Consider the following 144,179-nt stretch of genomic DNA (forward strand, 5'->3'; position numbering starts at 1 on the left):
GTTTTTTGTTTTTAAGTTGAGCCCTTGATTCCTGCTCCGGGCAGGAGTAAAATTTGACAGATTAAAAAGTGTGCCTTGGGCGCACGGGGATTCTTGGCATTGTGGGGTAATAGCTAATAGTCTCATCTACATGGAATTTATATGTGAAGAGCACTGTTAGCTACGTGTGTTTTGGGCACACTGATCCCCTTATTGCATTGGGGGTTATAGATGCGCGTCCAAAATGCATGTCCAAGCACTCATTAACCTGTGCACTAGGCTCAGTGCACGATATCGCATCAGCCCGTTTGTGCTGGGTTTTTTTTTTTTTTTTTATCAGTGCCCTGGGACCTTTCCAACCTCCTTTTCTGCTTCCCCCCTCCCCCCTTCAAGTTGCCTTAGGATGTTGATGCCACTCGTTGCCACTTTGCCTTTTGTACTGCCTTTCAGGGTTCATGCCACTGTTGTTGGTGCCCTCTTTTGAAGCCTTGGGGTGTTCTTCCACCCCTTTTGCTGCTTCTTTGCTCCTCTCAAGATGCCTGGGAGAACTGCTACTGCTGGTATCCCTTTGCCCCTTTGTGTTGCCTTAGGTTATTCATGCAGCTTTTGGTGCCAGTTTGCCACAGTCTAGATGCCTTGTAGTTCTTTCCTCCTTATGGCAATGTCTTTCCACGTGTTGAATTAGAATTAATGAGAAAACCCTAGTTTTGGAGCCAAAAAGGCTGCAGTGCTTCCCTCATTGACGTTAATGGTAAACAAATAGATAAAACAAATATATTTTTTTCATTTGAAATGAGCCAAAGAAATGGAGGGGACCTACGAAATGAATTAACAAACTGAAATGAAAATTTTGCCTCTTCATATGCCTGGCAGTATTGTAATGTTGTATTTATGAAATGCTGATCAACAAAGAAAACATTAGTAAAATCTCACATTTATGAGCAATGAAGAATGGGAAAACAGTTCATATGAATGACCATCATGGTTTTCTCCTATCTTGTATTGATCCAACAAAGAAGGCATTTTCTTTTTAGTTAATGCCCTGAAGGATTAGTCTAGGGCTCATGGTGAAGTCAAGACTCCTTAACCTATTAGGGTTGTAACAGGCAAGAAATGCTTGGCCCTGCAGGCCATTTTTCTGTAATAATAAACCACCTAACTTAAAACAAAAGAAATATTTCTTAAGTGTTTTGGCAGCTTAAAAAGCTATAATGTCAGCTCATCCTCAGTTTGTTTCCACTAGCAGGCATTTCTGAGTGATTAGTCACCACTTATGAAAATGGTATATTCCTCTCTTAGCCCCCCCAGGGTTACAACAGAAAAGATCAGCATATTAATAATTAATTCATATATTATAGCATTTCAACGTGTGCAGATACACAGCACAAGGTTTGTCCTTGATACTGTCACAATACACTTTTTCCCAAAAATGTTTGACTTTCCCAGTAGAATACTAAAAATAAAATGTGCACTATTTCAAATGGTTCACATTAATGTTAAGATTATAAACTAAATCAAAGGATGTTAAAGCTGGATTGATTGAGGCATGAGTTTTGTCATGGCTGAGCTGGTCGTTACCTGGCTGACATCTCAAGGTTCAAGATGCACCCGGTGTGTAAATGCAGCCAGTATTATTTTTATGCCTTTGTTGGTCATGCTGCTCTTCCCATTAAGAAGTAACTACTACTCAAGAGGGACTGAACGTGCTGAAGAGGTGCTGAAGCGATGCAGAGGTTAAGCAGATACTGGCCTTAGTAAGAGTAAAAGCGTGCCTGCATTTTGGCTGGATGAAGAGTTAGAACCATGATAATTAGCAGTGTGAGTATATATATATATATTTATTTATTTTTTTGCATTGATCCATTGGCAGTCATGGGAAACATTTTTCTGTCCAACACATCATCCACAAGAGATGGGATCGAAGGAAATAACAAGACTCAGAGCTACCTTGGACTGCTGAAAGCCGAGCCTACATGAGTTGCTGGATCAATGGCCTGGCCAGCAACAGAAGGGCTTTGCCTGCAGTTGCTAAAGGTAAGAGCAGCAGCATTGCATTTTTGTGCTTCTCTGATGCTGTCTGCTTTTACTGAGGGCCAGAGATTCGAGGGGAATCTGGCAAAAATCACACTGCTTCAAACAAATTGGTTTTCTAGTATGCTTCAGAAAAATGGAAAATAGAACTAGGGGCCTATGCAATCAAACCTTTGTTGAAAAGGTTTTACCATGTGCCATGGTAAAATTAGTTGCATGTTAAAATGAGCCTTAACATGTGCAAAAAATTTTACCATGGGCATTGTAAAACTTGTCCTTGATACTGTGACCATGGTACAAACATGGATATTAACATCAGAAAGTTTAATGTCTATATTAGCTGAAGCTTGAAATCACCTGTGCTAACTGGATCTTTCACTCTGGGCTTATTAACACACAGGATTTCCTATCACACATCCTGTCCAAAGAGGTATCTCTCCTGCTAGGCATCTACCCTTCACCTCCCCCCAGCCAATAAATATCACTCACTTTCCAATGGCCAAAGGATCCCCCCCCCCTCACCCTTCCCTGATCCTCTATCCATCCACCCACCCCTCCGGAAATATATTTTACCAATCCAAAGAGGCAGGGTTTTCATGGGCAGGAAGGATATCAGACTGCTGCTGCCAGTGAATTATACCACTATCACAAGGTTTTGTAATAACCTGTTTCGCTGCCATTGACATAAGATTTATCAGAGAAGTATACCCTCCTTGGATCTAAAAAAGTACTCTTCCTTCAACTGACCCCAATAAAATTGGCTCTAGGTCCGCTGAAATTAAGAAGCCCATCATTTCATAGATCCATGACAAGACTTCTGACCAGAAAGTTTCAGTTGCCACCACATATGGGGGAAAGTACGATTTTTCTTGACTCTTCCTTCAGCAGAACTGCTGTTAACTTATTATTCTTCATGTGTGCACAAAACCCAAAGACTTATAGGAAGAAAACTGCAGCTGGATTTCCATTTGCTAAGAATGATATTGGATAAAAACAAAATGCTTTTTCCTTGGGCATTTGGCAGCCTCACTCAACCTGTCAGTGAGATAGTTATGTCTGTTTCCCAGTCCTCATACAATGGTGCTGAAATCTTACAGCCTCTCTGGGAATTTCACTTGCTTTTCATGAAATGATGAAGGTAAAAATAACATTTTATGTTTGCTTAATTGCTTGAATTTTAGGGTGTGAGGGCCCCTTTCAAAGCAAGTGAGATACAAAAGAAGTAAAACCATCTGTGCTTCCCAATGCTAACATGGCCTCCATCACAAATATTACAACTTGAATAACCTAAGAAGGTTTGTGCAGTCATTAAATGTCCTTTGTTATCACAGCATACAATCTTCAGTTGCCTTCTTAGGACAATGAATAAATGATATGTGGTTTTATGGTTTTTAGAAATCTTTACTGAAAAGCTATTTTTTTCCAGTGCTAAACCTATCAAAAGTTTAAATTGCACAGTACTACCTGGGCTATTTACAGTAGGAGTGTGCATCTTGTTAATCCCGAGCTTTCAGCACATCAAGAAATACATAAGGAAGGTAATTTTCAAAGGGAGTTCTGCATTTAAAGGAGTTTTATGCACATAAGTCACCTTTTACAAAAATGCCCACCTGATATTCAGGTAAACTTATGTATGTATATCATGTTCACTCATAAGTTTACCCAGACTGATTGGAGGCATTCCCAGGAGCAGAATAAAGAAGGACTTTGGACTTTTATGGATACGCTTGGATTTTAAGAAGTAATCATGCAAATTTTCCTGAAAAAAATGTTGTGCACGTTTTAGCAGATGTAAGTGCGTACGGGTAGATCTATTAGGATAATTTTCAAAGTGGACTTGTGTTCATGTCTGCTTGGAAGTTGTTTTGATGTATGCATGTATTTGCTGGCTAACTTATGTGCGATGTTATAAAATTGCATTCTTATGGGGGCAACTGTCAAAAATACCCACATTATTGTAAAGTCCCCAGGTACTTTTTCTCATTGACTTTGCTTGAAGTCTCAAAGGGAAAGTATATGGGTGTATTGTTCTTCTGAATATTTCCAAGGGAAAAAGTACTCGACAGAGATGTGCACCTGCTTTTTCTGTAGATACTACTCCTTTCAGAACAATGCATGTGATTTTGAAAATGCAAAACTGCGTGTGCTGTTGCCTACCCCGAACTAACCCTGCCTATGAGCCCACCATCTTTACTAATTGGAAAGAGTGTTCACGTTGTTGATTCCCATGGTTACTTTTACCCGGGGAAAGGGTGAGCAATTTTCAGCTAGCCATTTACAAGGGTAAATCAGTTTTCAAAATTGCCCAGCCCCTATCTGTTGCGGCCTCGGGTCGGCTCCGGCCGTGCCGCCTACCTTCGCGGTCCTGCGGGCCTTCCCTGTCCCCCTCCGGCCTCCGGGGACCCTTGCCGCGCCTCCCCCGACGCTCTGCCGCTGCGGCTGGGCCTGCCCCTGCTTCTACCGCCGCGCCTCCACTCCGACGGAGCAGCCGGCGTCTGGCCACGGCTGACTCCGCCCCCTAGGCGCGCGCGCGCGCGGCTGGGGCTCTCATTTAAAGGGGCAGCGCAGGAGACCGGCAGGCCAGCCTTGGATGACGTCAGACGCCCTCAGGGTATTTATACCCTGCATCCGGACTCCCTCAGGGCCTTGCAACGAGGTTCCCAGGTGCTTCCTGCTCCCAGTTGCTACGTTCCTGCTCGTCTCCTGATTCTCTGGCTCTGACTCGGATTGGCTTCGGTGATTCTCTGGCTCTGACTCGGATTGGCTGACGGTTATTCTCTGACTTCTGACCCGGACTGGCTGACGGCATCCCTCTGGTATTCGACCCTGGCCTGGTGAGCGACGACCCCTTCTCCGAGGATCCTCCTAAGTCCCAGCGGCCGGGTCCCTACGGGCTCCTCCTGGGGGGACGCCGGCTTCCAGGGTGAATCGCCTAAGTCCCAGCGGCCGGACTCTTACAAGCTCCTCTCGGGGGAGTACCGGCTTCCAGGGTGAAGATCTCCTTCCACCAGGTCAGTCTTCTCTTCTCTTCTCTTCATTTCTCTCTCGAGCCCTTGGTCGCATAGGGCCCTCCGTGCCTTCTTCTCCAAGTCATCCACGAGTCAGCTTCTGCCGCCTCCCGGTCGGGCCGCTGCTGCGAATTCTCACAGCGCTCCACTCTCCGGTTCCGATCGGCCCAAGGGTCCACGAAGCTAACAGATTGCAAGGCCATGGACCCGGCGGACCTCGCCGGCCTGAAGGCTATTCCGGGCATTGCCCAAAAACTACAGCAGCAACAGTTGTGCCTTGACACCCTGATGTCCACAGTCCAACGCCTAGCGGACCGCGTGGAGGGGCCCTCGGCAGCCAGGACTGGGGCATCCTCTTCCCAGCCTAGTGCCGGTCCCTCCGCCCCAGTACAGATGCCGGCTCCCTCCAGGTATTCCGGGGATCCGAAAGCGTGCCGTGGTTTCCTCAACCAGTGTTACATTCGCTTCGATCTCCTGCCGGCACAGTTCCCGTCCGATCGAGTCAAGACGACATACATAATCTCTCTCCTGGATGGGAGACCGTTGTCGTGGGCGTCGGCTCTCTGGGAACGCCAGGATTCCCGGCTCAACAACTTGGTGCAGTTCGTCCAGGCCTTTCGCCGAGTCTTTGATGAACCCTCCCGGTCCGCTACCGCCGCTTCGGAACTACTCCAGCTGAGGCAAGGGAGCCGGCCACTTGAAGAGTTCGCCATGGAATTCCAGACTCTGGCCACGGAACTGGCGTGGGGGGCGGACAGCCTGCAAGGCATTTTCCTGGAGGGGCTCTCCCCACGTCTCCAGGACGAGCTCGCAGGTCGTAACTTGCCCGATGACCTACAAGAGCTCATTGAACTAGCCGGACGAGTAGACCGCCGAATTCAACGCAGATTCCGAGAGCGACGGCCTACTCAGGGACAAACTATCTGCAGGATTACTCCGCCTCGAGTTCGATCTTCACCGCCTACAGCCTCAGCCTCTCCTACAGAGGAGCCCATGCAGTTGGGTCGGGGTCCTCTGTCTTCCGAGGAACGGAGGCGCCGTCGTGCACAAGGACTCTGTCTTTACTGCGGGGGCAAGGGCCACTTCCTGGCTCGCTGTACCGAGCGTTCGGGAAACGCCCGAACCTAGAGCTCAGCGGGGAGTTGACTCTAGGCAACATTTCGCCCAGCTCCCCATGTACCGTCCCGGTACGACTCTGACTTCCAGGGGGAGACTTTGATACACTTGCCCTACTCGACTCGGGGTCCGGGGGGAATTTCGTCTTCAAGGAATTGGTACAACAGCTTCTGCTCGATGTTCGTCCTCAAGAACCGCCTGTGCGGGTTTCCTCCATTCAAGGGAACCCACTTCCTGGTGTAATATCCACTCGCACCAGTCCCCTGAAGCTCCAGGTTGGGGCCCTCCACCAGGAGGAAATCTCGTTTCTTATTCTTGAAAAATCTATCCACCCAGTCATCCTGGGCCTACCCTGGCTTCGAGAACATTCTCCGGTGATCGATTGGAGGACCCTTCAGATTACCTCCTGGAGCTCTGCGTGCCACCGTCATTGCCTTCCCGCACGCCCGCTGCAAACCATCTCGCTCCTCACCACCCCGTTAACGGTACCACCACAGTACCATGCTTTTCAGGATGTCTTCTCCAAGGAAAAGGCGGAACTGCTTCCTGAGTACCGACCCTTTGATTGCGCGATCAACTTGCTGCCAGGATCCACGCCGCCCCGTGGGAGAGTCTACCCCCTGTCTTTACCCGAAACCCAGGCTATGTCAGCGTATATCAAGGAGAACCTGGATCGGGGTTTCATTAGACCCTCCAAATCTCCGGCCGGGGCCGGGTTTTTTTTCGTGGGGAAGAAAGACGGATCGCTTCGTCCCTGTATTGATTATCGGGGTTTGAATCAGATCACCCGCCGGGACCGTTACCCGTTGCCCCTGATTCCCGAACTTCTGGACCGCCTCCAAGGGGCCCGTGTGTTCACCAAATTGGACCTCCGGGGGGCTTACAATCTCGTTCGCATACGCCCAGGGGATGAGTGGAAGACCGCGTTTAACACCAGGGACGGCCATTACGAGTACCTGGTCATGCCGTTTGGTCTCTGTAACGCCCCAGCCGTGTTCCAGAATTTGATGAACGAGGTTCTCCGCGACTTCCTATACACTTTCGTCATCGTATACCTAGACGACGTATTGATATATTCCCAGGATCTCGAGACACATCGGCAACACGTGCGGCAGGTTCTACGGAAACTCAGGGAGAACCGTCTGTACGCTAAACTAGAGAAGTGCCAGTTCGAGCAAGAATCACTGCCCTTCCTCGGATATATTGTCTCCTCTACAGGCTTCCGCATGGATCCGGACAAGGTGAGCGCCATCAAGGGCTGGCCGCAACCATCGGGGGTGAAAGCGATTCAGCGGTTCTTAGGATTTGCGAATTTCTACCGCCAGTTTATCCCACATTACTCCAGCTTGGTAGCCCCCCTGACGGCCCTCACAAGGAAGGGCGCGGATGCACGAAACTGGTCTCCCGCTGCCACTCAGGCCTTCAGGGATCTCAAAGAGGCTTTCCTACAGGACACCTGTCTCCGGCACCCTGATCCTCAACGCCAATTTATAGTAGAGGTGGATGCTTCTGATGTCGCGGTAGGGGCGGTGTTGCTCCAAACCTCCCCAACCGGCAAGACCTGGCCCTGCTCATACTTCTCCCGCAAGTTTTCGCCCACCGAGAAGAATTACGGGATTGGCGACAAGGAGCTGCTGGCCATAAAACTAGCTTTCGAGGAGTGGCGTCAGTGGTTGGAGGGAGCCCAACATCCCATCATCGTATATACCGACCACAAGAATCTGCAGTATTTGTCTCACGCCCAGAGGCTCAACCCCCGACAGGCCCGCTGGTCCCTCTTTTTTAGTCGGTTCGACTTCTCGCTTCACTACCGACCCGCAGCCAAGAATGTTCGGGCGGATGCCCTCTCCCGCACCACTGAGGTTGACGATGCAAAGGAGGTGCCCCAGTACATTTTGGATCCAGCTAAAGTGCTACTGGCAGCCACAGACGTAAGACCCGAGGGGAGGACGGTGGTTCCAGTTCGTTCACGGAAGAAGGTGCTGGCCTGGGCTTACGACTCCCTGACGGCTGGCCATCCTGGGATTTCTCGAACCCTTGAGTTACTCACAGAGTACTATTGGTGGCCCCGAGTGAAGGAGGATGTCCGGCATTACGTTCAGTCCTGCCCCACGTGTGCGCAGCAAAAACCGCCACCAGGCCGCCCCTGGGGGCTGCTCCAGCCGCTTCCTATTCCCACGGAGCCATGGTCCCACCTTTCCACAGACTTTGTAGTAGAGTTGCCCCCCTCTGAGGGGAAAACCGTAATTTGGGTCACCGTTGACCGGTTTTCTAAGATGGCTCATTTCGTTCCTCTCCCCAAGCTACCCACGGCCCCTGAGCTGGCTGATTTATTTGTCCAACATATCTTCCGATTACACGGGCTGCCCTCGCATATCACTTCCGACCGAGGCCCTCAATTCACGGCCAAGTACTGGAGGGCATTATGCAAAAAATTTGGGATACAATTGGACTTTACCACGGCCTTCCACCCCCAGGGTAACGGACAGGTGGAGCGGACCAACCGCTCTCTGAAAACCTTTCTTCGGGCCTTTGTAGGCGAACGCCAAGACAACTGGGTCTCTCTCATTCCCTGGGCGGAGTTTTCTTATAATCGCCACAAGCACTCCGCCACGCTACAGTCTCCCTTTCAGCTAGTTTATGGGAGGGTCCCTAGACCTCCGCTGCCATTACCTGTGCCGGTCACCTCACCGGCGGCGCAACTAACGGCCAGCCAACTCCATTGCCTTTGGCTCACCACTCAAGAGAAACTTCACAAAACCGCAGCCCGTTTCAAGGCATATGCAGATCGGTCCCGACGGCCTGCCCCGGTCCTCTTACCCGGGACGAGAGTATGGTTAAGTACTAAGCACATTCAACTACGGACGCCGTCCATGCGGTTGGCACCTCGTTACATTGGACCCTTTCCGGTGGCCGAACGCATAGGGGCTGTATCCTATAGACTCCGTCTGCCCTCTACTCTCAAGATCCATGATGTCTTCCACGTGTCCCTCCTCAAGCCGCTGGTACTCTCTCGATTCCGGACGTCCCCGCCGGAGCCCTCTGATGTTTCCTTGGAGCCCGAGGGTACCTACACGGTAAAAGACGTATTGGATGTCCGGTGCCGGCACCACCGCTGGGAGTACCTACTCTCCTGGGAGGGATATGGGCCGGAGGAGAATTCTTGGGAGCCTTCGTCCCACATCCTTGATAAGGACCTCCTTAGGCAGTTTCATCTCCAGCACCCGGACCGACCACGGCCCCCCGGGAGGGGGCGTAGGAGGGGGGGTACTGTTGCGGCCTCGGGTCGGCTCCGGCCGTGCCGCCTACCTTCGCGGTCCTGCGGGCCTTCCCTGTCCCCCTCCGGCCTCCGGGGACCCTTGCCGCGCCTCCCCCGACGCTCTGCCGCTGCGGCTGGGCCTGCCCCTGCTTCTACCGCCGCGCCTCCACTCCGACGGAGCAGCCGGCGTCTGGCCACGGCTGACTCCGCCCCCTAGGTGCGCGCGCGCGGCTGGGGCTCTCATTTAAAGGGGCAGTGCAGGAGACCGGCAGGCCAGCCTTGGATGACGTCAGACGCCCTCAGGGTATTTATACCCTGCATCCGGACTCCCTCAGGGCCTTGCAACGAGGTTCTCAGGTGCTTCCTGCTCCCAGTTGCTACGTTCCTGCTCGTCTCCTGATTCTCTGGCTCTGACTCGGATTGGCTTCAGTGATTCTCTGGCTCTGACTCGGATTGGCTGACAGTTATTCTCTGACTTCTGACCCGGACTGGCTGACGGCATACCTCTGGTATTCGACCCTGGCCTGGTGAGCGACGACCCCTTCTCCGAGGATCCTCCTAAGTCCCAGCGGCCGGGTCCCTACGGGCTCCTCCTGGGGGGACGCTGGCTTCCAGGGTGAATCGCCTAAGTCCCAGCGGCCGGACTCTTACGAGCTCCTCTCGGGGGAGTACCGGCTTCCAGGGTGAAGATCTCCTTCCACCAGGTCAGTCTTCTCTTCTCTTCTCTTCATTTCTCTCTCGAGCCCTTGGTCGCATAGGGCCCTCCGTGCCTTCTTCTCCAAGTCATCCATGAGTCAGCTTCTGCCGCCTCCCGGTCGGGCCGCTGCTGCGAATCCTCACAGCGCTCCACTCTCCGGTTCCGATCGGCCGAAGGGTCCAGAAGCTAACACTATCTGGCCAAAAGTAAGCATGGATATTATCAAAGAACCTACTATTAGATAGGTACAAAGTAAGTGTCCCCAGGGTGTGTTTGGTTCGGTGGAGAGAAATAATGTGTTGTTTAGATTACTTTTCCAAATCTGCATGCATTATTTTGAAGGGCAAAAGTACCTCCAGAAAAAGCAGGTGCAAATCTCTGTGAGTACTTTAGCCTTGGGCAATTTTCAATGGGAAAGCATTCTCATACATTCTCTTTGAGATTCAGTACAAACCCAAGGGCAAAAGCACCTGCAGATTTGCATTTTTGTGGGTACTTTTTAAAATTGTCACCCGAAGGAGAGAACTTTCATCGGTGTGCCTAACTAGTATATACACGGGTGAGTGGGAACACGGAAATTTAAACCCATATTTCATAACAGATGTTGCAGCAGGCACACAGTTTATAAAATATCTTCCCCCCCCCCCCCAATGTCATGCGCATATCTTCTTTGACACACACAAAAAGTATGCATGTAATATTTGTGTGTGTCAGTTCTGCATATAAGTGACCACCATCCAAGTATTCTTGGAGTCATCAGAAAAAAATGGCTCCATGTGGGCAGCAAGCACATTTTGCCAGTGGGGATATCTGGCAGCTAGTCCACCGTATTATGGCCAACAAAGTCTGCCTCTTCCCTATGTAGGATGTGCAGAGGGACCAGGAATGTACACATGTCCCACACCTGGCTGGCCTTTTGCTGCCAATTTAATCAGCATGCCTCCTACCCCCAAGAGGTTAAAGCCTTGAAGAAGGAAGACCCGGGAGCAACATCAGGAAATATATGTAAGAGATAGGATGAGTGGAATATGGAATGGACACCCACGGGTCTTGACATGTGCTAGAGACAGATATGGGAACTTCAAGAAAGCATAGCTGAATCCTAGAGGAATCATACATGCAAAGATGCTATTGCTTTGGTGTCAAATATTATTGAAAATGTAGGCACTATGTAAACTATTGCTTACTATAACTGTGTTCTTGAACTCGCAACTGTGTAGGCTTCCTAATTTATTTTTGCCATTCCTAAAGATAGATTATTGTGAGCAAGCTTTTAGTTAAAATACTTTACCTGCTATAGATTTTCATGTTTGGTTAATGGTTGACTAGACTGAGAGGTGGATCTTAATCCATAGATGTAATGAGTCTTATGTTAGATTTATATATTTATGATTGTAATTTATTGACTATATAGTTGAAATTATTGTTGGTTTTAAGATGTTTTATTTGTATTGATAATTGCATGTATTTTTTGTTAATAATATTGAGATCTGATGAAATGTGATAAATAAATTTAATAATAATTTAAATAAATGGTTTGTCAAGCCAAATTTGGGACTTAGAAAATTGGGAACTTTGAATTTCCTGCTGTGACAACCAGTGCAAATTTATCCAAATAAGTTCTACCCAGATAAAACTTTCCTAGATAAATTGAAGGCATTCCAGGTCAGGGCTAATCTACCCAGATAATTTAACCAGATAATGCCAATATTCTATGCTATCGGGTAAATTTGGTTGTGCCAGATAGCAGTCCAAATGATATCTGAATAATTTTATCCAAATATCTTGGACTTTGGTTAGATTCAGCAGACTTTCAAGTGGACCTCCACTAGTTAGAGCAGCAGGCTGTAAACCAGGATGTTCAGGCTGTTGTGTGTGCCAGCCATGGCAGCCCCCTCACTTCTCTCTGGTGAATCCAGGGCCTAGTTCCTCATCTTTGGCAGTGGTAAGTCGCTGGCTCCGTCCTCAGGCCACCCCAGGTGCCTCAGCTTCAGCTACAGACCTCCGTGCTTCGCTTCGGGCCTCCCTGCGTGGCCCGCAGAGAGACATGCTGTTCAGCGCCGCGACCCTCCCTAGGCGCACGCACATCAGTGTCATGTATGAAGGTCCTGCGGCGGGAACTTGGTCACGGCCCCAGATGATGTCATCACCAAAGCTCTGCTATTTAAGGCCGGGCTCGGCTTCCAGTGATCGCCTTTGCAACAGGTCTCCATGCTGGTCGTGTACTTGTTGCCTCCTAGTGATTCTCTGCACTCCTGGTTCCTATTCCCTGTTAGTTCCAGTTCCTTTTCTCCTTCATTCCTGCATTCCTGATCCCCAGCCTTTCATCGGATTGCCTTCTTGGACACGACCTCTGCTTTGCCTGACTAAGCCATTGACTCTCTCCAAGCCTGGACCTCTGCTTTGCCTGACTACGCCATTGACTCTCTCCAAGCCCGGGCCTCTGCTTTGCCTGAGTACACCTTTGACTCTCTCCAAGCCTGGACCTCTGCTTTGCCTGACTATGCCATTGACTCTCTCCAAGCCTGGACCTCTGATTTGCCTGACTATGCCATTGACTCTCTCCAATCCCGGATCTCTGAATTGCCTGACTACGGCATTGACTCTCTCCAAGCTCGGACCTCTGCATTGCCTGACTACGCCATTGACTCTCTCCAAGCTCGGACCTCTGCATTTTCTGACTACGCTATTGATTCTCTCCAAGCCCGGACCTCTGCATTGTCTGACTACGCTATTGATTCTCTCCAAGCTCGGACCTCTGCATTGCCTGACCACGCTATTGATCTTCTCCTCGCCCAGACCTCAGCCTTGTCTTGCCATGGTTCTTTCATTGCCGCCGGCCCTGACTCCAGCTTGCTCTATGCCGCCTCTTTAGTCTACATCCTGGACTTGGCCTATTCAGGCTTCAGCCTGTACTTGTTCGGGCGCCCCCTGTCTGATTTTGGTTCTATTGGTGTCCAGATCTCCAGGACTCCGCCTCATCCAGTACAGACTTCTCCATTTTCCTGTTGCTGCCTCTGGGCTGACCTCTCTACCTTTCTACCAGTGACAACATACGGAGGCCCACCTAAGCCCAGCCCACTCAAAGGCTCAACCCGTGGGGAATGAGGGCTGGTATTGGTGAAGCACCAGCCAACCTCTGTGCTTCAGCCCACTCCGCCTGCCGACGGTGAGGACCTGTAGGATCCCTCCTACGGGTAGCGTCAACCCCACCTTGGCCCAAGGGTCCATCTCCGGCACAACAGGTTGCAAAGGCCATGGATTTGGCAGAGCCGTGTGCCCTCCAGGCCATTCCTGGCCTGGCTTGAAAGATACAAGAACAGCATCAATTTCTTGAGACATTAGCCTCCTCCCTTGAGCGTCTACACACCCGGCTTGATGCTCTGTCCGGTAATTCAGTTCCAGTACTGGCTTCCTCTCACCAACAGACATCTCCCTCCACCCCTAGAGCCTTGTTGGCTATGCAAGCTCTGCCTTGCTTCAACAGTGACTCCAAGCTCTGCAGAGGGTTAATCAACCAATGTTATATGCAGTTTGCTCTGCAGCCTTCTATCTTTCAAGATGAACTCACGAAAGTTACCTTTATTTTGACTCGTCTGGAGAGGAGGGCGTTGGCTTGGGCTTTGCCCTTATGGGAACGATCGGATTTGCTCCTGCAAGAGCTATATTGGTTTGTGGCCATGTTTCGGCGGACCTTTAATGATTCTGGGTGGCATGCTGTGGCAAGCACTAATCTGCTACACCTTTGACAAAGCCAATGGAGCCTATTTGATTATACAATTGAATTTCGGACCTTAGCCACAGAACTCTCCTGGCAGGAAGACTGCCTGCACGCTATGTACCTGGATGGACTATCCCCACAGCTGAAGGATGAATTGGCAGCTTGGGAACTCCCTCCCTCACGTGGGGATCTCATCGATCTAACTTGCCAAATTGATCATCGTCTCCAAGAACACCACCAGGAGAATCGGATCCCCAGAAGGCCCTCTCGGGTTCGCTCCTGCTCACCACCAGCCACTGGCCCTGCCTCCGGTAGGGCTCCCCTCATGGCCAAGATGGAAGAACCCATGCAGTTGGGTCATGGGCAGCTGTCCCCGGAAGAGCGCCTCCAGCGGAGACAATCAGGCCTGTGTCTATATTGTGGCGCACCAGGTCATCACCTACAGGCCTACCCAGTCTGTCCGGGAAACTAACCGGCCTAAATTCAGTTGGGGTCCTGAACATGGATGCAACGTCACCGGTCCCTCAACTATCCTTACCAGTTACTCTGATTTGGGACTCCCAGTCCTTTCTAGTCCTTGCTCTGGTGCATTCCAGAGCAGGAGGAAATTTTATCCTCAAAGATCTAGTTCAACTTTTGGGTATAAAAACCCGTCCTTTGGAGACCTCCTTATGCATTGCTTTGATTGACAGTGAGCCATTACCTGGTCGAATCTCCTTGACCCACTGAGCCAGTTCAACTCTTCACTGGCACTATCCATGTTGAAGAAAGCAAACTACTGGTCTTAGAAAAATCCATTCACCCGGTAGTCCCAGTAGACCTTGGCTCCGTCATTCCCCCCAATTTGCTTGGGGGTCACTTCAGCTGGTGGAATGGGGTTCCACCTGTCATCAGACTTGTTTACAAAAGGTGGTTCCATCCCCTGAAATTCCTTTGGTGACCACTTCCTCAGGCATACCAGCTCCTTATGCAGACTTTGAAGATGTCTTTTCAAAGCAGAAGGTGGACCTTCTACCACCTCTTCGGAGGTTCGACTGCCCTATCGAATTTCTGCCTGGGACTATGCCTCCCCAAGGGCATACTTACCCTCTGTCACTTCCTGAGACCAAAGCTATGACAGATTATATCCAAGAGAACCTTCCTAAAGGGTTTATTCGTCTTTTAACATCTCCTGCCGAAGCAGGATTTTTCTTTGTTATGAAGAAAAACGGATCCGTAAGGCCATGTATCGATTACAGCAGCTTAAATACCATCACACGCAAAGACAAATATCCGTTGCCCTTGATCTCTGAGTTATTTGATCGATTACATGGAGCCTCCATTTTCATTAAATTGGATCTACGCGGAGCTTACAATTTGGTGCGTATCCGCCCCGAAGATATCTGGAAAACAGTTTTCAACATCAGAGATGGGCCTTGTGAATATCTGGTGATGCACTTTGGCCTCTGTAATGCTCTTGCAGTGTTTCAACGGATGACTAATGAAATCTTCAGAGATCTACTGTACGTTAAGGTCATGGCATACCTTGATGACATCCTTGTCTTCTCTAAGGATCTGGCTACACACCGCACCAATATTCGCACGGTCCTTCAACGTCTCCGTGAAAATCATCTTTTTGCAAAGTTGGATAAATGTCTGTTTGAAAACTCCAGTTTGCTCTTTCTAGGGTATATAATCTCACAATGAAGATTCTCCATGGATCCTGAAAAGCTCAAAGGAATCCAAGATTGGCCTCAGCCCATGGGTCTTAAAGCACTACGACGATTCCTTGGATTCACTAATTATTACCGTCATTTCATTCCTCACTATTCAACACTGGTGGCTCCCCTAACTGCGTTGACCTGTAAGGGCCAAGATACCTGGAACTGGACCCCGGAAGCCATTACAGCCTTTCAACGCCTCAAAGAGGCCTTACTTGCTGGACCCTGTCTTCACCATCCAGACCCAAACCGCCCCTTCCAGGTCGAATTAGATGCCTCTGCTATTGGGGCTGGGGCGGTCTTTAGCCAACATTCAACATCTGGATCTCTAGTTCCGTGCTCATTTTACTCATACAAATTCTCTTCTGCGGAACAAAACTATAGCATTGGAGATTGTGAATTGATTGCTATTAAATTAGCCCTAGAAGAATGGTGCCCATGGCTAGAGGGCACTCAGCATAAATTCACCATATTTATAGATCACAAGAATCTGGAACACTTGAATCGTGCCCAGCGTCTCAACGCCCGTCAAGCTCAATGGGCCCTGTTTTTTTCTAGGTTCAACTTTGAACTTCGTTATCGCCCAGCTGGGAAAAATCTTCGGGCAGATGACTTGTCACGTTCCTTCGAACCAGAAGATACTCCTGAAGAAACCGGTCACATCATTGACCCAGCCTGTATTTGTTTGTCTGCAACTCACCCAGTCCCAACTGGGAAGACTGTTGTGCCCGGTGGGAACATGATTCTAAGTTTTCCGGTCACCCTGGGTGAGTGCTAACCCTAGCCTTGCTCCATTGGTTCTTCTGGTGTCCCACTATATTTTCTGATGCTAAAGTGTGTACTTTGATTTCTGCAATACTTGCGCTCAACAGAAACCCCCCAGTCAGTCAACCATGGGGTTTGCTCCAGCCACTTCCAGCTTCCGAAGAACCATGGACACATCTTTCCATGGATTTCTTTGTGGACTTGCTGCCATCCAAGGGTCACACGGTTATATGGGTTACTATAGATAGATTTTCTAAAATGGCCCATTTTGTTCTACTACTGGGCCTACCATCTGCTCCCAAATTGGCATGCCTGTTCTTTCTCCATATATTTCGGCTACACAGCTTACCCAAGGACATTGTCTTTGACAGGGGTCCACAATTTGTCAGCATCAACATCAGTTTAACCACAGCATACCATCTCCAAGCCAACGGACAAGCTGAGCGAATGAATCGCTCCTTAAAAATCCTTCCTTCGTGCCTACATAAATGACCGTCGACAACTGACCTGAATTCCTTCCTTGGGCGGAGTTCTTCCACAACTCCAATATTGCCACTGCCACAGGTACTTCGCCCTTCTCTATTGTTTATGGGAAGCAACCGTGACCATCATTACCCATACCATTAACTGTACCCTCAGATAACGGTACTGCTGATGACCGGAAGGCACTCTGGAATCAGACGAACCTTCGCTTACGCATCCCGGGCCAAAACGTCTGCGGACATCCTTCATCGCTCTGCTCCTGAGTTTCTTCCTGGCCAGAAAGTCTGGTTAAGCACCCGGTATATTCGGCTTAAATACCTTCCCAAACGTTTGCACCAAGGTACATTGGACCTTTTCCAATCATTCATCGTGTTGGACCAGTTACATACCAGCTTCGGCTGCCACCAATGTTAGGTATCCATAATACGTTCCACGTATCACTTCTGAAGCCAGTGGTCCTATCTTGGCCTTCAAGAAATGTTCCCGAACCATCTCCGCTGGTTGCAGAATCCGACACTATCTATAAGGTCCATGAGGTCCTCGATGTTCGCCGTAGGGACCGCCGGTGACAATACCTCCTTTCCAGAAGAAAATTTGTGGGAACCAGCTCGTAACATCCTGGATAAAAACCTCCTCCTTCAATTTCATCATGTCCATCCGGCAAACTCAGACCTCCAAGGGGGGGGGGGCCTAAGGGGGGGTACTGTTGTGTGTGCCAGCTGCGGCAGCCCCACGGCTCGGCCCCCTTACCTCTTTCTGGCGAATCCAGGGCCTAGTTCCTCATCTCTGGCATCGGTAGGCCACCAGCTCCATCCTCAGGCCACCCCTGGTGCCTCAGCTTCAGCTACACACCTCCGTGCTCCACGTCACACCTCCCCGTGTGACCCGCAAAGAGATTCCGCAGTTCAGCGCTGCGCCCCTCCCTAGGCATGCATGCACGCATTAGTGTCACTTATGAAGGGCCCATGGCGGGAACTTGGCTGCGGTCCTGGATGATGACATCGCCGAAGCTCCGGTACTTAAGGCTGGGCTCAGCTTCCAGTGATCGCCTTTGCATCAGGTCTCCACGCTGGTCGTGTACTCGTAGCCTCCTGGTGATTCTCCTGCGTTCCTGTTCCTGTTCCCTGTTAGTTTGTTGTGTCCGTCACTATCCGACGTCTCTGCTCCGTCCACCTTACCTCATTGGCGACTCCCTCCGGGGGTTGATGGAAGGCTAGCTGCTGCGGCGTCTCCAGGCCATCCTCCGGCATTCCCGGACCGGCTTGACGCTGCAAGCCGCCATGCTGACCAGATGCCTAAGGGCGCGCGTGCGGGCCGACTGATGTACCGGCGTTGGCGCGAACCTCAGGGGCGTCCCCCTGAGATGACGTCATCAGCTCCAGATATTTAAGGTCTCAGTTTTCGCTAACAAGACGAGTTAGCAAGGGCATTCGCTACCTCCGGGTATCGCTGTGGATGGGATTCGCTCTCCGCAAACCTAGCTACTCTGCCTGCTCGGACTTCATTAGAGGTACCCGCTCCTCGGGGGCCTCGCTCTCTCTTTTTATTTTCAGGTCGCAGTCCGGAACCGGTACTCACTCCTCGAGGGCCCACGTCCCGGACCAGCTTCTGAATACCACTTTTGCTAAGAAGTCATCGCTGCTTACAACATTAGTGAGTTTTCATCTATCTCTCAGAGCTTTCCCTGGGACCAGGTACTCGCTCCTCGAGGGCCTACTGCATTCCAACTCCTGGGCTGCCTTAAGAGACTATGGTGTGAGTGTTAGGGATGTGAATCGTTTTCCATATCGTCTTAACGATAGAAATCGTGTGGCAGGGCAAGAAAATCGTGTTAGGCACGATTTTTTAGTTAAAAAATCGTTAAAAATCGTTTTTTCCGATTAGTGCGCACTAACTGGGAGTTAGTGCGCACTAACTGAAAATGATACAATTTGACACTTTTCAGGTCAGTTAAGGTCAGTTTAGGAATGAATATGTATTCCTATTGGCTGCCCTCTTATTTATTCATGTTACCAAGGTTCCCACTGACAGTATATGGGGGATGGGAAATGGAAACAGTTGGTAGCTTGACAAAACAAGTAATAATGTGATCAGTCAATGTGACTAGAACTTGTGCCCTAACCCTGATACCAGGGGTATTGTGATCTTCATGCACACAGTGCCCTATCCCTATTAATACCAGGAGTGTTGTGATCTTCCTGCACACAGTGCCCTATCCCTATTAATACCAGGAGTGTTGTGATCTTCCTGCACACAGTGCCCTATCCCTATTAATACCAGGAGTGTTGTGATCTTCCTGCACACAGTGCCCTAACCCTGGCACCAGGGGTGTTGTGATCTTCATGCACACAGTGCCCTATCCCTATTAATACCAGGAGTGTTTTGATCTTCCTGCACACAGTGCCCTAACCCTGACACCAGGGGTGTTGTGATCTTCCTGCACACAGTGCCCTATCCCTATTAATACCAGGAGTGTTGTGATCTTCCTGCACACAGTGCCCTAACCCTGGCACCAGGGGTGTTGTGAACTTCATGCACACAGTGCCCTATCCCTATTAATACCAGGAGTGTTGTGATCTTCCTGCACACAGTGCCCTAACCCTGGCACCAGGGGTGTTGTGATCTTCCTGCACACAGTGCCCTATCCCTGATACCAGGAGTGTTGTGATCTTCCTGCACACAGTGCCCTATCCCTATTAATACCAGGAGTGTTGTGATCTTTCTGCACACAGTGCCCTATCCCTATTAATACCAGGAGTGTTGTGATCTTCCTGCACACAGTGCCCTAACCCTGGCACCAGGGGTGTTGTGATCTTCCTGCACACAGTGCCCTATCCCTATTAATACCAGGAGTGTTGTGATCTTCCTGCACACAGTGCCCTAACCCTGACACCAGGGGTGTTGTGATCTTCCTGCACATAGTGCCCTATCCTTATTAATACCACGAGTGTTGTGATCTTCCTGCACACAGTGCCCTAACCCTGGCACCAGGGGCATTGTGATCTTCATGCACACAGTGCCCTATCCCTATTAATACCAGGAGTGTTGTGATCTTTCTGCACACAGTGCCCTATCCCTATTAATACCAGGAGTGTTGTGATCTTCCTGCACACAGTGCCCTAACCCTGGCACCAGGGGTGTTGTGATCTTCCTGCACATAGTGCCCTATCCTTATTAATACCAGGAGTGTTGTGATCTTCCTGCACACAGTGCCCTAACCCTGGCACCAGGGGTGTTGTGATCTTCCTGCACACAGTGCCCTATCCCGCCTGCATTACTAGTGAGAGGCTGGCTTCACAGACAGGAGGGAGCTGCCTGACCCTCACTCCTCCCCTCCCCATGTCCCAGCCAGTGAATGGTGTGTGGGTGAGGGGGGGGGAGGATGGTGAAGGGTGAGACAGCTCCTTCCCTGCATTACTAGTGAGAGGCTGGCTTCACAGACAGGAGGGAGCTGCCTGACCCTCACTCCTCCCCTCCCCATGTCCCAGCCAGTGAATGGTGTGTGGGTGAGGGGGGGGGGGGGAGGATGGTGAAGGGTGAGACAGCTCCTTCCCTGCATTACTAGTGAGAGGCTGGCTTCACAGACAGGGGGGAGCTGCCTGACCCTCACTCCTCCCCTCCCCATGTCCCAGCCAGTGAATGGTGTGTGGGTGAGGTGGGGGGAGGATGGTGAAGGGTGAGACAGCTCCTTCCCTGCATTACTAGTGAGAGGCTGGCTTCACAGACAGGGGGGAGCTTCCTGACCCTCACTCCTCCCCTCCCCATGTCCCAGCCAGTGAATGGTGTGTGGGTGAGGGGGGGGGGAGGATGGTGAAGGGTGAGACAGCTCCTTCTCTGCATTACTAGTGAGAGGCTGGCTTCACAGACAGGGGGGAGCTTCCTGACAAAAATAACAAAAATAATAAACAAGTTCTAGTCACATGAGTGATGATCATCACGTTACTTTTTTTGTCAAGCTTCCAACTGTTTCCATTTCACATCCCCCCAACCATTACCTCAGTGGGAACCTTGGTAACATCAATAGATAAGAGCACAGCCAGCCAATAGGAATACATATTCATTCCTAAGTGACCTTTACTGACCTGGGAAGTGTCAACACTTTGTTTCATTTTCTGTTGGTGTTCGTTAGTTTCCAGTTCCATTTCCCATCCCCCCAACCATCACCTCAGTGGGAACCTTGGTAACATCAATAGATAAGAGGGCAGCCAGCCAATAGGAACACATATTCATTCCTAACTGACCTTTACTGACCTGGAAAGTGTCAATTTGTATCATTTTCTGTTAGTGCGCACTAACGGAAGTTAGTGCGCACTAACTCCCGTTAGTGCGCACTAACACGATTTAACGATTTTTAACGATAAATCGTTAGAATTTCTATTGTATTGTGTTCTATAACGATTTAAGACGATATTAACATTATCGGACGATAATTTTAATCGTTGAAAAACGATTCACATCCCTAGTGAGTGTTATCATCAAGGACTTGTTCCAGAACTCTGCATATACTATCTACTCACTTTCTTAGTTTCTCTACAGCTCGGTTACCTTGGGATCGCTGTTCCAATACCTGAAGGACTGCAGCCCAGCCGGGCGCTTCCATCTCACTACTGCCACCTTTGATGGTTTAATATACTGCTTACTAAGAATTCTTTGTTGCTTATAACATCAGTGAGTTCCTATCTATCTCTCAGAGCTTTCCCTGGAACCAGGTACTCGCTCCTCGAGGGCCTAATGCATACCAACTCCTGGGCTGCCTCAAGAGACTATTGTGTGAGTGTTACCATCAAGGACTTGTTCCTGAACTCTGCATGTCTTGCCTACTCACTTTCCTAGTTTTTCTACAGCTCAGCCACCTTTGGATCGCTGTTCCAATACCTGAGGGACTACAGCCCAGCCGGGCGCTTCCAGCTCACTACTGTCACCTCTGGGGGTTGATTATATTGTCTAATAAAAGAACTAATGTGTGTCTGTCTCCTACACTAAGCCTGACCAGAGGTTCCTCTCGGGAGCTCCCCCGAGGGCGTGGTCACCGGCCACTGGTCCAAGGATCCACCCACGACTATTCTAAATAATAACAGATTGCTATCTCTCAGCTTTAACAACAGAGCTCTAATAACAGATTGCTAATTTCCAGCTTTAACAACAGAGCTTTAACAACATAGTTCCAGTTCCTGTTCTCCTTCATTCCTGTGTTCCTGATTCCCAGCCTTTCATCAGATTGCCTTCTCGGACATGAACTCTACTTTGCCTGACTACGCCATTGATTCTCTCAAAGCCCGGACCTCTGCATTGCCTGACCACACTATTGATCTTCTCCTTGCCCATACCTCAGCCTTGCCTTGCCACCGCTCCTTGATTGCTGCTGGCCCTGACTCCAGCTTGCTCTATGATGCGTCTTCAGTCTATGTTCTGGACTTGGCTTATTCAGGCTTTGGCCTGTTCTTGCTCGGGCGCCCCCTGTCTGATTTTGGTTCTTTTGACGCCTGGGTCTCCGGGACTCCGCCTCGTCCAGTACAGATTTCTCAGTTTTCCTGTTGCTGCCTCTGGTCTGACCTCTCTACCTGTCCACCGATGATGACATACGAAGGCCCACCTAAGCCCAGCTGGCCCCGATTCCCAAAGGCTCAACCCGCGGGGAATGAGGGCTGGTATTGGTGAAACGCCAGCCGGCCTCCATCCTTCAGCCCATTCTGCCTGCCAACGGTAGGGACCCATAGGATCCCTCCTACGGGTAGCATCAACCCCACTTTGGCCCAAGGGTCCCCTCTGGCGCCACACAGGTTTCTTATCCTGATGCTGCTTCTTATGACCTTGGGCATTGGATAAGTAATTTCTAGGGGTGTGCATTCGTTTTGAACTTATAGGTAAAACACAACTTATATTTGTTTTTTAACTTAAAAAAGTGATGAGGCGAAAACGATCGGATTTCCAACTTATTCAACATAGCTATGTTGAATACGTTGGAAATCGCGATTGTTGATCCTAAATAAAAATTTAAACCCCTCACCCTCCTTAATCCCCCCCCAAGACTTACCAAAACTCCCTGGTGGTTGAGCGGGGAGTCAGGACACCATTTCTGAACTCCTTTGCGAGGAGCACGTGATGCCGACGTCACGTGCTCCTCGCAAAGGAGTTCAGAAATGGCGTCCTGACTTCCCGCTCGACCACCAGGGAGTTTTGGTAAGTCTTGGGGGGGGGGGGATTAAGGAGGGTGAGGGGTTTAAATTTTTATTTAGGGAATTGGTGCACGTATGGACATAGACTCAACTTATGGAATTCTCCATATGTCCATATTGACCGAAAGTGACCCCCCCCTTTCCACTTATGGACTTATGAACATAAACTTTTGGTCTGCACATCCCTAGTAATTTCATCCTCCATTGACTCTGGTGCAAACATATGGCCTGATTTACTAAGACTTTCCTCTCATTCTATGTCTATGGGAAAAACACTTATTAAATCAGCCCCTTAGATTTTGAAAGTTCTCGGGACAGAGACATACCTGCAATACCTGAATGTAATCTGCTTTGAGGTGCCTGAAAGGCAGAATATAAATACAATAAACAAATACAGCCACTAAGGATTTGGAAACAACTTCCGTAAGTGTCCCTCCAGATAGCCATTCAACTTTGGTTACTCACCATGCTCCTTCCATGCTGCTCAGCCCAGCATTATAGAAGCCTCCTGTTCTGCTACCACTTATGTAAAAAGTTGGAACCACACTTAGGGGAAAGATGTCATGGAATCCCCCTAACTATTGCACACAGCAGCTTGCAGGCTACTGGCTTAATTAATCCCTACATCTTTCTCTTTTCACAGATACCAGCAGCTCTGCTTTCTCTTCTTCTGAGGATTATGCCCCTCTAGCACCTCCAATTAGACCACCTTCACCACCAGGAAGCTGCAACAGGACAGCCACTGCCACCATCTCTACTATAAGAGGCTGTAGCCAGGCAGTCACCACTCCTGGCCCAGAATTAAGAGGGATGAGAGCTGGCTTGGCATGGGTGGCCATTTGGCCAATGGCCAAGAGCTGATCATTGATATTCCGCAAATGATGTCAGTCACTCTCTGCACTCTTGCCCAATTGCAGCCATCTCAGTCCATTCCCCACTATTTTCTAGGGCCTCTTCAATTCAGCTTCCTGATGTTCTTTTTGTTTCACCCTTTTTAATTTGCTAGATCTTCCTGCCTCACCCTTTATTTAATAAACATATTTCTATTTTATTTAGATATGGTGTAATGGGTGTGTCTTATTATAGATGAAGGGGACCATTTAATTCCTCAACCAACCATGGAATATGGTCATTTTGGGTATTTTAAACTTGTGAAATGAGGTTCACGGGGCAAAGGTGGGGGGAGTGGCTACATCAGCAGGTGTAACTAAAGGTCAGGGTTTGAAAGGAAGGGGGTCTCCAAAGGGGTCTCAAAAGCTAGGCATGTCAGAAATCCCAGAAAGACATTCTGAGCTTAGCACGTGTCTACAGGCTGCTAGATTAATGACCTCCCAACTCATGCCCATTACCCTTCAAAGCTTAACACATGAGCAGCACTATTACCTAACCAAAGAGCTTTAACTGTCTCCTTTGAGAAGTTTGGAGCTTCCTTGCTACTGCTGCAGAAAGCACCATGCTCTCTATCTCTGACAGTTGTGGCTCCAGGTCATCATGGTAGCAGTTTGAGGGAGGAGGTGCCAGCATTCCTATGATAGCAAAGGAATACAGCAGCACAGAATTCCAGAATACACTCCCAGGAAGGACAAAACTGATTATTTACTTGCTCTTAACATTCCTCCAGATCAGTGTTGCATGGCACCATAGGGCTATTGCCTAAGCAATTATTGTAGGGATGTGCATTCAGATGATCTAAATACAAAATTTTATTTAAATGATTTGTTTTTTGATTTAGTTTGGATCATCTGAACCAAATGGAAACAAGTGCCCCAAAAATTCGGAATCCCTTATGGCTCATTTGGTTTGGTTCCAGTAAAATCTACGAGGGAGGCAAAAACCAACAGAGTGGAGCTGGTTGGGGATGAAATAAGGAAAGTGAAGGAACAATCATGTTTCAGCATGTTTTCAACTAGTCTATCCCAGCTGGCAGCTGCATGAATTCTTTAAGAACGTAAGAACATAAGATATGCCATACTGGGTCAGACCAAGGGTCCATCAAGCCCAGGATCCTGTTTCCAACAGTGACCAATCCAAGTCACAAGTACCTGGCAAGTACCCAAACGTTAGATAAAACACAAGCTACTATTGCTTATTAATTACCGTAATAGCAGTTTATGGATTTTTCCTCTAGGAACTTATCCAAACCTTTTTTAAACCCAGTTACACTAAGGGCCGGATTTATATGCCCTGCACGCGTAAATCCGGCCAGATTTACCCGCGCAGGGCCCTCGCGCGCCGGCGCGCCTATTTTGCATAGGACCCCGGCGCGCGCACAGCCCCGGGACGCGTATAGGTCCCGGGGCTTCATAAAAGTGGCGGGGAGGGGGCGTGTCTGGGAGGCCGGACCGGGGTCAGGGGGCGGTTTGGGGCGGGACCGGGGGCGTTGTGCAAGCCCGAGGGCATGGTCGAGGCCTCCGGACCAGCCCCCGGGTCGGGTGATGGCGCGCCAGCAGCCCGCTGGTGCGCGCAGATTTACGCCTGCTTTCAACAGGCGTAAATCTGGCAACAAAGGTAGGGGGGAGGTTTAGATAGGGCCGGGGGGGTGGGTTAGGTAGGGGAAGGGAGGGGAAGGTGGGGGGAGGGCGAAGGAAAGTTCCCTCCGAGGCCGCTCCGATTTCGGAGGGGCCTCGGAGGGAACAGGCAACGCGTGCCGGGCTAGGCGCACGCAGGTTGCACAAATGTGCACCCCCTTGCGCGCGCCAACCCTGGATTTTATAAGATACACGTGGCTGCGCGCGTATCTTATAAAATCCAGCGTACTTTTGTTCGCGCCTAGTGCGCGAATAAAAGTACACCCTTGCGCAAATTTATAAAATCTACCCCTAAGTGCTGTAACCATATCCTCTGGAAATGAATACCAGAATTTAACTATGCGCTGAGTGAAAGAGAATTTTCTTTGATTTGTTTTAACTGAGCTACTTGTTAACTTCATGGAGTACCCCCTGGTCCTTCTATTATTGGAGAGAGTAAATAACCAATTTACATTAACTTGTTCAAGTCCTTTCATGATTTTGTGGACTTCTATCATATCCCCCTCTGTCGTCTCTTCTTCAAACTGAACAGCCCTAACTTCTTTAGCCTTTCCTCATAGGGCAGCCGTTCCATGCCCCTTATTATTTTGATTGCCATTCTCTGCACTTTCTCCAGTGCAGCTATATCCTCTTTGAGATGCAGTGAGCAGAAATGCATACATTATTCAAGGTGCTGTCTCACCATGAAGCGATACAGAGGCATTATGACATCCTCCATTTTATTTGCCATTCCCTTCCTAATAATTCCTAACATTCTGTTTGCTTTTTTGATTGCCACAGCACATTGAGCCAATGTATTAAATGTATTATCCACTATGGTGTCTAGATCTCTTTCCTGGGTGGTACTTCCTAAGATAGAAGCTCACGTTGTGTTCCCTATATCCATTAGGGATGTGAATTGTTTTTGAATGATTACAATTATCGTCAGATAATTTTAAAATCGTTCTAAATCGTTAGAGTGCACGATACAATACAAATGCCCCCGATTTATAGTCAGGGGCATTTGTATTGTATCGATAAATAGGGCATGGGAATTATTTGGGGGAGGGCGGGAAAACCGGCACACCAAAACAACCCCTAAACCCACCCCGACCCTTTAAAACAAATTCGTTACCCTCCCCCACCCTTCCGAACCCCCCCAAAATGTTAAGTTACCTGGTGGTCCAGTGTGTGTGTGTGGGGGGGGGTCCCGGCGCGATCTCCCGCTCTCGGGCCATCGGCGCCATTTTGGCTGCCACTAATTAAAATGGCGCCGATGGTCCGATAAAAAAAAAACCCACCCGACCCTTTAAATCGACCCCCCACCCTCCCGACCCTTTTTTTTAGGAAGGCCCGCGCCGCTAAAAAAAAAAAACCCACCCGACCCTTTAAATCGATCCCCCCCTCCCGACCCCCCCCAAAACCTTTTAAAATTACCTGGTGGTCCAGGGGGGCCTCGGGGGGCCTCAGGGAGAGATCCAGGGGGGCCTCGGGGAGAGATTTCCCGTTCCCAGGCATCAGCTGTTCTAAAAAAAAATGGCACTGATGCCCCTTTGCCCTTACCATGTGACAGAGTATCCGTGCCATTGGCCGGCCCCTGTCACATGGTAGGAGCACTGGATGGCCGGCACCATCTTTAAAGATGGCGCCGGCCATCTTTACTCATCAGCCCCTATTATACCATACTCTATAATACCTTTGCCCTTACCATGTGACAGGGCAAAGGTAGCGCCGGCACCATTATGAATATTGGCAATACGGCCCGAGAGCAGGAGGTCGCTCCCGGACCCCCGCTGGAATTTTGGCAAGTCTTGTGGGGGTCAGGAGGCCCCCCCAAGCTGGCCAAAAGTCCCTGGGGGTCCAGCGGGGGTCCGGGAGTGATCTCCTGCACTCTGGCCATATTGCCAGTATTCAAAATGGCGCTGGCGCTACCTTTGCCCTGTCACATGGTAAGGGCAAAGGGCCATTGGCGCCATTTTTATTAATGCAGCCGATGGCCTGAGAGCGGGAGATCGCTCCCCGCGCTCCCGCTGGACCACCAGGTAATTTTAAAAGGTTTTGGGGGGGGGGGGGAGGAGGAGGCTAAGGGGGTCATTTTAAAGGGTCAGGTGGTTTTTTTTATCGGGCCATCGGCGCCATTTATATTAGTGGCAGCAAAAATGGCGCTGATGGCCCGAGAGCGGGAGATCGCGCCAGGACACCCCCCCCCCCCCCACCCCACTGGACCACCAGGTAATTTAAAACATTTTGAGGGTTTTTTTTTTTAAAGAGTCGGGGTGGGTTTAGGGGTTGTTTTGGTGTGCCAGTTTTCCCGCCCTCCACCCTCCCTCCTCCCCCTCCCCCGATTTACGATTTTTCATGATAAATCGGGGGAATTTCTATTGTATCGCGACTCTAACGATTTTTGACGATTTAAAAAATATCTGATGATTTTTTTAAATCGTCAAAAAACGATTCACATCCCTAGTAACTACAGCAAGGGTTATTTTTCCTTATATGCAACACCTTGCACTTGTCCACATTAAATTTCATCTGCCATTTGAATGCCCAATCTTCCAGTTTTGCAAGGTCCTCCTGTAATGTATCACAATCCGCTTGTGATTTAACTACTCTGAATAATTTTGTATCATCTGTAAATTTGATAACTCACTCATCGTATTCCTTTCCAGATCATTTATATATATATTGAAAAGCACCGGTCCAAGTACAATTCCCTGAGGCACTCCACTGTTTACCCTTTTCCACTGAGAAAATTGACCATTTAATCCTACTCTCTGTTTCCTGTCTTTTAACCAGTTTGTAATCCACGAAAGGACATGTAAAAATGTGTGATTGTCCCGTCCTATGAAACGTAACTAGTTTTTTTTTTTGTTTTTTGATAGTCTATGATTTTGTATTCATTATAACCCAAAGACAATGTCACACTTCAGATTTACACTGTGAGAAACACTTCTGTGATGCCAGCTAATTTTTGCAAGTTCCCTAGCAGCTTAGTACATGAGCCTCAAGAACTAAAAGGACATAATTTAAAAAAGCATTTTGTTCCTTTCCTTATCTATGTGGAAAAAAAGCTTAATAAATTATTCCCTATGACTTAATATAAAGAACATTACAAAAGGAACCTATATGTATAACACTTATAAGGCATCAATCATATTATAGATTCAAAATGGATTATTACCATGTGCAATTTGCTAGTGTTGTTTTGTAAGACTAAGTGTTTATTTTCTCAACAATATTTCATATTGACAATTTAGGTAAAGCTTTTCTTCCAAAGCCAAACATTATTGTGCCCAAACAGGATAATCAAAAACATGTACACTCTATTTTCATTTATAAGCTGCTTCAGCTTCCCAGATTGTACAAATTATTGGTCTCTGTGAGAAAACGAGACATGAATGAATGTTATTCCCCAAGGTCAGGTCATTGCTGTACCATACTCAGCTGAAAAAAGATTGTAGAAAGGAATAGAACCAGAGGTGCAGTAGTGGTGACTTGGTGAGCCACGACTTAAGAATGCTAGCATACCAATCTCAGGATCTGAAATGCTGCTTCTGCCACACGTTACTTTTCAATATTTTCAAGAAAGGCAAAGGAATCAGTCCTTAGTGTAACTGTCCAGTATGAAGCCAAGAAAAAGAATCAACACATGCAGACACAGACACACACACATACACTATCTGAATAAATACTAATGAAAAACAGCAGCAGTAAACCCCCTAAACATTAAAAACTCTCACAGACTCTAAATATTCATGTATCAAGATGTGTGGTGGGATTATAAAGAGCACTGATACAGAGCTATTTCTGTAATCACTGATGTGGCAAATAAAGAGCCAAGATTTTTTTCATATTTGAGCTTTGATTTCTTTCTGTCCCTGTGTTAAAATATTGGGTGTATGGTTACTTTGATCTTTAGAAGTCATGTTGGTGATTGCCAAGTTAGCATCATATAATGACAATTGGCAGTCTCACCAAACCTATTGGTGTGTGAGGATTCTTAATCTATGGGAAAAGGAAATTATTTTGTAATAATGTATGTTATCCAATAACACGGATATAAAGCAATCATTCAATTTTTTTTTCATATGAAATACCATTACATGAAGTGACTAGCAATTAGAGACAATGATACACAAAAAGAATTAAGTAGTGCTTTGCTGATTGTTTTGCAGTACTATGTAAAAGAGAAAAAGAGATAACAAAGGTTAGAACAGTAGCAAAAGAGATAGGCAAAAACCAAGACAGACAGAAAGTAAAAATGAGAGTGCAACTGATTTGAATAAAATCAAAGTATACTTTAGAATCAAGAATAAGCAGGTTGAAGGTAGTACGTGTTTATTTACAAATATAGAAATAAGAATTAAAATGTAAGAAAACTATTCCTAGGAATTGGAGTCTTGTACATTAATATTTTGTACACATATCTATATATCTATATCTATATCTATCTATATTGTACATTTATATATATGTACTTTATATCTATCTATCTATCTTTCTATCTATCTATCTATATGAAGTACAAAAGACCAAAGGTCCATCAAGCCCAGTATCCTTTTTCCAACAGTGGCCAGTCCAGGTCACAGTTACCTAGCAAGATCCCAAGGGGTAGAAAGAGTCCAAGATGCTTCTCCCAAGAATAAGCAGTGGATTTCTTCAACTGTACCTTCATAATGGTTAATGGACTTTTTCACCGGCCATCCAGTGCTCCTACCATGTGACAGGGGCTGGCCAATGGCACGGATACCCTGTCACATGGTAAGGGCAAAGGGGCATCGGCACCATTTTTTTTTTAGAACAGCTGATGCCTGGGAACGGGAAATCTTTCCCCGAGGCCCCCCTGGATCTCTCCTCTCCCCGAGGCCCCCTTGGATCTCTCCCCGAGGCCCCCCGAGGCCCCCTGAGGCCCCCCTGGACCACCAGGTAATTTTAAAAGGTTTTGGGGGGGTCGGGTCGATTTAAAGGGTCGGGTGGGTTGTTTTTTTTTAGCGGCGCGGGCCTCCCTAAAAAAAAAATTAGCGATGTGAATTGGAATCGGAAACGATTCCAATTCACATATCTTAACGATCAGATTCCCCCCCCCCCCCCCCCAGCCGAATCTGATCGTTAAGACAATCTGGCACACGATTCACATCTCTATCAGCAGCTCCCTGCCATGTTTGAAGGCAGTGTCCCTCCGTGCTGAGACATGGTGGCGCTTTATGCCATTGGAGGGGCTGGAGGTATAGGCGGCGGTTTGCATTATTAGCCCGCAGACTGTCGAACGTAAGAAAAACATTAAATAATTATAGAGAAAATGAGAAAAAGGTCAGCATCTGGAAAGCTATACATACTAATGCTCAAAGTATGGAAAATAAAGTCCCAAATCTAGAGGCAGTAATGAAAGACACTGACTTGGATATAGTTGCAATCACAGAGACAAGGTGCAGTGAGAACCATGATCTGGATATAGTTATACTAGATTATAATCTATTCAGGAAATACAGGGTCGAACGAAAGGGAGGAGGATTGGTGCTATGTATAAAAAATAATATTAAAACAACAGAACTGCAGGATTACAGTGTTGAAGGCAGTATGAGGTCGATTTTAAAATGAGAGTGCGTGCACTATTATATACGTGTATTGGCATGTGAGTGAGGATACGCTAGAATTTTTAATCGTGCGTGCACTTACTAGCATAGGGCCTGATTTGGAAAAGCATTTACTCGAGCTAAACTGGGTTTTACTTGAGTAAGTGGGCTTCTGAAAATTGATACAATATATGCCATTGAATAATCCATAGGATTTACTCGCATAAGTGCACTTTACTTGAGTAAATGGCTTTTGAAAATTGCTATGATAGTATATTACATTTACGCATGTAATTCCTTTGAAAATTACCTCCATATGTTTTAAAACGCAGCAACTGTGCGTAAGCATGCTCCTAATTTTAAGAGGTTACTTGAGCACAGTTGGCACGCGTGTGTCTTCATCAGGACCATGTCAACTTTTACTTGCGTAGGTCAGTGAATTTAAAACATGCTCGTGCGAGGCACATTCCCAGTTTCCCAATTAGTCCAACAGTTTGTCCAGTTAATAGTGAGGTCTTTCGGACCCATCTGGTTCTTCATCCTTGATGCTGCCCAGTTGATCCAGACACCTCACCCTTTCCAATAAGCCCTAAAACCTGAGATCTACAGACTTACTTCTCATCAGGAGCAGCAGTAAATTTAAACGGATATCTAGCATATGCGCACTACGGGTTTCGTTTTAAAAATTTGGAGTTATGCGCTTAAATCTTGGCCCTGCCCTGAAATGCCTATGCCCCACCCATTCCCTTCCTCTTTTCCACCCCCTTATCCTCATGCACGCACAGGTACATGCTCACATATTTTGCATATTTTTAAAATCTGCATTGCTCACATATGCACGTATGTGGCCATTTTTGCGCAAGCAACACTTTTAAAATTGACATGTATGGTTTTACCACAGGTAGACAAATCTAATACATTTCTTTGACTGGGTAACCAGAGAGCTAGATCAGGGAGAGTAATAGGTATAGAGTACTTGGATTTCAGTATGGCCTTTCATACAGTTCTGCTGAGGGAACATAATAACAAACTGAGGGAGTCTATTTATTAAGCTTCTATATTTTATCATGGGAGTGGCAAAATATTGCAGAGGGGGCATTCGTGTGATATTTGCCCTCCCACAAGAAAATATTGTGAGAAAAAATATTGTGAGAAATCAGTGAAAAATGTGTAATGGTGACCCCCTTCACACAGGGCCACCATCGTCTTAAAGGGCCTGCAGCAGCCCAAAATGGCACCCCTTAAAGTGACATAATCATCTATGGAAGTCTTAGAAGACTCTTGCCCACACTCACTGCCCCACTGCCTAGTGAGCTGACCCAGGCCCGGTGCAATCGGATGTGCAAACCATGCAACTGCACGGAGTGGCACACCCAGGGAGGCAGTGGGCCAGCCGGTCGGTGGGTCTGTGGCGGCAGAGGACGGAGAGAGCACCGCCACCAGAAGAGGGTCTGAGCATGCGGAGGTGCTCTCTCCTTCTTCTGACCCTGGAAGAGGATATAAGCTCATATCCTCAACAGGTGGCCAATGAAAGAGAGGGATGGGCCAGTGGCGTTATTTTTATTTGCAGAGGATTACTTATGCATTAGCTGCTTTGCATGCATTTGCAAAATGTATGCATGCAAATCACACGCAAAGCAGTTAAACGAAATAGGGGTGTGTTATGGTCCAAAATAATGCATATCATGGTGATATGGTTATATCGCATGATAAGCAGTGTTTCTCCTAGGACAAGCAGAATGGCAGTCCTCACACATGGGTGACATCATTAGATGGAACCAGGTCGGGAACTTTGATCTCAAAGATTCTAGAGCTTTCAAACATGCATTACTAAGAATCCTTAGCTGTAATTATCACCCTGTCCCCTGGGCAGAGTCCCTCAGACTCTTTTCCACTGAGATGTGTGGTCTCGGGAGTCATGTAGTTACATTGTACTCTCCTCACAGTTTTTGTTGTGATTTTTTCTGGAGCTGCATCTGTTTTCTATTTCGTTTTCATATAATATCCTTTTTCCTATTCCTTCCAACCTTTTGCCAGCTGCACGAAGGGCCTTAGTTGCTGTGCAGCCTGTCAGAGTCTATTTTTAATCCTTAATAAATAAATACTGCATTTCCAGTTTAGTTTCAGTGTCCTCTCCTTGCTCTTTCTCTTTGTGTGCCTTTTTCTGGTGCTGATAGGACTGCCATAATGCAGTCCATGGGTGATCTGTGTAGGCCATTGAGCCTGAGGACTCGCCTGAGTTCTACCCAGGCAGGAATTTCATGTCATTTCACCGATCGATCAGTGACCAGGACTGTGTGACTGCCCTCAGTGCTGTAAAGGCCATCAACTGGGGTGCCATTGAGCACTGTCCTCACTGTTGATTGCCTTGGCTGGGAGTGGGAGCCTTTCCATCCCGTAGGCTTCGGCAGGGGGTGTCATGCACCGTAGACTCCATCACCATGGGTGCTCAATGCACCAAGGGACCGGCATGAACCTAAGTGTCATCGAGTGCCATGAGCCTCAATGCAGGAGAGTAGTGGCACTGACTTGAGCATCTTGGTCTGGACCATGTTGGGGACCAGGACTGCCATCAAGTGCCATGGTCACTCTTGACACCATCGGAGCTACCCTCGATGCCATCGAGGTGTGGGGCTGCTCTTGAAGCCATTGAGCATCATGGAGGCTATTGAACGTGTTTGCCAGCAATGCCATTCCTGGCCCTTCTTGATGATGTCAAGCACCATTGCTGCCAAGGGGCACCAGGATCGCCGTTGAGCACCTGGTTGCCCTCAAGGTCATTGACAGTTAGGGCATGGGGTTCTTGAGCACCATGAAGCCCTCAGCCAAGAGAGGCTTCAGCCTGGGGCGGTAGTGGCACTATCAACTCGAAGAATCCTCAAGCATCAAGATATCCAGAGTACACCATTGTCTAGTGCCCTTGAGTCTATGAGCATTGAGGTGCCAACGAGCCCCTTTTTGGTGTACGAAAGGGTCACCGAGGGGTATTAAAGTGTTCCATTGATGGCATAAGGCTGTCAGGTGAATTGAGCCACCATACAGCACCAAAAGTGCTGGGGTTATAGGACATCACAGGTCCCATGGGGCTTTTGAGCACCATTGGGGTTGCCGAGTATTGGAATTGCTGTCAAGGCTAATGTCAACTATAGGCACTGCATGGACACTGTCAAGTCTGCAGCATTGATGCCCTCAGGCACATAGATGAGCTGAGTGGAACTGTCAAGGTAGCTGGCCATCATTGATTCCTTTGAGCAACAATGCAATGTGTTGGTGTCACAGGGCCTTCTCTTTTAGGCACCACAGGCATCACTGGCAGCACCACTTCAGGTAACGATATCCACTGGTTCCATCAACCATCAGACATTTTTGGCCTGTGGTGTTTGTGAGTCATCGATGCCTTTGGCACCTTATACACCATGGGTGCCACCTGGCTGTCAATGTCTGTAGGTGCTTGGAGTAGCACTGATGGTGCTGCATGCTGTCAAGCATGCCAGGTGTCTACGGCATGGTTAAGCACCATCAGAGCTCTGAGCATGGCATTGTTGGTGCCATAGATGTAATCTATTGCTTGTGTGCGCTAAAGGTGCTATTGGCACCTGAAGCACCATTGCCACTGTGAGCACTGGTGGAAACAGTCAGATGCTGTAGGGTACCACCGCAGAGCATCATGTGCACCATCGGTTACCATGGGCTTCCCTTCCACTGTTATGTGACAGAAAGGGTGATAAGTCATTCACGACCTCAATTCAAGGATTGCAAACAACCTCTTGGAGCATTGCCAGGTACCATGTTTACCATAGAAGCAATGTCTCCTACCACCAGGGATGGTTGTGGTCAGGACCCAGTGACACTGGGGACACTGTCATCACACTGTATATGCTGACTCCATTAGGAATTAGTGCGACAGTGGAGCGCATCATGCACAGTCGAGTACAGCGGGGGTCGTCTACTCCTCCAAATATCTCAGGCGCTGGTGGGTGGCATTCTCTCTGTCGGTGCCATGCACAGCTGCCAGAGATAGCGGGACTCTCATCTTCGCATCAAGATATCAACTTCCTCATCTATTTCTCACCTAAGAGTGCAATGGAACACTAGTGAGGAGGCACTATCACATAATCTTGGATTGCTTTTTGGCAGTGCACAGCTACTGATGCTAACAGGTGGTGCTTGGTCCTTGCATTTTTGTGGGATTCTACCCACAAGCATGGCAATGGGGTGTGTATGTGTGCCACAATCTGCAGGACAGGGTACCATTGGCAGGAGTACTGGTCACTGCACTTTTAAAAGTGGAGGGCGCTATACTTCCAGTTGCCCTCTAGTGTATGTATGTATGTATGTTTTTCCCTCTTGGCGAGCACAACAGGTTTTGCGCCACTGCTACAAGACTAAACTAAGACACTGTCAAGTCTAAGACACTGTCAAGTCTGCAGCATTGATGCCCTCAGGCACATAGATGAGCTGAGTGGAACTGTCAAGGTAGCTGGCCATCATTGATTCCTTTGAGCAACAATGCAATGTGTATGTGTGTATGTGTGCCACAATCTGCAGGACAGGGTACCATTGGAGTTGTCTCCATCCCAACTCTTAAAAATGCTCACCTCAATACAACACGCAAACGAGCCATTACAATAGCTGGCCCTACCCTCTGGAACTCCCTCCCCCCACAGCTCAGAAACGAACCCTCACCGCAAGTCTTTAAAAAACAGCTCAAAACATGGCTGTTCTTGAAAGCATTCCCTCCTGAACCCCAACATCCTATAATAAACGCTCTTGAAAGCCTTACCGCATAACTTCTACTCTGCATGAACGCATAACCCCTCCCCCCTTCTCTATCCTCCCTTTTCCCTGTCCCCCACCCTTCTCGTAACCTCCCTCTTCCCTGTCCCCCACCCTACTCATAACCAAGTCATATTGTACATATTGTATATAGGCTATTTGCCATTTCTATATACCCACTAATATTTAATTCTAATTTTATTCATATGTTACAATGTTCCTTATATTTATTGTTTAATCAACTGTTCTCTTGTTACAATGTAAAATAGGGCAGCTCCGGCTCTATTCAACCTGTTTTCTGGAAACCGATGTGATATCTCGATCGAATGTCGGTATACAAAAGAAATAAATAAATAAATAAATAAGATTACATTCCTGGTTGAACCACTAGGCATGTGGATACCAGGAGAGTAATGTTGGGATTCTTTCCTCCCACAGAAGATGGATATGTCTTTTGACCCCTCCTATGTTCTCTTATATTGAATCCCCTTAGAGGTCCTCTGTGGCTCCATCCCTTGCAGGTCTGTAAACAAACTGGAGCTTTGATTCTTTTGAATCGGTTAACTTCCACACAGGCCTGGACCTAAGGGACTGGGGATAGCAGCAGCAATCATTGGATCATTCTTGATGGTCCATGGATTACTGTGGTGGCCTACCCTGTTTGACTGGTTTGTTTATCAACTTCAGTGATCAACAACAGTAACCCACTCTCTCCTGGACAGTAGAAAGGTTTTTTGGAATCAGGAGGCCACCTTGAATGCTGGGTTGTCCACCTCTACAAGAGGTGGCCCTCATTATCCATTTCCCACAAAAGGGATTTCACTACCTTTGACTGGTGGTCACTCTCTGTTCCCTGCAGGATCCGAGATCAAGTCGGATGTTAGCGCTCTTTCCTAGGTCATTCTAAGACACAGCAGGTGTATTTTGTGAGGGTGTTATCCTGATTTGGTCTCCCCTGTCATACCCAGCAAAAATTTGGAATTTCTCCCATGTGGGAGTCACCCTTTTGATACCTGCTGAGCACAATGTATGCTTTTTGCAAATGACTGCTCTTCCAGTCATTCCCACATGCAGGACCCTACTTCAGTGATGAGGGTTCTGGTCCATTTGCATCTCAGTTGGCAGGTATGCCTTTCAATCTCTCACCATATCCATGGCTGCATGAGTTAGGGGATGAAGGACCCTGCAACAGAGATTCTACACTTGTTGAAGTGGCTTGCAAGCTATACTTCCCCCTTTTAGGGATAACTCTGCCTGCAGGTAGGGAGGTCATGGTTCATGCAACCATTGTTCCACTTACCACGTTATTCCCTGGGAGAAGTATAGGTAATCAAGCCCTTGGTTATTGATACCTAGGTCGGGTTGGTGGGCAGTCTGTTCTGAGATCAGGCTGACCCTGCCCTGGTACCCTTCAGTTTGCCAAGTTGGTAAAGAAATTCTGTTTCTACAGGGATTTGCACTTTCAGCATCCCTTCTTTCTGTCTCTTGATGGAAAGTTTCTGGATTTGTTATTTGGGAGGTTCACTCTCAGTTTCAGCTGTTCCTTTCATGCTGAGAAGCCCTTCTTGTGGGGTAACTCTCTATTGGAATCAGCAGTGAGTTGTTTGGTTGGGGGTTGATAAATACAGCCTAGCGGCTTTTTGTTATCTCTGCAGCCCCGAGGTCTGCCTCCATGTGATCTCCGCTTATTCTGACTTCCAGTTGGAGTGCTAGATGTGGTGGGGTGGGGGTAGAAAAGCTAGGGAACTTATGGTATATCTTAGCGCATACTTGTGGGGAATTTTTTCATCAAGTTCTGGCCAGTACTGCCTTTTGCTTTTCATACTTCACTGGGTTGACCAAAGTGCTTCCCTGCTCACCCGAGCTATTCTGTGGACAGGATGGATAGGCCTATCCTTGACAGGATGGAGTGTGGGTGAGCTTAAGTCCAGGCTTAACTCCCTACTTGGGGGCTTTTGGGGCTAGTGATCCCATTTCAAGGATTGTCTTTCATCCCCTAATACTCTTGACGTTTGTCCTGGGTGGTCAGATCTGACTGGTACTTTGACAGGTAAGGTCTGCCACACACTTAGCTGCTGTTGCCACTTCTTCTTACAAGTGTTCTTGGGTTTTTCTGCCCATTGTGCCTATCAACCAATCATTGGGTGCACTTAGGCAAATGCATTCTGACCTTCAGATGCTAGTGGACCTGTTCCTTTCTGGAGGGTTTTCTGGCCCCAGTCAGTTTTTCAGTTATCTTGTGACACCAAAGGAAACTGTGTGGTCTTCACCCAAGATTTCTTCTCTTAGTTGATTCTCTAGGACATTTCTTGTATCCAGGAGGATCTAGACCTACTTTCCTTATCAGAGTTCACTGATCCAAAACGCTGACTATAATCGTCCTGTGAGGCAACATTTGCTTTGCACCTGAACTTCACATCATGCCCCTGCCTCAGGCGCCTCTGTAAAACATCAGGTTATTTGTGTTTCAATCTATTCTATGGCTTTAGTTTGTAGAACCTAACTATTTTCCCACCTAGACTCATTTTTGGGTTAGCTGCTTCACAGGCAAATGGGAGAATGCTGGTGTTTTCAGCACTGAGGGGTTTCCTGATTTGTAAGTCTCTGGTGAGACTTCATTTGGAGAAGGGATATACAACTCCCATTTTTTTGTTTTGGTTCAATTTTCTTTTTTTTTTTCATTTTGTTAAATATTTTGGTTAGGTTCATTTGCCAAACTCCCCCCCAAAAAACCATTAAACAAGAAAAAAAGAAAACCAAAACCAACAAAAAAACCTGAATAAAATAAAAGGGCCTCCCTGTGCCAAAAATCTGCCCCTGGATCAGGGCTTGCCTGGCCCCAACCCAGTATTGAGGTTCACCTGGTGGTGGGGCCTGCCCAGACCCAAGCCAAGGAAGGCCCCGGTGCCAGATAAGTCTCAGTGCCAAGCTGGCTCAGGGCAGTCCCTGGTGCCGGGTCAGCTTTTTTGGCCCAGGTCTGCCCTGCCAGGGCAGCCAGAAGCCTGTTTTTTTACCTTTAAAAATGCCACAATCACAAAAATATACCAAAATTTTCAGGTATTTTATAGGAGTCTATTTTTGGTCCGTTCCATTTGGAACGGTCCAAAAATGCCTTATTCAATGAATAATATTCATTGCATTTTTGGCATTCATTCAAAACGAATGCACATCCCTACTTTGGAGTACTGTATGCTGATCTGGAGACATCACGTTCAAAAGGATTTAAACCAGATAGAGTTGGTCTAGATGGCAGCTACTAAAATGGTCCATGGACTTCATCCTAAAACATAAGGGAATGGACTTACAGATCTAAACATATATACTCTGGAAAAAAGATGGGAAAAAAATTCATTAAGGGGTAGATTTTAAAAGCCCTGCACGCGTAAGCTACCCCTAAGCTTTTTTCTTCATTTTTTATATATCTGTTGCTGCACTGGTGAACATGCAGGTCTGCATGTTGAAGGGAAACATGCTTTGCTTGGCGTGCAGTTTTGTAACATCAGGTGCATACACTAATAACTAACTGTGCACTTTGCAAAACAATAAGCCTACCAAGGGAGGAGGTAAGTGTTCACCTCAAGTCAATTGCTACACCATAATGAAAAGAGATCCCTGAATGTTCATAAGGACCCTCTTAAAATGAAACCTTGAACTGCTCACTTGGGAAAACAGAGCTCAGATTTGTTATATACAGACTCAAAAACTTTATAAAAAAAACAAAGAATAGGAACAAACACATGGCACTGAGCAAAGTGGCATCACATTAAAAATCTCTTCACGCATTATAGTTTGCATTCATGTGTGACACACTGAACTGCAAAATAATATGGTCTCAAACTTACTACTGCATTTGTGGAACCAGTGCCCTTTCCCAGTGATCCAAGTATGATATCGGCAATTGTTTGCTTGTATTATAATTTTCTTGTATTATGTAAATGGCACGTTGTGCAGCTCAAAAATAAAGATCTGTAACTTTTATGTGCAAGCTTCTGCCTTACCAGTGTCTTTAGTAATTCAATCTTTTAATAAAAGGCTACAGACAAAAATGATTAGAGATAAGCTTTTAAGATGACATTCTGTCCTGCAGGAATCCAGAACTCTGAGAGTCTTGGGGGGGGGGGGGAGGAAACCCCCCAAGAGATAGAAAGCCAACAAATGGAAAATGTTCATGCGAATGTAGAGGAAATAAACTCGTCACTGGACTTGTCAAATTTTCCAGGTTAGTTTTTCATGCTTCTCCTATGGAATATGTAAGAAACAATCTCTTTTCATTCTTCTTCTCTAACCGGCCAGACTATTTTCCATTTATATGATGGATAAGGAGAACTAAATACTTCTGGATTAGGGCCCAATTAAAGAAAAAAAAAGTCTCAAACTGTTTAGTTTGATATTTCTTCTACTTGTGCTATGTTTACATTGGATTGGTGGGAATGATGCACAGAGCAATTTTGGACATAATAGGATGATGTTTTTAGAAAACTTATATTGGATGCTGATTATAACTCGATAATGCTGCAAGGCCATCTCATCTCTATCCAGTTCATTGCTTCTGTTGGCAAAATGTAAACACAAACACTGGAAATGGGATATGCCAGGCATAAATAACATTGTCACTTATTTTCCACTTTATCAGCAGCAATGGTTTGCCAATGTTATTAATTTTATACATGCTATAGTACTTATAGTAAATGCTGCCATTTCATTGGGCACACACTTCTGAACTACAATCCATCATAAATGCTTTGAGCCTATTCTGGTTTTTAGATTTGCTGTCTAAATTTATCAATATAAAAATTCAAGCTTATGAATCTTAGAATGTATGGAGCAGAGAGTAAACTCATAGGACTGGTCCAAAAAGTCTCTTCATGACAGGAGTTAGTTGAAAATATGATTGGAACTGTCAAAAAGTAGTGGATACAGGATATAAATATACTTTAATACAGAGAAACTTTTGCATTTATTGCCATTAATTTATGATTTATTTTTAAGGACATTTTAAAACTATTTTTCCAGTGAGATACTGAGTAGAACATACCTTTTGTCTTTGATAATCTTGATCTTTCCTTCATTATTGCACCCTTGAGGATGCACAAATGCATAGACTATTTATGTATAAAACCATTCTGAATATAATAGTTTTGTGCTATCATGAAAAAAGTGCATTCTTTTTCAATTGAGTAATAGAATGATTTCAAGAAACACTTAACAATCTGCAACAAAAATATAGGTGTGGTTGTAGTTCAAGAAAGCTGACCCACAAGCCAAAACACTCACAGATTCAGAGCTAACATCCAACTCATTACTCATAATAAACACATTGAAAAATATTCCAAAGATCAGGTCAGCATGCACATTTTTTTGCTTCCCATAAATTATTTATTTATTTACTTTAAATATCTTGTATATCACATAATCTGTCAATACATTAAAATTGATTTACAGGAAATCAGTTATATAATTACATAAAAACAAAAGATATTTCAATTAAAATTAATACATAATAAAACAAATCACAAATCAAAGTAAACAAAAGATAAATCTAAAATTTAATGAAACATATTCCAATCATAAAAACAATAACAATAATTATACATTATTAATTTCTCCATATTCACCTGCAACTCCTAATCCCCATCTCCATCTCTGTTGAGCTGGAGGTGGACCCTTGGCCTGGCGCAGGATTAGTACGGACCTCTGAGGGTTCCCAGAGGGTGCCTGCTGCCAGGAGGCGGAGCACATAAGAAGATAGAGGCTAGCTGGAGCTTCACCAATAACAGTCTGGGGTTTCTGCGGGTTGAGCCCTTGGGTACCCGGACCGCCTGGGCTTAGGTGGGCCTCGGAGGATCTCCCGGAGAGGTAGCAGAGAGGTGTGCCCACCAAGAGCAAGGGTGCGCGGCTACTGGAGAACAGTTGAGCTAGACTGGAACAGAGATTACTGGAAACCACTGGAACAGAGCAGGAACTGAAGGTCCTCCGGTCAAGATAGGCAGGGCCTAGTGGTCTAGCTGGTAGAAGGCCGTGGGTGATGTCAGAGCAGGCAGGCCTGGTGGCCACAGGAGTAGCAAAGAGAGTGTCTGTGTGGAACGCAAGGGTCAAAGAAGGGTATCCATCCGAGGGTGGTCAGCCAAAGCAAAGGTCAGTCCAGGTATCAGTCCGAGCGTAGTCAGTAGCAAGCAGAGGTCAGTTCCAGGCAGCGGTCCAAATGTGGTCAGAGGCAGGCAGAGGTCAGTTCCAGGCAGTGGTTCAATCGTGATCAGAGGCAAGCAGAAGTCAATACTGTGAGTCAGTCCAAGTGTAGTTAGAGGCAAGTCGAGGTCAGTACCGAGTATCAGTCCAAAGGGTACTACCTGGGAAGTGGAACAGGAACAGGAATGGAAGCTGGAGCACAGAAGGACCACGGGAACACAGGAACGCAGGAGCACTGGAAGACACAGGAACACAGGAACAAGTACTGGAACAGGAATGCAGGAATACTGGAATAGGCAAGGAACAAGGAACGCAGGAATGCAGGAACACAGGATGGCAACTAGCTTCTCAATGATGAGACGACTCATTTGCCAAGGCAAGGAACTGGAGCCTGAGCCCTACCTTTTATACAGGGCTCAGGTGACATCATTGTTGTGCACCGTGGAGGAGCTTCCCACGCTTAGCCCTTTAAATGGCCGGGAGTTCCGCGTGCGCGCAGTTAGGGGCGAACCCGACGCCAGCAAGTACGCCGATCCCTGGCGTGAGGAGCCGTGTGAGGTCGAGGGCCTAGAAGGCCCAGGAGAAGCTGTGGGATGCTGAGGATACTGGGAAATGGTGGCGGTTGCAAGGGAGGATGGGCCAGGCCTTGCGGAAGAAAGCCTGAGGTGAGCAGGGCCGGCCGTGTCACCAGCGTGGCCGGGACGTGCAACAATCTCTCCCCCTTTACCTTAGCACTCTCAACTCAGTTCTCTATGGAAGGAAACAAATGAGTCTTTGCCATCTTTATAAATTTTAAATAATTACTCTCATTTTGAATCCTCACAGACAAACTGTTCCATATTTGTGGAGTAATAGCTGTAAATGCTCAATTAGAATGATAGCTTGATCTAAACCTAAACCCATGGGATAGTTATAATTGAGCAGTCTGAGAAGAGCGAATAGCTCATCTGGGATCATGCTATTCGAATTTAGCTGCCAAACACCATGGGCCATTCATTCATAAACACCGAAAGGTTAACATAAGTAATTTAAAAATTGACCTTTCTACCACTGGTAGCCAGTATACGGATTCTAACAGTGGTGAAACCCAATCCCTCCTTGTTTCCTCAGCCTCACCGCACTATTCTGAATTTATTGTAATTTATTTACCAAACAGACTGGCACACCAATCAGCAGCCCATTACAATAATCCAAAATCCCCAATACTAAAGGCAGCATTAATATTTTTACTGCTCCAGTATCTAAATAGGGCTTCAACTGCTAAATTCTCTTCACCTGCAAATAAGCTTCCTTAGCGTTCAGGCAGATCAATCCCAATGAGTGGGTTATGCACCTCTACCAACAGATGGAGATGGAGCAAAAGCTGAAATCATGTCCTGCCCTGACATCAGCCCACCAGTATTCTTCGTCTCCAGCAGATGGTGGACAAACATTTCCATTCGGGGGATTGCCTGTGAGTAAAAAAAAAAAAGAAAAGAAGATAGAAGTTGGAAAGGAGATAGAAGATACAAGTTGGAAAGGAGATATCAGAAAAGCTTGCCTCCTGAGGTGATACCATGCGGTCCCTCCCTCAGTAGAGTGCCTTTAGTCTGGTAGCCTTGGCTGGTGTGGACCTAAATTCGAATAACAGTTGCAGGCCAAGAGAGAGACTCATCGGTGAAGGTGTTAGTCCTCTTCACTGGCTGAGAGCAGGAACCAGTTCCTGCTCTCAGCCAGGGAGAGCTGAGCTCAGGTAAAAGTTTTTTACTTAAAAAAAAAACTACAAAAAGGAAGAAAGAAGGATAAGGGTCTGTTTCCTCAGCATCTGGCTGTCCCGCTCACATCTCTGTGGAGTTCATTGAGGTGAAGAAATAGTACAGGCATGGTGGATTGAACAGCCATTTGGCTAGGTCCCACTCCCAGGCTTCCCTCCATTTTGGCAAGTGGTAGTTTCTCATGGTTTTTACTGCAGGCCATTGGTGTGTGCGTCCGTTCTTGTCTGTCTGTCCAGTTTGGGTGTTCTTGGTTCTGGATGCACATCTTGTGCGTCTAGCTTAGGTGTCTGTACTAGGCATCTAGTTTGGGCAGCTAGTTGGATGGGCGGCCTAGGTGCATATGCTTCGATGCACATTTTTTGTCTGTCCTTTTTGGGAGTGACTTATATGCGTGGGTAATCTAGGCGCAATCCTTATTGGTTTATGCACTTATAGCATGGCGCCTGCAGTGAAGAAACCTAATTGCTTATTTATTTATTTGTGATGCATACCATATCAAGGTTATTCAGCCACAGCTTTCTTTAAACCTGTGTCAACACTGCCTGGATGCTTGGGGAGATTTACCTCCTTCTGATTTTGCCAGAGATGGTGCATCTCCTTAGTGTAAGGGGAGTGGGACCAAGGGAGATATGGCAGAGGTGTCCCCTCCCTTGTTTGATCCATGGATTGAGTCCTCAAGGGACACTGGAGCTCAGGACATCAGGTTTGGGCCTATTGGGCCTGGAAAGTGCCCATCCTCCTTTTCTTGAGCCAGACTTACGAATCAGCAGTACCTTCTGAGATAGGTCTGTGTGCTCTGAGTGCTCCTCAGTGCGGTCTGACAGAGCTCAAATGCAAGTGGATCATGATGATACCAATAATGATGGGGTGTCTCTCCTGGTGAGGAGGGGAACATTCCTCCCAGATTTAGAGCCATATAGAACTCTTCTCTGTTTCAGAGAGATGAGTTGCTGGGTTTGATCTCTCAGATCTTGAAGACCCTCGGCATGTCTGGGCCTGACTCCTTAGGGATGCAGAAAAAGGATCCTATTTTGGTCACCTTGTGCAAGGCTTCTGGCTTCTTTTTCCCCTAGGTGCAATTCAGGAGTTGATTGATTTGGAATGGAGAGTGCCAGAGGCATCTTTTAAAGGGGGATGAGTCTTGATGGGTTTATACCCCTTGGATCTGCAGGCCAGAGAGCAGTTGCGTTTCCCTAGGGTGGATGCCATAGTATGTTCTGTCACAAAATGTACCACCATCCCAGTAGAGGGAGGTGCTGCACTGAAGGATGCTCAGAATAGAAGCATTGAGGCTATCCTAAAGCATGCCTTTGAGGCAGTGACAATGTACTTGCAAATTGCTTTTTGTTGCACGTTGGTAGCTCAGGCTACCTTGCGTCTTTGTCAAGAATCTGGTGGCGTCTTTATGGCTGATTTGGGCTATGACTTGGTATGCTCAGCTGCTGGAGGAGCAGCTTCAGTTATTGTGACCAGGCTGCAGCTGTAGCTGCACAACAGGTCTGCAAATACTATTTAAAAGTTCAATCTTACAAAGGCTTGCCTTTGTTTGGCAGTGATTTGGAGAAAATGGCAAGTAAATGAGGAGAGACCCAGGTCTCTTGATTGCCGGAGGATAAGAAACCCATAGCCCAATCTTTTCGAAAGACTGGCTGCTCTCAAGACTACCGGCATTTTTGGCCTTATAGAGGAGGTTCTTCCCAGAGATCCCATCCCTTCTGCAGATCTCAGTGCTTTCACCTCCTCAGACCTTGAAAGGATGTGGGTTCCAGAATTGCAGCCCCTCAGTCTTCCTAATGAAGGTTTGCGGGCTCACCTGATAATGCAGGAGATAGGTGGTCAGCTGTCCTGGTTTTCTCACAGGTTGGTCCAGATTACTTCAGATCAATGGGTTATTGAAGTGATTCAGGATGGGTATGCTCTAGAATATCTTCGCATTCTTCCAGATGCCTTCATGGTCTCTCCATGAACTCTCAGAAGGGGGTAGTATTGTAAGTGACATTACATCAGCTGGTGGATCTGGAAACGATGATTCCTGTTCTTGAATTGCAGTGAAATATGGGCTGTTATTCCATTTATTTTGTTGTGCCTAAGAAGGAAGGGTCATTTTGGCCCTTACTGGATCTCAAGGGCATCAACTGATATCTACAAGCAGGGGATTACCTCATATCTCTGGTTCTGACGGAGGCAAATCTGCATATTTGACTGAATATCAGTGGTTCCTCTGATTTGCTCTCCCAGATCATTATTACCAGTTTCAGGCCTTTCCTTCAGACTAGCCATGGTGCCCAGGACCTTTTCCAAGGTCATGATGGTGGTACCAGCAGCCCGTTGCAAGGAGGGCATTCTAGTTCATCATTATCTGCATGATTGGTTGATTTGAGCCAGGACAGTGGAAGGGAATCTTTGTGCTTCCCATAGGGTGGTTTCCTTGCTACAGGATCTAGCTGGGTGGTGAATCTGGCTAGGAGAAATTTGCAGCTCTCAGACCCAGCAGTATCTCAGGGTTCAATTTGATACAAGGCAAGGCATAGTATTTCTGCTAGAGTCTCAGATCTTTACATTGATGCTGCAAATTTGATCTAAGTGAAACTCTATTCACCTGACTATGTGGTCTTATCTACAGGTCTTAGAGTTTATTGCTGCCACATTAGAAATGGTTCCCTGGGTGAGGGCATATATGCACCCTCTACAGCACACTTTGCTCTACTGATGGAGTCCCTAGTCATGGAATTCTGCAGTGAGGCTGCTCCTTCTGTCAGAGGGGAAATCCCATTTGGACTGATGGTTACATGCAGATCATCTCAGGAAGAGATTTTCCCTGACAAGCATAGAAACCTGTGATTATGTAGCCAATCGCACATGTAGAACCCCATTAATACAGAAGGTAATTTCTGTTTTTCTGACCAGTTCCTTAAGCACCAGACTATGATCTGAGGGTACCGCTATTTTTACAGCTATGTTCGCTTAATCCTCGTTTTGCCCTTTTGTGTTTGCACTTATGATTGACAGTGTTTTGAGACCTTTGGGTCCGTTCCTTGAATTTTCCTGTGCTGCTCCATGATGTCTCCAGAGAAGACACTTATTTTCATTATTCTTTCAACGCTTTGCTAAGTACAAGAAGGTAGTTCCTCCGAGATTCCTTTAATTTGAAGGTATTTACTTCATTGTTTGTTGAGGCTGGTTCAATAGTTCTTATGTTTTTGTTTTTATCTTTGTTACACGTGTTTTTCTGACATTTCGATTCGCTGTTTCTAGTTTTTGCTTCATTGTTGCATTACCACGGATCCACCGCGACTTGAGCTGCTGATTTCACCGTTATTAAGGTATCACATCACCCGGCTCTCCTGGGTTCTGTGTTGTTTTGCTTCGATTCTTTAGTTTGCCCCCGATTCACTTCTTATGCATTTTTTCATTTTTATGGTCCTGGTTCCAGCCGTCCCTTGCTCTAATTGTACACAATACCGCTTTGATCGTTGCTTCTCCCGTTCCCCTCTCCTTTTCTCATCTCTTCCCGCCCCTCCTTTTGTTCCCCCTTTCCCTCCCCGTTCCTTCCTCCCCTCCCTCTTTCCTCTCTTGTTCCCCCCTTTTCCTCTCCCCCTCCCCCTCTCCTCCCCGCCCCCTTTTTCCTCCCCTTCCCTTCCCTCTCCTCCCCCCTCCCCTCCCCCTTCCCTTCTTTCTTTTCTCTTCCTTTCTGGTCCCATCCTCACTCCAGGTTTCATTTGGGTTTTCAGGGGCCCCCTGGCCCCGGTCAATTATAGTCATTCATTTGGTTTATAACCTGTGGAGTCAGACTCTTCCCCCCTGATTTTGAGCTTTGTTGTCTACTTCGATTTTTACAAGTGCCTTTTTGGTATCTCTCAGCGTTTTAAGCTGTAATATATTAAATATTGAATGTGTCTGCCACACTGCACAATAACTGCATGTACTGTGTTTTGTTTTCAGAAATCTTGGAATTGGTCCCCCTGACGCAGCCTGACGCAAAACACGGCCATGTCGGGGCTCTTTTTTGATGACTCATTTTACTCTGTAGTTGACCTTTTGTGCACAACTGTTGCGTGCACATTTAGAATTAAAATTCCATTTTTTCTAAAATAGTATTGTCCAGTATAATTAATCGCCGCACATTATTTTGTTGTTGCTTATCTAAATGTGTGTGCTCTTTACTCCGCTCTCCCTGTGTGCCTGTGCCTAATAGAAAAATAAAACATAAAAAGGGGCCGGGGAGTCAGTCCCCATCAGAGAAGACAAACACCCTTCTGGATTTTCCATCTGATCCTACTCACTCCTCTGAACCCTCTTACCATATCTTTTTTTTTTTTTCCCCCACGGGGCAGGAGGTATGGTTAGAAATGGCACCAGCACACAGAGACTGGAATCATTGTTCATTTCTTCCATGCAGAATTGCCTGGGTCTGGGCCTGTTAGAGATTAACCTAAGGTGCACAACTGATGTATCATGCCTGAAATAGTATGAGCCTTTACCTGGCTTATTAGGGTTTCATTTTAGAGATGCTGCACTTGCCCACAGCGTTATAATCAAAGGAAATAAAAAGCTTAATGGACTTTCTTTAAAGCTATATCCACTATTGATAGAACAGATAGAGTTATTTATCATCTAAACACTGAAGCTCTGCTCTACATTTGTGAGCATGCAGAGTGAATGGCAGTTGAAAATGGCATTCAAACCAATCTTTAAAAGAACATGGTATACATGGAAACTATATCCTCATAGTTGTACAATTTTTCTGTAACGCAGATCATCTATTTAAGTTTTGAGCTTCCTGACTTTGCATGTTGAAATGACCATCACTAATATAAATGCCTCTCTTTCCAGTCAGTACACGAGGTTCATAAGTACTGAGTGGCTCAAGAGGGGGTTTCATCAGCCTGGTGATCTCATCACACTAATATACCATGACATAGCAAGGTTCTTGATTTTCATTAAGCAACCTAATCCTGCCAAATGAAATATAATCAGAAAATTAATCCACCTTCTACAAGTTTGTGGAAAAGAACAACCGAAGAGAGATTAACTGAAATCAGACTCTAAAAGTTGTGAAAAGTATTCAAGTAATTTCTATATGAGGCAAGAAAACAGATCAACAGAATCTTTTCCATGTGCAAATAATAGAGAATCTCCTGGTAAAGGAAAACAAAAAAAAAAAAAGATTGATGATTAGGCTAGAATAAAGTATCAGATTCCTTGCAGATCAGATTTGGTGAGTTCCCTAAACAAATGACCACTTCATACCCATGCGTTTTAGGATTGATTTTTAATGAGAAAGTGTCTCATGCCTAGCTAAAAATCAAGGGTTGAGTGCAATTTGCCGCGCTACTGCTGGTGATAATGTCCGTCACATTATCGCCGGCAGCGGTGCTGAAGCCGACTCCTCCCCCTCCCCGCTCCGACTCCTCCCCTCCAGCTTATCTGCACCCTATCGCATGCGAAAAGGCCCTTTTCTCATGCAATAGGGGTTTATCGCATGCGTTAGGACCTTATAGCATGCAATAAGGCCCTAACGCATGCAATAAACGTTTAGAAAATAACCCCCTTAGCTGGATAAGTCAGAAGTGGGCTGGATAAATTTATCCAGCTAACTTTAAGATAGCCAGGTATATTCAGCTGTACACCCAGGCTGCTAAATATCTGGTATAATTTAGCAGGTTAAGCTTATCCAGCTAACTTAGCCAGACATTCGTGGTTGAGTATGGACCTCTAGGAATTGTCCAACAACTATAAAAAATGTAAGAGTAGTGGCATTCTATCCATTCACTGTCCTCCTGGGAGCTCTCACTCTTCTTTCTCACTCTCTCTACCCTTGTTTTGCTTTTTGAACAGGCTTTAAAGCTGCCAGTCCCACTCAATAGGTAATAATTTTGCTAAAACTACTTAACAGCTGTTTTCGAGACAACCTTGTTTATCTGATGTGCCAAACATCATGGTGGAAGGTGTTCCTCTTACAATCACCAATGTCATTCAAGATCTGGGATTTTTAAGTTGGAGTCTTAAGCGCCAACTTCGAGCTGTTATAAAATATGCTTTTCTTAAACTCAGAGCCCTCTGTCCCCTAAAGTACCTTTTACCTGTCGCAGACTTTAGAACTGTGCTACTGCAATGCTCTTTATAGTGGGCTCCCAAAGTATATGTTAAGGTCCCTTCAGTTACTGCAGAATGCAGCAGCATGGCTAATTACATCATGTCCCATTAGAGGGCACATTACTCCCCTGCTTCGGCAACTTCACTGGCTTCCCATCACTTGTAAGATCCAGTTTAAACTGATGACCAGCGATGGCAACTTTTAAACTAGCACACGGGAATATATACGCACCTGCAATAAAATAGCCTAACCGCACAAACATATGTGCGCAATTTAAAGTAAATGCATGCCCATGCGTGCAAATGCTGCTTCTACTCAACAAGTGGGGGGATTTTAAGAGACACGCGCGATGACACCATTACCAGCTTTCCCAGTTCGCACCCAGTTAAGGGGCAGGAGTTCCAAACCCGACAAGTTTAATATCCTCCCTTATTCCCTGTTACACCTGACCTTTAAAACCCTGCTGATCTGCTTTGAATTATTTATTTTACAACTTACACGTCATCCATAGCAGAAGTAAAGTCACGTGGCAGGGGACCCCATCACGTGTTTGTGCGCTTAAGTATTTTCGTGCTAATTTCAAGTTAAAATCCAGGAATGCCCAGGCCCTGCCCAGACCACACCCAAGCCTCACCCCTTTTCTTGAACTTTACATTTATGCACACAGGGCCGGTGTATCCCATTAGGTGAACTAGGTAGTCGCCTAGGGTGTCAACCATTAGGGAGCGCTGAAGAGCAGCCTTGTGGGGCCATGAGCAGAGCCTGCTTCCATAAGAGAAGAGTAGAGATTCGGCAGGCCATGAACGGCGTCCATCCTACTAGCAGCCCAGAAAATCAGACACTTGGTGGGCCATGAGTGGCATCTCAGCGAATGAGGTCAGGGCTGGGGTGGGACCAAGGAGAAGAGAAAGGAGCAGGCACAAGGTAGAAAGTTCACCTAGGGCGCCTAATATCCTTGCACTGGCCCCGATGCAGTGGCAAGTACGTGCGTATCTGGGCAGCTTTTAAAATCCTCTTGGCATGCGCTGGCCCAACTTCTGTGTGTATTGCCTGGTTTTGGTGTGGGCTGGGCTTTTAAAATTCACCTATTGGTGTTTACTGTTTAAAGCTCTTCAAGCAGATGGCCCTGTTTTCTTGGACAATAAGTTGGAGTGATATGTCCCTCAGTGTGCTTTACATTCAGTGGACAATGGCATTCACTCAGTTCCTACTTTAAAATCTGTGCTGTTACAGGATTCTTGCAAGATGGAATTCTCAGTCAATGGCCCTATTTTGTGGAATTCTTTACTTGTTGAACTCAGGGAGATTAATTATTACAAATGTTTTATTAAAAGCTATAAGCACTCTACTTTAAGTGGGCATTTTTCTGATTCTGTTTTTATTGTTTTAATTTATGGCTGACTATATATGTTATTGTTACAGAGATGTTTATTTTATATGTATTGTATTTGCTATTATGTTTTATGCTTTGTTGTAAACCACCTAGCACAGACATTCTGTTATATGCGGTATATAAAAATGTTTAAATATATAAGACTGATAAAAGCAGGCCCGTGCTCAGATTGCATGGAGATAACCTACTTACGATAGCTATGACTCTTTGAAGAAAGAGGCTTTTTGCTTCAAAGCCAGCTGTTGAGGGCAGTTTATTGCAATTTGCGCTAATACCTATGCAAAGTGCTGTTACCGCAAATTGCAATAACCTTTTCACACTTTCAGAGTCATTTATCAAATAGCATTAAGGTGTTTTCACGTGCGTTAAGCACCTTTAATGCATGCGATAGCACCATAACGTATGGTGCGATGCAAATCAGAAAAAGAGGAGGAGTTAGGGGTGGGTTTGCCATTTTGAGAAGCCCTATTGCCCGGCTTTAACTACACCTTTTTCAGTAGCGTTAAGCCATGTGATAGGTTGCGATAAGGCTTTATCGCATGTTACGATGTGTTCCCAAATGCCAGTTTTAGTAGTTTTGAAGCTCCTGGAGCACCAGCCTAGCTATTCTCAGAGAAAGAGAGAGAGAGAGAGAGAGAGAGAGAGAGAAGCCTAGCCATAATGCCCCACCCTAGGTTAGGTATTTATATCTCTATGGGAGGCCCACCTAGTAACTCAAGGTGAGGTTTAGGTATTAATGTAGGGGTTAGGGGCCACTTTGACATTCAAACCCAGCCTGCCCTTAACTCCTCCTCTTTTCCTAATTTGCATCGCACCATACGTTATGTTGCTATCGCATGCATTAAAACGCCATAACGCTATTTAATAAATGACCCTGTCAGTCAAAAACAAATTCAGTAATTCTCTCTGACAATCTTGACGTGCAAAACACCTGGTTCTTCACTTTATAAAATGTTTCTTAAACTTGATTTGGAAAATCCCTTCAGTTGTGTTCTGGATCCAGTCAAATTCACACCAGGCTATGACTGGGTGGCTAGAAAAAAAAAAAAATCCAGGTGCTTTTGATGGACATTTTAAAGTTTATCCCTTGTGGTAGGCATTGTGTTTGTTAGATGACGCCAAAACATGGCCCACTTCGGGAACTGGTATAAAGATTTTTCACAGTGAAGAGAACATTTTTAACATTATGTGAAAATTTTACAACATAAAAGAAAGAAAGCAAAGGTTGTAGGCTAAAAGATGAATTTTAAAAACCAAATGTGCTCATTAATTAGGTGATGTATGATTATATCGGGCTCGCGTGCATCAAGCAGATTTTAAAAGCCACCAGGATATGTGCATAAATGCCGCTGCGCACACATTTCAGAACTTCTCAAGAAGGGGTGGGACATGGCTTGGTTTGGGCAGGGTGTCAGGACTCTAACCAGAAATTTGCACATAAATACTTAGGCGATCCAACACATGCAGAGGGCCCCTGCCATGTAAGTAAAAAAAAATAAAAAATAAATAAAGAAATATATATATATATATATATATATATGGAGCCATATTGGAGGGGTTTAAAGGGTCTGGGGAAACTGGGAGGGGGGTTAAAGGCTATAAAAGCCAGGGGGGCCTGTTAACTGGGTGAACTGGGAACTAACTAGTAAAACTGGTAAATGTGCCTGCTCGTAACCCACTTACATGCTAGAAGAGGGATTTGCACGCTCAGGTGCACGCCCACTTAAAATTCAGCGCACATGTGCATGTGGCCAGGCTATTTTATAACATGCATGCATACACATGTATGTGTTATGAAATAGCCACGTATCTGTACACAGGCCGATGAACTCGCGCACATATACGCCCACCTGTGGGTTTAAAAGTTACCGTCCCTGTATAATTTTTGTACCATTTTTGTGTCCTTGATTTGATATCTTATGCAGTTATTTTGCCAAATAAATAACTTTATTATTGGATAAGTATTTAATTGCAACAAAAAACGTTTTGAAAAATTATTTGGATAAATCTGTGGCAGCATAGGATTTCAGTAAGTGCTTGATATGGAGCAATATTTATATCTGCATTTTTTCATTTGAAAATTGTACGGTGATATACTCCCTATGTGAGTGCTCCTTTTACATTTTGAAGAATCTAGGAAGCTATTGTTTATATATTATTTTTGAGTAGCTACATGGGGCTTGCACCTTTATTACGTCCTTTTAAGTAGATGATCTTATCTTTGCTGTCAAGTATACGGACAAGTATTTTCAAAGCGGAGTATGCACAATCTTTATAATATAATGCATCCACACATAACCCAGGGTTATTAGGCATGCACTTTAATAAAATGTGTAAAGTATGCATTTTCCTGTATTACAAATCTGTGCCTGTACTGAAATATATGTATATACTTTTGGGGAAGAAATGTTGAGGATGTGGACCCTTGAGCCAGAGCGAGAGGTGATGACCACCGAAGGGCAACCCTCAATGGAACATAAGAAATTGCCATGCTGGGTCAGACCAAGGGTCCATCAAGCCCAGCATCCTGATTCCAACAGAGGCCAAACCAGGCCACAAGAACCTGGCAATTACCCAAACACTAAGAAGATCTCATGCTACTGATGCAATTAATAGCAGTGGCTATTCCTTAAGTAAACTTGATTAAAAGCCGTTAAAGGTCTTTTCATCCAAGAACCTATCCAAACTTTGTTGAACCCAGCTACACTAACCACATCCTCTGGCAACAAATTCCAGAACTTTATTGTGCGTTGATGGGTAGATTTTCAAAAAGCGCGATTTGGCGTACTTTTGTTGGCGCATCAGGCGCAAACAAAAGTACGCTGGATTTTAGTAGATATACGCGTAGCCGCGCGTATCCGCTAAAATCCTGGATCGGCGCGCGCAAGGCTACCGATTCCGTATAGCCGGCGCGCGCTGAGCCGCGCAGCCTACCTCCATTCCCTCCGAGGCCGCTCCGAAATCGGAGCGGCCTCGGAGGGAACATTCTTTTGCCCTCCCCTCACCTTCCCCTCCCTTCCCCTACCTAACCCACCCCCCCGGCCCTGCTAAACCCCCCCCTTACCTTTGTCGGGGGATTTACGCCTCCCGGAGGGAGACGTAAATCCCCGCGCGCCAGCGGGCCGTTAGCGCACCGGGACGCGACCTGGGGGCGGGTCCAGAGGGCGCGGCCACGCCCCCGGACCTCCCCGGGCTGTAACCACGCCCTCGGACCCGCCCCCGAGACGCTACATCCCGCCCCGAAAACGCCGCGCGGATCGGGCCCGCCCCCGACACGCCCCCCTCGGAAAACCCCGGGACTTACGCGAGTCCCGGGGCTCTGCGTGCGCCGGTAGGCCTATGTAAAATAGGCGCACCGGCGCGCAAAGCTCTTAAAATCCGCCCCTGAGTGAAAAAGAATTTTCTCCGATTAGTCTTAAATGTGCTACTTGCTAATTTCATGGAATGCCTCCTAGTCCTTCTATTATTCGAAAGTGTAAATAAACGATTCACATCTACTCATTCAAGACCTCTCATGATCTTAAAGACCTCTATCTTATCCCCCCTCAGCCGTCTGTTCTCCATGCTGAACAGCCCTAACCTCTTCAGCCTTTCCTCATAGGGGAGCTGTTTCATCCCATTTATCATTTTGGTTTCCCTTCTCTGTACCTTCTCCACTGCAACTATATCATTTTTGAGATGCGGCGACCAGAATTGTACACAGTATTCAAGGTGCGGTCTCACCATGGAGCGATATAGAGCCATTATGACATTTTCCGTTTTATTAACCATTCCCTTCCTAATAATTGCTAACATTCTTTTTGCCTTTTTGACTGCTGCAGCACACTGAGCCGATGATTTTAAAGTATTATCCACTATGATGCCTAGATCTTTTTCCTGGGTGGTAGCTCCTAATATGGAACCTAACATCGTGTAACTACAGCAAGGGTTATTTTTCCCTATATGCAACACCTTGCACTTGTCTGGGAGGTGGTGTAGGCAAAGAGGAGGACTCATGAGGACTGGTTCCAGGGAATCAGGCAGGACGGACCTCCGAGGAGCGGATAGCCTATGAACGCTGGAGAACCCCCGAGGAGCGGGTACTCAGAGAGTTCACCCAGCGAGTTAGGAACCGAACTTCACAAAGAGGCGGAATGGAGTCCAGGCAGAACATCCTGGGCAGGCAGCGAAGAGGTGAAATGAAGTCCAGGCAGAAGATCCGAGGCAGGCAGCAAAAATGCAGAACGAAGATACAGGCCAAAGGTCTGGACGGGCAGCAGACAAGCGGAGACGAGCAAAGGTCAGACCATGAGATCAAGCCGAGGAATGGGTCCAAGGATGAAGGCAGGAACTTTGGAGGAAAGGCAGGAACACAGAGGCAAGGAACACTGAGGCAATGGAACACTGATGCAAAGGCAAGGCAGCAGCACAGCCCGAGAGCAACAGAGGAAGTCTGTTGCGAAGGCACTGAGGGAGTGCAGCTGCGGGGTTAAATACCCCTCTGGGCCGACGTCATCTTCCGGGGCCGAGCAGTTTCTTCCTCCATGGCCCCTTTAAAAGACGGGACCTCCCACGTGCGCGTGCGTCAAGGGAGGCCCCGATACTGGCTGGGAGGACACTGCTTAGGGCACGCGGTCCGACGTTAGTGGCCTGCCGCGGAGAAAGGGCCGTTGCGCGGAAGAACCACCAGAGGTAGAGGGACTGGCCAGTCGCGGCCAGGCACCGCAACAAGAAATATGTGTCATTTTATTAACTGTGCAGCTCCCTCCACACATTTTATAAAATACTTATTTCTCATAGAGTTGGGGAGAATGAAAATTGTATTAAATCTTTTCAAAAACGAAATGCAATAGTTGTTAAAGATCAGCTTGCCTGTTCAAGGCGTCTTGAAATAATTGAAAATCGTATGAGACATCTAAGCCTTAGAATATTTAATTTTCCCAAGATGGCGGGAGAAATTTCTTTTACTTGTTTAAAGAGATTTCTTAAGGAGGTATTAATATTTTCTGATGAAGATATTCCCTCAGTAAACACATGTTTCTTTTTAGCTAAAAAGGCTTCTGCTCCACAAGTTTCAATTAACCTAACAAGATTTTTAGAAAGTTCAAGTTCAGATGTCTTAGATAGGAATACCTTGATTGTATCATTTATATCATTACAAGATAAAGATATTAATAAATTAATGTGAAGGTATTTTTTAAAATATCCAATACAATTCTATGGCCAACCAATTAAAATTTACCCAGATTTGGCCCCAGTTACCAGGACAAGAAGAAGGGAATTTTTAACCCTAAGACAAAAAAGCTATATCTTTAGGATTTTCATTCTTTTTGCGATATCCATGCCGCTGTGAAATTAAAAGAGGTGAACAAGCATATGTCTTTTTTCAAATAGAACAATTTCAACAGTTTTTGGAAGCTCAATTACCTGTTACTTCATCACCGTTGCTTCCAAATGAGTAGGCTATTAATTAAGTAATGCCAGTTGTAGCTATATTAGGGCCTCATTTTCCAATATCGCATGCGATACCAAAAAGGGGTGTACCTTATGCTAATAAGCATGTGTATTGCAAATTGTGATATCAGCTATCTTGGAGTGAGTTTCCTCACTCTGAAGGCCAGCACATCTTCACAAGAGACCACTGTTCTGTTCGTGCGTCTCATGTTGAATGTGAAAGTGGCCCCTAACCCCCTACACTAATACTTAACCCTCACCTCGAGTTACTAGCTGGGCCTCCCATAGGGATACAAATACCTGTCTAGGGAGGAGACACTATATTAAGTCTCTCTCTCTCTCTAACCTGTAACACAAATGAAAGAGATGTAGTTATTAGCCACACTAACAATACAGCTGTTTTACAACACATGATAAATCCTCCCTACTTTACATTTACTCCACCCCCTAAATTCACAAATCGCAATTTGCACACAGTAACTCCTTGGAAAACGAGGCCCTTAATGTCTAAACTTTGAAAGATTTCTTGATAAGTTTTCTCCTTATTTAATATCTTTGTCTTTAAGATTTCTATTATACAAATGTGAAATTTCTTTTTCTATTGAAAGAAAATTGTTAAGTTTATTTTCTAGTAGAGATGGAAAATTTGTAATTGAATTGAATGAATCAAATTTTATTTTGAGTTGTTATTCTTGACATTTGTAATTTAAAAAAAATACAAAATAAAAGAATTAAAAAAAAACTACTGCTGTGACATTAGACAGATTGACTTACTTCTGCATGTGCTGATTTAGGCAGACTATTGAAAATAAAAAGTGAAACAAGGTCCCTATATATAAAGCAATCATACCCATAAGAACAATCTTTTAATGGAAGATGTTATATTTATTTTAAACTTGTACTTTTATTTATTATTTTATTAATGATTGTAATTTCCTCTATTCCGTACCTCATTCTGAGTACTTTGTAGTGGGGTGAATCACTAATTTTGTAAAAAAATAACGGCTACTAGCTTTCATTCAAGATCATTAATTGCAGAACTGCCAAATTCATAGTTAATTAAAGTGGATATCATGTGACATGGAAAACAAAAGTTTCTTCAGAGAGAATATCAATGAGAAGATTTAGATTCAATATCTGGCTGAGTTAATAAACAAGAGAGGGGTATCTACTAGGGATGTGAATCATTTTTTGACGATTTAAAATATCGTCCGATATATTTTAAATCGTCAAAAATCGTTAGGGCCACGATACAATACCAATTCCCCCGATTTATCGTTAAAAAATTGTAAATCGGGGGAAGGGGGAGGGCAGGAAAACCGGCACACTAAAACCCCCTAAAACCCACCCCCGACCCTTTAAATTAAATCCCCCACCCTCCCGAACCCCCCCCCCAATGCTTTAAATCACCTGGGGATCCAGCGGTGGTCCAGAACGGCGGCGGTCCAGAACCGCCCCCTCAATTGAATCCTGTTGTCTTCAGCCGGTGCCATTTTGCAAAATGGCCGCCGCAAAATGGCGGCGGCCATAGACAAAAACGATTCGACGCAGGAGGTCGTTCCGGACCCCCGCTGGACTTTTGGCAAGTCTTGTAGGGGTCAGGAGGCCCCCCCAAGCTGGCCAAAAGTTCCTGGGAGTCCAGCGGGGTTCAGGAAGCGATTTCTTGCCGCGAATCGTTTTCCGTACGGAAAATGGCGCCGGCAGGAGATCGACTGCAGGAGGGCAAGAAATCGCTTCCTGAACCCCGCTGGACTCCCAGGAACTTTTGGCCAGCTTGGGGGGCCTCCTGACCCTCCCAAGACTTGCCAAAAGTCCAGCGGGGGTCCGGAACGACCTCCTGCGTCGAATCGTTTTTGTCTATGGCCGCCGCCATTTTGCGGCGGCCATTTTGCAAAATGGCGCCGGCTGAAGACAACAGGATTCAATTGAGGGGGCCGTTCCGGACCGCCGCCGTTCTGGACCACCGCTGGATCCCCAGGTTATTTAAAGCATTTGGGGGGGGGGGTTCGGGAGGGTGGGGGATTTAATTTAAAGGGTCGGGGGTGGGTTTTAGGGGGTTTTAGTGTGTCGGCTCACGATTTTAACGATTTTCACGATAGTTTACACACCCAAATGGCAACAATACGATTCCCTCCCCCTCCCAGCCGAAATCGATCGTTAAGACGATCGAGGACACGATTCACATCTCTAGTGTCTACAAGTAAAATTTAAGGGTCAGTGAGGCTCAAATACATTTTGTATGAAAATATACTACAGCATCATGAACAATTAAATATCATTCATGGGAATTTTCAAAGGACTTATGTGCATATATGTAACATACTATCATAGCAATTTTCAAAAGACATACTCGAGTAAAGTGCACTTACGTGAGTAAATCCAATAGACAATACAATGGTATATATTGTAGTAATTTTCAAAAGCCCACTTACTCGAGTAAAGTGCATTTACTAAGGGGTAGATTTTCAAATAGCGCAATTTGGCGTACTTTTGTTGGCGCATCAGGCGCCAACAAAAGTACGCTGGATTTTAGTAGAAACACACGTAGCCGCGCGTATCCGCTAAAATCCGGGATCGGTGCGAGCAAGGCTATCGATTCTGTATAGCCGGCACGTGCCGAGCCGCGCAGCCTACCTCCGTTCCCTCCGAGGCCGCTCCAATTTCGGAACTTTCTTTTGCCCTCCCCTCACCTTCCCCTCCCTTCCCCTACCTAACCCACCCGCCCGGCCCTGTCTAAACCCTGTCTAAACCCCCCCTTACCTTTGTCGGGGGATTTACGCATCCCAGAGGGAGACGTAAATCCCCGCGCGCCAGCGGGCCGCTAGCGCGCCGGGACGCGACCTGAGGGCGGGTCCGGAGGGCGCGGCCACGCCCCCGGGCCCGCCCCCAAAACGCTCCCGACACGCCCCAAAAACGCCGCGTGGATCGGGCCCACCCTCCGACATGCCCCCGACACGCCCCCCTCTGAAAACCCCGGGACTTACGCGAGTCCCGGGGCTCTGCGCGCGCCGGTAGGCCTATGTAAAATAGGCTCACCGGCGCACAGGGCCCTGCTCGCCTAAATCCACCCGGATTTAGGCGGATTTAGGCAAGCAGGGCTCTTAAAATCCGCCCCTCAGGGCCTGATTTTAAAAAGCATTTACTCGAGTAAAAACCAGGTTTACTGGAGTAAATTCTCTTTACTTGAGTAAGTGGGTTTTTGAAAATTGCTACAATATAAGCCATTGACTTGTCTATAGGATTTACTCACATAAGTGCACTTTACTTGAGTAAATGGCTTTTGAAAATTGCTACAATAGTAGCTACATTTACGCATGTAACTCCTTTTGAAAATTACCCCCTTTGGTAAAACCCAGTTTTATGCATGTAAATGCTTTTTAAAATCAGACTCTGCGTTTTGAAATATGGGCTCATTTTGCAGTTGAAAATCATTTTGAAAAATATTTACTTGACAACCAATCTTGAATGTATTTGGGTACATGATTGCAATGTAACTTCATGGGCTAATTGTTTTATTTGATCACATGATTGTTAAAAACGAATTGTGCACGCAAGTGTGGATGACTATGGAAGGCGGGCTGGAGGAGAGGAAGAAGAAGGGGAAGGAGGAAGAGTGGAAGAAGTTCAAGAGGGAGGAAAGGAAGGGGAAGTGGAGAAATAAGGAGAAGGAGACAGGAGGAAAAGGTGGAAGAGGAAGAATATGAGAAGAGAAGAAAAAGAGGAAGGAGAGCAAAGATGAAAGGGGACTGAGGAGAAGGAGAGCGAGATTGGGGAGAATGAAAAAATGGCAGGTTGCAAGTTCTTTAATTAACTAGAAGTCCTAATGGAATCACAGGCATTTATGTAGCTAGATCTATCTGGATGCCTAATTCTTTGGCAAAGGCCATGCTAGTATTACTGGCTATTTAGATTAGTATAGAGCCTTTTGGTTAGGCATGGGAAAAAAGGGTGCTGGAGTCAGTTAAGTGGGAATCTTATATGCTTTTCTTCCCAAGAAGGTGGTGTACAAAGCAGGAATGCTTTGTACACCGTGCGCATTCAGGCATGCGCGCGGTGTGCAAAGGCATTCAGGCATGCGCGCATTCAGGCATGCGCATTCAGGCATGCACGCGGCATGCCCTTAGGCCTCAGGAGAACATGGCAGAAGGTAACATCTAGCCGGTCCGGGGACACCGGAGGAGGTCGGCAAAATGACGCCGCAGCAGCCAAACTTCCATCAACCAAAGAGGGAGTCGCCAAAGAGGTAAGGTGCGCGGAGTGGAGACGTCGGGCAGCGAAGGTCGCAACACACTTCATGAAGTTAGCATGTAGCACATTTAAAACTAATTGGAGAAAGTTCTTTTTCACTCAACGCACAATTAAACTCTGGAATTTGATGTGGTTAGTGCAGATAGGGCCAGATTTTAAAAGCTCTACGCACGTAAATCCAGTGGATTTATGTGCATAGAGAGGGTTATGTGCACCGGGCCTATTTTATAAAGGCCCAGCAACGCGTGTAAAGCCTCGGGATGCGTCTAAGTTCTGGGGTTTTAAAAAGGGACGGGGAGGTCCAGGGACAGGGCAGAGTGGGGCAGGGCCATTTGCCGCTGTATTGGAGGATCCCATGCCAGCAGGCTGCCAGTGCGCATAACTTGCACCTGCCTGGAGGCAGGCGCAAAATGTAAGATAAAGGTCGAGAGGTTAGAATGGGGCTAGGGGGTGGAAAGATTAGGGGAAGGAGTGGGAAAGTTAGATTAGGGGGAATGGAATGGGGAAAGGTGCGCGCAAGATGCACTAGTGTGCACCCCTTGAGTGTGCTGACCTCCGATTTTATAGCATCTGCGCGCCTGTGCCTGTATGTTACAAAATCGAGCATCCATGTGTGCACACCAGGTAGCGTGTGCACATGTATGCCCGTGCATACCTTTGAAAACCTACCCCTTAGTGTAGCTGAGTTTAAAAAAGGTTTGGATAAGTTCTTGGAGGAGAAGTCCATTTTCTGCTATTAATCAAGTTGACTTAGAAAATAGCCACTGTTATTACTAGCATCAGTAACATGGGACAGACTTAGTTTTTGGGTACTTGCCAGGTTTTTATAGCCTGCTGGATTGGCCACTGTTGGAAACAGGATGCTGGGCTTGATGGACCCTTGGTCTGACCCAGTATGGCATGTTCTTATGTTCTTAAGGTGAGGTTGTCACCAATTTTAAAAATGGCATTGAGTGGCCCAGGGATAGAGGGTGCCACAGGCCCCAATTCTGGATCCGATTTACAATTTGGAGGCTAGGGAGTGCAGGGGGTGAGAGGGGGGTGGCACAAGGTTTCCTACTATAAACCAACAATATTTTCTAAGACTTGGGGAATCAGGGGAGGGGAAGATGTGGGTGGACCATATACCCCAACAATTGTTTGTTATCTTTGGGAGGGGAACCAAAGGGGGGGGGGGACCTGCCAGCACATACTAGTCTTGAAAGGGAGGATGGTGGGGATACACTTTATTGATTTTTGAAAGGGTTGGGGTGCAATCGTCGTGCGAACAAAGTATTCCATTTTTAACAATTAGCATGTTGGTGCCACCTTGAGAGCATAGGGTCAGTTTAACTCCCACATACTTTTTTCTTTTTTGATTAGGGTTTTATTTTTCCTGGCCCTTTAAGGTGATGGCGACCCCATGAGTTTGGGGTTGACATTGCATCTAAAGGGCTGATACCAAGTTGTTTGGCATCTGTGGTGTTTTACCATGAGACAATACAACACAGCGATACAGCTGCAATATTTTATGGGGGGAGGGGAAACATGCTCCCATGATAGTGGTCCCCTCCCATGAAAAAATCAAGTCTTAATACAACTAGCTTTAAGTTCACTGATAAGTAGCTCTTCCCAAGAATGCCTCTGCTGCACCTCTCACTTATTCAGCTGACTGTTTACCAGCTATGTAGTGGCCACCCAACATGGCCAACTATTCATATAGCACTACTTAGCTAGCTACGTTGGAACTTAACCAGCTGAGTAGCACTGAATATCAACCCCATAGGCCTTCACATGGAACACCAACACATAGCTACAAGGTAAATAACAAAATTCTATAGGTATGTGGCAGACCATCCCAGTCTGGCCACGAGATGTCACTCTCTCTGTCATTAGAACACACTTGGTAAAGAGCCATCCATAATCCTCAGTCCTTCCAACCTGGAGAGTCTGGATCGGATGCCTGAACATTATTTAGCCCAGCCATGTTAATACACCGAGGGGTTCAGTTTGAGTAAACAGTCAAGGTGTAAAGATTTATTTTTTCTACACTCTGGTGGGGCGTCCCAGCTTCACCCAAAGAGTTTATTTTAGAAGTGACACCTCCCAGTGCATTCCCTGCTTGACAGTCCTTCTTATAATTTACAGAGAGATAGACTTTTAAGCCTGATACCTGTTAGGGGCAAAAGGGCTTTTATCAGGGAACCAAAGACCCGTGAGCCCACTCTAAACCCTATGTGGGCAAGCACCAGTGATGGATCTGCTGTAAGAGACAGTGAAGGCTAGAAGGTAGGATTTTTCAGTAAAGTGGGGACACCTCCAGTAGGATTCCCTCATAGCTGCTGGGAGAGTTTGTGCATATAAAAATCACCAAGGGCTCCACCCTCAGATATGGTAAAAGGACACCTAACTACCCAGAATTATACCAGTACCATCAGTCAGATGAAAATGTACACTTCCTGATAATGGACTTTAATTTATGAGTATCAGTCAGTAAACTTTTATTTAACACTCAGATCTGGTCCTGTTTGAGTTATTACAGCCTCTCATCTTATGGGAAGCACCAAATGACTACGAACCCACTGAAGGTTTTTCTCATCATCTGGGTCATAAGTGAGTGCTTCCCCCCATAAAAAGAGTCCACCCTAGGGATTGAGAGTCACCATGGGTTGAAATGGTTAGCCTAAGCAGCCCTGAACATATAAATTAGTTATGTGCCCTTAGGAGCAATAGTCATCCAAACAAGGGGTTGCATAATTGGTGCTCAAAGAACGTGGACTTGAGGATGGTGGAAAAATGTGTACAGTGTGTTCTGAAGAGAAATGTGAAGTTTGGCATTCATAAAATGTACAAAGAAGCTTAGAAAATTAACTGTGTCATTTACAACAAATGGTGATCATTCCCATGTTCAAGAATCAGCGGGCAGAGGGGCACGCCAGAGAAGAAAGCACATACGATGTGTGCGTCTGACGTCACGGCAGCATATGCAGCGTACAACCAATGAAATACTATAAAAAGTGGAGGCATTCTTGTGGCACAACCTCCAATTTCGATCAGTTCTACTATTTATTACAAAGTAGGGACTTTCCGATTTCTGATAACAAACACTTTGAGCGAAGCAGCGTTTAAGGCGGTGATGATTTATCGAACCAGCATGGCTGAAAAGCTGACTCAAAAGCATTAAAGCTTTAGCAAGTGTAGCCCTACAAAATCTCCCACTGAGGATGCCTACATGATTTAGACCATCGGCGGGCAATGGGTGAGCGAAGCTGTCGCCTTGAAATGTGGGTCAGGCAATGCTTCAGCCTTATGCAAGCAGTGAAACCAGTACAATACCATGCTGGATTACACATTTCATTCACTGGTACCAGAGTGATCCTGGCAGTCAAGTGCATTGACTGCAGTGCTGTTCACCATCCCAAGCATGTCTTCTACCATTGCTACTGTTGCAAATGATATTTACTAAGGTAACATTACCACTCAGTGGCCTGTTGAATATGTATCTCTAGTCTTATGAGGAAAATGGGCCAAGAACACCTTAATGCAACATTACTTATCAAAAATGTAGGGCAATATTGAGACATATGAAGGCTGATATTCAAAGGTATTTATCCAGATAACTTTTGAGTTATCCAGATAAATGATGATAATTGAATATTGGTGGTACACAACTGGCTATAATTTAGACAGATAAGTCATTTCGGGCTAAAATTAAGCCAAATAAGTCAGGCATTTCAGGAACGTTCCAGGGCATGGATGAGTTCGCCAGGAAACTTACCTGGCTACTAGGGGTGTGCATTCGTTTTGACCGCATATGTAAAACGCAACATTTTTTTTTTTTAACTTAAAAAAGTGATGAGACGAAAACGATCGCGATTTCCAACTTATTCAACATAGCTATGTTGAATAAGTTGGAAATCGCGATCGTTGATCCTAAATAAAAATTTAAATCCCTCACCCTCCTTAATCCCCCCCCCAAGACTTACCAAAACTCCCTGGTGGTCCAGCGGGGAGTCAGGACGCCATTCCTGTATTCCTTTGCGAGGAGCACGTGACGTTGGCGTCACGTCGGAGTGATGCGGACATCACGTGATTCACCGTGCATCCGCTCCCGGACCTCTTGTTGGACCCAACCGGAAAAGTTCCGTTTGGGTCCAACGAGGGGTCCGGGAGCGGAACCGCGGTGGACCACGTGACGTCGGCGTCACGTCGGAGTGACGCAGAACTTTTGGCCAGCTTGGGGGGGCCTCCTGACCCCCCCAAGCTGGCCAAAAGTTCCGGTTGGGTCCAACGAGGGGTCCGGGAGCTGAACCGCAGTGGACCACGTGACGTCCGAGTCATGTCGGAGTGACGCGGACGTCACGTGCTCCTCGCAAATGAATACAGGAATGGCTTCCTGACTCCCCGCTGGACCACCAGGGAGTTTTGGTAAGTATTGGGGGGGATTAAGGAGGGTGAGGGGTTTAAATTTTTATTTAGGGAACCGGTGCACGTATGGACATAGCCTCAACTTATGGAATTCTACATATGTCCATATTGACCGAAATTGACCCTCACCTTCGACTTATGGACTTATGAACATAAACTTTTTGTCTGCACATCCCTACTGGCTACTTGAGTAGGCTGAATAAGTTTTTCCGCTAATTTTAGCCAGTCTCAAGATCAATTTTAACGGGAGCATGTTCCCAGATAACTTTAAGCTTGTGGCTAAGTTGTTTTTTTTTTAACCTGGGAAGAATATGGGACTTGACATAATATACGTATGTATGACTACTTGCTTATTAGTTGGAAAGGTTTTTTTATTTCTTTTATGCTATGTTTTCTTGTTTATGTCAGTGAAATAATGGAATAAAATTTAATGAGTAAATTGAAAGAAATTATGCATATTTTTAAAAAACACATGTATCTGTTATGCACGAGTTATAATACTATTGTAGATCTCCACATTGTCATGATTGAGCATATATGGAGCTGCACAGAGTTGTTTGAAAGTTACCCTTTCAGTATAAGAACTTGTACACTCATTTACTCAGTATAGTGGAGAACCAATGAGAAAAAACTGGCTTGGATAATGAACAGTCCTTTTCAAGAGGTCAAGCTTCAATGACGAGCAGCTAGGATATATTTTTAAAAGTGTAGACCAGAATAACTGAGCAGACTGGTTGGAGAAATTGGTCTTTATCTGCTATTATCTACTATGTTACTATAATAATAGTTTATGGACTTTTCTTCCAGGAACTAACCTAAACCTTTTTAAAATCCAGTTACACTAGCAACTTTTATCACATTATTATCCACCAACAAATTACAGAGTTTAATTCTGTGTTGAGTAAAAAAATATTTTCTCTTATTTGTCATAAATGTATTAACTAGTAACTTCATTGCATGTCCCTAGTATTTCTACTTTTTGAAAATGTAAACAACCAATTTGCATTTACCCGTTCCATGCCATTCATTATTTTATTGACCTCTATCATATTTCCCCTCAGCTGTCTCTTTTCCAGACTGAAGAGTCCTAACCTCTTTAGCCTTTCCTCATAGAGAAATCATTCCATCCCCTTTATCATTTTGGTTGCACTTCTCTGGACCTTTTCTAATTCTGCTACATCTTTTTTGAGATGTAGTGACCAGAACTGCAGACAGTATTTAAGGTGTGGTTGCACCATGGAATGAAGCAGAGGCATTGTGATAGTCACTGTTTTATTCTACATTCCTTCCCTAATAATTCCTTAAATGCTTTTCCTTTCCACAGATCCTTCACGGATTGCAAGACTAAAGGCTCTATCATGGGTGCAGTGCAGCGATAGCGGTCCAGAATTCCCTGTAACTAGAATTTGTGCACAAATTATGTGGTCTACATTTATCAGTGATATTGGTCTATTATTTTGTGGATAACAGGAATTGTTTTGGAAGTTTTTTTTCTAAAAGTATACCTTCTGCCTTCTTGTGATTCACAATATCATGGTATAATTGAATCAACTGAGGGGCTAGGGTGTCCTAAAGGCCTGATAGAATTCTATCCCAAATCCATCCATCCATCCCACTGGATTTATGTGAACTGAGTGACTAACTGTACAGCCATTAAAATTTCTGTCATAGAAAATATTCTAAGCTATCTAGCTGGGCCTCTATATGCTATGCTGCAACTTATAAAGAAAATGCTGTGTCAAAAGCAGTTTCTGAGGTGTCTAATGCCTGAAATTGTTTCATAATGTCCCTATTAGTAGACACATAACCACCATCACTATCTCTCAGCAACTGCATTTTAGTCTTGCTCTTTTGACGATTTAGATATTGTGCCATTAAATATCCACTTTTGTTATTCTCTGCATACCTCTGATTTCTATACAAAGATCATGTTGCAGCTTGCATTGTATTATAGGGATGTGAATCGTTTTAGGACGATTAAAATTATCGTCCGATAATTTTAATATCGTCTTAAACCGTTATGGAACACAATACAATAGAGATTCTAACGATTTATCGTTATAAATCGTTAGAATCGTGAGCCGGCACACTAAAACCCCCTAAACCCACCCCCGACCCTTTAAATTAAATCCCCCACCCTCCCGAACCCCCCCCCAAATGACTTAAATAACCTGCGGGTCCAGCGGCGGTCCGGAACGGCAGCGGTCTGGAACGGGCTCCTGCTACTGAATCTTGTTGTCTTCGGCCGGCGCCATTTTCCAAAATGGCGCCGAAAAATGGCGGCGGCCATAGACGAACACGATTGGACGGCAGGAGGTCCTTCTGGACCCCCGCTGGACTTTTGGCAAGTCTTGTGGGGTCAGGAGGCCCCCCCCAAGCTGGCCAAAAGTTCCTGGAGGTCCAGCGGGGGTCAGGGAGCGATTTCCCGCCGCGAATCGTTTTCGTACGGAAAATGGCGCCGGCAGGAGATCGACTGCAGGAGGTCGTTCAGCGAGGGTTCCGGCGCCTCGCTGAACGACCTCCTGCAGTCGATCTCCTGCCGGCGCCATTTTCCGTACGAAAACGATTCGCGGCGGGAAATCGCTCCCTGACCCCCGCTGGACCTCCAGGAACTTTTGGCCAGCTTGGGGGGGGGCCTCCTGACCCCCACAAGACTTGCCAAAAGTCCAGCGGGGGTCCGGAAGGACCTCCTGCCGTCCAATCGTGTTCGTCTATGGCCACCGCCATTTTTCGGCGCCATTTTGGAAAATGGCGCCGGCCGAAGACAACAAGATTCAGTAGCAGGAGCCCGTTCCGGACCGCTGCCGTTCCGGACCGCCGCTGACCCGCAGGTTATTTAAGTCATTTGGGGGGGGTGGGGGATTTAATTTAAAGGGTCGGGGGTGGGTTTTAGGGGGTTTTAATGTGCCGGTTTTGCGATTTTACGTTTTTTTCGATTTTTTACGATTTTTCACGATTTTTCACGATATTTTACCCCCCCAAACGGCAACAATACGATTCCCTCCCCCTCCCAGCCGAAATCGATCGTTAAGACGATCGAGGACACGATTCACATCTCTATTGTATTATACTCACATTTTAACCTCTGAAATTGTTATTATTATGAATTATCTCTTTTGAATATGAAAACTCTGCTGTATTTCTTTTTCCATTTAATACTAATTTCAATCCTTTCTGTCTCATCTCAATGCAAATGGAATATCGCTATCAAAATATAGTCCTTTAGTGCAGACCTTAAGAGACCAAAAATTTTTTATTATCCTGCAGTCCTGAATTGAATTAAATCAGCAATTTACATCTCTAAGTAATTCTTATTGTGGCATGTCAGATATTATGATAGTGTAGATCTGAGTGTCTTTAACAGTAGGAAACAATATTTTTGACATCACAAAATAGTGTATTCTCAAAGACATCTGATGACAGAAGAAAGAAGATGTAATCCCTTTCAGTGGGATTCATTACTCTCCAGGGGTCAACAAATCCACCTTCATGAATGATAGACTTTATTACCTGTATGACTTTGTGCTTTTGGAGTTCCTCTCTCTAATACAATATCCAATGTCTGGTTGAACTCACCCCCTATTATTAAAGGAATATTACCCATGATTTCAGTATCAATATCTAAAATAATCAGTGTGGGTCCATACAAACTAATCATTCTAAGTAGATTTTCTATTTTTTTAATAGCCACTTGGACCCATTTACCTATTTCTGTGAAATAAATTTAAGATTTTGAGATTTTTAAAGATAAACACGTAATTCTTTTTATTTTTTGCAAAAAAGAATGATCAATTATTTGCTCCATCCTTTGAGTTTTACAGACTCCATATACAATAAATGGGTTTCCTGTAATAATATTTTTTTTTGAAAATAAATTATAATGTTCTCTTTTTTAATCTTCTTTAGTTGGATATTTAGGGTGCTCACATTCAAGAACAAATCTTAACATTAAAACTTTGCATTATTCACAGTAAGGGAGTCATTTTCCAAAGCGATCGCATGTGAAAAGTCCCTTTTTGCGAACGATCATTAAATGGGGGTGGAGTCGGAGTGGCGTCAAGACCGGAACAGGAGGAGTCAGGGTGGCACTGGGTCAGACGCCGCGAAGACATCGCGGACAGCGAAAAGGTAAGAACCATTTTCGCTGCCAATTTCATGCCTAATACCACCACCTTTTATGACGGTGCTATTGGGTATGAAAGCTGGCAGCGATCGCACCACTGAGGTGCAATCACTGCCGGCTTTTGCAGGCCCGCCCCCCTGTACCGCGTGATTCAAAGAGCCCGGCGGTATTAGAGAATCCAGGCCTAAGCTTGTAACATTAAATATTGCCAGATAAAGTTAAAAATAATATTTGACTCTTCTCCTTCAATAATCATCCTATCATTCCCAACCTCAACAATAACTAAAACAGTTGCAACAATTTTACCCCATCCTGTGGGCTAAGGAATCACATTAGAAATGGACGCATTAAATAAGCTCAATGAGGAATATAAACAGGGGGTATGAAGGGAAAAAAGATTTGCTTTTGTTTTTTGGTTGGGAGGTTTTTTCCCCACAAATTTCAGTTCGTTGAATGTTTGATTCGTTTCATTCATTGAAAAAAAAAAATGAATCAAACATTAACATTCCTGGAAAGAAACTCAAGGTTTTTATAATATAAATTTATAAGAAAAGGCACTGTAAAACATTTATACCTTTATCTTCTGAAACTGAATTCTCCATATTCTTCTATAAAATCCAGTTGCTACCATATCTCTGAATAAATTAACCTATAGAATTTTTGCATACATTATCTTTACTAGAATTCCACAGTTCTTTCTTGCTTCTCTTCAGTACCTAATGAAGACACATTCAACACAATGGAGGTAATTTTCAAAGAGATACAGGCATAAAAATGAGTACATACATGCATAATTAGCCTCTTCTTGCATAAGTGTTATTTTATAAAAGTCAAAATTATACACATACTTTATGTTTCACATGCACATATAGAATAATTTAGCAGTGTTCTGGGGTGGGGCCAACAGTCACTTGCAAATGTTGCTATGTAAAAAATATCTTATGTGTGTACATTTGGTAACTTACATAATTTTACACCTATTACTTATCGTGCATAATTGATAATTATTTATTGAGTACTGTTAGCTGGATGGGAGGTCTGGGTGAACTGGGAAGAGTTCAGGCTGAAGAATCAGGAAGGTTTCAATAACCTGCAGAAGGAATGAGCGAATTGGTAGAGTCATTGATAAACTGGTTAATTTTAATTATGGACACATATTTAAAATATGCCAGGTTACATGCATAAGTCATTTATTTTTGCATGTAAAATGTATGCACCTATATTTTTTAATAAAAGGTAGGAAAAATACATGCTTTCAATGCATTACAAATATTAACACATAAGCATGCATATATGCATATGTGCCAGGGTAAAGATATATCTAATTTAAAATATGTGTGAGTTATAAAATGTTATCAAAGATCTATGCAAGACCATATACATGCAAAGTTGTTTGAAATTTATCCTCAATACCATCATCTAGCTCAAAAAGACCTTTATTTTAACTCTGATGATATTCTTGAAAACAAAAAGTAGATGAAAAAACAATAAAAATAAAGGCTCTGGTTGGAAAACTAATTTTCATTTCCCCACCACAGGCTTCATCCTTACAGCTCTTCACATGCCTCAATCTCACTGAGAAAACAAAGAAGGGCCCAGGGTTGTACCTAAACTGGACGTATACCCCCCCCCCCCCCCCCCCCCCAACACTGAGGATAGAGCAAGCAGGGGGCTCACTTGGAGTCATGCCGAGTCCTCAGCTTCCCCGAGCTGGAGTTGGGCTCAGCATATATACGTGAATAAAATGGAGCAGTCTAGGGGTGTTCCAAGGTGGGGGCCAACATTTATGCATGTAGGTTTGCCAGCTTACTCGCAGAATTTTACACCTGCTAATTATTATCTGGCATAAATAATAGTAAATATGTTTATTGTACAGTACTGACTGGGTGGGAGATGTTGGTGAACTGGGGGAGTTCAGGCTGAAGTATGAGGAGGGTCTCAGTGACTTGGTGAAGAACTGGGTGACTTGATGGACCAATTGATAAAACTGGTAATTTCCTTGATGCTCTCATTTTTTTACAACAGACCTATTTACGTAAGTCCTACTTTATTTTTAGGCGTAAAATATATGCACTTATATTTTGAAAATAGGTAGAACATATTAGAGATGTGAATCGGAACCGGAATCTATTCTGATTCCGGTTCCGATTCACATCGTGTTTTTTTTTTTTGTCCGGCTCGATCGGGGTTTTTTTTTTATCGGCTGCACCCGAGCCGATAAACAAAAACCCACCCCGACCCTTTAAAACTAATCCCTTAGCTTCCCCCACCCTCCCGACCCCCCCAAAACTTTTTACAGGTACCTGGTGGTCCAGTGGGGGTCCCGAGAGCGATCTCCTGCTCTCAGGCCGTCGGCTGCCACTAATCAAAATGGCGCCGATGGCGTTTGCCCTTACCATGTGACAGGGTATCCGTGCCATTGGCCGGCCCCTGTCACATGGAGGGAGTACTGGATGGCCCACGCCATTTTTAAAGATGGCCATCACGTGACTACCGAAATCGCATGGGCATCCATTCCGGCGGGGGCCGTGCATTCAACCAGGCAGAGGCTCCCTCTGCCTGGATGAATGGCCGTGAGCCTTGAGCGCTGAAATCGCATGGCCATTCCTTCACTGCCGTGCATTCATCCAAGCAGAGGGAGCCGGAGGCCGTTTTCACCGCTAGCTCCCTCTGCCCGGATCCTGCCGCCCGTCTGAGACTATTGCGCGTCCACACGCCCCCGCCGCCGCCGCCGCTTGGAACAGGCGCCCACCCGCCCGCGGCCTAGATTTTACATGCGACCACTTGCTCCCCAGCTCCCGCCGCCGCCCGCCTGGACCCACGCGGCCCTCCGACAGGTATTTAAAAATTTTTATTTTTTTTTTCTGACAGGTTTTATGTGTCCCACAGCATTACATTTTCTCGATCATCTCTGTATCGCTTTTTTTTTTTATTGTGTTTTATTGTGTTTCAGTATTTTAAGTGGTGTCGATGGGTTTGCTACAAGACTCACAGTCCTAACACCTACTAGGGGGAGGCGGTAAACTAACACGTTAAGGCCGCGGCAAAACAGCGGGTTACTAAGGAGATAATATCAGCGCCCGTTACAGTATCGGAGGGGAATAGCTAATTCCTTCATTATACAGCTAATTCGTTCATTTACACATCATCTACATGCTGGGTGCGGAAAGGGTTATGTGTCTATTTTAGGAAGCGCTAAGGACGCGTGAAACTGGAGACTGTATCGCTGGATGGCCTTACTCGTCTGTATTGTGCGCTCCCAGCACGTTACAGACGGGAAATCTTCAACCGCACGTTACTGTATCAACCTGAAGGTGGGTAAAAGTAGGTGTGTTATGAAACTATGAGCCTTCATGAAGGTGGTGGCCAGGAAGGGTGAAACTGGTGGAGGCCATAAGACATTTTGGAGCAGATTTTAAAAGCCCTACGTGCACAAATCCAGCGTATATCCCGGGTCTTGAATAATGGGGCGGGGTGGGAGCGGTCCAGGGTGGGGTGGGGGCGTGGCCAGAGCCCTTTGTAGGGCCTCTAGGCCGGGGAATCGCGTGCCGGTACTCGGCTGATGCGCGCAATCTACACCTGCCCAGAGGCAGGCGCGACTTGCATAACAAAGATATGGGGGGGGGGGGGGGGTTAGGTAGGGCTGGGAGGATGGGTTAGGTAGGGGAAGGCAAGGCAAGGTGGGGGGGCAGAAAGAAAGTTCCCTCCAAGGTCGCTCCGATTTCGCGAGCCGACCATCGATTTTATAACATGCGCACAGCTGCGCACGCATGTTTAAAATCAGGCGTAGATTTGTGCGCGCAGGGTTGCGGGCACAAATCTACGCCCGCGTGTAGGTACTAAAATCTGGCCTTTTGTTTTGATTTGGGGAAAGTACTCACAGAGCAAGTAGGTGCTCAAAAACCTCCCTGGGTGCATTTTCCTTGGGCAGTTTTCAGTTGAAAAATACATCTCATATTTTCCCTTTGAGAAATTATGCAAAAAGCACCTGCCTGCATAAAGATGAAATTTAAAAACCTGGCATGCATATTAATTAGGGGATGCAGGATTAAGTGAGGCTTGCGCACGCCGACTGTATTTTTAAAAGCGCCCAGTTACATGCCTGAATGTCGTGCTGTGCACAAATCTAATTTTTTTCAGAAGAGGGTAGAGCATGGGCGTGCTGAATCCTGGCCAAGAGGTGTGCACATAAATATTTACATGTCCCAGGGCTGAGGTCCACTGCCACGTAACTTTACTTCTGCCTTGGACATAGTGTAAGTTATAAAAGATAAAAATTGAGCCATTTCAGAGGGGTGTAAAAGGTCTCGGGTAACTGGGGGGGGGGGGGGGGGGGGGGGGAGTACAGGCTATCAAACCAGGGGGGTCTGGAGGACCTAGCAGTTAACTCGGCGAATTGGTGGATGAACTGGTAAACTGGTAATGGCGTCGGAGTACGGCCCTTTTAAAATCCTCCGATTTATGTAGTAGAGGCAGGATTTGCATGCCCATATACATGTTCACTTAAAATTTGGTGCACATGTGCACACGGCCAGGCTATTTTATAAGATGTGCGCATTATACGCGTGCAAAGTTATAAAATGGCTGCATCCCTGTGCGCAGGCCGATGTACACGTGCCAATGCGCACCCGTGCTCTGGTTTGAAAGCTACTGCCCTTGTTTTGGAAATTGCCCCATTACAGTAAAGAAATTAGATTAATAAATCAAACAGAGAAAGTAGGTTGAAGCACGTACAGTTTTACCAGGATTTGAAATCTCATAAGGTCCCCTGTAAGGCATGTTTCTCCGGAAACAAATTCCAAATGAAAAGAGCCTGCTCAAGCAGAGGACTTTTCCTGGGGCCCAGATCATCTAATTTCTTTTGCAGCTGGAAGTTGGAACAGAGCCTCATTTACTGATCTCAAGGTGTGTGCTGCAGTATATAAATGTAACTGTTCCTTTAAAGAAGTAGAACCAAGGTTGTTAAAAGTTTTAAAAGCTAACAAAATAATTTTAAACTTGGCTTGAAAAGCAATGAAGAGCCAGTGAAGCTCTTTAAAAATAGGGATGATGCTCTCCCTGAGATTAACGTACATTAGTAAACGGGATCAGCTGCAGATTCTGAATGATCTTGTTCGGAAGCCATAGAGTATGACTTCCTGCAAGATACTATACCTCTCCTTATCCAGGACTATCTGTTTTGTCTTTTTCCTTCCCCCATTGGGTAAATGAGCATATAAGACCCCCCTCTTAGTTCCCTCCCACACCCCACAAATCTGTGTTGGGGTTGGGGTTTTTTTTTTTTTTTTTAGCTTTTTAAAATATTTCATTACATTAATTGCTGTTTATTCTATTTTGAATGTTATTTTTATTGTTCCATTTCTTGTGCTTATAAACTAACTGTAAAGGCATATAAATTATTGTAAATTATTTAATTAGTTATTAATCATTTAAACTTGAATATCTGAGATGATCAAGTGTAAATAATAATATTGTGGCACACATGAAACTCAGGGCATTCATCTGTCTACCCTCTCCAGGAAAGACACTGAAATGCATAGTATGGGTTTAACAATGACCTCAGTTTATTAATAAATGTTACATGACCCAATCCCAACAAAAACTCGCAAGCTGCACCCATACACACCAACCCCCTGCAGCCTTGGGGAAGCATGCCACCACATCCTAGCAATAGTTATTTATTTATTTATATAGAAACCTTTATATACCGTCATTCTAACTTATAATCATAATGGTTTACATTGTTAAAAAGATGTTTGAGAACAAATAAAAGAATCATAAGACAGTTTAAATCATAGATATCAAACGGCTTAAACAATATACTAAATATTAATCTAAAGTGGTAAATGAATAAATAATGTCAAAATAATGCAATAAAACTAATAAAAGAAAATACATGACTAATAAAACTATAATTAGAAGATACAAATTATATAAAAAAAATAGTTAAATAAAGCTAAAAAAGTTACAAAGATAGCAAAGATAAAAGTAAATGCTTTCAGCCCTCCAAGGCTTCTGATGCTGCCCCCATCAGTCCTCAGCTGCATGCCCGGTTCTCTCTGTCACATCGCAACATGAGACTACCTGCTGCCCAGTCAGTAAACTCACTGCCATCTGCTGCCTCGTGTAGAAGCCCCCCTAGCTACACATGCATGACCATGCCAGCCGCACGGTTGCAAATCTTAAAACTTAACACATATGAAACAACCTAGGCTCGGATTTACCACCACCACCACCAACTGCGACAAATGAACAGTCAGAACACAAATGAAGCAATGGAAGCCGAATAGAAAGGAGGGATGGTGAGTGAATCTGCCCAAATGCCATCACTGGAAAAGTGAGGCAAACTGCTATGAAGGAAACCCAACCCCCCAAATAACAACCACTATGGGGGAAGGGTGGGTGGGATCCAGTTAGGGGTCCTTATGGCTCCTCTTGAATGCAAACACCCACACGTTATGGGTGTTTGGTGCTGGGGGAGAAGGGGTGAGATCAAGACTGCCGTAATAATGTAGCATGCACAGAAAGGTGCTATTCACCTAATACTGACCTTAATATACCCACCGACCAAATTATCTCAAGGAAGGGGGGTCATATGGGCAATGCCCTTCCTGCCACCATGTTAATGATGGCAAGCTGTGACTGCGCCCTACAAGCCTTGTACGTAAATGCATACATAATCTAAATATTGTAGCCATCAATACTCACATGATCGTTGCCCAAGCATCTGATGATCTCGGTCCTCTTTGTCGCCTGCCAGACAGACCCAGTTACATCATCAGCAGATTTGTTTGCTAGGTTTTCTATTTATTACAGTACTTATTGCCTGCAAAACAGACTCAGCTGCAAGTTTGATTCTGTCATTGCAATCTTATTTAAATAGCCACCTGGTCCATTACTAGTGAGCCTCCTAGGTTCCCTGTATAGCCTGCCAGACAGACTCAGCTACATGAATGCCTGTGTTTCTGCTAGGACTTCTATTTATTTCCTTGGTTGCAGCCCGGCAGAATGACCCAGCTGCTAGTCAGTTATACCACTGCAGCCTGTCAGAAAAACTTGAACACATGGTTTCCACTGAGGCTTCAGACCTTACATAGTAACCATTTTGCCATTCATTCTGGCAACCCCAACACTCGGTTTTTGAGTTAGCCTAGTATGGTGCTATAAACACTTAAACAGGTGCTTTCTCCATTCATTTAGCAACTAAGAATCTTCTGCACGGATTTCATGCCCTCTCAAACCCTGTAACTGAATGTAGAAACTAACAGCCTTTATTATAGTCACAGGTCAGATTGAACAACACGGAACACCTAGCCATTATTATGAAACTATGTTACCGAGTCTACAAGGCACCCCCCTCTAATTATAATAGGAACATATACATGTACAATTTACTATATGTGCCTCTATGTAAACCGTTGTGATGGTAGTACACTGAACGACGGTATAGAAAAGATTTTAAATAAATAAATAAATAAATAAATAAATAAATAAAGTCTTTTAGTCTTCACCACTCACCCCAGGAGTCCATTGCATGCATCTCGCACCCTTTCTATGATCTATAGGTATTCAATGTCATTGTATGCCTATGTTTACAAATGTGTATATCTTTGATTAGAACAATAGACCCTCATTTATTTCAATTAATAAAATGTAGTATTCATTCAGGGAAGGAGGCAGAGTCATGTTAAAGATTATCTCTTAAGAATGGTAAACCACCTGAATAAGCGGCTTATAAAATTTCTTCTAGTTCCCATAATTATGCCTGCCATTCATTTGTAAACAGGTTATGAGCTCTAGGTGAAAACTTGCTAAAGTCTATTTCAAAGTTGTGTTAAAAGGAACATCACAAGACCCATGTAAACTATTTCACATTCCTTTAAAACATTTCAATTTAGCAGAAATAAATGGAAACAAACCCAAAGATTGAAATATTGAAAAATATTTACATTAATATTTTCATATTGTATAAAAGGTAATGTAAATGCCTTCATTTGTGCACAGCATATATGCTACAAGCTAAGGACTTATATTCATTAACATTAATTGTCAAATTAAACTATAGCTTAGACAAGCAGAAATAATATTCAAGCTTCTTAATCACACAATAATCTTTGTGCCTTAATAATGAACAAAAATTGCTGTCAAGGCGTTTTTGTGTTGTTTGGTATTGGAATCTCTAGACAACATGAATGTCCCAATCAATAGCTTGGTTAAAAGGAATTTTATGCAGACTGGGACTCTGTTTAAAAATTACCTTACAAAACAAATGTCCTATCTGCTTATTTTATTGAAATTCAGAAGCGAGATGGCACATATAGATTTTTTGTAGTGCTATGACTTACTTTACCTATCACTTTCATAAGCTTTAAGAGCATTAAATAGTACATATGAAAAATACATTCATATCAGTGGTCCCAGAGGGAATTTCCTTTGGTTTAAGAAAATTTTTATTAAAGATTGGCACTGCAAATAACATTTTTCATAACTATATGTAGGACCTGTTAAAATTTTTATTAAAAGCGGAGTTGGGCCTGTTCTTTCTCATCATTCTATCAGATATTAAACTCCAACCGCAGCTGTAGGAAATAGAGAAAGGGATTTTCGAGGGGATTTATGTCTCCCTGTCTCTGTGCCTTTAGTGATCATATTATCATAACTATCACACATAACAAAGCTCTAAATCTGTTATTCAGATAAAGTAGTCAGGACTGTGAAATACAAAAAAATCCAAACATGTGCTGTTACATTTTTTTTTTCCAATGCAGGTTTCTTTAACATGGATTGTGTAAATTAGGAGAGACAGTCAATGGATTTTGTGTACTAACACATACTAAATAATATCATTAGCCGTGTTATTGCCAGAGACTTTAATTACATGCATTTTCATCTGTCTGATTTTATTGTATAAAAATAAGTGTGCAGACGTTAGTGCACCAAGTGCTGGTCACACCACAAAAGGTTAACAAAAAGGATGTTAGAAGCTTGTTTTGAAGTGAATTATGTAGACTAAAGGCACCGTGAGGATAAATCCTGTCCACATCACCCAGCAATATGAGATTCCTGTTTCATGAAGACACAGCCTACCAATTCCTTTATAAACATGGTAAGTGGGAATGCTCATCCTTCTGAAGAAGGAGCTTTAAAAAATTATAGAGAATAATTTGTATGCAGCTTATTTTGCCATTGCAGCAGTGCTAAAGAGGGATGCATGTTTGTGAGTGGAGGGGTGGAAGGCAGGGTGTGTGTGTTGGAGGGAGGAGAAATGGAAGAAAAATAACAAGCAAACTACTGTGGATAGATTCTTCTCACAGGGTAGCTATTGAATTAGCCAGCTGGGAGTAAATATGAATTGTATTGTAAAAAGTTAGGAAAAGTTGATTCTGATTTCTACACAGCACTGACGATAAGCAGGAGTCCATACTGTATATTTATTGTAACAGTGCCTTCTGCTGGTCACCACATCTCATTCATGATCTGAGTTGAATGCCTCATCAAAGAGACTTGTTTTTCTTATTTCCTTTACCAGTGATTTAGAAACAGTACATTTGCAAAGAAAAAAGGATTCTCTCCGTTTTGTGTCCATGGGGAAAATGCCGAGTACATCTGGCCCTTTCTGTCAACCTTGCGCTGCTCATACTTGATAATGAAAGGCATGAAATTTGGCTTTTAGATTTCTTTTCATCTCTGATTTTACTTTCTGTGACTATAAATGATCGCAGCATTCGAGTCTTATTGGCCAAGGTACTTTATTATCTTTAATCTACTGTTTGTTAAAGAGAAGGATTTACTGGAGACGCACAATGTAGAATCTAAGGGCGACTGTGCAGAAATGTCCACGCTTATTACATTCCCACAGCTCAAAGCAGAAACCAACCCTGGACATTTACTCCAGAGTACAAAAATATTTTTCAATGCAGTGAAAAAATACATGTCTGCTTTAGAAAAACAAGTTCATTTTTTAATGAAACGTTCATTGTAAACTGAAATGCAGAATTTTGTTTTTGAGAAATGGAATCGATAAATGAAAGTTTCATTTATTTTTTCCATTCCAGTTTCATTTAATCCAAATTATCAGCACAAAAAAATACAGCTTCACTGATGCTATTTTTGGATAGAGAAGTTGTAAAGAGTGTTTTGATTAGTTATTTAAATTTGGCTCAAGGAATTTTAAGTAACTTATACAGTATAAGAACATAGAACATAAGATTGCCATACTGAGTCAGACTCCAGAGACAGAGATAGAAGCCAGTTCATACATATATATATATATAAAAGCTATATACAGTATATACAATATATATATTTATACACACACATACTGTATATATAGGTTATAATACATACTGTATATAGGTTATAATAGCCTCCAGCTACTGTTGACTAGAAGACAACCTGACCGTTTTGTAAGATGTATTCTAATCAAGCTTGAATCAAGACAACTTAGAGAAACTTGAAGTCAAAAGGTGAAGCAGCGGCATTGCTTTTAATGAAAGTATTTAAACTGAAAACTTAAATATTTGCTGCAATTCACCATGCCCAGAATAGTTGAGACATCCACTGTCTCGGTGAGAGCATTGGCATGCAGGTCTTACTAACTGCACTAGCATTAATGACTGCATTCTGCAGTGTGGGAAAATTTTTATTTCACTTTGGTTCTCTTCAAGGAGTCCAATCCCCTTTTAGTTGCCTGAGGCAACATTTTAAAGCCCCTTTATCATGGCAGAGTTAAAAAGCCCAAACCTCCGACAAAATGCATTCTTTTTTTTTTTAAGGATTACCTTTATTGTTAAAGAAAGAACAATTAAGCATATGGTAAGAATAATTTAAGCAGGATTCCCCACCGTATACAATGGATGAAATCATTATTCTTAGATGCATTCTAGATCTACATTATAAAAAAAACCCACCTTGTATCACATCAGAAAGTTTAGATGAAAAGATATTGGAATTTCTTTTCCCTCATATAATGATGAATCCTCCATAAAAGGCTATAATTATCACAATACTTTCTTCTTCTTTTGCCCAGAGTTTCAATGGGAAATAATAATAATGACAAACAAATTCACTGGGCAATAACTCAAGTTTTATGCATCTTGAAAGATGCTTTTGCAGTCAAATCTCAGTCTCAGCCGTTAAGTTTTCCTGATGACAGGAAAGGACAGAAACAATTGCATGGTTATTGAAAGCTGTACAGCAGCTAATGGCTTTCCAATTAATTGGGGAATAATTTGGGGGTTTTTTTTTGTTCAATCTGTAGTTTTTCAGATCTAGGAAAGTTTACTCCTACCATGGAATAAAGAAAACCCTGATCTTTTCTTAAAATTCTTTACTGTCCTATTAGGTAGTCTTTTATCTGTCCTGTGCAAGCGTGATTTGGAGATAGAGGAATCCTGCCATGACAGATTCTGGGGCTGTGAAAATTTATGATGTACGGTAGTCAATATTTTCTGAAAGTCTGTTGTTTTCCATTGCAATTTATACATTCCTTTTTACTGTGAATAACCATCTTCTTAAAATGACAATGGAAGCAAAGTTCTATCTACATTTTTAAGTGTATTTATGCATGGCAGTAGTTAGCTAAGCCCTCACAACAAGGGTGAGGATGAAATCACAGGAAGGACTGGGTTCTTTGTTCTCTGTTACATATGGTGCATTGTTTTCTTCATCATTCCGGAACTCAGCACAGGTGGGAGTTAAACGCATGTAACATAGCAAATGTTCTTTATGAAAAAACCATCATCAATTTTGGAGCATGTATGCACACATACTTATTGATATCTGCATCATATATTATATCCAGAGATTTAGTTAAATGTAATTTTTTTTTTATAGGAAAATTCTGCATATGTGAGTGATCATCCTCAGTCTTTTGGAAGTCACAAAAATAATTCCTGCAGAAAGAAAAAACAATTCAAATATTAATTGCATCCATCGTGTTAGATTTAGGGTTTCTTTGCAAATAAAAATAAAAATAAAAATTTAGGTAATCTGAGTCTTAATCAGTAATCATATTGGTGCATGTCAATGCATGTGTACAAAAAAATAATAGAAAATAGGAAGTAATTAACGTATGGTACATTACTAAAATGTTTGCTCTAAATTTCACACTGCATTGCATATTTTTTCACCCACACATCCTCTGTGTGTATCCTTTCTTCCTCATAGAAAGTTATATGCATGGAATGTCCTGTCTACATTATTTCTCATAATGATATTTAAGGATGTATTACTCTTATTTGGTGTTATATACTGCTAATACTGGATACTCACTTGAAAATCAATGGGTGACTCATTCATGACTATTCCACATGCGAGAAGACATAGCCACAATTTTTAAATTGCTAAATGCATGTCCCATTTATAACTCCAAGGAGTTACACTGCTAAAAAATGCATTAAATGCATAACCTAACTTCACAAATATGACTTTTTTAGCAGCTTTCAATCTCTTGGAGAGTATCCTTTTAACAGGATGCCATTGCTGAAAGAAATGGATTGTGAAATAGCACACTGAAAATGTATTTCATATAACAGATAAATTTTTCAACAGGTTATATTCTAGTTTTCTTCTTGATGCAATGGAAATGTAACCTTTTTATAAATTATTCATTTATAAGGGGCTTGTATTTTCCATATACAGCATTTGTATTTGTTATACTTAATCCATTTGTTTAATAGATACCAGATTGACTCGCTCCTCTTTCTCCCTTTACCTCTGGTCCTGCTCCTTCTCTCACTCCTGCTCATACACATGAGAAAGTAGACATGATGCCTGGTAAATAAACATATTGCATGCCCTTGAAAAAGAAACTATGGATGAAATATTTGAGACTCCTATAAATGTATAATTTATTTATTAAAAAAAAAATTGTTCTTACTTAATTCATTTCATAAAATTAAAGGGGGCAATCCGAATAACTTGCATGAATGCAAGGTCTGCAGGTTCGTTTGTACCTGTGTAGCCAGCCAGCTTCCCTTTCAAAATTACCAACAAGGTAGAAAAGTACCCATAGACTTTGTACCTGCAAAATCTGCAGGGCGTTATGCACTTGAAAATAGGTGCTTATGTTTGAAAATTAAATGTATGCATGCATATTCCCTCACCAACCCATCTCCACCTCCAGGATGGATCACTTTTTTACTCAGTTAAATCTGGCTCCCAAATTTCATCAGGCAGCTAGACTCAGCTGCTTTGAGGGGTGCAATTTAATTTTCACTTCTGGGGGTCTAGCTAGATAATTCTTTAATTACTTGGTTAGATGCCTTTGCAAAATTGTTCTTTCACGTATCCAGTGAACTCTCTCTCTCTCTCTGTCTCTCTCTTTGTACATATATTTAAGGATTTCTGTATTTGATTTGTAAAACACAAATATGATTTCAAGTAGAGCATATTTATTTTCAAAAGTAACTTTGTAAAATGTACCCTGCTGAAATAAAGGGTAAAGCAATAGACGGAAACTTTCTCACATCACAGCAGATTGTACTGTAAAGCACAAACCTGTAATAAATGTAATCTAAAGAATTGTCATATGAATAAACTCCACTTATCCATCTATTAATATGTATCTTGCAAATATCTTCATGTTAGTATACTTATGCACATATGCCATATTATCCACATCTATAATATCCCATCACATTGTCATCTTAATCATAACTAAATGATAATAATAATAATAATAATAATAATAATAATAATAAAATATATATATATATTTATTTATTTACTTTATTTTGGTGCTAAAAACATGCATCTGGTTCATATCTCTCAAAATTCACCTTGCTAAGTGGTATAGAATGACTACAAGATAGTTGTTCAAGTGAATCTTACCAACACAGCAATATTATTTGATTCTTCAAAAGCATCAGGTAGGTACTATTTAATGATTTGGTTCAGGTCGTCTAAAACAACAACGACAACAAAAAAGTTCTTATACTGGATCTCCAACATTCCAGGATGAAAACAGATGCAATATAGCAGTAAATGTGACATTTGTAACATATACAATACCTCTGAAGCACTGGCTTATAATTTCACAGTGATATCCCAAGTCTTAGAGTTAAGCAGTTAGAAAGAAGACTGGATATTTTATCAAATTGGATTGGATTGTCTTTTAAACAGCCATGACAACCCATTTTACCATTTAAGTACAACATTTTTATTGGTGTATGCTGTTCTTACTGAAGTACATTTTAATAATCTTTGATTCAGACCTGAACTATGTATTCCCTGATGACTTCCACCCTGACCTGTTACACTGAACCCTGATGAATTTGGTTTGTCTGAATCCGAAGCAAGTGTTTTTCCTTTGCAATGTTTGTTATCAAAGTGAGAGAAGAGAGAAGATTTGAGTGGAGAAGAGAAAGAGGGGTAAGATAAAATGAAGAGTGATTCATTCAGTATAATTACTTCAAAAGTACTATGAAGTTTGAATTTAATTTTTGGATTATTTTATACCTGTTGTGACTGGTCAATCACTTCAAAGTGGAATATATTCAGGTACTGTAGGTATTTTCCTGTTTCCAGAGGAATCAGAATACATACGGGGCCTATTTACTATGAGGTAGATCTAGTTGAGAAAGGTAGCTGGATAAACGTATCTGGGCAAGTTAAAGGTGATTTTTAAAAGCCAGACAAGTGCAAAAAATTAGGGGATGCGCGAATATGTAAGGCCAGTGCACGCCAAGCAGATTTCAAAAGCCACACGGATGTGTCCGTATCTCCAGTGGTGCACACAACATTTTTTTTTCCAAAAAATGGGCAGGGTGTGGGCGTGGACTGGTGCATAAGCATGTGTAAATAGTTATGCCCACAAGCGCATGCCGTGGTCCCCAGCTGCATAATTTTACTTCTGCTATGGATGGCGTGTAAGTCATAAACAAAAAAACTAAACACATCAGCAAAATTTTAAGGGTGGGGCCTAACAGTGGGGAAGGAGGCCTATTAAACTAGGGGGATTTGGAGGTCTTATCATTTAACTGTGTGAACTTGGAACGGACTGGGAAAAAGGACAATGATGTCAACACACATGTCTATTAAAATCTCCCCACTTACGTGGTCAAAGCAGCAATTGCAGGCATAGGCTCACGCCCACTTAAAATTGAGCACACAAGTGCGTGCACAGTTAGCCTATTTTATAACATGTGTGCATACATGCACGTATGTTATAAAATAGCCACGTCCCTGGGCACGAGCTGGCAAATGCACACACATGTGCGCCTGCCTGCCGGTTTAAAAGTTACCGTCCCTGCTGGAATATTTAGCAGCACAGTTGTACTCTTGAATATAGCTGGCTATCTAAAGTTAGCCAGATAAGTTTATCTGGCTATCTTTAGACATACTCAGTAACAGGTGTAACTTGTCTGGAGGAGAAGTCCATTACCTGCTATTAAGTTCACTTGGAGAATAGCCACTGCCATTAGCATTGGTAACATGGAATGGACTTAGCTTTTGGGTACTTGCCAGGTTCTTATGGCCTGGATTGGCCACTGTTGGAAACAGGATGCTGGGCTTGATGGACCCTTGGTCTGACCCAGTATGGCATTTTCTTATGTTCTATATGTTTAACTTAGCTGGATAAGGCTGAATATCAGCACTTATCCGGCTAAGTTAACTGGATATTGCTGAATATAGGCACTTATTTGGTTAACTTAGCTGGATAATGCTGAATATTGGCTTTTATCTTGCTAATAGGGTCATTTATCAAAGTGTGTTAGCACCAAATCGTGCATTAAATGGAGTCTAATGCAAGTTGCACACACGATAAATAGCGCAACACAAGCTAGCTTGCAAATTTTAAATTTAATATGCATGTGGGAGAAGTCAAGGCAATTAAGGTGTCCTACCACATTCTGCGATAGTGCAGATTGCACAAATGCAGGTTTTAATGTTGGAAATAACTACAACTTTTATTTGCGGTACAAGGGGCAAAAAGTTTTTATTGCATGCACGCAGCCGTTATCATAGATCATGGCTATTATCACGGCTTTTATCATGTACAATAAAAAGGGAAAGGAAGTTCCAACCCCTTCTAGGGAAGTCCCTGCACCGGAGCCCGAGACATTGGCATCACAGGGAGAGGGTTGGGGCCCCCGGCAGCACCTGGCATGCAGGCGGGCACAACGGAGGATATACAGGGAGCACATCTTTCCTGCACGAGCCTCATTGCTGAGCACTCCAGAGGAGTATGTGCTTAGCAGGTATCGCCTCAGCTCTCAGGCTATTCTGCAATTTTTTAAGAAATCCGAGGGGCTCTGGGTCCTGTCACGAAAAGGTCCCATACTGTGCCAGGCCTCACCAAACTATAGGCCACCCTGCATTTCATAGCAATTGGCTCCTTCCAAATGACAGCAGGGGTCGTGGGGAGAATGTCCCAAACCATTTTTTCCCATTGGGGCGGATTTTCAGAGCCCTGCTCGCGTAAATCCGCCCGGATTTACGCGAGCAGGGCCCTGCGCGCCGGTAAGCCTATTTTACATAGGCCTACCGGCGCGCGCAGACCCCGGGACTCGCGTACGTCCCGGGGTTTTCGGAGGGGGGCGTGTCGGGGGCGTGTCGGGGGGCGGGCCCGGTCGTCGCGGCGTTTCGGGGGCGTGTCGGGAGCGTTTTGGGGGCGGGTACGGGGGCGTGGCTACGGCCCGGGGCGGTCCGGGGGCGTGGCCGCGCCCTCCCTACCCGCCCCCAGGTCGCGGCCCGGCGCGCAGGAGGCCCGCTGGCGCGCGGGGATTTACGTCTCCCTCCGGGAGGCGTAAATCCCCCGACAAAGGTAAGGGGGGGGTTTAGACAGGGCCGGGCGGGTGGGTTAGGTAGGGGAAGGGAGGGGAAGGTGAGGGGAGGGCAAAGGAAAGTTCCCTCCGAGGCCGCTCCGATTTCGGAGCGGCCTTGGAGGGAACGGGTTAGGCAGCGCGGCTCGGCGCGCGCCGGCTATACAAAATCAATAGCCTTGCGCGCGCCGATCCAGGGATTTTAGTGGATACGCACGGCTCCGCGCGTATCTACTAAAATCCAGCGTACTTTTGCTTGAGTCTGATGCGCAAGCAAAAGTAGGCTGATCGCGCTTCTTTTAAAATCTACCCCATTGTTGGGGCCAGGTCATAACAGCTGTATCTGACCACAAGAATCGCTACATAGCATTTTCTCAGGACAGGCAGGAATTGATGGAATTGAAGAGAGGTTTTTATGTCATAGCTAACTTTCCCAATGTTCTGGGAGCTATCAACTGCACTCCCTTAACCATCATCCTACCCTGTGACAAGGAGGAGATCTTCCACAACAGAAAGCTCTACCACTCTGCCAATATGCAAGTGATCTGTGATACTCGAATGTACATCCTTGCCGTGGTGGCCAGGAATCTGGGAGCTGCACACGATTCCTTTATACTTAGGCGATCGGGCCTATATGAAAATTTTGAGGAAGACCTCTACAATGATGGTTGGCTTGTAGGTAAGAGAGATGCTTCTTTCTTTATTCCATCTCTGGCTATGTGTTTGCAGCAAATAGCACAGAAATGGTGGGGGGATGCTGTGGGGGATGTAACTACATCACTGACATGACAAGCAGCTTGTACAGTTAGGTCTTCATGCCATTGCACCAGGGCCTAGCTTTTTCTCCCCATGCTCTACAGGCCTGTTAATCTTGTGAGGCCAAACAATGCACTTGCCATAACACTCGCTGTGCGTGCAGGCACTATACACTTTCTATGAGTTCACTATAAATAGTGGCCTTTTGCATTGCTCCCATTTGGAGCAGTTGAATTTTCACTAGTTAATCACAATCTTAATCTGTCCACACTGCTGGCACTCACTAATCAAGTGTGCCCTGTTAGTGATGGGTTATCCAGGATGTCAGACACAGTTTGTCTTGCCCATCATACAAGTAAACCAGAAGCAGTGGCCTGTGCATTTAGGGGCCGAGCATATTCCCTGCGTTAGTGTTACGTGTCCTGGCATGCAAGGCCCACGCCCAGGTCTACTCACCTTCGCTCGCGGCAGTGGGCAGCTGCCTCCATCCCCGAGCGCCTGCAGCCACCTCTTCCTCTTCTGACTCCTGCACGGTTCCTCCTGGCAACCGACGGGTCTCCCTGCTCTGGCCGCGGAGTGACGCCACCACCCTCCTTCCTCCTGGCTTCGGCTTAGGTGTGCGCGCAACTTGCGCTCTTTTAAAGGGGCCGCAGCAGGAAAGTAGCCCGTGGCCCCGGATGTTGACAACACTGGGTCTCTGTTTAAAAGGCAGGGCCCAGCCACTTGTTCCCTGCCTTGGCAACAGGTCTCCATGATTGCTTGTGTACTAGTTGCTCATTCCTGGTTCCTGGTTCCTGTTCCTGTCTTCCATTCCTGGTTCCTGTCCCTGCATGTTCCCTTGTCTGCTCCTCATTTCTCGGACTGATTCTCTGGTATTGACCCCGGCATTGCCTGGACTACACTTGGAGTGATTTTCTGGTATTGACCTCCGCTTCATCTGGACCATGTTTGACCTATCTCCTGACTGACCTCTGCATTAGAGATGTGAATCGTGTCCTCGATCGTCTTAATGATCGATTTTGGCTGGGAGGGGGAGGGAATCGTATTGTTATCGTTTGGGTGGTTAAAATATCGTGAAAATCGTGAAAATCGTGAAAATCGTTCAGCGGGGGTTCCGGTCCCCCGCTGAATGACCTCCTGCAGTCGATCTCCTGCCGGCGCCATTTTCCGTATGGAAAACGATTCGCGGCAGGAGATCATTTTCCGGACCCCTGCTGGACCCCCAGGGACTTTTGGCCAGCTTGGGGGGGGCCTCCTGACCCCCACAAGACTTGCCAAAAGTCCAGTGGGGGTCCGGAACGACCTCCTGCAGTCAAATCGTGTTGGTCTATGGCCGCCGCCATTTTGAAAAATGGCGCCGGCTGAAGACAACACGATTCTATTGCAGGAGGCCGTTCTGGACCGCTACCGTTCCGAACCGCCGCTGGACCCCCAGGTAATTTAAGGCATTGGGGGGGGGGGGGGTTCGGGTGGGTGGGGAATTTAATTTAAAGGGTCGGGGGTGGGTTTTAGGGGGTTTTAGTGTGCCGGATTTCCTGCCCTCCCCGTTCCCCCAATTTACGATTTTTTGACGATAAATTGGGGGAATTGGTATTGTATCGTGGCCCTAATGATTTTTGATGATTTAAAATATATCGGACGATATTTTAAATCGTCAAAAAACGATTCACATCCCTACTCTGCATTGCTTCTGGTACTGTGCTTTCCTGCAACTTGTCCTGACTCCAGCTTGCCTTGGACTTTCCTTGTCTCCTATAGACCTGGGCTCTTAGGCTTTGGTCTATCTTTACCTGGATGCTCCCTGTTCTCACGGAGGCCTGCCTAAGTCCAGCCACCCCCGGCACCCGAGGGCTCAACCTAAGGGGAACGTGGGCTGGTATTTGCAAAGCTCCAGTCGGCCTCTGTCTCCTAGCCTGCTCTGCCACCCGATGGTGGGGACCCGTAGGGCTTGCCTTGCGGGTAGCGCCCACCCCATCTCAGGCCAAGGGTCCACCATCAGTGCAACAGTTAGGGCTGACAAATTTGTATCTCTTAAGCACATACTGCAGACCATATACATTCAGACCACGCACATGAACATGCACATTCAGACCACAAGGTAGAGATTTTTCTGCTAGGACAGGTGTGGCAGCTCTGATATACTGCTTCAGGTTTTGATGTCTGCTACGAATGAGTAGCCTTAGCTTGGTAGTGAGGGGCTTCCACCCATTTGGTGGAATCCCCAGATGCAGTTTTACAAGCCAGGAAGATCTGACCTAGATTCAGCTACTTTATACTAGTCATATAGTTTCACAGAAAAAGGTAGTAAGCACCTATGGTAGAAAAATAGGTTTTTAAGGCTCATGCTAAGCTAGAGATTAGCTGCTACTATCTTTTATAGCATGCTGTGGTTTGGCAGATGACTGTGCTGTGAATGATGACCCCATTTTGTCTTTGCCACAGGAGATTAGGTATACGGTTGCAGAACATGGCTTCTCACCCCTGTTGCCATTCCCAAAACACCAGCATAGTCGAAGTACAACGAGGCCTTATATTCTAGAATGCACCTTTGGAGTTCTCAAAAGTAGATTTCACTGTTTGGACAAAATGGGTGGAGCTTTAATGTATGCCCCACCCAAAATAAGAGCTATAGTGCTTCTCTGCTGTGTATTCCATAATCTCGCTCTATGCCATGGCATACCTATGGAGATACTTCCAAATCTACCCTGGATCCGCCATGTGCACCCGCATAAGCTGAGGACACCATGCTGAGTAGCAGTCAGCTTTGGCAAAGCCTCATAGACTGCTACTTTGCCTGTCAGGCCTCAACTACCACGTCCTCTTCCATGGAAGGGAGTTCAGTAGAGTGTTTACCAGCTGCTCTCCTCTCTATCAACTTTCTTTCACTCACTGCTCCTCTGTCTGGATCTTATGTGTAAAAGAAAACATGTATGCTTACTTAGGCTTCAACGACATTGGAGCAGTAGACTGTACTTGAAATATTGTAGTCAAAGTAAAGATAACACCAAATACATGTGGTTGGCCTAATGTTTTCTGACTGATAGTAAGTCTAAAAGAGACATGTGTTGCAAGAGAATTTGTGCAGGACTGCCAACACAGTGTACGTAGCTTGACCTAGCTTGCAGTATTTTGCTTGGTGGGCCTACCCCTAGGACCCTGTCCTAGCCCTTAAATGTGGATGAGATAGTGACAAAGGTATGATGGAACTCCAGTTGGACCTTGAACATGGAGAGCAACAGCTCTAAAAATCCTATAAATCACAAGTAACTCTGAAGCTTAAAGATATTGCCTAAAGCTACAGGAAGACAGTTTAAGGTACCAATTACAGAGTCGCAGTTTTACAGTCTTATCCCATAGCTGACAACCGTGTGCATGTGAAGTAATCCATTTGTACTTGGGCCTGCAAAGACACTGCTGACAACACTGCCTCAGCGGTTTCAGAGCCATTGCTGACATCAAAGTGCTCATCAGGCAGGACTTCAGTTCCAGCCTTTAGTAAAGTGCCTGTACAACATTGTGGTATTCCCACAATGCTCACATGTTATTCCAAGCTAGCATACATCTTTGTGGTTGCATGCACCCTCCTACAACTACCTAGGCAAAATGTAAACTATCATGTCCAGATGGTGAAGTCCTTGGCCTTTGGGAGAACATGTTGGTCTAGTCTCTCAGGAAGGTAAGTCAAGGATGCTGGTCAGACTGTGCGAAGGCAGGATTGGGAATCAGATGGTGTCATGCCTTCACTTGTATTTGCAAATCATCTCAGAAATGTCAATGTCACAGTATAGTCTCTAATAGAGATGTGGTTCGTTTTTCGCCCGAATTAGGAAATTCAACGAAATTTCCTAACTCGTTGTGGTTTCGGAGGCCCCGAAACCCGAAAAGAATTTTCCCCAAATTTCGGGGAAATTTCGTTTTTCGGGTTTGCATGGGGAGAGGGACAATTTTTTTTTTTAATTAAAACCCACCCCAAACATTTAAATAAACTATAATACAACACCCCCCCTGATCCCGATCCCTCCCCAAGACTTACTAAGTACATCCCTGGTGGTCCAGCGGGGTCCCGGGTTCCATTTGCCCTCCGTGCCCGTGCTACTGCAAGCCGTGCTCTTTAAAATGGTGCCGAATAGCCTCTGAACTACCATGTCACAGGGGCTACCGGCGCCATTGGTCAGCCCCTGTCACATGGCCATCGGCGCCATCTTGTGCTCCTGTCATGTGACTGGAGCTGACCAATGGCGCCGTAAGCCTCTGTGACATAGTATGGGCAAAGGCTATCGGCGCCATTTTGATTACTGGCAGCCGACAACGAAATCGCTTTCGGACCCCCGCTGGACCCCCAGGGATTATTGGCAAGCCTTGGGGAGGTCAAGAGCCCCCTCCTGACCCCCCCAAGGCTTGCCAATAATCCCTGGGGGTCCAGCGGGGGTCCGAAAGCGATTTTGTTGTCGGCTGCCAGTAATCAAAATGGCACCAATAGCCTTTGCCCATACTATGTCACAGAGGCTTTCGGCGCCATTGGTCAGCTCCAGTCACATGACAGGAGCACAAGATGGCGCCGATGGCCATGTGACAGGGGCTGACCAATGGCGCCGGTAGCCCCTGTGACATGGTAGTTCAGAGGCTATTCGGCACCATTTTAAAGAGCACGGCTTGCAGTAGCACGGGCATGGAGGGCAAATGGAACCCGGGACCCCTCTGGACCACCAGGGATGTACTTAGTAAGTCTTGGGGTGGGATCGGGATGGGGGGGGGTAGTTTGTATTTATGTAGAAAACTGATTTTAAATGCTTGGGGTGGGTTTTTTTTAAGCTTCCTTTGCCGTTTCATTTTTTGGCCCGGTTTCGGGTTTCCTCGTTTCGTTTTTCAAAAAAACGAAACGAGAAAACCCGAAATTTACCACGAAGTATCCGAGTTAAAAAACGACCCGGCAGAAAAAAACGAAGCCCATCTCTAGTCTCTAATGACTCTAAGAGTACCCACATGTCTCCTAATAAAAGGTTCATTGAACCCAACAAAAAGGTGTGTTAGAAATTATTGGCCTCCCTGACCTGTCACAGTAGCCTTTGTCAAATATGGAGATATCATGGTGCTATAGGGCCCTTGGCTAGTCTAGCTTGGGGCTAATCATATGGTGCTGCTGTATGTATGTATGTACCTAGAAAATATGCAGAATAGTTTGCTTGTTGTGATAGCTAGTATCAGTTATGGTTCATATGCTAAATGTGGCCACCCTTAAACTACATAACTATCAGCCTTAGAAAACAGGTATTATACAGTAGGGATGTGAATCGTTTTTCAACGATTAAAATTATCGTCCGATAATGTTTATATCGTCTTAAATCGTTATAGAACACGATACAATAGAAATTCTAACGATTTATCGTTAAAAATCGTTAAATCGTGTTAGTGCGCACTAACTCGAGTTAGTGCGCACTAACTCCCCGTTAGTGCGCACTAACTCGATTTAGTGCGCACTAACTGAAAATGATACAAATAAACACTTTCCAGGTCACTGAAGGTCAGTTAGGAATGAATATGTGTTCCTATTGACTGGCTGCCCTCTTATCTATTGATATTACCAAGGTTACCACTGAGGTGATGGTTGGGGGGATGGGAAATGGAACTGGAAACTAACGAACACCAACAGAAAATGAAACAAAGTGTTCACACTTCCCAGGTCAGTAAAGGTCATATAGGAATGAATATGTATGTATGTATTCCTATTGGCTGGCTGTGCTCTTATCTATTGATGTTACCAATATGGTTGGGGGGATGTGAAATGGAAACAGTTGGAAGCTTGACAAAAAAAGTAATGTAATGATCAGCACTCACGTGACTAGAACTTGTTTGTTTATTATTTTTGTTAGCAGGCACCTGAAATGCTAGTGCATGTTGAATTTGCCAATCACTGTGCATTTTAGAAAGGTGGTCCTGGCTGGAACTGTACACAGTTCAAATATATGTAATTGATTGTTGGTAAGTGTATTTTTTAAGTAGCCACACTGGCACCAGTATGTTTACTTTTCCTCCTACTTAACTCACTAGCTCAGCTTTGTAAGAAGGGCTTCTCTGCTTGTGTGTTGTTTTTGTTTGGTGTGAGGAGAGCAGAAACATCAGATCTTTATTCAATCTACTACAGTCAACTCTTACAGTGCACTATCCCTATTAATACCAGGAGTGTTGTGATCTTCCTGCACACAGTGCCCTAACCCTGATACCAGTCTGAGACAGCTCCCTCCCTGCATTACTAGTGAGAGGCTGGCTTCACAGACAGGGGGGAGCTGCCTGACCCTCACTCCTGACTTCCCCCATGTCCCAGCTAGTGAATGGTGTGTGGGTGAGGGGGGGGGGGGGAGGATGGTGAAGTCTGAGACAGCTCCCTCCCTGCATTACTAGTGAGAGGCTGGCTTCACAGACAGGGGGGAGCTGCCTGACCCTCACTCCTGACTTCCCCCATGTCCCAGCTAGTGAATGGTGTGTGGGTGAGGGGGGGGGGAGGATGGTGAAGTCTGAGACAGCTCCCTCCCTGCATTACTAGTGAGAGGCTGGCTTCACAGACAGGGGGGAGCTGCCTGTCCCTCACTCCTGACTTCCCCCATGTCCCAGCTAGTGAATGGTGTGTGGGTGGGGGGGGGGGGGGTGGATGGATGGTGAAGTCTGAGACAGCTCCCTCCCTGCATTACTAGTGAGAGGCTGGCTTCACAGACAGGGGGGAGCTGCCTGACCCTCACTCCTGACTTCCCCCATGTCCCAGCTAGTGAATGGTGTGTGGGTGAGGGGGGGGGGGAGGATGGTGAAGTCTGAGACAGCTCCCTCCCTGCATTACTAGTGAGAGGCTGGCTTCGCAGACAGGGGGGAGCTGCCTGACCCTCACTCCTGACTTCCCCCATGTCCCAGCTAGTGAATGGTGTGTGGGTGAGGGGGGGGGGAGGATGGTGAAGTCTGAGACAGCTCCCTCCCTGCATTACTAGTGAGAGGCTGGCTTCACAGACAGGGGGGAGCTGCCTGACCCTCACTCCTGACTTCCCCCATGTCCCAGCTAGTGAATGGTGTGTGGGTGAGGGGGGGGGGAGGATGGTGAAGTCTGAGACAGCTCCCTCCCTGCATTACTAGTGAGAGGCTGGCTTCACAGACAGGGGGGAGCTGCCTGTCCCTCACTCCTGACATCCCCCATGTCCCAGCTAGTGAATGGTGTGTGGGTGAGGGGGGGGGGGTGGATGGTGAAGTCTGAGACAGCTCCCTCCCTGCATTACTAGTGAGAGGCTGGCTTCACAGACAGGGGGAGCTGCCTGACCCTCACTCCTGACTTCCCCCATGTCCCAGCTAGTGAATGGTGTGTGGGTAAGGGGGGGGGGGAGGATGGTGAAGTCTGAGACAGCTCCCTCCCTGCATTACTAGTGAGAGGCTGGCTTCACAGACAGGGGGGAGCTGCCTGACCCTCACTCCTCCGGGGTATTGTGATCTTCCTGCACACAGTGCCCTATCCCTGATACCAGGGGTGTTGTGATCTTCCTGCATGCAGTGCCCTATCCCTATTAATACCAGGAGTGTTGTGATCTTCCTGCATGCAGTGCCCTATCCCTATTAATACCAGGAGTGTTGTGATCTTCCTGCATGCAGTGCCCTATCCCTGATATCGGGATGTGTGCAAGAAGATCACAACACCCCCGGTATCAGGAATAGGGCACTGTGTGCAGGAAGATCACAACACCCCCAGTATCAGGAATAGGGCACTGTGTGCAGGAAGATCACAACACCCCTGGTATTAGGGATAGGGCACTATGTGCAGGAAGATCACAACACTCCTGGTATTAATAGGGATAGGGCACTGTGTGCAGGAAGATCACAATACCCCTGGTATCAGGGTTAGGGCACAAGTTCTAGTCACATTGACTGATCACATTACTTGTTTTGTCAAGCTACCAACTGTTTCCATTTCCCATCCCCCATATACTGTCAGTAGGAAACTTGGTAACATGAATAAATAAGAGGGCAGCCAATAGGAATACATATTCATTCCTAAACTGACCTTAACTGACCTGAAAAGTGTCAAATTGTATCATTTTCAGTTAGTGCGCACTAACTCCTAGTTAGTGCGCACTAACTCCCGTTAGTGCGCACTAACTCGAGTTAGTGCGCACTAATCGGAAAAAACGATTTTTTAACGATTTTTTAACTAAAAAATCGTGCCTAAGACGATTTTCTTGCCCTGCCACACGATTTCTATCGTTAAGACGATATGGAAAACGATTCACATCCCTATTATACAGATCCACATGCCAGGCAAGTACAGGGGAAGCAGCCATTCTGTGGAGGTCTGCCAGCTCCCAAGCAACAGCAGGCCTCCTAGCTGTCTGCTCTTGGGCTGTCGTGTTTGTCTAACCTACACAACTCCCTCACTCCTCCTCAGTTGTCACATAGCTGCTGACAAGGTGTTAGAGCAGCATGCAAATAGAAGACATTTTGTTTAAAGTGAAACCTAAAAAGGATTTTGTCCAGATTGCCTTTAACATGGAGTGAGGATCCAAGTAAGGGGCCTAATATAAAGTCTTGAGATGCGATTAGTGTAACTTGCCCTTAACACCACACAGGCTTTACATGTACACTATATACTCTCTGTCCTGGATACCTTCAGCTGCACATTTATACTCCCTATAGATAAAACACACCTAGGGCTCTATGTCATTTTCAAGTAGCCCTCTGACTAAAGATATATGTCATGATAGCATTTGGTGCCAGAGCCAGAGAAAAGGGCCATTGTTTGGTCAGAAGACATATATCTTCACAATGTTACAAGCCAATGGTTTTTAATAGGTGCATTATGACCTTTGCATCCCTAGACAACTGATTGGTCCCCAATAAAGTAAAAATATAGCTACTGCACCTCTAACCAAACATTTCTACACCTATTCCACTGGACTGCCTATGGAGGTGAACATTAGGTAGTTAGCACCTATCTCACATACATGCTCATATTCCCAACAGTTAGCTAAGAGTATGCTTTCTGTGAAGAAAACTGGAGCCAATACTGAAGTTCCACAGTAAGGAGCTTCCTGTTTAGCTCTTGCTGTCTTCCTTGGGAGTATACAATGAGCTTTTGCTGATGTGCTGTAGACCATATTGTCTTGCCTGCTAGAAAAGTGCAAATCTAGCTTGCAAGGTCATGTGGATCCCAAACCTCTGACCTAGTGGACCCTTAAGCAAAAAAGTACAAAATAAAAGAGAAGCAGGACATGCTCTTTCAAACCTGTGACCACTATTATACTACAAATGTCAACAGATTGAAAGCAAGTAAACATCTTTGGTAATCACATTCTGCAAGGACAAGACATGTAATTGCACATGACATTGTATCTGAAATGAACAGTACATTGAGTGCAGACCTCTACATACACTGTTACAAATGGCAACATTACATATACTGTATTAGCTTCTTATCCTTTTGCACAATCATGATTACAGCAAAGAATATAGAAAGCAGAAATGGCACTCCAATAGATACAGTACAGCTCTGTTAGAGCTGATAGCAGCACAATTATATCATGTTAACCAAAAGACCCTCAGACAGCCCATGTTGAAAAAGTGCACTCAAAGGGGGGGACAGCCTAAGTGCCAAGGCAGCAGAGTTCAAATGAAGGCCACAGACAGTCCATGTTGACAGAGTATACTCAAAGGGGGGACAGCCTAAGGGCCAAGGCAGCAGAGTTCAAGTGAAAGTCCCAGACATTCCATGTTGAAAGTGTGCATTCAAAATGAGGACAAGTGCCAAGGCAGCAAAGGATAAGTTGCAGGCATGAGGACCAGGATTAGAGAGCACAGCATGGAGGCAGGAGCCCCACAAGAAGACACTGCAGAAAGGAGAAAGGAGCCCCAGGAGAATACACAGCACCATGGAGGCAGGAGCCCCAGGAGATGACACAGCAGCATGAAGGTGGCAGCAGGATGAGACAAAATGAGACACAACAACTGAAGGCAGCAAGGGGATGAGATGAGATGAGACACAGCAGCAAGATGAGGAACTTTTGTTAAGAACTGGGGAAACTTTTGGGGAAGGGGGAGTCTCTTCCAAAGGGATGGGCTCCACCTTAACCAGGATGGAACCAGACTGCTGGCGTTAACCTTTAAAAAGGAGATAGAGCAGCTTTTAAACTAGAACAAAGGGGAAAGCCGACAGTCACTCAGCAGTGCATGGTTTGGAGAGAGGTATCTTCAAACGATACTAATGATGCATTAGAATTAGAGCATCCCGACAGTGAGGTTCCAATAATAAGAAAAGTAGTCCAAGTGCCTGTAATTAAAAACTCACCTGAGCTAAAATATTCTAACTTATCCCTATCAATTAAAAAGCAGAATGAAAATACAAACAAAAAACAAACTTTGAAATGTTTGTATGCTAATGCCAGAAGTCTAAGAAGTAAGATGGGAGAATTAGAATGTATAGCAGTGAATGATGACATAGACTTAATTGGCATCTCAGAGACATGGTGGAAGGAGGACAACCAACGGAACAGTGCTATACCCGGGTACAAATTATATCACAATGACAAAGAGGAGCACCCGGGAGGTGGTGTGATGCTTTATATCCGGGATAGCATAAAGTCCAACAGGATAAACATCCTGCACGAGACTAAATGCACAATTGAATCTTTATGGGTAGAAATCCCTTGTGTGTCGGGGAAGACTATAGTGATAGGAGTATACTACCATCCACCTGGTCAAGATGGTGAGACTGACAGTGAAATGCTAAGAGAAATTAGGGAAGCTAACCAAATTGGTAGTGCGGTAATAATGGGAGACTTGAATTATCCAATATTACCCAATATTGACTCGGTAAATGTATCATCAGGACACGCTAGAGAGATAAAGTTCCTGGATGAAATAAATGATAGCTTTATGGAGCAATTGGTTCAGGAACCGATGAGAGAGGGAACAATTTTAGATCTAATTCTCAGTGGAGAACAGGATTTGGTGAGAGAGGTAATGGTGGTGGGGCCACTTGGCAATAGTGATCATAATATGATCAAATATGAATTAATGACTGGAAGGGGGACAGTAAGCAAATCCATGGCTCTCGTGCTAAACTTTCAAAAGGGAAACTTTGATAAAATGAGAAAAATAGAAAAAACTGAAAGGAGCAGCTACAAAAGTAAAAAGTGTGCAAGAGGCGTGGTCATTGTTAAAAAATACCATCCTAGAATCACAATCCAGATGTATTCCACACATTAAGAAAGGTGGAAAGAAGGCAAAACGATTACCGGCATGGTTAAAAGGGGAGGTGAAAGAAGCTATTTTAGCCAAAAGATCTTCATTCAAAAATTGGAAGAAGGATCCAACAGAAGAAAATAGGATAATGCATAAACGTTGGCAAGTTAAATGTAAGACATTGATAAGACAGGCTAAGAGAGAATTTGAAAAGAAGTTGGCCGTAGAGGCAAAAACTCACAGTAAAAACTTTTTAAAATATATCCGAAGCAGAAAGCCTGTGAGGGTGTCAGTTGGACCGTTAGATGATCGAGGGGTTAAAGGGGAACTTAGAGAAGATAAGGCCATCGCGGAAAGATTAAATTATTTCTTTTCTTCAGTATTTACTGAAGAGGATGTTGGGGAGGTACCCATACTGGAGAAGGTTTTCATGGGTAATGATTCAGATGGACTGAACCAAATCATGGTGAACCTAGCAGATGTGCTAGACCTGATTGACAAACCGTCTCAGAACAACATAGTTATCTGGTCATCATTAACCGTTTTTCTAAAATGGGTCATTTTATCCCTCTGCGAAGACTCCCATCGGTCCCAGAGCTGGCCAAATTATTCTTGAAGCATGTCTTTTGCCTCCACGGCCTCCCAAAAGAAATTATATCAGACCGAGGACCCCAGTTTGCCGCAAGATACTGGCGCTCTTTATGTAAGAAATTTGATATCAAACTGAATTTCATGTCGGCCTATTACCCCCAGGCCAACGGCCAAGCAGAAAGAACCAATCGGACCCTGAAGACCTTCCTCTATTCATATGTGAATGATCAACAGAATAATTGGTCTGATCTGCTGCCCTGGCAAAATTGTCACATAATACCCACATCTCTGCTGCCACCAAAGTATCTCCATTCTCTGTGGAGTTTGGCTGACAACACATTTACCGCTGCCATCACCCCTCTCTGTTCCATCACCAGCTGCTCAATTCACAGCTCACACCATTCGGCGTGTGTGGAATCAAGTGAAAGAATGGCTCAATCAGGCCGCTGAATGTTCCAAGCGCACTTCAGATGCCCACAGATGTCCCGCTCCACTCTTCTGACCTGGCCAGAAAGTGTGGCTAAGCACTTGACACATAAGGCTGCGACTCCCTTCGCATCGTCTGGTACCCAAGTGCATTGGTCCTTTCCCGGTCCACCAAAGAGTGGGAGCATTTTTTTACCAGCTGCAATTGCCACGTGCCATGGGTATTCACAATACCTTCCATGTCTCCCTGCTGAAGCCGCTAATCCTCTCCTGGCCTCTTGCAGAGATCCCTCACCTCCTCGGATCTCCATGGAACCAGACTCAACCCTCCAGGTAAGAGAAGTCCTCGACGTCCGTTGGCGTCAAGGCCAATGGGAAAATCTCTTAGCCTGGGTGGTCTACGGGGTCAAGAAGAATTCATGGGAGCCATCCCATAATATACTGGATAAGGAAATCCTCAGGGCCTTCCACAGGGGCTCACCCTGAGAAACCTCGCCCGCGGAGAGGGAGGCCTAGAGGGGGGATACTGTTGCGTGCCTTGTCTGTGCTCGGCTCACGCACGGGCCTGCTCACATCTCCAGCTCCTTCGCAGGTCCTGGGTTGGCCTCCCCAGCAGCAGCCACAACCTCCTCCAGGCCTCGGCGTCCCGTGGCGGTGGTCGCCAGGCCTTTCTCTGTGCACCAGACCTCACAGCGAGGCTCGGCATCCTCCGTGGCATCAGCCCCGCCCCTAGGCGTGCACACATGGACCACCCAGTCCCTTAAAGGGCCAGGGGCGGGTCCTAGCTCCGCGGCATGCCCTGATTGAACACAAGAGGAAGTGCCTGCCTGCCTGCACTTCCTTGCCTCGGCAATCAGATCGATACCGTGTGTGTGTTAGTTTGCCTCCACGTCTCAACGCTTGATCCAGTCATGTTCCAGTCTTGTTCCAGTGCTGTTCCAGTCCTGTTCCAGCGTCCTCCTGTTCCAGCATCCATCTGTTCCAGTGTCCATCTGTTCCTACGTTCCCTCAGGTAGTACCTCTTGGACTGACTCTCTGGTGACCCCTGCCTGTTCTTGACTATGTTGATCGCCACCCGGATTCTGACCCCTGCCTGTTACTCGACTACGTCTGACCTCTGGAACCTGACCTCTGCTTTGGCTGACTACTCTCGGACTGACCTTTGGAACTTGACCTCTGCTTTGATTGACTACTCTCAGACTGACCTTTGAAACTTGACCTCTGCTACTACTGACCTCGCTTCCTTAATTCTGGCCTTGATCCTAGCCTTGTCATCTCAGACACTGTTCTGGACTTCTCTGGCCCCTCTGACCCCTAGCCTTGACGTCGACTGCACACCCTTGATCCTGGTGGGCACCATTGAACTTCCTTTCTCCGGAGACCCTGCGAGGCCCACCTAAGTCCATGGGGACCGCGGGCTTCCAGTGGTGAAGCTCCAGCTAGCTTCTGTCTCCTCCTGTGCTCTGCCTCCTGGTGGCAGGCGCTTCCTGGGCCCGACCAGGGAGCCTACCAACCTTGCTCCAGAATAAGGGTCCACCTCCAAGCACAACAGTGATTTTATATATATTTTTTATTTTATGATCCCTTGTACATAAAGCATTTTTTTTCATTTAAAAACAGACCTTATATGTAATTATTAATAAAGTACATTTATATACCTTTAGCACATGGCACTCTGAAGCTCCTTTATTTCAAAGTAATTTGTTGACCATCTTTATCATATTGTACACATGAAGTCAACCTAGTGGATGCTGTGTTAGAAAGGGTTCTTGATATTCATCTCTGAAGGTACAGTATATACTCTATTCAATTTTCTAGCAAGTGAGTTAGGTCTGCATTAGTAACTGAGTTCGAAACAAATTACCAACAGAAAGAACAGCTATTTCTCAAATAGTTAGAAATGAGGCTACTTGGTTATAAAATCTTTGCCTATTATTGATGTATTTAAAAGCCATCTCTCTCATGTTTTGAAAATCCCTGAATCAGCTATGCCGGTGATTACCAAATCATATTTTCTTCCCAAGTCTGATGGATTGGCATCAACTGACTCTCCTGAAGAAAGCTCACTGAACTTAACTCAACTTTTGGAACAATCGCATAAGATGGTAGTTTCTCGAAGAGGAACTCTATTGGTCTCATTTGCCTTTCTCATTGATCGAAATACTATTCTTCGATTTTTCTTCCTCAACTGTGAATCCATGTTTTATGGCCAGAAGTTATGGATTTTCCCAGATGTCACAAGGCCAACTCAACTTCGGAGGAAAAGGTTTCTATCAATGAGTGAAGAGGTTCTTTCAAGGGGGGGGGGGGGCATACTTTTTATTATATTTATTTCCTTGAGTCAGGCACAGATTACAATCTTTTTTTTTTTCTCTGCTGGATATTATTCCCTGGTGAAATATGTATATTCAATGGTAACTGTATTTGCCTATTCCTTGACATCATATAAGATATATCTCTTGATTGTCTTATTGTAAATGCAATAAAAAACAAATTATAAAAAAACAAAAAGAAATGAGACTACTTATGTGATTGAGGATGTGTGTGTGACTAAGTATGTGAGTGAGTGAGCATGTGGGTAAGGGTGACTATGTGTGAAAGATAGTGCCTGTGTATGAGTGAGCATGTAAGTGAGAGATAAGTGTGAGTAAGCATGTGAATGAGTTTGTGAGTGAAAGAAAGAACAAATGTATGTGTTTGTATGTGAGTGATGAAGCATGTGTGTGAATGAGCATGTGTACGGTAGAGTGTGTGTGTTTATGACAGAGAGGACTCTTTATTCTGTATTTGGTGCCATTCCGTCTGTGTTCTGCAGATGTGTGATCGAGGTGAGATATTCCATTCTCATGTAGTTTCTGTAGGGATCTACAGCAGCCTGACTTATTCTGTTTTCCTAATTAGGAGATGTATTGGTGTTTTAGGGCCTTAAATTGGCAGTATTGCCAATTTAAGGCAATACCGCCTTAAAAGGCAGTATTGCCTTTTCATAGGTAAGGTTGTTGTTGTTTGAGTACTAGCAGTTACTGCTGTTTTGGTATAGGAGGTTTACAAAATGTAATTGTAATGTATTTTATTCATGGCCTTCTGAAGGCCAGGTCCATACCCAACATGTTTTACAATAGGCCTAGTACCATATGGTTCAGGTACCTCATTTTGCAGGGTTTTCTTGTTGGAATCACAGCAGTGCATGCAAATATTGTATACAAGCTGTTGCAAATTATATTTTTACCTCAGAGGACTGTAGTTAGAATCTCTTTTTTCAAGGAATCTCTGTTTTTATAAATACATAATTTTTAATTGTAATGTATGGAGGGCTAGGGGTGGAGGGGTGGGGGTGGGGTGTAAAACTATAAGGTTTGCCTAGGGCACCTAATATCCTTTGCACCGACCCTGCAGAGAAGTAACCAAGACTTGCAAGCATTTTCATATCAAAAGTAAAAAACAGAGCACAAACTAATGATTTTAATCTTCTGAATTATTTGTGAAACCAAAATGTTATGTTTTGCATATTTATGGTGGCATATTAGCATGTAAATATGATAATAAGCATGCAAAAGCTAGAATTTATGCAAATGAGGGACTTCTACTGCATTTGGCGGTAAAATAATGTGGAATAACATGGGAGTTAACATAGGAAATAACAACACCTTTTTTGGTGGTAGAGGGGAAAACGTTTTTATTGCACCATAGCTGCCATTATCATGGATCACAGCTATTATCACATGTGATAAAATGAGGCCTTTTCTCAGACACACGTATACAGCCCTGTTGGTCCAATAAAAACAGCTTTTCTTGCCTGCCATGTCTTCCTAAATCTACAATGTTAGGGGGAAATGTACTAGTCATTGGATGTGTGTATCTAATAGAATATCCAGATACACCTGGAGAGACTAACCCTTGGAAAGTGTTAACTTTTTACCCTTGCTAACTTTTTACCCTTGCCCTGCTCTCACCCTGGTGACTGCCACTGCAGATACTATTTTGAGATGTAGGAGCAAAGGAAACTTGTGGTTAGCAAGGAAGACAGAAGTGACAAGCAATACTCATTGTTCCTTTTGGGTGGCAAAAGGCAGGAACTTGGCTATGCGGAAGACCCTGGTGGAGACCAAGACTGATGATTTATTTTTGACAAGACAGAAGTGAGAATTCCAAAGGTGGAGGCAGATGCTGACGTAGTTGATGTAAGGAATTGGGGAAATAAAATATATGCACGCCAACACATGATACCATTTATAGTTCACTGTGAACTTTTGTATCACTGCACAAAGGGAAAACTGGAAAATAAATGATAAAAATATAATTAAGAGAGATGTAAGTGTGAGAGTAAATGAGTAATGAGACATAGGAAAAATATGTATCCTGGCGTCATGGAGCAAAAATTTATTACACACAATGATATTGTAAAAATCAGGTATATAAGGAGGCACAGAAAGCCTGAGAATTTTGGAGAAGGCTAGCATATTTGCTGAGGTAGGTGACTACATTATTAAGTGGCACTCCTTACCTGTTCCCCAGGGTAAACAAATAAGAGAACTGATTTTGGGATATTGCTTTTGTGTTTTTTAATTATACTTATAGCTGAGCACAAGATTATGATTATTATACAAATTATACTTATACAAGAAATGATTATAACTAACTTGTAATAATTTTTCTATTGTTACTAATAAAAGAATTATAATAAATAATTCTGAATACAAGTCTTTCTCTTTCTAAAAAAAAATATATATAAAGGTAAGAGAGAAAGGGAGACATTTGGGGGAGGAAGGTTTAGCCTGACTCTAAAATTGGCTCTTTTCTAGAATTATAATTAGTTCAAGTAGGGTAAAGTTCAGTCGGGCTAAACAGATACTGGCTGCTTTGGGCTGCTCAACAACAACAACAAAAAGAACTATAACAACAGGCAAATACCTCCTAAGGAAGTACCCGCACTGGAGCCAGAGCTGCAGGCCCTTCAGTGGAATGCCCTGAACCACGGCAAAGCTTGCCACACAGGAGAGCATGCAGGTGGTACAGGGAGCACATCTTTCATCAGTGAACCACATTGTTGGGCATGCCAGAGGAACATGTGGTGGCAGGTATCGCCTCAGCTCTCAGGGTTTCATAGAATTGAATCAAGAACTCAGAGGGGATCTGGATCCAGTAAAGGAAAGGCCCCATGCTATACCAGGCCTCACCAAACTATTGTGCACCCTGCATTTTATTGGCTCCTTACAAACAACAGTAGGGGTCATCAGGGGAATATCCCAAATATTGTTTTTTCACTTTCTGGGCCAGGTCAAAACATCTGTATGAGGCCACATTGATGGTTACATAACATTCCCTCATAAAAGGCAGGACTTGCTGAACTTGAATAGAGGGTGTTATGCCATTGCTAACTTTCCTAATGTTCTGGGAGCTATTGACTGCACTCAAGTAGTCATCATCCCACCCTGTGAGAGGGAGGAGACATACCATAACAGAAAGCTCTTCCACTCCATCAATGTGAAAGTGGTCTGTGACGCTCAACTGCACATCCTTGACGTGGTCATTCGGTACACTGGAGCTGCGCATGATTATTTTATTCTTAGGCAGTCTGGCCTGTTTGAAAATTTTGAAGACGGCCTCTATGGTGATGGTTGACTCATAGATAAGAGCGCTGCTTCTTTCTCTACTTCTTCTCCGGCTATGTGTTTACAGAAAATGCCACTGATTTGGGAGGCTGTCGGAGATGTGACGGCATCAGTTGCATGACAAGTGACTTTCACAGTTATGCCTACAAGCCATAGTGCCAGGGCCCAGACAAGTAGAGAGGCCTTCTAATGCTGCGTACCCAAACAATGCACTTGCTGAAAAGCTCTGAATGTGACCGAGCACTACAGACTTTCAACTTGTTAACTTTAAGAAAGTGGATGTTCCAATCCTCCCGCTTGGAGCTGTTGAAATGTCACTTGGAAATCAAAAACTTTTTGTGTCCACAGTGCAGGGACTCCCAGGTGAGGGATGCCCTGTTAGTGTTTTGTCAGCCAGGATGCAAGCCACAGTTTCTCTTGACCATCACAGGAGTACAAGGGTTCAATTGAAGCTGGGGGTTATGCATTTTTGTTGTGAAAGTGGCCTCGAAAGGCCTTGCATTCTGTTACCTAGTGGGGTGTTTTAGTGTGCCCTTGGGCCTCAGCCTGACCCCAGACGGATCCAGGACCGAACCGAGGGTTGGCGACGTGTCACAGGATGGCAGAGACACGGTCTTACCCTCTGCCGGGCCTGCAAGCTCCCAGCGCCAGCAACATGATGATGTTGGTAGGAGAACGGCCCTCCGACCGTTTCGAGCCCTTTCAGACCTTCCGCTTGGATCTGCATGGAGCAGCAGGCCAGCCTGAGGATGAGGACAGATGGAGGCCTTGACACGAATACATGACACCAAGGTTGATGTGACGGCATCACCGTCGAGGGTTGATGTGAAGACATGACACCAGGGCTAGTGAAGACATGACACCAGGGCTGTTGAAGACATTACACCAAGACTGTTGAAGACATGACACCAGGGCTGTTGAAGACATGACACCAAGGCTGTTGAAGACATGACACCAAAGCTGATGCGACGGCATCAGAAACAAGACGAAAAACTTGAACATCCAGACGAGATGAAAAGCTGGGCAGGTAGACATTGGCACTGTCTCTCATGGCACCCTACTCAGCCCACCTTCACAGGCGGACCCAATGGGCTGGTCGCGGACCACCCTGTCCCACTGCGCAGCCCTAAACAGTCCAAGGAAGCTGGTCATGGACCACGCGGAGAGTGGGACAAGTGCAGGGAAAAATCCAGCCGAGGCAGAATTTCGATGACGGAGCCAGATGTCATCCGGAGCTCCACAAGGGCTGGCAGGACAAGACGGCTCAGGAGCACAGGACACCAGTCCACTGCCGGCATCTCCCATGATGGCCACCCGTCACCCGGAGATCCACGGCTGGCAGAACAGAAGCAAGAACGAACACCAAGGAGGGCTTGAACACCAGGAAGCGAGACATCGGGAGATGAGACACCATGACACCTGGATGGGGACCTCAGGCAATGAAGACATGGCATGACGAGACGACAAGATGACAAGATGAGATGAGGAGCTCCACAAAGAAGACAGAAGACCTGAAGGAGCTCTGGCAGGCAGGAGCCTCCAGGATTGAAGTAACTCTGATGCAAGGCCACAAGGAAAAGCAGGAACAGCCCTTTTATAGGGCTAGCACATGAAATAGTCACTAGGTGGGGCCCACGGCATATCCGACCGTGGGCCCTTTAAATTCAGAAGAGAGGCGTGGCCACGCGCCTAGAGGAGGCAGGAAGCTGGCTGTGCAGGACCGTGGACAGTGGTCCTGCACCGACGTAACGACGCAGCAGCAGGGCTGGGCCTGGAGACAGGCCCCGACGACAGAAGCGGCTCCAGCCGCTGCAGGAGGCCCTGAGGGTGGCTCCAGCTGCCACTCCAGCTCGGGGCTTGCGGCCTCCAGCAGCGAGGATGGAAAAGGCAGCGGCTTCCAGCCGCGAAGAGGAGCAGAGGAGCGGAAGACAGAGCACAGGGGCGGCCTCCGGGCCACAACGGAAGGCAGAATCCACGGCTCCGGCCGCGTGAGAAGGCCCGATATTGGCGGCGTCCGGCCGTGTCGGGCATGACAGCATGGGGGGAAAAGGTGAGTGCCTGCTAGCGGGGAGACCCGCGGGCAGTGTTCATAACAATTTTGGCACAATCCTAGTCACTGTGTCATGAGAGACAAATGTGTATTTCTGGAGGACATCCTGCAGAATAGCCAGGAACATGCACAATCATACCACGAGGATGTCTTTCTGCAATGACTTGTGTGGCAATTGTGGTGTACAGCTTCAGTGTTAAAAGAATTCTAGAAATGGGTAGTGATAGCTTGGCTGATAGTGACAGCCGCCGCCCCTGTGCTCTGTCTTCCGGACGCAGCGCTGAACAGAGGGCGAATCGGAGTGGTGCCGGGCCTGCGCGATCGGCGCCGGAGACCCGCCGGGGTAAGGCCTAATTATTTCTACACCTACCCACGACCGCCTCCGACCCCGACCACGAGGCAGCCCCTGCCTACCTCCCCGCATCGCTGACGCCGTCCTGCAGACTTCCTCTGCTGCCGAGGGAACACGCTGCACGCCGCCGAATTCCAGCCAATCAGGGGACAGCCCTGATTGGCCTTTAAATTTCAGAAGTTCTCTTTCGGAGCCCTTCTCCTTCCGGACGCAGCGCTGAACAGAGGGCGAATCGGAGTGATGCCGGGCCTGCGCGATCGGCGCCGGAGACCCGCCGGGGTAAGGCCTAATTATTTCTACACCTACCCACGACCGCCTCCGACCCCGACCACGAGGCAGCCCCTGCCTACCTCCCTGCATCGCTGACGCCGTCCTGCAGACTTCCTCTGCTGCCGAGGGAACACGCTGCACGCCGCCGAATTCCAGCCAATCAGGGGACAGCCCTGATTGGCCTTTAAATTTCAGAAGTTCTCTTTCGGAGCCCTTCTCCTTCCGGACGCAGCGCTGAACAGAGGGCGAATCGGAGTGGTGCCGGGCCTGCGCGATCGGCGCCGGAGACCCGCCGGGGTAAGGCCTAATTATTTCTACACCTACCCACGACCGCCTCCGACCCCGACCACGAGGCAGCCCCTGCCTACCTCCCTGCATCGCTGACGCCGTCCTGCAGACTTCCTCTGCTGCCGAGGGAACACGCTGCACGCCGCCGAATTCCAGCCAATCAGGGGACAGCCCTGATTGGCCTTTAAATTTCCAGAAGCTCCCAGGCGTCACGCGCCTAGCGTCACGCGCCGAAGGAGCGCGCCAAAGGGGCCTGCCCCTTTGAGCGCCCCTTCGAGCGGCCCTGACGAACCGCACCGTAAATCTGACTTCTACTACCCGCTCTGCAATTTTGTGAGAACCACCCCCTTGGTCATTCCCTCTGAATCGCTGTCCAGCTGAAGGCAACGGACAAAGAAGGAAGCGACACTCCTGTTGGGGTAAGAGCTCTATAAATGTAGGCTCTATCCCTTGATGTTGTGAACTGCCCCTTGTTCCCCTCTCAGTTGTTTGTACTCTCAACATTTGAAGGTTTTGCCATTTACTGTGCTTATCTCATTGTATTCAACATTTGAAGTCATTTGCCAATTAATGCTCCTCACAATTATTGTATGTTTGCCAACAAATTTACATGTACCCTCCTTCCCCCTTCATTCCAATTAAAAAACAGGTCGTGTCTTACCAAGCCCTACCAGTACCCCATTACCCCTCGCTACACAATCTCCAATCCACACTTCCGCCTCTGCGCTCTCCTCCACTCTTCCGCTTAATACCACCTAATAATTCCTCATTTTCCTTTCTTTTCCCTTTTCTCACACCACCTCCTAACACCCCAATTACAAAATGCTTCAGCACCAGATCACCATTCTCAAATATAACAAATGCAGGCCCAACACCCCCCTATATCCACGACACCACTCTCATATAAAAACCATCCTCCCCTCCATGATCTCCCCCCCTCTTACCCAAATTATCGGTCTCACTGCTCTATCCCTCGTACTCCTCAATGTCCAGTCTCTAAACAAAAAGATACCTCTTCTCTGCAACCTACTCACTGACCAAGACCCAGATATCTGTGCCTTAACAGAGACCTGGCTAAAGGATTCCGATACTGTTCTCCTAAATCAGCTTCCGTCCGAAACATACGACACTTTCTCCATCCCCAGGCCAAAAAGGAAAGGTGGAGGTCTACTTTTAATCATAAAGAAAAAATTTCACATGATTCTCCACCCTACCTCTCCCCCTCCAAAAATTGAAATAGGCCTCTTCAAATCCCCCTCTTTACAATTATGCCTCATTTACGCTCCCCCAGGTACCCTACATAACAACCCGTCGACCCTCATAGAATACCTTGCAACGAACATTTCCATTGACATTCCAGCCATCATACTTGGAGACTTCAATTTGCATGTTGATAGCTCCCCCCGCACCCCTTCATGTGATGCTTTTCTTGAATCATTAAATGCTTTAGGCTATAAGCAATCTATCCATTTTCCTACTCACAAGGCGGGCCATACCCTCGACCTACTCTTCACCAATGCCCTCATACAAACTGACCCCCCTTCTCACACACCCATCCCCTGGTCTGATCATCACCTCATTAAAACCTCTCTCTCCATTAAGACACCCTCCTGCCATGACAACACTTACAAAACCATTCATTACAGAAAATATTGCACCAGAGATGACCTTATATCAGCTCTCGACAACAAACTTGACCACCTCGAGCTCACCAATGCAGATACAGCACTTGCTTCCTGGTATGACATTACCAACAGCATAGCTAACACCACCTGTCCCCCTGCAATCTAAACGTGTCTGTCCGCAAAACAATAAGAGTAAGAAACCATGGTACTCCCAAGAGCTAAAAAACCTTAAACAACAACTTCGGAAATCTGAAAAGATCTGGCGTAAGAATCCCTCACATACTCACCTGGCACAATTTAAATCCTCCCTAAACCTCTATAGTGACAAACTTAACATGACAAAGCGAGACTTCTATGCCAACAAAATACACCAATTCCAATACAATCCTAAAGTACTTTACGACTACGTGAACTCACTCACCAAGACAACTACTCCCGACATCCCTGATGTAGTAGCCAAATCCAAATGCGAAGAACTTGCCACATTCTTCCAAACCAAAGTAGATAAATTGCTATCCAAGTTCTCCTCCTCTACCGGTCCCAGCAACCACTTCGAATTGGCCATCAATCAAACAAAGACCAGTAACTATACTAAAGTTCTCTCCTCCCTAGACTGCACTTCTACATTAGAAATAGAAACCTTTATCAAGAAAGCCAAACCGTCCACTCACCCATCTGACACTATACCCACTAAACATCTTCTCACAATACCCAACATCATTGCCAAACCTTTAACAAAATTCATTAACCTGTCCATTAACTCTGGGCAGGTACCCCTCCCCCTGAAACAGGCAATTGTCAAACCTATTCTAAAGAAGCCCAAACTTGACCCTTCTGATCCAGCTAATTATCACCCTATATCAAATCTTCCATTCATTTCTAAACTCCTTGAAAAAACTGTCAACAAGCAACTTACAGAATACCTTGAAGATAATCATATCCTTGCCCCCCGCACAATACGGTTTTCGGAAATTTCATAGTACTGAGACTCTTTTACTTTCCCTGACAGACCACATTATCAAAGGATTTGAGAAAGGGCAATCATACATTCTTGCCTTCCTTGACATATCCTCCGCTTTTGACACCGTCAGCCATCCTATTCTCCTACAGCAGTTGACTGAAATTGGCATTACAGGCGTTGCCCACAACTGGTTCAATTCCTACCTCAGCAACAGAGATTACAAAATTCAATTAGGAAATCACGTATCCAAGGCCATCCCCCTCAACCGAGGTGTCCCTCAGGGTTCTTCCCTATCCTCTACCCTATTCAATATATACATCCTACCTCTCTGTTACTTCCTTTCCAGTCTAAATCTCCCTCATTACATATACGCTGATGATGTTCAGCTGCTCATACCCATCACCGACTCTCTATCGAAAACCATGGATTTCTGGAATGAAACCCTCCTCTCCATTAACAATCTCCTATCTTCCATCCACCTAGCCCTTAATACCACGAAAACTGAAATCATGCTCATCTCACCCCAAAACCAACCTATCCTCCCCCCTATTACGCAGTTTCAATTTGCCCAACAAGTCCGTGATCTGGGAATCATCCTTGATGGTCATGTCACACTTAAGAAATTCATCAATAACATACTCAAAGACGGCTTCTTTAAACTCCACACACTAAAAAAACTTAAACCCTTACTACATCCCCCCGATTTCCGTACAGTGCTTCAAACTACAATCTTCGCCAAGACTGACTACTGCAATTCCCTACTTCTCGGCCTACCCAACAATGCCATCCATCCCATTCAAATCCTGCAAAACACCACAGCCCGGATATTGACCAACTTACGTAAACATGACCATATTACCCCTGTTCTAAAAGATTTACATTGGCTTCCAATAGCTTCCCGCATACAATATAAGGCGCTCTCTCTAATCCATAAGGCCTTATACAACCCTGAAATGAATTGGTTTAACGATTCCTTCCATTTACACCAGTCTATTAAGCCTACCAGACATGCACACCTTGCAACCATGCCTATCCCTTCTCCTAAACTCTACAAACTTACTTCCACGAGAGCCCGTGCATTATCTATAGCCGGGCCGACCCTCTGGAATACAATGCCAGTTGACTTACGGCAAGAGGAATGCCTCAAATCTTTCAAGCGGAAGCTTAAGACCTGGCTCTTTGCTAAAGCATACACCTAATTTTTCACTCTTCCTATCCATTATATCCACCTTCCACTCTCCCCTCTACTTTCCCCTTCACTGTCCCTCTCTCCCCCTCCCTCTTTCCCCCTCCTACCTCTTTCCCCCGCTCCTCCCTCCTTCTCAGCTGTCCTCTCTCCTCCTCCCCTTTCTCCCTCACTAGCCTGCCTGCACTTCTTAGTCTTTATTTTCCATTGTACATATGTATATATTTGCAAACGTTGCTATAATATAATTTAATGTAAACTTTCCCATGTTATCTCCCACCCCCTTTTAATACCTTGTTCGCATGTTTTAATCGTTCAATGTAAAGCGCCATTCCTAGCGCCAGTTTATGTTACAATGTGAACCGATATGATATCCTGGATGAATGTCGGTATATAAAAATTTTAAATAAATAAATAAATAAATTATACAGGATCCCCACATGCTGTTTTCCATTCATGAAGATCTGACACAGCATAAGTAAGTACAATAGTGTACATATAGTGTTACAGTAAAAGATGGCATGGACTTTGATTTTAGAAATAGTCTTTTAAGGCTCATGTCAAGCTGTAACTTAGCTTCTAGTATGTAACATCATGCTGGGGGTAACAAGTCACAGTAGTGTGAGTGACCCAGCCATTCACTCTTTGCCATTTGAGATGCTGGATACGATCACAGGACATGGCTTCCTACATCCATCACTAATCCCAAAATGCCAGTGGAGACAAGGTACAATGAGGCCTTATGCTCTACCTGCTGTGTCATATAATGCACCTTCAGAGTTCTCAAAAATAGATTTTGCTTTTTGGACAAGATGGGGGGAGCTTTAATGTACTCCCCACCTGGAGTTGTGGAGATAGTGCTGCTCTGCTGTGTATTCCAAAATCTGGCTCTACGTTATGCTATCCCAGTAGATGTCTTTCCAAATCTAGCTGAGGATCCCCCACGTGCCCCTGTAGAAGCCGGAAAAGCCTGCTTTGACAAAGCAATATTTGCCTGTTGTTAGTCCTCATCTACTCCTTCCCCTTCCATGGAAAACAGCCCAACATGGTGGTTTGAACTGGTATCATCTATATCTTTCTTGAGAGAACATTGCCCAAATCTCATCTTGGAGTGAGTTTCCTCACTCCGAGGGTCATCAAATGTTCACAAGAGACCACTGTTCTGTTTGTCCGTCTAACATTGAATGTCAAAGGGGCCCCTAACCCCCTACACTGATACATAACCCTCACCTCGAGTTACTAGGTGGGCCTACCATAGGGATACAAATACCTATCTAGGGAGGTGATATTATGGCCAGTCTCTCTCTCTCTCTCTCTCTCTCCTCTCTCATCTCTCTCTCTCTCTCTCTCTCTCTCTCTCTCTCTCTCTCTCTCTCTCTCTCCCTCTCTCCTAGTTGGATGCTCTGGGAGCTTCAATTCATCTAAATAGGCCTTGCAGGTGATAAAACCTTACCACCCGGTCACAGCTATCACACAGCCTAACACAATTCAAAAAGGTGTTGTTAAGTCTGTGTGATAGCTCTTTGCAGCCAGGCAAACCCAGCCCACTCCTATTTGCATCGCGCCATACGATATGGTGCTTTCGCATGTGAAAAATCCTTAGCACATTTTGATAAATGACCCCCTATATCTGTGTTTGGGGTGATATAGGACTCAAAGTTATCTTCCTTATCACACCAATGCATATACCAGAGCATGTACTGTATGTGCATCCAATTAGCACACACTGGCTTTTGACACAGGGAATACTGTGCTTCCACTCTTTACACTGGATGCTACAGCTATATTAATGTGTAGGCAGGGAGAAAATGGTCTCACGCATTGTAACCTAACATTCCACCTTGGCTTTACACTTTTTATTCATTCAGTTGAGGGGTGGGAGTGGAGGTGGGGGTTATGAAAATTGACAGCACCAAAGCTCAGCTATGCAGTGCCACTTTACCGGATGAGTAGATATCTGCCTGCAGTGTACACCTCCCCACTCCTGGCACCTGAGGCTCTCCCACCCAGTACTTGGAGTGGGCCTATTTGTATTGGTATTGGGAAGTATGTTTGGTTAGAAGAGCTTCAGCTGCTGGGAAGGCTGTGGTGTTTGGAGGGGGGAGGGGAGATTTAGATGATGTTAACTTATTTTGGGGATGTAGGGATGTAGGGAAGGGAAAGGGCAAATGACGTCATCATGCCAAGTACTTTCATGTTCACCAGATCAATGGATTGGGATAGGGGTCTGGGACAGCAGGTTGATGATACCTGAGGGCAGGGGACTTACAGGAGCCCTGTCAGGACCCCTTTTTGATGTTCACTTTTTTGAGACAGAGGCCTACTTACCTATGTACCTGTAGAAGATATCCTGGTAACTAGACAGTGAGCCTGCCATACAAGACTGCATCACTTTGGGCTTACTCTTCCATATCTACATGCTGGCAGGGTAGGCCTAATGAGAATCTGCCTTATGTAGCTGCATACATTTTGGGTGCATAGATTAGATGGCTCTTTAATCCTGATGATTATATGGGACAGGATTGGCTGCTAACTGGAGCCGCAATACTTGTCCACTAGCTAGCCTAATGATTATTAACCTCTGTCTACTTGCAGCCTGCTAGACCACCATGTCATTGTCATCTGCTGTGTGACAACTGCAGAGGAGTCACAGACAGTGGCGTAGCCAGAATTGATTTTTTGGGTGGGCACAAGGTTAACATGGGTGGGCTGTAGGCATGCAGGTCTACTAGTTGTTTTTTTTACTGATAAATAATGCCAAATTATGCAGCATAGCATTCACATCTACGCCTAAGTATGAGGTTTACTTAATGATACAAACATAATTCACGGTGATTTGTGGTACTTTAGCCTTCTTATTATTACGATTTTATACACGGCTCCTACCTGTCCATAAATTTTGAGAGAGCGGTTGTTTTGCTTATATTTAAATTGCTAACATCTCAAAATATAGATATATATTTTTACCTTTGTTGTCTGATCTTTGTATTTTTCTAATCAGTTGGTCCTGGTCTCTTTTTCCCATTTTTTCCCTTATAGCTCATTTCCTAATTCCTTTTCAGTGTCTTTCTTCTATTACTGTCTTCTTCCCTTCCACACACACACACACACACACACACACACACACACACACACACACACATACACGCTTTCTCTCACAGACTCCCTCTCACACACTCAAGCTCTCACTCTCATATGCTCTCTCCCCCCCCCCCCACAAGCTCACATTCAAGTTCTCACTTTCTCACCCCTCCCCAGGCTTATATTCTTATGCACACATAGACGCACATCCAGGCACCCATTCTCACCCACACACATAAACCCAGACTCCCATTCTCACCCACAAACCCATGCTCCCAGTCTCACCCACACATATTCAAGCTCCCATTCTCATCCATACATATACACATTTAAGGTACTATTCTCACCCACACATACACACATTCAAGCACCCATTCTTATCCACATATTCAAGCTTCCATTCTCACCCACCCACAAACCCAGGCTCCCATTCTCAACCACACATACACACATTCGAGCTCCCATTCACCCACATATTCAAGCTTCCATTCTCACCCACATACACACCCAGGCTCCAGTTTTCACCCACACACACTCCCATTCTCATCCACACATACACATTCAAGCACGTGCACAGCTTCCGCTTTCTCCCCCAGAGCAGGAAGATCAGCTGCCTCTCCTGCTGCCACCGGACTCCTGCTATCTTCGGGCCCGCCGAACTTCCTGTTTGGGGGTGGGGAGCGGAAGCGCAGCGCACAACGTCCGCTTCCTCCCTCCCCCCCCCCCAAGCAGGAAGATCGGCGGGCAGTACGGCCCGACGCCCGAAGATAGCAGGAGGCCGGTGGCAGCAGGAGAGGCAGCTGATCTTCCTGCTTTGGGGGAGAAAGCGGAAGCTGTGCGCGGCGCTTCCGCTCCCCCAAACAGGAAGTTCGGCGGGCCGTTTGGTCCGAAGATAGCAGGAGAACGGGTGGCAGCAGGAGAGGCAGCTGATCTTCCTGCATTGGGGGGAGGAAGCGGAAGCTGCGCGCGGCACTTCCACCCCCCCCCCCCGAACAGGAAGACCGGTTGGCCATACGGCCGCAGCAGCGCTTCCCCGTGTGTGCCGTGATGGCGCGCGAGGCGTGGGTTCTCTTGTTCGCTGTCGCGGGGATGGGATCCCGCGACAGCCTTGCAGTTCCGGTGCCAGTTGGGTGGGCCTGGGTCTAAGTTGGGTGGGCACCTGCCCACCCAGGCCCACCCGTGGCTACGCCACTGGTCACAGAGGTATGAAGGATAGAGATTCCCCACTATCCAAGAGCAGCCAGTGATGAGGCCTGCTATTGCTTGGGACCAGGCAGACTTGAACAGACTGGCTCCCACCCTTGCACTGCCTTGTGTTGGTAATCTGTACACACCTCTTAGCTAAAGCTGATCTGTGTGTGAGATCCTTTATTCAACCAACCTGCCCACCACCTAGCCAGTTAACTACTTAACCAGCTAAGCATTTATCTGACCCAGGTCGATACTGTAACGTGCGGTTGAATATTTCCCGACTGTAACGTGCTGTGAGCGCACAATTCGGACGCGTAAGGCGATCCAGCGATACAGTCTCCAGTTTCAGCGTTCTTAGCGCTTCTTAAAACAGACGCATAACCCTTTCCGCACGCAGCATGTATATGATATGTAAATGAACGAATTAGCTGTATAATGAAGGAATTAGCTATTCCCCTCCGATACTGTGACGCGCGCTCAGATTATGTCCTTTGTAACCCGCTATTTTGCCGCGTCCTTAACCTGTTAGTTTACCGCCTACCCTCTACTTGGTGTTAGTGTGGTGGTCGAAAATTAAAATGGGATTAAAGTATAAAAAATGGGAGTAAAACCAAAGGGAGTAAAGTGTAAAAAACCATGGATAACATTGCAGCATAAGTTGTTTATATATATGTATAAATACCTGTCACTTTCCTGTCACTTTTCGAATCCCCCAGGCATGCGGTCATCCAGGCGGCGGCGGGAGCCGGCGGGCGGGTGGGCGCGAGTTCGATCCAGGCCGCGGCCGGGCATTCATCCAGGCAGAGGGAGCCGGAAGCGAAAGCGGCCTCCGGAGGCCGCCTTCGCCGCCGGCTCCCTCTGCCTGGATGAATGCCCAGCCCCCGCCGGCAGTGAATGAATGCCCGTGCGATTTCGGCGCTCAAGGCGTAACGGCACGACATGTGACTGCCTTGAGCGCCGAAATCGCACGGGCATTCATTCACTGCCGGCGGGGGCTGTGCATTCATCCAGGCAGAGGGAGCCGGCGGCGAAAGTCCGGCAGCTGGTGCGGCTTGGACGCCGCACCAGCCGCCAGACACCACGACCAGTCGCTGGCCCCACCCTTCGGACCCCTTCAGAAGCCGCGACCAGCAACCACTGCAGGCCCAGACCAGCTGCTGCCACGGTAGGCACTCGGCAACAGACCGGCACCCCGGCTACCCCTCCTACAATGCGCTGCCCACCTGTCGCCACCACCCGACCACACCACCGACCGGCACCACCGCCTGACCGCAACAGCCGGACCGAGGTCGTGGTTTCCCCACAGGCCCAAGCCGGAAACTGACGTGGAGGCCAGCCGGAAGCCACCCTACGAGCTCTAGCAGCATCAGCCCTCCTGCGACCGCGCCCACCCACACTCCCGAGGCGGCGACGTGGGACATCAGGACCCTTAAAAGAGGCGACTGAACACCTCCAGGCCTTCTTGGACACCGCAGCAGCCGCCGGACACCGCGACCAGTCGCCGGCCCCACCCTTCGGACCCCTTCAGAAGCCGCGACCAGCAACCACTGCAGGCCCAGACCAGCCGCTGCCACGGTAGGCACTCGGCAACAGACCGGCACCCCGGCTACCCCTCCTACAATGCACCGCCCACCTGCCGCCGCCACCCGACCACACCACCGACCGGCGCCACCGCCCGACCGCAACAGCCGGACCTAGGTCGTGGTTTCCCCACAGGCCCAAGCCGGAAACCGACGTGGAGCCCAGCCGGAAGCCACCCTCCGAGCTCTAGCAGCATCAGCCCTCCTGCGACCCCGCCCACCCACGCTCCCGAGGCGGCGACGTGGGACATCAGGACCCTTAAAAGAGGCGACTGAACGCCTCTGGCGCCACGCGCCTGCGCCTAAGGAGCGCGACAAAGGGGCCCGCCCCTTTGTGCGCCCCTTCGTGCAGCCACTGAGGGACAACACGACCCCCTCCCCTGTTCCTCTCCATACCTCTCTCCCCTCGTCCATCCTATTGCATTCCCCCTATCGCTATAACTATCCCATCCATGCCCTACAGAGACAGACTAAAAGGGTGGACCTCCTCCTCTCCCACAAGAACCGCAGGACACCACCACCCTCTCCCAATGCGCCAACCTACCCCAACACCCATTAATAACCTATACAATACTACACACAAACAGCCCCCATCCCACTGAACTTTTCCCCAACCCAGCTCCCTGCACCCTGCAATCCCCCACACCTACCACCCTTCAAACTCCATTCAAAACCAAAAGCGTAACCACCAAACCAAGCAGCTCAGACCTCTCCTAGCCAGCAACACCCACCCATCTAAATTCATCCCTACCCCTTCCCACCATCCACCCCACAACATGAACAGAAGAGACGCCCACCACTCTCCAAGCCTCAACATCCCCCACCAACAATACCTATACAAAACTCCACCTGGAGTCTCCCACAGAAGACTCCTCCAGATCCCGCTATTCCAGGCCCCTCATATGGCTGTACTATCAGTCCTTACCCTCTTCCTAATAAATGCACAATCCATTACAAAAAAAATCCCCATCCTAAACGACCTCCTCTTTGATCTAAGACCAGATCTATTATGTATCACTGAATCATGGCTGAAGAACTCGGATACCCCACTCATCAACCAACTACCAACAAGCCAATACAACATTTTCTCTATACCAAGACCCCCAAAAAAGGAGGCGGCCTGCTATTCCTGGCAGCCAAAAAACTTAAATTCAACTCAATTCCCATCAACTCCCCCATACCCATTGAAACCAGTCTCTTCAAATCCAAAACCCTGCAAATTCTGCTGATCTACGCCCCCCCAGGTGCCTTAAACAAAGATCCCTGCCCACTCATCGAAACCATCACATCTAGCATCAACACCAATCACCCCACCATTATCCTAGGAGACTTCAACCTCCACCTTGACAAATCCCCCCATTCTCCATCTTGTGAACTTCTCCTCAACTCACTTACTGCCATGGGCTTCAAGCAAATAATAAACTCCCCCCCACAAAAATCAGGCCACACCCTGGACCTGATTTTCATCAACAACAAAGTGATACCCAACTGCCCCCCCGCCACCACCGCCGTCCCCTGGTCAGACCACATGTTAATAAATTCCAAACTCCAAGTGGACCATACACACATCCACACTCTCAAAGACAAAAAACGCATAGTGTTCACCAAACCATGTTCAAGTGAAACCCTGGAAGAAACTCTACCTGCCGCCCTAAAACAACTGGATACATCAAGCACTGTAAATGCCATCAATTCATGGACTTCAATCAACACAGAGACGGCGAGAAAGATATGCCCAGTCATCGAAAAAGAAATTGTAACCACAACAAGACACAAAGCACCCTGGTATAATCAGGATTTAAAAAACATAAAATGCCTGTTAAGGAAAGCAGAAAAAGCCTGGCGAAACAACCCCACAAACCAATTACGGGAGAGATACAGAACACTCCTATACATATACACAACAGACATCAACAAAGCTAAGCGGAATTTCTACACTCAAAGAATTCACAACTACCAATACAACCCGAGAGCCCTATTCGAATACGTTACCCAACTGACGTGACCCATCAGCAACCCGTCAAACACCTCGGCAATATCAAGTCAGAAATTCGCCTAATACCTTATAGACAAAATTTCCAATACAAGTCCAAAAAGCCCACCAACTAACCTGGAGCCCCCTACGCAAGCAGCCTCCATGGCTCCAACTTGGTCACAGTTTGAGACCATAGCCTCCACTGAGGCAGAAACCATTATTTGAAAGATCAATCCTGCAGCACACCCACTCGACCCCATTCCAACGAAGACCCTCAAACTCATCCCTAACTGCCTAGCAAGACCCATAGCGGTCATCATCAATCTCTCCCTCGAACAAGGAGTCCTCCCAGAATCCTTAAAATGTGCGGTGGTCAAACCTATCCTAAAGAAACCCCAACTGGATCCAACCATCCCATCCAGCTACCGGCCCATCTCGAACCTGCCGTTCCTGGCCAAGATCATCGAGAAGACTGTCAACCGCCAGCTATCAGAATTCCTCGAAAACCGAAATATTCTAGTTCCCGGTCAACATGGCTTCAAAAAATCCCACAGCACCGAGACACTACTACTCACCCTCACTGACATAATTATACGAGGATTTGACAAGGGGACATCCTTCCTTCTAATCCTACTTGACATCTCCGCCGCAATTGACACTGTTAATCATACGATCTTACTCTACAGGCTCAAAGAAATAGGTATCAGTGGCACCATTCTCCAATGGTTTCAATCATTCCTCACCAATAGATCTTTTAAGGTAACCCACGAAAACACAATATCTGAAAAAACCCTTCTCCCACAGGGAGTCCCACAAGGCTCATCTCTATCCCCCACGCTCTTCAACGTCTATATGCTTCCACTATGCAACTACCTAGACAAAATAGGACTCACATACTTCCTATATGCCGATGATGTACAGATCCTGCTTCCCATCAGAGATAACATCAACAACACCCTAAACCAATGGGAATCCCACCTGACAGATATAACCTCCATCCTCAACCAAATGGCATTAACACTCAACCAGAACAAGACGGAAATTCTCTACCTTTCCAGAAAAGATCCATCACCCAACTTCAACCCAACAACTCCGACCAAATACAACCTGCTCACGACAGTAAGAGACCTCGGAGTCATCCTGGACAAGGAACTGAACTTCAAAGCCCATATCAAGACAATGATAAAAGAAGGATTCCACAAACTTCAAGTCCTCAAGAAACTTCAACCCCTTCTGCACTCCCCAGACTTCCGAACAGTTCTGCAATCCCTCCTCTTCACCAATCTAGACTATTGTAACGCCCTCCTAACAGGCCTCCCCACAGCCACCCTCAAGCCCCTCCAACTTCTCCAAAATGCAGCTGCACGGGCTCTAACCAATAACAAAAAAACAGATTACATCACACCCACACTTAAACTACTCCACTGGCTACCTATCCCCTACAGATCTCAATACAAAATGCTCATGCTCATACACAAATCAATCTACAGCGACAAAGCTAGCTGGTTACAGAAACCACTGATCCCCAACAATTCCACCAGAAACCTCCGCTCAACAAACACAACCCTCCTCACCACTCCCTCCATTAAGGAAGTGCCTCGAGCCACCACAAGAGAACGCGCCGCTTCCATAGCCGGCCCTCACCTCTGGAATAGCCTTCCACCCTCTCTCAGAACAGACCCCTCTACGCCCTCCTTCCGAAAGAATCTCAAAACCTGGCTCTTCCGGAAAGCTTTTCCCCCAGATAAATAAATAACTTGTCTCCTTATCCCACTCACCCCCCAGATAAGTTCCTTCTCCCGCCACAAGCCCTACCATCCCTCCTCCCTGTGACTATACATAAGTTAATCAAAACACTCCCTTTTAATAGAGTGTGTTCTATTTTCTTTTAAGTTAATTGTTAACCTTATAAAATTACCTAGATAATATACCGTTATAATACTCCATGCCATTATAAGCAAATTATAAGTTATATGTTCCGAGTTAAATTATCTCCTCCATGTTTCAATGTACTATGTCATAACACGGCTTGCCCTATGACATCATGTTTTATGTAAACCGATGTGATATGCCAAATCAAATGTCGGTATAGAAAAGCAAATAAATAAATAAATATTTAAATTTTCTCTTCTGCCTTTCATGGCAATTAGTCAGCCATGTCACAGCGTATCACAGTGCAGTTAGCTGAGTTAAAAAACAAAAATGACATGCAAATTTATAGTGCAGGGAACAAATAGGAAGCCACATAATGTGTTCTGTTTGGAGCCCTGGATTTCTGTCATTTGAAGGGAGCGATCTGAAATACCTCTGCTCAAATATTGAATTAGTACAATGACAAATAAATTCACTGCTTGGGCGAAGCTTCTATCAAGATTAGGGTTGCCAACACTGCCAGTGAAAAATTAAAATCCTTCCTTATGAGCTTTGGAAATTTCAAAGCAACAGAAACACAAATAAAAAGGGTTCAGCTCAAGCGATCCAGAACATGCGCATCTGACGCTTCATAGCCCAGCAACGAGTCAGCTCTTGCATCTTAAAGTAACAGCACTATCTAGAGCTCTCAAAATATCAGCTGGAAAATGTTTGGGCTCTCTCTCTCACTTCCTTTCCGTCCGATTCCGGGATCATCTTTTTATTTGTTCTATTTTAGTTGTGCATTCATCCAGGCAGAGGGAGCCGGCTCCCTCTGCCTGGATGAATTCACGGCCCCCGCCGGCAGTGAATAAATGCCCGTGCGATTTCGGCGCTCAGGGCGTGACGTCACGACGCTTGACGTCACGGCATGTGACTGCCTTGAGCGCCGAAATCGCACGGGCATTTATTCACTGCCGGCGGGGGCCGTGCATTCATCCAGGTACCAGCGCACCCAGGATACTGTATAGGCGCTGTATTAGCGCCTATACAGTAAAATGGGTTGCGCGGGCCTAACGCTTGCCTAACGCTTAGCAGCCGCGGCATGCATTTGCATGCAATTAGAAGAGAGTATCGAGCGGTAGGTGAAGAGAACTGTGCGTGCGGGGAACGAGGGTGCGCCCGGCACTGCCGCACTGTTTCTACCGCGGCCTTAGAGTATCGATCTGTCAGCTGCAGCTGTTGACAAGATCCAGATAGAGTCAGTCAGAACTTATCTGGCTAAGTGGTGCTGAATATTGATCTCCAAAGCATCAGGAGTCTAGTTCTAATTTTTGTCTTTATCACACGATTGCATGCCATTAGCACATAAAGCTACTGTGACTGGATGAGCCTGTAGCCAAATGATCATATTAAAATCAGTTACCATAACAAATAACAGTACCAGACACTTCTTTCTTTAAAAATAAAATCTATAAATTGTGAAATTTGAAGGCGCAATGTAGAGACAATAAGTATTTCCTAGAGCTATGTAGTTCCTGGGTCTATTGGTTGCAGTAGTACAATTTTGAATGGGCAAGTGAAAGTTGGCTGACATGCTCATATATACTGGCAGGCTTTTATAGAGCAGCTAGGCCTCTGTGGGTTAACTTTCAGCAAGAGCATGGTTTTTTTTATGTGTTTATATTTTCATAGCCTTGGTCAGGAGAAGTGGCTTTGCCTGCCCTTGTGCTGTGCCAAAGTGATAGGATTTCATTCTTTGAAAACCTAGCACATCCCAAGAGGTTACCTTGGTGCACATTTCTTTCTTTCCGTATTAAATTGCTCATTGTCGTAAAGTGACTAGTGCTGCTGTGCTTTGAAAAAGAACTTCTAAGAGGTTAAAAAAAGCTTCTGTATGGAAGGGTTTTTTTTGGTTCTGCAGACAGAATACAGTTTGCAGCTGTTTGACTTGTGATAGTGATATGGGTCTGATGTAGACAACGTACTGGGAACCATGGATGCAGCTGGAATTGAGGTTATAAATTTTAAAAGCAATGCAGATTTTAGCCATTAATTGGCTGCTGGCAAAAGCACACAGAATGGGTTCTAACTGTGGGAGCCTACAACTCTGTATCTGGTATCAGGAATTCATATATATCACACCGTTCTAATGATTTAGACCACGACTAATTGAAATATGAGGCATACCGATCAAATTTAGCATTACCAGTCTGCTCTTTGGTTTGGGACTGTATGGCGACAAGGTAGCATTTATTACGTACTTATTCTGCATAACTGTGTCTGAAATATCTAGCTGGTTGTCAGCAAAGAGTTCCAGCTGGGCTAATTAAGTCATTAAAAAGAGATCAAACGTGATCTCTTGCATATTAAACTGCAAGAAAAATCTTAATGTGAGGCTTTCCAAAATCTTTTTTAAAGAATGTCTTTTAATAGTAAATATATTTCCATTATTGTCTTTGCCATTGTGCCTTTATAAAAAAAAAAGTATTGGCATAGTGCAAATTTAGAGTTGCCAGAAAGGCAATGGTTAAAACTTTATTTCGTAAAAGCTTGATTCAAACTTTTGTGCTTGGCACAGATCTCCCACCAGAAAAGTGATTTACTGTATGCTCTAGACGTAGGGTCCAGATTGGCTGATTTGACCTTTTTAAGTATCTGTTAATTATTCTTCTCTATGCCTGGGGTATGTGAGGGTCATAAAGTTCCAAATCAAGCTCTGTGCTTTTTTTTTGGGAATTAAAATGTCCTGGAAGTTCAGGGCAGCAATAGTTCCTCTGCTTTCCAGTAGCACATGCTTGTCAGTGTTTCACTTTATAGCTTACAGCACTGTAACCAGGCTGACGTGCTAATTTTTCCCATCCCTTGAACTTATGATATGGCATGCCGAAGTGAAACTTGCAGCAGCAGATGCATTTTGTGGGAATCCAGTTTTATTCACAGTTAAAACGCTTCTTGCAGTGTTTCCCAGCCTGGTCTTAGAGTTTCACATAAGAAAATAAATGCATTTAAGTCCAGCTAGACTTCAAAAGCATATAAAAGGCCTGATAAGCCAGCCAATATTTTTTTTTATTGTCATGATATATTGGCTGACTTAGCTGGACTAAAATATATTTATTTCTTTAGGGATATCATTTAGATTTTTTGATTGTGATCATATTGCAGCCTTCATATAACTTGCCTTTTTTTTTGTTTACTGAGAACCTCACCTAACTGGTCTGGTCTTCAGGATATCTAATGAAAATACATAAAATATTTGCATACATTGAAGATCCAGTGTAGAGCAATATCTTATACATACTTACTGTGGATATCCTACAAACCAGCCCGATTAAGTGGGCTCCATTCTAGTGATGTCACTTGGGTGCCTGCCTCAGCTGTAGCCAGCTTCATTTTCAAAGTACTGGGAAGCAGGGCAGGAATGATGATCACTGGCTTCTGCTCTTTCTTAACTGGTGGGATCCAACCCCTGTGGAAGCGGGTAACTAGGGGCTGGGTTAGTCCCCGGCCCCGTCAAATATTTTGGAGGGTGGGGGGAACTGGAAGAGGCCTAGAATGGCCACTACTGGGCCTAGCCCAGCCCAGCCCTAAGCCTCACAAATTTGTTTCCATTTATTTAATTATTTCTAAATGCTTATATACCGCACTCTATTGGGTTGATGGAGGTGGTTTACATAGTAAAAAACATACATAATTGAGATTACAATAACATAATACATGAGACATAATTTAAAAATAAATAAGATTAATAGAGGCACTGCAAGGGGGCTAATTAACACACTGAATATTCAAAAAAAAGTCAGATAGTGATGCTTCGGGGCAAAATAATTGAAGATAGTTATTCATTGGGATGCTTTTTTAAATAAGAAGGTTTTCAAGGCCTTACTGAAGGTTTTTACATTGGAGATACCCTTAATTGAATCTGAAAGGAAGTTCCAAAGACTTGGTCCTGCAATACAGAATGCTCGATTTCTGATGATATCTAGTCTCATCATCTTTGGAGGATTGAAGATCGCAATTGTCTTGTTGGTTTGTAGACAGAACAGAAATTAGCCAGATGGAAAAGTCATTATGTAACAACTTAAATGTAAGCATTAGTTCCTTGTATTGAATAAAATATGTGACAGGAAGCCAGTGTAAAGAAATGAGAATTAGAGTTATATGATCTCTGGGATGAGTACCTGTAAGAAGTTGTGCAGCAGAATTTTGAATTACTTGTAGTGGTCAGATTGTACAGGCAGATAGGCTAAAATATAAAGAGTTGCAGTAATCTAATGAACTAAGTATTTGTGATTATGGGAAGAAGATTGAAAGGCATAGGGAGGGTCATTTTGGTTTGGAGAGGGTTTTTTTAGTTTAGGAAATGAACCAAACAGAAAAAAACAAAACATTAAGTGAACTGAAAAACAAACCCCTTTCCCAAAATGAAATGTTTTGTCTTCCACATACCTAATATCTATCTATCTATCTATCTACTTGGAGTGAAGTGTCACATGAATGAGAACTGGTCTGAGAACGTAGCATATGCTAAAAGCTGTGACAAGAACTAGCCCCTCATCATCTTGCCCATCTCCCCCACTCTGCTCTTGCTTATATCCCTGCTATTTCCCATTTCTGACATTCCCTTACTTTGGGGCCAATGCAAAAAAGAAAGCACGGAAAGCGGGCACGGAAAAGAGAGTGCCCACTTTCTTAACGCGTGCATGGCACCCGCATGGGGGGCGCCATGCTATATTATAATTAGGGGGTCATGTTAGCAAGGAGGCGCGACCCTAGTACCTCCTTGCTAACGCGACCCCGTAGTTACCGGCGGTCTGCCGATTATCAACACCAACAAACTCGGCATCGGTTTTCATAACGGAGCCGGCCGGTTATGAAAACCGACGCCAAGCACATCGGTGTCAATCTTCTTAATGCGGCTGGCTGAGTTTTTTTTTTTTTTAACTTTTAAAAGAAGTACAGAAAAACAGTTTTTTCTGCTTTTCTATTCATCTTTTCAAAGCGCTCAGCTATTAACGCTTGCTCCAGGCAGGCGTTAATAGCTGAGCGATAAATGTGCGTCTGAGACGCACATTTATTTTTTTACATTTGGAGTGAATGAGAATAGCCTCATTCACATGTATTTGCATGTGATGAGCGCTAACTCATTCACTCCGTGTTGGACTCGAGTTAAATAGACGCTAATCCCCTTATTGCATTGGGGTGAATTAGCGCCTATTTAACCCACGTCCGACTGTGGGTTATACAGTGCATTCGGCTGAGCGCACTGTATTGCATCGGCCCCTTTGTTGTTTAATTTCGTGGCCATAGGTGAAGGGGAGGAAATGTAGAGGCTGATCAGGAAAAAGCAAAATTTCTTAACAAATATTTCTGTTTGGTGATCACTGTGCAAGGGCCTGAATCAGGACCACATAAAACAAATACAAATAAGATTGGAAGTGAAGTAAACCTCAATTGATTTTCAGAGTAGTATGTCCATGAGGAGCTAACTAACCCCCTCATTTATCAAAAATGGACTCTCTACCTGGGTAACATCAAGCTAGGTAGAAAGAACATTGCACAAATCTCATCTTTGGGTGAGTTTCTGCACTCCGAAGGCCATCAAATCTTCATAGGAGCCACTGTTCTGTTCGTATGTCTCACGTTGAATGTCAAAGTGGCCCTAACTCCCTTCACTAATACCTAAACCTCACCTCGAGTTACTAGGTGGGCCTACCATAGGGATACAAATACCTATCTAGGGAGACAACATTACAGCTAGGCTTTCTCTCTCTCTCTCTCCTTCCTTCCCCAGTGGTTGAATGCAAGAAATACATTAGGTCTGGCATTTCTTGCAAAGTCTGAAAAGGTTGTCACAATTTGTGCTTAGCTCTTCACATAGGCAGTTAGCACAAAGTGCAATAAACTGTATATTAGCATAAATCACACCCCTTTTGCTAATGCATGCAATACTTATCGCATTTTGATAAATCCAGGCCTTAAACTTAAAGTAGATAAGCAATGGGGCCGGATGGGATACATCTCAGGGTACTAAGGGAACTTAGAGATATCCTGGCAGCTCTGCTGGCTGATCTTTTCAATGCTTCTTTAGAGCCTGGAGTAGTTCCAGAGGACTGGAAAAAGGAGGATGTATAGGATTGCCAACTGACTCCAGATTTTCAGGACAAGTTGATCCAGTCCTGGTTTTACCTCATTGCATGCCGGGACTTATTTTGATTTCTTTATTGCATTCCCTAAGAAAAGCAAGACTGGTTTTACTCTCTGTATGCAAGGGAGTAAAACCAGAATTGGATCAACCTATCCTGAAAATCAGTAGCCACTTGGCAACCCTAAGGATGTGGTTCCTATTCATAAAAGTGAAAGTAATGAGGAGGCTGGGAACTATACGCCTGTTAGTCTGACCTCCATAGTGAGCAAATTAATGGAATTGCTAATAAAACAGAGGATAATGCAATTTTTGGAATCCAATGGATTGCAAAATCTGAGGCAGTATGGTTTTACCAGAAGTAAATGTTGATAGATGAATCTGATCAATGATTTGATGACCAGAGAGTTGTATCAAGGGAGAGTGCTTAGACATAGTGTACTTGGATTTCAGCAAGGCCTTCGACACAGTTCTGCACAGAAGATATATATTTTATGTGCCCTTGGTATGGATCCTAGAGTGAATGACTAGGGACCTCATTTTCCAAGGAGTTACCACATGTGATAATTCCACAAATCATGCTAACAGCAGTTAACGCGATTTGCAAATTTTTAATTTTGTATTCAGGGGGTGGAGCAAATGTAAAGTAGGGAGGATTTATCATGTGCCACACTGTTAGCACAGCTCCTACTGTGGCCAATAACTACATCTCTTTCATTTGCACTACAGCCAGTAAAGGTTTATGAGAGAGAGAGAGAGAAAGACTTGCTATGGTGCCTCCTCCCTAGACAGGTATTTGTATCCCTATGGGAGGCCCACCTAGTAACTCGAGGTGAGGTTTAGGTATTAGTGTAGGGGGTTAGGGGCCACTTTCACATTCAACGTGAGACGTACGAACAGAACAGTGGTCTCTTGTGAAGATTTGATGACCTACGGAGTGAGGAAACTCACTCCAAGATGAGATTTGGGCAATGTTCTCTCAACCTAGCTTGAGTCTCACGTTGAATGTGAAAGTGGCCCCTAACCCCCTACACTAATACCTAAACCTCACCTCGAGTTACTAGGTGGGCCTACCATAGGGATACAAATACCTGTCTAGGGAGGAGGCACCATAGCAAGTCTCTCTCTCTCTCCTGCAATGTAGCCCAAATTGGGCTATTAGTGCAACTTGCAATAACAGCCTTTCACATAGCTGATATCACAATTTGTGATACACATGCTTATTAGCATAAGGTACACCCCTTTTTTGGTATCCAATGCAATATTGGAAAATGAGTGGTAGGCAACAAAGGGTAGTGGTAAATGGAGTTTTCTCTGAGGAGGAGGTTGTTACTAGTGGTGTTCTGACATTTCCTATTTTGTCACGGTTCGGGGGGTCCCCGAAATGATAGGAAAACCCACAAAATTTCATGTGGTTTTCTTATCATTTTCAGGGGCAGGAGGGCACATAAAAAAAAAACCTACCCAACCCTTCATATTTAATTAATTACAATCCCGCATCCTCCCGACCCCCCAAAAACTTGCCTAAAGTCCCTTGTGGTCCAGCAGGGGTCCAGGGCCTTCGACGGCCACTAATGAAAATAGCGCCAATGGCCTTTTGCCCTTACCATGTGACAGAGGCTATCGGTGCCATTGGCCGGACCCTGTCACATGGTAGGAAAAATGGATGGCCCGCGCCATTTTTTAATCACATCTTTAGTTGGGAAAGATTTGTCTTTTTGCCGATGAATCAAAATCTGAAACAGGAAGGAGTGAAAATGGTCTAAGTTCTGGCAGCTAAGATTTAATGCTAAAAAATGCAGAGTAATGCATTTAGGATGCAAAAACCCAAGGGAAGGATACAGTTTTGGAGGTAAATTTCTTCTGACCACAAAGGAAGAGTGGGATCTGGGGGTTATTGTTTCTGATGATCTTAGGATGGCCAAACAGGTGGATAAAGCAATGGTAAAAGCCAGAAAGATGCTTGACAAAGTGTGAGGAAGGTGTTAAATAGCAGAGTATTGATAAAGTAAATTATTAATAGCAATCACTAGAAATGCTTATTGCTGATGCATAGCAATAATATATGTGCATCTTTTATGACATTTATAAACAAGCAACTGATCCCTCCAAAATCTGCAGGCTTAGTCCTCCAGTTGATTTCTGTTTTTTGTTGTTGCCCCTTTTTTCATGTGAGATGCCTTTATATACTTAAAATTCAAATATCTTTATATACATTTTATCTATCTATCTGTCTATATAGATAGGTATAGATATCTAAAACAGTCTATTGTGGTATTTTCAATCAGATCTTATTGCAATTTTTTTTTTTTTTTACTTCAGTGCTTTTATGACTGGTTGCTTGATAGCTTCTTGGTATGTTTTACTTGATGTGAATAATACCTCCTCTGCAATTTGTACTGCAATGCATTTTTCAGGCCTTCCACAGATGTACAGTAGTTCCCTACTGAGAGAGTTTTTGCAGGGCTTTGCTGAGAGGCATTTTTACCATGTTTTCATTGAAACTCTTCCATGGTACCGGCGATCTCAGTGTCTTGCATCTATTTTGAGACCATGGTTTTTTTTAATATATAGGATATTGCCATTTGGGAACTTTAATGCTAGATCTTCCTATTGCAGACAGTGGACTCGATAAGCAGCATATCTCCTTACTTTGAGTTGAAGGTAAAGGCAAACATGGAGCTATGCCATGGAATTACAGATGATCATTTCAGCTCTCAGCCTTTCTTGTAAGACAATTTTTGATAGGCTAACAGGCTAATTTTCAAATGTAAATGTAACATACCATCATAACAATTTTCAAAACCCATTTAGCCGCATTAAGTGCACTTAATATTGGCAAATCAATAGCATATATTGTAGTAATTTTCAAAGGCTTTTGAAAATTGCTATAATGTATGCTTTTGAATTTTCAATAAGTTTTATTCATGTTAATGCTGTGACTCCTGGCCGCGGAGGCCACAGGCCGGGACTGCTTACCCTCCGACACCGGGTCCTGGACTTGGTCCCTCTCTCCCTGGCGGAAGCGGGCCGCCTCTTGCATGGCCGTGCCGCTGCTGCTCCTCCCAAGCATGGGATTTTCCCTGCCATCCTGCACTGCTTCTCTTCTCACTGCTGCCACAGCCATGTGGGAGATGCCACTTCCGCTGACCTTCTTGGGTGCCTACCCCTAGGTGTGCGTGCGCGCCACCGCCGAGCTTTAAAGGGGCCGCAGCGGGAAAAGCTCCCGCAGCCCCTAGTGATGATGTCAGTCGTTCTAGGGTATATAAGCAAGCTCTGGCAGTCAGAGCTTGCCTTGGCAGCAGGTCTCCTCGCTGATTCTTGGCAGTGTTTTTGTGTTGCTGTTCCTGCTCCTGAGTTCCAGTTCCTGCTCCAGCTCCTGATCCTGCTCCTGAGTTCCAGTTCCTGCTCCCAGGTTCCAGTCCCAGTTCCTGTTCCTGCCTCTCACCCTTTGGGCGGACCTTGACTTTCGACCCGGATTGTTCCTGACTACGAGATCAGCCGCCTGCCTCTGACCTCTGGACCGAATCCGACTACGAGATCAGCCACCTGCCTCTGACCGCTGGACCGTTTCCGACTACATGCTCTGCCACCTGCCTCAGACCTCCGGACCAGACCTGTCTCTGTTTTCGCTGCCTGTATTGGACCTCCAGCTCCTGCCCGCTGCCTTCCTTGCCTGGCTGTACTCCATGGAATCATCTATGCAGAGGCCCACCTAAGACCATCCGGCCCCAGCACCCAAGGGCTCAACCTGCGGGGAACGAGGGCTGGATTTGGCGAAGCTCCTGCTGGCCTCTGCTTCAGGTCTAGCCTTGCCTCCTGACGGAGGGGACCTGTGGGGGCTTCCCCCACAGATAGCGCCAATGCCATCTCGGGCCAAGGATCTACTTGTGCAATAGTTAAGTGCACAGTGTAGGTAAATGGGCTTTTAAAAATTGCTACAATAGTATATTATATTTTCATTTTCATTTGAAAAATGACCCTGTAAGAGGACAAAAATCATTTATTGTGAAAAAAAGTGTTATTTAATAAAACCTACATGCAAGGAGCTTGTAGTAATTAACCCAATAATAGATCTGGTTTAATTGTTTAAAATTAAAAGAAGTAAATCACAGTTTCCTTTCCCTAAATATGTTTACTTATTCCAGTAATTGCAAAGATTGAGTTTGAGTACAGAAAAACTACATCGGTCTGGCGTCCTTCAAAGAGAGCAGATTGGTTGATTATGAACTAGATTTATAATTTTGCTATAAATATAGCAAAAATAGTGCCTGCAATAAAAAAAGGGTCACGGTTAAGGTAGGTTTTTTCAGATACTGCAACATAAACTATTTTACCATAACAGGCTTTTACCAATTTTGGTGGAGGGAGCGAGAGAGAGCAATAGAGAGACTTTTTATGAGACTTTCAAATAAGTAAATGATTTATACCACTGTAAGAGGGGCAACTAGTAACTCGGAGTGAGGTTTTGGTGGCGGCCTAGATTTTGGGGGGCAGTTTAACATGCACAGTCAGAGGTATGAACAGCACAGTGCACATCAGTACTTAAGCTAGGTTGAGAGTACAATGTATAAATCTCATCTTTGTGTACCTTTCATCACTCCAACTCACATCAAATCTTCACTGATGTGTACTGTGCTGTTTGTACCTCTGATTGTGCATGTAAAACTGCCCCTCAAAACCTAAGCCACCACCAAAACATCATCCTGAGTTACTAGTAGTCCCTCCTACAGTGATATAAAAAGTTGACTACTATGCATACCTCTTTCTCTCTCGCTCTCTCAGGAAAACTTTTCAAAATTTGCATACGCATCTCACAATGCATTATTTATCATTGGCGTTTTGGTATTATCATGGGTGTTAGGGCCTTAATGGCTGTGATAAGGCCCTAATGCAATTTGAAAAATGACCCTGTATATTAGCAATATGGAAAAACAGGGCATTTCCATTGTATTGTCATGTGGATGCTAGTGCCTTCTAGTAGGTACCCAAAATTATTTTCTGGATGACACGTCATCTTACAAGTGTATCAGTCAGTCGCCTACTGCAGAGTGGTGATCGAAGCAAGCATAAATGAAACCCAATTCATGCACTTGCAGTATCCTGTCTCACCAAGTAACACTATACAATGTGGAGTGAATTTTCAAAAGCATATACACACAAAATATTATTTTATATGCATACATAAGCTTTTTGAAAATTAACCAGGGGGTTTATGCATATAAGTCCACACAAAAGCAAGCTCAAGCTTATGCATACTTAAGAGGCTTTCCAGGGATGGAATTAGGGTGGGAAAATCCATTTATGTGCATATGTTCCAAAACTGAAAGTATGCACGTAAATGTATATGTGAACAATTATTCCTGCTTCCCATGCAGGCATAAACGTGTGCATGTATGCCATGCAAGCACTCACGTGCACACACTTATTTTTAAAGTGGACTTACACACACTTTGAAATTTATGGCTGAAGTTAGCGTGTCCAAAGTATGTACTGACTTCAGCCATAAGCGCTATGAAGGAAGTCTTCAAGCATATCCAGCATAGCTCTCTGCTTCAACAGCAGGGGAGAAAGTCTTCAAGCAAATCCAGCATAGCTCTCTGCTTCAACGGCAGGGGAGAAAGTCTTCAAACATATCCAGCATAGCTCTCTGCTTCAACGGCAGGGGAGAAAGACTGACACTTCACTTTCAATGCATATCCAGCATAACTCTCTGCTTCAGCAACAGGGGGAATGAAGAAAAGTGGATCTATATACAGACAACCAACAAGGATTGAATTACATAGTCGGGGTAAACAAGCATGGGTGTAGCTTGCTTATTGCGGCGGTTACTACCCCTAACTAATTAAGCTAGATATTTCATTTAGATGCAGCTCCAACACTGCTCTCTACATTAATGGTGGGGGTGGAAGGGTAATAGAATCAAAAGGTTACTAAGAGCCAAGAGAAACAGATAAGTATGAAAAAAAAGAGAGTGTGAAACTTGCTGGGCAGATTGGATGGGCCGTTTGGTCTTCTTCTGCCGTCATTTCTATGTTTCTATGTTTCTATGTTATGCAATTGGGCTCTGTAGGTTTGTTTCTAGTGATTTCCCCCATAAACACAGAACAGGATAAAACCTTTTAAAAATGGGGCCCTGTGTGAAACAAAAGATGATAACATGCATGCGCAGCCAGGACCTTTCCCTCTTCCTGCATCTGCCCTCTACAAGCATAAACCACATAACACACTAACAACCAACACCATTGCTTGGGAATCAAAAGGCCGCAATTTTAACAGTATATCCATCATTACCTGTGTAGCACAAATAATATCCACAAAGCTCTGGTGGACATCCACCAGACCCCAGCAAGATGAACCCAACTCCAGCACATATGGCCTGTAGGCATCTGGCAGCCCCATGCTGCCTCAGTATACAGCCCCTGCCGCAGCCCAGCACGGAGCCAACTCAGGGATGACTGTACCCTACTGTCCCCATCAAATCATCCAACCAACCTGGGTGGCCCATCAACACTACCCTGTAACAACATCCTAGCTCAGGTAACTCATGCGCATGCCCCCAATTTTTTCTTTAAACAAATCAGCTGGTAACAGCTATACACGAAAGAATAAATATCCAAAATGGTTAGGGGTCAGGTGGGTGGGATACAGCTTTCTCAGTGGTGAGGAAAAGGATGGGAAGATGCTGTCACTGGCCCTCTTTATCCCCAGTAACTCTACCCTAAATTTCTGGCGCCCCCACAGTGCCTGAACCGATCAGAGGCCACCAAGGCCCTCTACATGTTTCAAATACGCAGCAGAGCAATGGATCACCCCACCTCCACTGAGCCTAACTACCACTTAATTTATCTCCCTTTGCATGAGGTAGCATGAGGCTAAACCTGGTATCCAAGTTATCCTGGGCAGCAAGGAACTTGGCCCTATCTGCCCCACACAGAAATTGCAAAAGAGTTTTTGCTTCTTTTTACCCATGGAGATCACAATTATCATGAATGCAAATTAAAACAACAAAAGAGCAAAGAATGTATGTGGTAAAAAGGACACACACATAACTTTTAGTCTTATATACAATTGACTGAGTTGTGTGTTTAATAAAAGGCAGAAAACTTCACAATTAAAGTGCATTTTTTTTGACTGCCACAATAAAGTGGCAACTGCATTTATTAAAATGCTATTTTATATTAGATGATACAACATTAGGGAACATATTTATATTTTAACCTATCTGGTATTCTAAATTAAACAGCATGTATTATGTTCAATCGAATAAGTATAGTACAAGGGTGGCCAAGTCTGTTCTTCAGGAGCCACCAACAGGTTTGGCTTTCAGGATATCCACCATAGATATTCATTAGATAAGACTGCACAAGGGAGGCAGTGCATGCAGATCTCTTTGATGTGTATTCATGGTGAATATCCTGAAAGCCAGGCCTGTTTGTGGATCTTGAGGACCGGAGTTGGCCACCTCTGGTATAATAGAATGCTTTTTTTTCAGTGCTAATTATCTAAGGTTAGGTGGCTAATCCTCACTGCACAAATAACAGGTCTAAATCTAACCAGTCACATTTTTAGATTTAGGAGACTTTCCAACTGGAAATCTGGCCAGTTAGGTTCCTCTCTATTCTCCTAAGGATAACCAGCTAAAGTTAACCACTTACTGACTCTGAAAATTGATCCCTGAATAAGTGTTATATCTGAGTTACCTGCTTCAGAAACTTTTGCTAAATAAGAAAATGTATTTTCTTTATCATAAATTAGGGATCACCTTGAAGGACTGAAGTATCGAGCATCAAATTACCGTAACTCATTTTACTTTCTACTCTCCTACGTTTAGCATGTCTGAAACTGTGACTGATTTTTCCCCAGTAGTTTTTTTTATTTAAACTTCGTCTTTGAAATAAACCCAAAAGTGCATTGTGTGACTCTACCAGCTGCAGGACTCCATTTGTCAATGCACACGTGATCGGATATGTACTTTCAGGCCTCAGTTAAAATAAGAGAAAAACGTGGTCACCTAGAAGTTATACAACATGTCTCATTCTGCAGCACATTTATTAAGTAGCTATTAATACAGACAGAGTTTGCTGCATTCTCTACATTTTTCAGCAAGAGTGACCTGGATATTATTCCCCATTAGAGGATTTATGTTGCTGAATGAAAAACATCTTGTTTTGAAGGAATCCTGTCCTGTAGATCACCAGGCACTAGATTTATACAGAGGGAAAAAAAAAAAACCGGTTGAAGGCAAACACAGAGATTTGATACGTTTTGAAGGAGGACCAGCCTCCTGCACTTGTGAGCGATGACAGATCTGCATGAAACATAATCCTGATTAAAAATGCATGTGTGAAACCCTGCGAATGAGGCACTACCTTCAGCTGGAAGTTCAGGGGCTCCTTAATGGGAGCCTCGGTATCTTCTGCACCCTCTCCCCCCCCCCCCACCCCCCATCGCTTCCACCCTTATTTCATCATTGCTTACAAAGATCCTTACCTCTCCTTATTTGTTTTCAATTACAGCTGGTTTAACATTTGACTCTTTAATGTAAAATGGCATGTAAAAGAGACTTGATAGGTTCAGACAGAAGATCAAGAGTTGGTGGAAATCATTGTAAAGCAAAAAAAAAATCACGACGTTTGTGAACTACAGAATGTATTGTGCAGATCCCAAGGCATAAGAATCATATGAAAAACGTTGCATGATGCAAAATGATTAAATTGACCTGATCTTGTTATATTTTATGGCATTATTTCAGTATATGAATTTTTATTGCTTTCATTCTCTATCCATTTAAAGATGAAGTCATATAGTCCATTCATCACCTTGGTGTACAAGTTTGTATTTTATTGATTAATTTGTTTTATTTATTTATTTAAAATTCTTATTGCCTGCTTTCTCAGCTCTGAAAAGAGATATATAAAGAGGTAGACAACAATTAACCGGGGCAACTGAGACCTATCCACCAAGTCTCCCCCTCCAAGTCAATAAAATATTCAAGAATTACAGGCAGTCCATTGCATCGCTTGGAATAGGAAGACTGCAGCTTTATTCTAGTCAACAAAGATAACATAAACCCAGGGTTGAGGCTCAACTTAACATGTCCCACCTCCCACTCCCTGCCCTATTCCAAGGGCAGTCACCAGGGCCATTGAAGCAACATGTCCTCCCCGGTGGCTTCTGCGCCTCTCACTCTGGCCCAAAATGAGGCATCTCCAATTCCTGCCAATGCAGCTCTCCTCCAAGGCCTGCCCTGTATCACATGGCCTTGCCCTCTGTCATCCAGGCTGAGAATTGCCCAGGCCCGCCATGCTGCAGGAGGTTCATTGTGTACTGGCCATCACGACTGCCCCCTCTTTAACATTTCCTAGAAGCTCAGACACCTGCTGTCACAGCCTGTAGAATTGCAGCTCCAAAATTGGCCTAACATCTAACATAATATGCCTAACATTAACAGAGATCGGATGGGGAGGGAGGGAGGGAAAGACGCTGCTGCCACCTGGGAAGAGAGTCGACGATCAAAGGGGAGAAGGACGGAGCACTTCTCCCCTTTATTGCTGCATCCCCCCTCCACTCAGGCGGCCTGACAATCAGGATGTACGCACCAACAAGCAGCTCAGTGACATCACAAGCGGCTGTGTGTGGTATGCTAGTATCTACCCAGAAATTGCTGTGTGGCCTGGAGGCCATAACCAGAAGGGGAAGGGAGGAAGGAGCACCCCGCACCCCAAATGCTCCTGGACAGCCACTCCCTCCCCCCCTGCTGGCCCAGGAGATCCCGGTGAGTGTGCATGGGGAGAGGGGTAGAAGGAGGACACTGGCAGCTGGGGGAGGGGGGTAGGAAGCAGAAGAAGCCCACCCTACATGCATGAATATCATAAAATAAAACAAATAATTATTAAATTATAAAATCACATTCCAAACATATAAAACAGAAATATTTCATGTTGCAAGGAGAGATGTTAACGTTTTTCCAACCTAGAACAACTTAAAAGTTGGTTTTCAAATTACAATTTTTAAAATTTTAAGGACCTGCTTTTACATTAAAGAAAAAACATCTATTAATATATCACCACCTCTGTTCAGTTTATTACAACAAATTGTTTGGGAAAAAGCCAGGTTTTTAGATTTTTACAAAAAGTAAGTTAATTTGTTTCCACCTTAACATGCATAGGTAACACAATCCAAAGTGTTTCGAATGGAAGACAAATTATTTCCCCTTGGTTTTCAACTTTTAATTTTATTATTATTTTTCATTTTTCATTTTTTTTAAATTCTTCCTTGGACTCAAGCATCCTCTGTTGAGTAAAGCTTCTGAAAAATTGTATCAGGAAAGCCTTCTACCGTTCATATTTGTCAGAGGAAAGAGGAGTCATTTGACAAACTGTATGCTGTAGATAACAGGAAAGATGGAAATCTGCTCTGCAGATAATGCCATTTTGATAAACGGTCTTGTAAATGTATGGCCATACCAGTGGCATAGCCAGAATTGATTTTTTTGGGTGGGCACAAGGTTAACATGGGTGGGCTGTAGGCATGCAGGTCTGAGACTTACTAGTTGTTTTCTTATTGATAAATAATGCCATATAATGCACCCTAGAATGGCTTTCTATGTAATTTGCAACAGCCATTATGCATCATGCGTGAAACTTTAAAGCATTTACCTCAATTATTTCAAGCACTTACCAGCATTAAAAATTCCTTATTAATCAGAATATATTTTATATTTATTGCAGTTTATAAATGCACAAGTATAGAAAACAATCAGATCCAATCATGTAATAAAACAAAAATTAATGTATTCTTTCATGAACCATCTTTGCAGAAAACCAGAAGTCTTCATAAATACAATAAAATATAATTAATCATCAGAACAGGTGCAGCACAGAGCTAGTGCAATTCACATTACAACTAACATGAAAAATATTTTCAAATTCTGGTGTCACCTCTGCCAAAAATAATCCTCCACTGCTATTTTGTGAAATAACACAAACTCTTGCAAAGAAAGGGGCATCTAGAACCTTGCTATACAGTCACAGCACTGACTCTCAGGATTCAAATAACAGCAACCTTATGAAAAAGCAGCAATGCAAATACTACACCAAGCCCTAGAACATTAATACATCACCTACAGGAATAATAGAACAAGCTGGACTACTACTACAGAGAAACTGCACACTAGTAGAAATACTGCATTTCAGTCACACACACAGGCAAAACAGAGACCGATCTTTACCTATTACGGAAAAATTAGAAACAGAAACATGCAGATAAAACCAAAATAGAAAGCCTGAGAAACTAAAGTCTCTGAACAGTGGAATACTGAAGAAGGAGCAAAATTCCAAAATATAAGACATGTACATTCCCAAAGATGGCATATCTAACATCTCAAAATATTTTTTTTTTTACCTTTGTTGACTGATCTTTGTATTTTTCTAATCAGTTGGTCCTGGTCTCTTTTTCCTATTTTTTCCCTTGTCGTTCATTTCTTAATTCCTTTTCAGTGTCTTTCTTCTACTACTGTCTTCTTCCCTTCCACACACACACATACACTCTTTCTCTCACAGACTCCCCTCACACACTCAAGCTCTCACTCTCATATGCTCTCCCCCCCCACACACACACACAAGCTCACATTCTCTGCAGACACACATACAAGCTCTCACTTTCTCACCCCTCCCCAGGCTTACATTCTTATGCACACACAGACGCACATCCAGGCACCCATTCTCACCCACACACTCAAACCCAGACTCCCATTCTCACCCACAAATTGATGTTCTTATTCTCACCCACACATACACAAATTTTCACCCACACATACACAAATGTTAAAAATGATACAAAGTTACAATGTAAAGCAAGTAATATAAATCTTACTGGAACTGCGTTACACTATAACCCGTTGTGATATGCCAAATCGAACAACGATATATAAAAACAAATAAATAAATATTCAAGTTCCCATTCTCACCCACACATACACATATTCAAGCTCCCATTCTCACCCACACTCACAAACCCATACTCCCATTCATACCCACACATACACATATTCAAGCTCCCATTCTCACCCACTCACAAACCCAGACTCCCATTCTCACCCACAAACTGATGCTCTTATTCTCACCCACACATACACAAATTCTCACCCACACATACACAAATGTTAAAAATGATCGTACGATATTTTCAATCGTCAGAAAAACGATTCACATCCCTAGCAAGTACATAAAACCACTGAATGTACTCAATGAGTGTTATCTAGAGACCTTCATCTACCAAAGCGGAATGTATTCACTAAAAACTGTTTCCAAAAAATACTTTCTTTTGGAATGCTACAGCATTTCAGAACCGCTCAATTAGATGTAATCATTGGTCCCATGTGGTTTTCTTGCAAGAAATTTTTCAAAATGCATACAAAAACAAAGTTCATTATAAGAAAAGGAGGGCACTTATCTTCAGTTTATTGAATTTAAGAAACATATGCCAGCATCAGTATTCAAGGTCTCTCTTTGAAATGAAGAAAACCTGAGTGCCCGACATGTTATGTGTTTTGCTTCTTCTTCAGGGGCATATTTGGCAGATTCACAAAAACCTCATGGTCTTAATAGCTTGGCTTAGTAACACTTTGGCATGCTCAGAATGTTATATTATTGAGATACACACACACACATACACACACACAGAAAGGGTGAAGGCCTAAGCTTCTTTCCCCTTGGAAACATTTTTGGAGCATACCAAGATTTAGGGAAAAGAATCATACCAGATGCATGAAGGAGAACAATGCACATATACATAATGTCATTCATGGACTATATCTTGTGAAGAAAGAACTTTGGAAAGATAACAAAGGCAGATCCCATACTTCCCAGATCTGTACCTTTCCACCTTATCAGCAGTAGCACCACTCAGAACTTCAATCCATTAATGCTCACTTGCACATAGAAAACACAACCAATTTGGAGACACAGGATTGTGGTTTCATTTAGAAATCTAGGAGCAAGACCAGTACAATTAGAAATTTGCACATATTCCCAGGAACTCAAAAGCACATTCACAATACACAGAGAACTTGCCCCCAGAATACTGAATGGATTTCTGCTTTAACAGAATCTGCCACCCCATGCCTGGTTCTAATACTAGCTGCCTCTTAGAGACTGGTGAATATATGCCTTTATCTTAGCCCCCATAGCCTGGGTAGGCAACAGCTTTATCATCATACATTTACCTAGGATGCTACGAATTTCCTTAGGTCTCATGGCAGCCCCTCATTTTTCCCTCAGGTATTATGCATGGCTTCCACCTCCCAGAAATGAAGACTGTATGTGATGCTCCTCAACACTGTTAATCACACAGATGTTTAAGCTTGTCCAATTGGGCCCCCTTCAGGGCACCATCCAATAATTGGACCACCTAGAGGCTGAACTGCTTGGAGAAGCTCCACACCATCTCCTGTCATAGACTACTGGTTTGGGTCTTCCTGATTGCCACCTTCATGAGGCACTCCCCAGTTTCCCCACGCCTACCCTTTCCACCTCCAGTGAGGTATGTTGTGGCCCTGGTTGTAGGACAGTCAAAACAGACGTGCATCAATAGTATTCTGCAATACTGAATGAAATGCTGTTGCCAATGTCCAAGAGGTGCACATCAGCACCATTGTACACATTCAGTTAAGATCTACTCCTGACATATAGCAGGTTGCCTAGGCGATGGGCAGTCATTAATTTCTTGTTGATCTTTTTTCTACTCCATCCAGAAGTTTCAGTCCTCTTTGCATCCAGAGTGGAAATGATGTGAGACATCATAATTCATGTGCCCACAAATGATGACCAAAAATGTATACTAGAGGTGTACACTGAAGATTTTTTGATTTTGCTTTATATTTTGTTGTTATTTCTTTTTTAAAATTTTATTTCATTTTGTTTCATCTATTTAAAATGAAACAAACAACAAATTAAAAAAAAGAAAAACAAAAGGAAAGGAAAGGAAAAATGTTTGGGTCTGCCCCACCCCTTTTGCTCTGACCCTGCTGTGGCCACCATCAAAGCCTCCCATAGTGCTTCTCCCAGCACTCCCTTGCACCCTAGCATTCAACTACTTATCCTATCTGCGGTTCTACAGAGCAGGAGCAATTCAAAGTTATTGCTGTCCTGCCAGGTTTCCATTTCAGAGTGACACTGGCAGGCCCTGAGTCCAACATCCTTTTTTTGTACTGATAAGAATACAGGAAGTGCTAGCACCACGAGTGTTGAATTACCACAGGGCCAGCATGCAGGAGAAGGTGCAGAATGGCTGCTTTCCCCAATGAAGATGATTCAGGCTGGTGCCAGCAGCAGCGGAGGAGGAATGACCTGTTGACCCTGCCTGCCTGGTCTGCATGTGTGTGTGTGAGTGAATGGGAGGCTAACTGAGATGGGTGTGTATGTGTGTGTGTATTGGAGCTTCCCTGGGGTGTGAGGGTATGAATGAGAGCTTGTCTGGGTTGTGTGTGTGTGTGTGTGTGTGTGTGTATGTGTAAGTGAATGGGAGGCTGCCTGGGATGTGGGTGTGGGTGTATATGAATAGGAGGTTGCCTAGGATGAGTGGGTGTGTGTGAATGGGAGCCTGCCTGGGATGCATGTATATGTGTGAATGAGAGCCTACCTTGGATATGTGTGTGTGTGTGCATGTGTGTATGTGAATGTCTGTGCATATACATGCATGGGAGCCTTACTGGAATGGGCAGGGGGTGTAAGTGTGAGAATGGGAGCCTGCCTGGCATTTGGGTAGATGTGAATGGGAGCTTGCCTGGGGTATGTGGTTGTGAATTTGGAGCTTGTCTGGGTTGTGTGTGTTTGTGTGTGTGTGTGTGAGAGAGAGAGAGATAGAGAGAGAAAGAATGGAAGTTGCCTGGTTTGTGTGGGTGTGTGTGAGAGAGAGAGAGAATGGGGCTGCAGGTGGATACCAACCAGCTAGCAGCTGAAATAAAGAGGAGGGCACGGGGTGGCTGGCAGATCCCAAACAAAGAAGAGCTGGAGATGCCTGTGGGTTTGTCTGAGAGTAAGTGTATGTGAGTTTGTGTGTGTATGTGTGTGTGTGTAAATATAAGAAAGAGAGGAAAAAGTATGTGCATCCCAAGCCCACTAATCTGTTACGCTGCGTTGGAAGGGAGCCCTAGGGGGCGCTCCCCAGCTCGGGACAAGTGGTGTGTGCCCCTGCAGTGAGACAAGTCCAAGTCTGGGAAGGACACAGGAGATGAGATGAGGACTTGAATTGAAAATCAGACGAGACGAGGACTGTAATTGAAGATCTGATGAGGTGAGGACTCAGATGAGGACTTGGAAGGACTCTGAGCACCAGGAAGACTCGGACGTTAAAGGATAAGCAAATGCAAAGAGCTCTGAACCAAGAAGGGATTTAGGTTCAAGTTCAGGTTCAGATTCAGTTTCAGGATTAAAACAAGATCTCGGAGACTTGCACTGCTGAGGACATCAGAGACATGGAGGTTCCTCGGCGACAACCACAGGAATCCCACAGAGCGCCCTACACACCCTAGCAGGGATGGTCGCGGACCACTCATCCACTGTGCACCCTACACACCCCCCACTGGGCTGGTTGAAGACCACACAGGGATGGGACGGTGGAGCCACACAAGACATCAGGAACTTGGAACATTATGGAGCTTGGAACATCACGGAGCTTGCAACATCACAGAACTTGGCATCGGAACTTGGAAAATCACGGACCTTGGAACAGGAACTTGGAACATCAAGGAACTTGGAACATCATGGACCTTGGAACAGGAACTTGGAACATCACGGAACTTGGAACATCACGGAACTTGGAGCTGGAACTTGGAACATCAAGGAACTTGGAACATCACAGACCTTGGAACAGGAACTTGGAACATCAAGAAACTTGGAACATCATGGAACTTGGAGCTGGAGCTTGGAACATCAAGGAACTTGGAACATCATGGACCTTGGAACAGGAACTTGGAACATTAAGGAACTTGGACCATCACAGACCTTGGAACAAGAACTTGGAACATCAAGGAACTTGGAACATCACGGAACTTAGAACAAGAACTTGGAACATCAAGGAACTTGGAACATCATGGAACTTGGAGCAGGATCTTGGAACATCAAGGAAATGCCAGGCTGGAGCGGAACACAAGAAGTCCTGGAGAGTACTTGCTCCTGGAGGACTAGCTCCTGGAGGACTAGCTCCTTGTGAAGGCTAGCTCCTTGTGAAAGCCAGCTTGAAGTGGCGAAGAGGCCCTTTTGTAGGGCTGAAGAAGGCAACTTCCTGGGAGGAGTTCAGGAGGACCAAACCTGTGTTGGCCCTTTAAATCTGGAGAAGAGCGGCAGTCACACCCCTAGAGGAAGCTGGGTAGGACCCTGGACGGCGGCGTCCCTGCCGCTGTCAAGCCTGAGAGGAAGAACTGGGTCGCAAGCAGGCCCCGAAGGTGGAAGTGGCCTCCCTGCCACTGAAGAGGAGAGGGCGTCGTGGCACTCCTGCCACAAGAAAGTCCTGACGAGGGTGGCACACGCTGCGGAAGAGGCCCTGGCTGTGGCAGCCTCTGGGCCATGCCCATGTGGGAGCAGCAACAGCACCATGCTGTGGCCATGGGCAAGATGGCGTCAGGCTGGTCAGCTGGAGAGGTCCCAGGCTGTTGCGGCCTCTGGGCCGCACAGGTAAGAGGCAACTCGTGGCTCCTGCCATGAGGCGAATCGCAACATAATCCATGACAATCTCAGAGTGACTGGAAATCAAAAGTTCCCAGCTCTGGAGAGAGTGAATTTTTAGAATCCTTTTTAGTTTATTTTTCAGGTGTTATTTATTGTGTCTGCTGTT

This window comes from Rhinatrema bivittatum, chromosome 1 (genome assembly GCF_901001135.1).
Source record: "Rhinatrema bivittatum chromosome 1, aRhiBiv1.1, whole genome shotgun sequence".
In the NCBI taxonomy this organism is placed as follows: domain Eukaryota; kingdom Metazoa; phylum Chordata; class Amphibia; order Gymnophiona; family Rhinatrematidae; genus Rhinatrema; species Rhinatrema bivittatum.